The 144,179-nt window shown below is 35.4% G+C and overlaps 5 protein-coding genes across 5 annotated transcripts; 4 read left to right on the top strand and 1 right to left on the bottom strand.

Moving 5' to 3' along the window:
- The first annotated feature begins 17,583 nt into the window (after window positions 1-17,583).
- LOC121421525 lies at window positions 17,584-23,053 on the top strand. The gene is made up of 2 exons (XM_041616267.1): window positions 17,584-17,769; window positions 21,889-23,053. The coding sequence occupies exons 1-2, from the start codon at window positions 17,584-17,586 to the stop codon at window positions 22,882-22,884; spliced, it is 1,182 nt and encodes a 393-aa protein (XP_041472201.1). The 3' UTR covers window positions 22,885-23,053.
- Window positions 23,054-37,035: 13,982 nt separating this feature from the next.
- LOC121421642 (E3 ubiquitin-protein ligase TRIM31-like) lies at window positions 37,036-42,094 on the top strand. Its single transcript, XM_041616408.1, has 2 exons — window positions 37,036-37,236; window positions 39,700-42,094. Exon 2 carries the CDS (start codon window positions 39,717-39,719, stop codon window positions 41,610-41,612), a length of 1,896 nt encoding a protein of 631 aa, XP_041472342.1. The 5' UTR covers window positions 37,036-37,236; window positions 39,700-39,716; the 3' UTR covers window positions 41,613-42,094.
- A 16,009-nt stretch (window positions 42,095-58,103) lies between these two features.
- On the top strand, window positions 58,104-84,533 carry LOC121421156 (tripartite motif-containing protein 2-like). The gene is made up of 3 exons (XM_041615816.1): window positions 58,104-58,240; window positions 77,683-77,892; window positions 79,665-84,533. Exon 3 carries the CDS (start codon window positions 79,683-79,685, stop codon window positions 81,594-81,596), a length of 1,914 nt encoding a protein of 637 aa, XP_041471750.1. The 5' UTR covers window positions 58,104-58,240; window positions 77,683-77,892; window positions 79,665-79,682; the 3' UTR covers window positions 81,597-84,533.
- On the top strand, window positions 59,841-64,936 carry LOC121421157 (spidroin-1-like). Its single transcript, XM_041615817.1, has 2 exons — window positions 59,841-59,934; window positions 60,684-64,936. Exon 2 carries the CDS (start codon window positions 60,693-60,695, stop codon window positions 61,845-61,847), a length of 1,155 nt encoding a protein of 384 aa, XP_041471751.1. The 5' UTR covers window positions 59,841-59,934; window positions 60,684-60,692; the 3' UTR covers window positions 61,848-64,936.
- Window positions 84,534-112,124: 27,591 nt separating the features above from the next.
- Window positions 112,125-114,044, bottom strand: LOC121421869 (tripartite motif-containing protein 2-like). Its single transcript, XM_041616669.1, has one exon. It carries the CDS (start codon window positions 114,033-114,035, stop codon window positions 112,125-112,127), a length of 1,911 nt encoding a protein of 636 aa, XP_041472603.1. The 5' UTR covers window positions 114,036-114,044.
- Between the last annotated feature and the right edge of the window lie 30,135 nt (window positions 114,045-144,179).

Here is a 144,179-nt window from a genome sequence, read left to right as displayed (position 1 = left end):
CAATAAGCCCTAATCATGGTCTTCAAAGTCTGATGATAGCGTTCTAACGCTCCTTGGGACTGTGGGTGATAAGCAGAACACGTAATCTGCTTTATTCCCAACTCCTTCATAACTTGCTGAAATATTCCTGACATGAAATTTGACCCTTGATCAGATTGAATTTCCTTCGGCAGACCGTACCTAGTGAAAAACTGCACTAACGCCTGCACCACTGTCTTCGCAGTGATACTCCTCAAAGGTATCGCCTCTGGAAACCGTGTAGACAAGTCCATAATCGTCAGGAGAAATCTGTGACCCGACCTCGTTCTGGGTAAGGGTCCGACACAATCAACAAGAACCCTAGTAAAAGGTTCATCAAATGCAGGAATGGGTATCAATGGAGCAGGCTTGATAGAAGGCTGTGCCTTACCAATAATCTGACATGTGTGACATGTCTTACAGAAATGCACAACATCTTTGTGCATCTTAGGCCAATAGAAATGCCTCATAATTCTATCTTCTGTCTTCCGAATACCGACATGACCTGCCATAGGTAACTCATGAGCCATTTTCAGAATATCTGTGCGGTAACAAGGAGGAACTACAACCTGGTGAATTATACACCAATCTTCATCAGCTGGTCTCCGGGGAGGTCTCCATTTCCTCATCAAAATGTCATCTTTGACATAAAAACACTCAGGAACCTTATCAGCCTCAGCCTCAGAACATGCTTTTTGTGACAAGCTTTTTAATTCTGGGTCTGCCTGTTGTGCCTGTACTAGGGAGGATTTACTAAACAAACTACCATTGTTAGCAACAGAGCCTTCAACACTATCCCCATTCAAATCCTTGAAAAAGGTTTCAGCTAACCAGACATCAGTACTCTCCTCTACATCAGCAGATTCCGCATCATCCTTTTCAGCTCTACGAGTCTGAGACCTAGTAACAACACAATCCGGGAAAATCCCTGGAAAATCTTCCTGCAACAATTCAGTTTCAGCTACCTCAACGGGCTTTTCCGAAACCACTGGAGATGCAACAACTTTATCTCCAGCCAAGTCGTTACCTAACAAGAAATCAACACCTTTCATGGGTAATTCTGGAACGACACCAACAGTCACAGGACCACTAACTAGGTCACACTTTAAGTCGACCTTATGCAAAGGAACCGACATGAAATTTGGGCCAATACCTTGAACTAAGACGTTGGCATTCTCTGAACTCTCCGGAGGAAGAGCCGAATCACCTGGCGCCATCAGGGACTGTGCAGCCCCTGTATCCCTAAGGATCACCACTGACCTACCAGCAGCACCAGTCGAACAAGGGGATATTTCACCATCATACAAAAAACTTCTAAAAGTTTCATCAACCTGCTTGACTTTATCAGCAAATACCAGAGAAACACTCTCAACATCTTGATTGGGCTCTGATGGAACAAACTCCATCGAGGGAACACTTGTTTGCTTGACAAAACCCATGTCTTTCTTAGTTTTGGTTGGCATTCCAACCAATTTCCAACATGATTCTTTCAAATGTCCCGATTTATGACAATGAGTACAAATTTTGGAACTACGACTCACAGACCTTTTGGTTGATTCTGTGCCCCCACTAGTCTGATTCTTGTTAGCGTCTTTATCCTTGCTTGCATATTTTCCCTCACTAGGTTTATTGTGGGATTCAAATGACCCTTTACCTTTCTTTTTCCAATAATTCTTGAAAGGAGGCCTATCTCCACTACCCTTATGTGTGACCTCAAATTCATCAGCTACTATGGCTGCTTTACTGACTTCAGTAACTCTGTGGTCATCTAAGTGAGATTTAATGCCAAAAGGAAGACTCTTTTTGAATTCTTCTAGGAGGACAACTTCCCTAAGGTGAACAAAATCTTTGTCAACTTTCAGTGATCTGTACCACTTATCGAACATCATTTCTTGTTCCCTAGCAAATTCAACATACGTCTGGCCTGATTGTCTTTGCATGTTCCTAAATTTATGTCTGTACGCTTCTGGTACTAACTCATATGCATTGAGAATTGTTTCTTTTACTGTAGCATAGTCACATGATTGCGTTTCAGAGAGTGAAGAATAGACTTTTGCAGCCTTTCCAACAAAAACACTTTGGAGGAGAAGAGTCCAGTATTCCTCGGGCCAATTCAGTCTCTTGGCCACTTTTTCAAATGACACAAAATATGTATCAACTCCCTCTTCATCAAATTTTGGCACAAGGCGAATATTTTTCGCCACATCAAAGCCTTGGGGAGATTTATCTTGAGTAGAGTTAGTATTTGCATGAGCTAACTCCATTTCTTTCAATTTCAACTGGTACTCTAATCTCATTTTCTCCATTTCTATTTCCTTTTTAAGGTTGATTTTCTCTTTTTCTAATTCAATGTTTGCCAGTTGGATCCGAGCATCATCTGACATAATAACAGAAGTTTCAGACTCCTCTGTAAGCTTCATGTGACTCGCTAACAAGTCAATTATCTCTGCCTTCTTTAAACCTGGGGCTAGAGATACACCCAAATGATCACAAATTGTTATCAAATCATCCTTCTTCAGTGACTTCAAATGATCATATGACAATTTTGTCATTGCAAGAAATTCTTCAACATCAAATGTAGCCATAGTGAATATACACAAATACAAGCACGTAATAACACAGTACAGTATATTCTAGAACTTTCCAAAATGTTTCCAATTCAAATTGGCTTTTGTTTCCTGAAAAACTGGTTTTAATTTCAAATTGGCTTTAAATTTGGTTTTCGTTTCAAATTGCCTTGGCTTGTACAAATTTGGTTTCCGTTTCCCGGACAAGCCCCCAAAATTATTTGTTACGATACTGCAACAAATAACAGAAGATTTTTAAATATAAAGTTTGAATTTTCCTTTCTTTTTTATTACAGGAAATAATTATACATAAAATAAAACAAATAATGATCTTACATAAATCTCTTGAAGTGTCCGATGTAAAATCCCGAAGTGATGATGCTATATCCAAGTAATAGTCCAAATGATAAAATCCCAGTTGACTGGCGAAAATTCACAATGATGGCGATGATGAAACTGATGTTGAAGTCCGATGAATAATAAGAGTCACTGCAACGAGTTGAAATGTCCGTGAAGACGATGTTGATGATGATTAACAGTCAATTTCAGCAATCCATGGGTTGAAGCGTGTTCATTGAACAGGTTGATGATGTTGATGATCTCGATGAGAACTGATAATTTCTCAAAATAACTGCAAACAGTTCATTGATGCATAAACTGCTCTGATCTGATCTGGTGAAGTGATCTCATATGATGTGATGTGATCTCCTGCTCTCATATGATGTGATGGTGTGATCTAATATGATGTGATGATGTCCTTAAAGAAACTGCAGCTATATATACTAAGTTTCAACTAATCTAGAAGCTTCTAAAAAATGTCACCACCATAGAAGGTTCTAGCACCTTCTTCCAAAAGAACTTTCTCCTTTCAGGAGCAGTCAAAATCCAGAACACTCTTGAATGACCTCATTGAAATCAAGAGTGTCAATAACATAGCTAAGCCTATTGTTCCTAATCTCTATTCAGAAATAACAATACAACTCCTTGGCCTTTTAAATAGGCAAGGCCTGCATAATAAAAAGACATTCTTGAATGTTCTTTACAATTCTTGGCTAGCCTTAAAGGGAAATAACTAATAGATGGATGTAATTGCTTTTACAATTCTTCTAAATTATTCTTATATGTAACACACCCACCTAGTAAGTGTTTTGTTGTATTGGTTTGTCCAGCATTCTCTTGGTTTTCTCTTCAATACCACTGAAACCTTTGTTGCCAGCCTTCCAGCTTCTTGCAACACATCAGCAGCAGACATAGTAGCACTTTTATCCTGATTGATTATGTCCAACAACTGTTTCTGGGCTTCATCTTGCCAGAGATTTGGAGATACACCTTCAGGAAATGGATTTGGCAGCCTGATGAATGTGCGTGTTGAAGGTGGGCGTGGGAAGTTGAACCTGCATATTTTGTTTCCTTTGCGACAGGATTTGCTGTGTCGCTTGCTGTGGCTCTAGAGACTTGTTACCTTTTCAGCCATATTTGGGTCAGTAGAATCTGGAATGCTGCAGGTGATAAACTGATCAATAAAATTCACCACTTTTTCATCAGTAGGTGTTTATCTGTTTACAGTTGTGGTGCCTCTTTTACCCAGAAAAGGGCATGAACATGTGGCTATCAACGTTGTTGGAATTCTATCCGGTAAAAGAAATCAACTACTTCGCCAATTGGGTGTGAAGGTGATAGGATCAGTTATGTTGGCTTATGTCGAAAGGGTGGGTGATGTCGCATTAGGGTGTGTTGACATTAACGCGAAGATTCGTCCAAAGCCCCCCCCCCGGCTTGGCCGGAAGGGTGCACTTGGAGCGTTACGTAACGTCGCGTTCACTGGAACGCATCCATTCGTCCAAAGCCCCCCCCCCCTGGAAGTGCCGAAAGGGTGCGTTTTATTTTGTTTTTAATAATAATAATAATACTAACAATAATAATAATAATTACAATAATAATGATAATAATAATAATGGTAATATTAATAATAATTATAATAATAATTACAATAACAATAAGAAGAAAAAGAAGAAGAAGAAGAAGGGGGAGGAGAAGGAGAAAGAGAATAAGATAATGATGATGAAGAACAACAACAATAACAGGAAAAATAATATCACCAACAACAATGATTGATAATGATAGTAAAAAAATAATTATAATATGAAGGAGACGAATAGGGAAGAAGAAGAAGAAAAAGAAGTAGAAGTAATAGTAGTAGTAGTAGTAGAAGAAGAAAATGATGTAGAAGAAAAAGAAGGAGTATACGACAACGATGAAGAACAACAATAACAAAAAATATCACAGACAACGATAATTATAAAAATACAAATTTAGTCATAACTATAATGATAGTAATGATAGTAATTATAATATGAAGGAGAGGAAGAGGGATGCAGAGGAAGAAGAAAAAGAAGAAGAAGAAAAACCGAAGGAATTATTTTAATTACAATAATAATAATAATTAATCCAAATAATGGCATGCTACTTCTCCTATGGATCATAATTATAATAACATTAAAAAAATAATAATGATAATGATAATTATAATAAAAATGATGAAAATAATACTTAATGATAATAATAATAACTATAATAATTATAATTATGATAATAATGATAATGATAATAACAACAATAATGATTGTAATAAAAATGATGAAAATAATACTTAATGATAATAATAATAACGATAATAATTATAATAATGATAATAATGATAATGATAATAACAATAATAATAAAAATAATAAAAATGATGCTAATAATAATAATAATATGAAGGAGAGGAAGAGGGATGCAGAGGAAGAAGAATAAGAAGCAGACGAAGAAGAAGAGGAGGAGGAGGAAAAAGTAGAAGCGGAAGAATAAGAATGATAATAAGAGGAAGAAGAAGAGGAGAAGAAGAAGAAGAAAAAGAAGAAGAAAAATAAAAAGATGAAGAAGTTCGAGGAAGAAGAAGAGGAGGAGGAGGAAGAAGAAGAAGAAAATAAAAACGAATGAATTATTTCAATTGCAATAATAAGAATAATCTAAATAATAGCATGCTCCTTCTCCTATGGATCATAATAATAATAATAACAATAATTATAATGATAATTATAATAATAATGATTAAAAAATGCTTAATGATAATAATAATAATAAAAATAATAATAAAAAGTAATAATAATAATAATAATGATAATAATGATAATGATAATAATAAGAAGAGGAGGAATAAGAAGAGGAAGAAGAAGAAGAAAAGAAAAAAAACGAAGGAATTATTTTAATTACAATAATTATAACAATTAATCCAAATACTAACATGTTACTAGTCCTATGGATCTTAATAATAATAAAAAATAATGATAATGATAATTATAATAATAATGATAAAAATAATACTTAATGATGATGATAATAATAATAACAATAATGATAAGAATAATAATGATAATAATAATAGTAAAAATAATGATAGTGATAATCATAATGATAATAATGATAATAAAGATATGAACGATGATAATAATGATCATTATAATAATAAAATATCACAGATGATTATCATCATAATCTTCATCATCAACATAATATAAAATAATGACAGTAATAATAATAATAATGAATACTGATAATAAATAAATATAAAAAACAAAATCAGCGATCAAAGTGAGAGGGTTCGAACCTGCAACCACCGGTTTCGAGGCGCCGCTCTCAACCAATTGAGTTATTCGTGCATTGCAGCCATGTCGTGGTCTTTTCTTCTCTAAGGATATATCCCCTGGTATTGCGCAATGCCCGAACGCAAGCCGCGCTACATTGTCTCTGGTGACGATAATGTCGAAAAGGTGATACGACGAAATTGAGTTCCTTTTTATGCAGAATCATGCATTTTTCAAGAAAGAGTGATGCAAGTACTTGCTTGAAAATATTCTTAAGACATTTCAACGATTCATTTTGATTCTAGGTAAGTTAAGCTTCTTTAAACTCGGATCATTTCTGTCGCCACTGTTCATATATGTTTCTGCAGCGATTAGCGGATCGTGCCATCGCCCTGCCGCCCTGGCTAGCCGTCCGGCCGTACTGTACTAGGCCGTACGCCTTCACAATTAGCCGCTGAGTGTACTGAACGCGAAGGTTCGGGAACCCCCCCCCCCAGTTGTGTCATTTGGGGGCTTTGTCGACACTGACGCGCCCTAACGCTCCCAACATACCCTTTCGGCCAAACCGGGGGGGGGGGGGCTTTGGACGAATCTTCGCGTTAGTGTCAACACCCCCTAACGCGACAGCACCCACCATTTCGGCATAAGCCAGTTATGTTAACATGTGATGGGCCCTTTTGTCAAACATAGGGGCTGCTAAGACAGGATTGCTGTTGATGATTTTGCAAAGCTTTGACCAATCCATACACAACAAAAAAAAAGTAAGCCCCCCCTGTTGCACCCACAAATGTAATAACGCCCACAAATGTAATAACGCCCACAAATGTAACAACACTTTACCCACAAATGTAATAACGCCCACAAATGTAATAACACTTTACCCACAAATGTAATAATTTTTGATCGCCCACAAATGTAATAATGACTTTACCCACAAATGTAATAAATTTGAAGGGATAGTTGGCGAATCCGTTCTAAACTAAAATCCTATAGTAATGCGTTCATATAGCACAAAAATGCAAAGTCTTTTTTTCAGACCGGGTTAATAAAACATCAAAGTACAAGTCCAAAGCCTTTCTTCCAGACCCGATTGTTTCAAAAATTATAATATAAATCCAAAGTCTTTTTTCCAGACCCGGTTGTTTCAAGAATTTTAATAAGTCCAAAGTCTTTTTCCTGACCCAGTTATTTCAAAATTTATAATATAAGTCCAAACTAAGATACGATAATGATATTCCTGTGGAAAAATGGGAATCGAGCTTAGTCTTTTCTCCAGACCCAGTTAATTAAAACTGGTGGATTTAATGTCTTTGTTGTTGTTTCAACTTATAAGGTGTATATTGTGAATATATGCACTAAGAGTAAATTGAGAATCAAGCGTAGTCTTTTCTCCAGACCCGGTAACCTGTTATTTAAACATTATGAATAACAGTTTAAAAAACAGTATAAAGACCCCATAATCTTATTAATGCTGGATATAGCGTAGTCTTTCAGCCCGACCATTTTTTTCTTAAAAAAAAGCTAATAGTAAGAATTAAAAAGATCAAAGTCTAAAACCAAAGAAACCTTCAACCTAAGAACCTGTTTTAAAAGAGGTTTAGAGTGTTGTCTTTATTCCAGACCTAAAACAGCTACGAAAAAAAATGTTCTAACATAAGACCTTATATTCTTATTCTCGTGGAATAACACGAGTTTTAAAACGTACTCTTTCCTCCAGACCCGGCTATTAAAAAAAAGTAACTGAAAAACTTCGAATCTAAGACCAAATTTCCAAAGTATCACCCAGTAAAAATATGTCTTTTTTTAAATAATACTACTACCCCTACAAAACATTGTAATAACGCGTGGGTAAAGCAGACATCCTTTCTCCAGACTTGGTTACTATTTGAAAAATAAAATAGTTTTTACAAATATTCTAAAACGAATATCCAATAATCTAATTACTGTGGAACAACATGAAGACCGATTGTCGAAGATCGACTTTCCTCCAGACACAATTATTTCAGGAATAAAAAAATCAATAAAACTCAACCCCCAACAACGAATCTAAGAACCAACAATCCTCCAAATTAAGACCATGCATGTAGAAAAGCACATGTTTAGAGCGTTGTCTTTATTCCAGATCCGGTGATTTAAAAATGATTTAAACAATCCTAAAAACAAAAGACTCATATTCTTATGGAATAACACGAGTATTATGCTTAGTCTTTTGTCTGGACCCGGTTATTTAAAAGATAAAGAAATATTGAAAAAAAAATGACAGCTGAGACCAATCTTCAAAATTAAACCCACTTAAAATGCTTGGGTTTAGAGTGTTGTCTTTACTCCTCACCGACGTATATTATAACTTTTGAAAGGACCGGGTCTGAAAAAAAGACTTTGGACTTGCATTATAATTTTTGAATTAACCGGGGGGGGTTCACAAAGATTTAAGTATGACTTAGAGTCGCACTTAAATGTCTTGTCGCGCGTAACATAAAAGGCATGACAGCATTGGTCAGATCATGCCAAGAGGTCGCGCACTATTGCGTATTGATCAATAAGATTGCGCGTTGCTTATAATGTACGCGTCGACATTTAAGTGCGACCCCGGGTCTGGAAAAAAGACTTTGGACATATATTATAATTTTGAAACAACCGGGTCTGGTAAAAAGACTTTGGACGTATATTATGTTTTTGAAAAATCGGGTCTGGAAAAAGACTTGGACTTGTACTGCAATATTTCATTAACCGGGTCTGGAAAAAAGACTTTGAACATTTGTGCTTTATGAACGCAAAGTGCATTATTACATTTGTGGGTAAAGTGTTATTACATTTGTGGGCGTTATTACATTTGTGGGTAAAGTGTTGTTACATTTGTGGGCGATCAAAATTATTACATTTGTGGGTAAAGTGTTATTACATTAGTGGGCGTTATTACATTTGTGGGTAAAGTGTTATTACATTTGTGGGCGTTATTACATTTGTGGGCGATTATTACATTTGTGGGTGTAACAGGGTGATACCCACTAAGTGGCCATTTTCTGCTAGAGTAGGCTGCTATAATGTTGAAATACATAAAACAATCGTTGGATCATTTCTTTCTCTTTTCTTACCCATAAAAAGCATTTCGCTGCTTACATCTTTTTTATTTCCAGCTTTGCATTTATCAAGCATCATTTTTATCATGTTTATCCTCTGTGTGGGGAAATTCTAGTACTTGCATATCAGACAAAGTGTTGTTAAATATTTTATGACAAACCATATGATTCTCTATTCATATTCATGACTGTATATAATATTTGACTAGTAATGCCAACATTGGTGGTGAGATCTTCATCATGCGCGTATACTTGTATGTTTTCATAAATTGAAAGATATCTATGCTGTGAATCAATACATTATTATAACGTGTGAATATATAAATATTATCTTCATGGAGATGGTCTGATCATCACTCTTCGATATTTTTCGGAGTGTGAAACACTTAAAAAAAAATATTTTATTTATGAAAATTGCACGATAAATGCATAAAACAGCATATAGTCAATGAATCTCAATTTCTATTTCAGCTTTCCACTTAATATCAAGCATCATCTTTATCATGTGTATCCTATATGATAGAATTTCTCGTGCTTAGAATATAAGACATAATGTTAATATTGTAACAGTATCCTGTTTATGTGATTTGTTCAACTGATAACCTATAATGTTTATTCAACTAGAGGGCGCACTCTTGCTAAGTAATAAAGTACCCCTTTCTGCCTCTGATGTTCGAGTCAAGTGAAACCATTTAACAACCCAATCACAACTTGAAACACATATTTTATGGGAAACCAAATGTTTCTCTCTTCATACATGTCATGTATATAATATTTGTCTAGCAATGACTATCGTGGCAATGTGATATTTACCATTGATATTAATGAGTGTATGCTATACTGTTTATGATTTTATGCATAAATTGTAATATGTCGTTTATGCTATCATTCCATCTAGACATTATTGCACTGTGTAGATATATAAATATCTTCATGGAAATGGTCTGATCTACTCTCTTTAATATATTTTTAAGTATTTCAATTTCAAAATGTAATTATATATGATTACTTGAATGTGAACAAAACAAACAATTATTGCCGGCATTTTAGAAAATGGCACGAAAATGCATGAAAAGCAACGTCAGTGGATTTCAATTTTTATTTTGAACTTTGCTATCATCAAGCATCATCTTCATTATGTTTGTCCTGTGTGGGGAAATTTCTAGTTCTTGTACTTCAGATAATGTTATTAGATATATCATGAGAAATCAAATAATTTCTATTTCTAAACATATACTTCATATTTAACTAGTAATAACCATGGTGGAAGTGTAATATTTACCATTCATTTTAAAGTTGGTATGCTGTACTATGTATGTATGTTCTTGTAATATGTATTTTGTATGCATTGATCAAGCAGAAAGGAAGTGAGTTCATGATCTTTACGGTAAAAACAACGTTCTCCGTTATAGAACATGCTTATACTGTGTATTTTTTGACCTGTATTTGATATAGAACCGATGTGAAGGACACTACTGTGATATGAAGAGCTCACTGCGAATTCCAATTCAGTTTAGTTGCAAAAGGGATTAGGTCCACACATAATTTGTTTTAAAAAAATATTAAAAAAAAAATGAAGACAGGTGGATTTCTTTTATACCCAATTTTATGTTCTAATGGTAGGGTACCAAGAACATTTAGTTTCGCCTAAGAATATTGCAATATGGGAGAATAAACAAAATATTTTTTTTGGAGTGGACCTAACCCCTTTTGCAAACAAACTCTTCTGAAGAGCTCATTTGTCAAAAGGGGTTAGGTCCATTGTTCATTATTTTTTTATTGTTTTCTGTCACAAATCCTCTAAGTTTCTAGTCGTTCTGTTGAAAACAATGAAAATTTGAAATTCACTTGAAAACGTGAATAAAAGTGGCAAAAATAAATCACCTTTTTAATCAAAATAGATTGGATTCATTCCAGTTTAGTTGCAAAATGGGTTTAGGTCCACGATGAAAATTTTTAAAACAATATATAGAAAAAAAATTGAAGACAGGTAGATTTCTTTAATACCCAATTTTATGTTCACATGATTGGGTAGTACATCAAGACAATTTAGTTTCTCATGAGAGTATAGCAGTAAGTGAGAATAAAAAATCACGGTTTTTCTCGGAATGGTAAAAAGTACGTGGACCTAACCCCTTTTGCAACTAAACTCTTCATATATTAGAAGAAATTTAATTTGAAAAAGCAATTATATGGAATAACTCGAATGTGAAATAGAACAGCTTAAATGGAGAATAGGTTATTGTATTTCAGGCAATGGCACGAAATGTATAGTAAAAATGCAGTTGTAATGAGTCAATGGATGTCGATATTTGCCATCCATAGAAGTCTGAAGAACTTTTCATTGGTCCATCACTATATTAAATCTATATTCATATATTGTTTTGCATATATCATAACTTTGTAAAAATAAACGAAATCAAATGGAGCGAAATGAAAATTTTTGAGTTGGCTAAATTCCCAAAGAGCAGGGATCGGATTTTACCTTTTAAAGGATTCGATTCGATAGAAGATCACGTCAGATATGACTTGCTATTACCTTGGAAAAAACTGTAATGAAACTATAATATCATAATTAATTGTATTGTCTACAGGTATACCTATTTTAGCAGAAATTCTCTTTCATCAAGAATCATGCAGTATATCCAGAATAAAGAGAAAACGTCATTAATTAATTATACAATTGAGTAGGAAAGTATGATCACTGTGAATGCAATCGTTTATATTTGCACAAATATGATCGAGAACAATGATGTGCAAATGTATAAATATAATAACATGTAAGTATTTAAGAACCAAGTTCACAGTATACAGCTCTACAATACGATATGTCGAGTTTACAAGTAGAATGAGTTTATTAAAAGGTAAAATCAATTATGCTCTTCATTTTCAGGAACTATAAAAGATTTGATCATCAATTTGATCATAGTATACATAATAACTTTTAGAAATTTTCTTAAAATGTACGAAACCAAACATTATAATGTAAACGTTGGAGAGTGAATAAAGGAAATGCAATTTCAAAATCTGTAAAAGAGTAGTAATATGAAAATAACAGAATATTATAATTCATATTTGCTGTAATTAGGCTGATACTATTACTGTTGTTGTTTTTTTTCTTTCAGCGATTTAATAATAAACAAAATACTTTGATGACGAGAAGACAAATCCTCCGTATATAGTTGATTAATCAATAAAAGTTTTAAAAAATAGTAATCTGTATGTCACTGGTATAGTATTGTTCAGAAAAAAGAATAGAACGAAAAAGGGAGAAAGATATAAGGAAAGAAAGGCTTTTATAAAGAAATAAAGGGAAGAAGAAAGGAATGAAGGAAAGAAGGATGGAGATTTTTCAATAGATAAATATGGAAAGGAGGAAACGCTTTCTGGAACATTGGGAATCTATTAAAAATGCCAGTCATATTACAAGGGACAGACTGGAGGTCATTGTCGAAAGTTGGTGGACCGTGACAGCACGCCTACATCGTCTTAAGATTCGGACCGGATGAAATATAACTAAAGTGTCGTTTGCCTTGTCAGAGTCCTGGGGCCCGTTGCAGAAAGAGTTGCAATCAAACGCAACTCTAAAAATCACGCGCAACTTGATTTTCAACCAATCATCAGCGCGCATTTGGGAGTTGCAATTGATTTTTTTACTTGTGTTTAAATGCAACTCTTTCTGCAACGGACCCCTGGACGACACTTCTGATTTGATTCACCGATTTTCGACAAAGACTGTTTGTTATGAAGAGCTATGGTCAAAAGATTTTCTGTGTTATAGAAAGCGTCTGTGAAATGATTGCGAGAATGCTCTAATCAGGTTCGCCAGGGAGAAGAAGGAGGAAAATATTATTATTTGCTTTCTTTTGTTTTCCATCTTTTCTTCTTTTATCATCTCTCTCTCCCTCTCGCTCTCTTTCTCTTTAGTATCTGTTTCTTGTTTTTTTTCTCACTCATTTTCTCCTGTTCTACTTTACCCCTTTCTGTTTTATTTCTTCCCTCCTATCATCCTTTCCTCTTCAGTCTTTTCTTTCTTTTCTCTTTGTTTGTTACTTCGCTTTCTCTACCCACTTACTATCCTTACTACTACTACCCTGGCTATTGTACCAAATAAGCCTAATCTAATTTTTAAAATCCCTTGGATTAAAAAATAAAATATTTCTTATATTGAAAGAAATACACAAAAGAGGAAAGACAATATCATCGACTTCTCATTGCGCAAGACGAAATGTATAAAATAAAAAAAAAACCTGTTTCTCCGAAGTACTGCAGAATCTAAAATGTCATAAAGGCCTGGTCACACCGCCCGAGCGTTGTTGGAGCGGTTGTGGAGCGGTAGGGAGAAAGGGTCGAATTTCGCTCACAAAATTGGGGAAAAATTTGAAAACAAAAATCGAAAACAAAAAAACAACAATCGAAATCGAAAATGGTGAACGGTAGCGAGCGGTGATGATTTTTTTCTCTCGCCTCCACGACCGCTCCAACAACGCTCGGGCGGTGTGACCGGGCCTTAACGTTGTTTTTCCTTTTACGTTTTTGATGAGATTTCCAGTATGTTCTTTGTCAAATTTTCCCTTATTGTTATTTGTTCCAATCATTGTATTTCATTTCTGGAGTATCACCCCCTTTTAGAAATTTGAAATATGTTGCAGTCATCAGTTAACCAGGAGTGACTCCAAGGGGAGGGGCACTCATAGTGGGTATGTCTCACGACCCCCATTTTTACACTCAAATTTCCGTTCCAAGGCATAGCATTTTGTCTTATTGAGAAAAAGAACAAAGAAAGCCCCTCCAAAGCATAGCATTTTCTTATCATCGACAAAACAGCAGAAAGAAATCTGCTCCAAAGCTTCGCATGTTTCCGTTTTGCCGTTCCGGTCGCGTCGATCTGCTACAATAAGCCGCAATTTTGGTGAAAAGCGGTCGCAGAGCGCTGTCCGAACATTGCCTCTGCGCAAGAGCACCCGGCGCTCCTGCCACTTGCTGCCACCGGGCTAGCTACATGCAAGTTTCATATGGATGCATACGCATTGGCGGCGGAAGCCAACAAAATTAGGAGGGGTCCACCTGAAATTTTGTGATGGACACAGGAAAAAAAATTGACAAGCAAAAAAAAAAAAGTTATCAACTAAAATTCTAGAGGGGGGCCATCCCCCCACCTCAACGGGGGGGGGGTGGGGGTCAGTCGCCTCCATCACCCCGCTTCCGCCGCCTACAAGCATACGCACTCACAAACAGGCGACCCGTTTCAAGGACCCTCCTTTTTACAATAAGCCCGCTCTAATTAGGCCCCCGTTTTGTTTTGTCTTGCCCGCGGCACATACATGTTCGTACTGTTCCTACTACTTTTTTGGTCGAGAACGGGGGGGGGGGGCAGCCAGCCCGAGCCCCCTATTTTGGGGAAACCTGTAGAAAGAAACGTTTAAAACAGAAGAATGAGGTATCATACCCATGTTTAATTAACGACCTCGTATCGCCCGGTCCAATCCCACAGGCCTACCCGCAACGGGACCACATTCAGTTGGTTCACATGAAGGCAAACTACGCTACCGGACACGTTTTAACTGATATACAAACACAACTTACTCATCACTGAAAGCTTTTTTTTTAGAATTAGTGACATCATATATGACATGTCTATATTGGATTTACTGCGTTGGAATATTTCATTGGTTGACAGTATGCATACGATGTAAAGAAGAAGACTTGGTAAATCACGCCTACTCTACCATATCTACATTGATAAATGCGTACCACAATCTTATTTTTCTATTTCAGTCACCAAGCCTCTATTGGCAACTTTATATCATAACGCCCTTTTACTTATGAAATCGAAAATTTTCTTATAGAGTGACTGACCTCAGAACGCTGAAATCGCATACCATGAGGGGCTTAATTTTTACAAAATTTTCTTGGGGAGGGCCCCCAGCTAGATTCCATTTTTTTTCCTCTTTTCTCCTTTTATCTCTCACCTTCCCTTTTTAACTATTACGTTTTTTCTTACATCTTTTGTTCTTCCCATTTTTTCTCATGTCATTCTTCTTTTCCAATCCTATTTTCTTTTTTCAATGTTTACTTTGTTTCTTCCTTTTTCATATTCTCATTGTTCCTGTATTATCTTTTTTCCATCTTCTCTTTATTATTCCTTTTTTCTTTTTTCTTTCTTTGTTCCTGTCTTTCTTTCCTTTTTTTCTTTCTTTCTTTCTTTCTTTCTTTTCTTCTTTCTTTCTTTCTTTCTTTCTTTCTTTCTTTCTTTCTTTCCTTCCTTCCTTCCTTCCTTCCTTCTTTCTTTCTTTCTTTTTCTTTCTTTTCTTTTTCATTCATTTTTTCCTTTTCCTTTTCTTTCTTTTTCCTTTCTTTCTTCCTTTCGTTATTCATTTCATTCTTTCTTTATTTCTTCATTTTTTTTTCTTTCTCGATCTATTTATTTTATTCATTCCTTCCCCTTTCTTTTTTTCTTCCTTCTCTCCTCTCTTTCATTCATTCTTTCCTTCTTTCTCTTTCTTTCTTTTTGTATTTTTATTGAATCCTTTCTTCCTTCCTTCCTTTCTTCTTATGTTCCTTTTCCGCCCTACCATTTCTTTCTTTATTTTCTTCTGTCTCTATTTTTTTCGTTCTTTTCTTTTTTTGTCTCTAAACAAGTCAATAATATACTTCAAACATTTCGATTATTTTCAATCAGGTAAAAAGAAAACCCGTGAATCAACCGTTACGCTGAATTGAAGTACATGAATGCACAACTGAAACATGTCAAAGGTTACTGGGAATTCCCAATCACTAAAAATAGTTTGATATTGAACTAGAATTCGTAAACAAGTGTAAATTTGCACACGACGCACTACCATGATTATGAATTGATGTAACCAAAATATATAATACTGCTGCTATTAGACCCTGTATAATACTATTGCTTCGATCAAAGCATACGATACCTAGGTATCATGTTAGATTGTAAACTATGCTGGGATGCTCATATAAAATATTTAATTAAATCTTTAAGTTACAAAATATTCACACTAATGAAAATTAGTAAATTTTTAAACAAGGATGATTTGAATAAAATATATAAATGCACCATACAACCAACCTTTGATTATTCTTGTTCCGTATGGGGAAACTGTTCTTTATATAATAGAAATACACTTTTACGATTACAGAAAAGGGCTGCACGCATAGTAACAGGCAATTTTGATTATTATGTAAATGGCCTTGATATAATTAATTCTCTTAAATGGAAAACTCTTGATATCAGACGTGATTACTTTTTAGCTTGTATAATGTATAACTATATTCATGAAAAGGCCCCAGTCCGAATGTGCAATGAAGTGGAAATGGTTTTTGAAAGACATTCTGTTAATACTAGACTTGCCAATACGTTGAACGTCGTTTTACCAAATCCTACTCTCGAATAAGAGTTGTTTTAAATATGCTGGTGGCTTGGTTTGGAATAGCCTCCCATCTGATATTCAAAATGCAAATTCTCTTGAAGTTTTTAAACGTATGTATAAATGCCAATATTTTAAAGCTGTCGTTCAATGAAATGATATGTATTGTTTTCTAATAGACTGACCTTCTTTTATTTCCTTCTCCCACCTCCCCCCTCCTCTTTCTCTTCCCTTCCTCTCTTGTCTCTCTTCTTTCTTTTATCCTGTTCTTCGTCTAGGTCATACCACTTATAAATCTTTTTATATTGTGAGCCATGCATGTAGTTTACTACATGCATGGCTCACAATCTTTTATTATTCTAACTGAATTGGTTTGCAGGCTTATGTTTGTATTTTTATGATTTTTGTATATTGATAGTTTACTTTGAAATTTTCATGTTGTTCAAAATTGTCTTTGTATATACCTAATCTTACATGTAACAAGATCTTTACAATGTAAAACAATGTAAATTTAGCCTTTCGGCTACCATGAATTGTTTTTTTAATAAAACCATTTATCTATCTATCCATCTATCTATCTATCTACTTTTTAGAAATTATTTTTATGCATTGTATATATTCTGTGTGTGTTGTCAGGACCATGATGTAAAACAGATTTTGAGAATGTAAGTTCAATATGTCAAATTATAGTTAAAGCTTTTAAGCCCAGTAAAAATATTATTGAACTCATTTTCTCTGACAGAATTGAAGTATGATTTTAGTGAGACTTTAATCTTTCTAAAATTTCCCAGATATTTAGTGATTCAGTAATTTGCAAGCCTTCTCTATCAGTATGTTTATTGAAAAAAAAGGTAAATGAAATAAGGATCAACACCACTTATACTTTTATTTCTAGGTGTTTTAATTGATGGATATTTTCCATGAAGAATTTAAGGAAGATTTTGGATTTAATGTAAAGACTTGTGGAAATGATTCAGTTCTCTTACTATACACCCCTAGGACGTCAGTGGAATTTGCCCAGAAGCTACAAACCAGTCAAGGAGATGTTCCATTGTCATCGAGAGGGGAGAGCAATACTTCTGGAGGGACAGGAGTGAGTAGAAAAAATATCGTTAACTGTATTACAGTGTTATGATAAACAAATGCTTCTAAGTAACTGGATTTTTTTACTCTCTTGCATGCCAGTTAAAACTGAAAAGATATAAGATATCATATTGGGTTACACTTCGTAATTCCGAAGCTTCGTAATTCCGAAGGTTCTTTATTCCGAAGGTTCGTAATTCCAAAACACGTAAATTGCCTATACCTCGATGTTCGTTAATCCGAAAACGAAAAAGGGTTCGTTAATCCGAACATTTGTGGCGTAATTCCGACGGTTCGTTATTCCGAAGGTTCGATAATCCGAAAACAAAATAAGGTTCGTTGTTCCGAAGGTTCGTTAATCCGAAAACGAAATAAGGTTCGTTGTTCCGAAGGTTCGTTAATCCGAAAACGAAATAAGGTTCGTTGTTCCGAAGGTTCGTTGATCCGAAAACGAAATAAGGTTCGTTGTTCCGAAGGTTCGTTGATCCGAAAACGAAACAAGGTTCGTTTTTCCGAAGGTTCGTTAATCCGAAAACGAAATAAGGTTCGTTAATCCGAAAACAAAATAAGGTTCGTTAATCCGAAAACGAAATAAGGTTCGTTAATCCGAAAACAAAATAAGGTTCGTTAATCCGAAAAATGAAAACCGTGAAAGCAGAGGCAAGGGGAGGGGGGCTGAACGAATTTTCGTTGGGGGGTTAAGCCAAAAATGAAACTCATACGTCAAAATGGGCACTTTGGTGATATTTTCACCTTAAGATTATCATCTGCTTGAAGTCATTGTGTTTGATAGTGATTAAGTAGAGAAAAACTTTTTTGAAGTGACTTCTTATTATGGCAAAATGTATAATTAGGCTTTATTTTTCGGGAGAGAGTATAATGAGCGAGCGGCTTGGTAAAACAAATTCAAAGGTGAAGTTGTAAAACTTTTTTTTTGGTCAATTATTCTTAAAATGGCATTATTGCGAGGTGTTGCGAGCGTGAATCACAAGCTAAAACTTTAGGGTATTTAAATAAAAAATGAAAATAAGTTTTTTAAAATTCGAACAGATTTCTGCTGTCATTAAAAAGATGTGCATCTAACAAAAGAATTAACACGAGCGCAAAACGCGAGCTTAAACATACTGACCAGAAAAGGAACCTGTTAAAGAAAGCATTTAGTGACCTCTTTAGGATGCATATTTCACCAATCAAATGAGAGTGCGAAGCGCAAGCTGAAAATGTGCAATATTCCAGCCTGAAAACTTAACTTAACTTGTATACTTTAAAAAGAGTATTTTATTTCGAAAAAACATAAAAAACGGCATATTTATTTTTGAAAAAGGAATTTTCCCATTTTGGAAAATATTAATTTCCCTGTTTTTTATTCAATTTTGGGGTGCAAGTGCCCCCTGCCTCCCTCCCGGCGGATCCAATTTTCGTCAAATAGGGGGGAGGCAATATTTTTTTCAGTCCTATTTTCCTCGATCGGCAGCTTAAAGTTGTTTTTTTTTGTTTATTTGAAAGGGTAGTCCTAACAGTCAATTAGCTTTATACTTATAAAATAAAGTAAATATGTAATAACATGATAAACCCTTTTTAAATAATGCGAGCGCGAGCTATATATTTTTTTTGATGGGCAATATGTTTGTGATCTTCAAAACGAGATGCCTATGTAACTAAATTTAGATAATAACTGCGAGCAAGAAGTGCGAACTGAAATTTTAAATATATAAGCTCTGACCTGATCTAAAGGGGACATTTTAAGAACTTTTTGCAGTTTGCCATGAAGACGATGCGTTTTTCAAACAATGGCGGCGGAACGTATTTTCTTTTTTTCGGGGGGGGGGGACGCAAAGCAAAAAAAGGGCCAATAGGGGCAATTTGGTGCAAGCGGATATTTTCACCATGAGATTATCATCTGTGTAAAGAGGTTGTGTGTTTTGTAGTAATTACATTGAGCACAATTTTTTAAGTGATCACTAGAGTTATATATTTTCGTTTCATTTCTGCGAGCGTAGCTAGCAAGCGGTTTGGGGGGAAAAAATCCAATCTGAATATGTAAAATTCGCCTTTTTGGTCAAGTACTGTTAAAAGGGCATCCTTGTGAGATGTTGCGAGCGAATCACGTGCTCAAACTTTTGGAAATTTCATGCAGGTCTAGAATGATAATTGATATAGATATTATTTACCCAGGGAAGCCACTTCAGTTCTGAAAACTGTTCTCCCAGCTATTATTATTTTTTTTACAAGAATGCTTAGAATGTCCAGTTTTCAGGTTTGGAAAATCGGAAAAGTTTGGCTCACGTTTCTCGCTCGCATCAAGTATTGTTTATTGAGGAACTCATTCTATTCCTGGTTACAAATAAAAAAAAGTATAAAATGTCCAGTTTTCAGGTTGGAATATCACAAATTTTAAGCTTGCGGTTCGCGCTCTCATTATTTAGTTCGTGAGATATATACTCTATTCATGAGTCACTAAATGCAGTCCTTAAAAGATTACTTTCTGAAGCCTGTTGCATAAACTTTTTACCTTAGAAAACTGGTAAAAAAAAAACTGAAAACTAAGGTTAGTCTGATTTCCGCCATTTACTTTAGCACAGGACAAAAACTCCTGTAAAAACAATTTATGCAACGGGCCCCAGGTCAGTATACAGCTCGCCCTCGCATTAATTCTTTAGAAAGATCACATCTTTCTTACGATTACAAAAAAATGCTCCGAATGCTCAATTCACGTCTTGAAATGTCTACTAGTTTGAGCTTGCGATTCGCGCTTTCAACATCTCACAAGGATCATTATTAGTATTATTTTTATTACCAGCAGAAGCTGTTATTAATAATGACATCCCCTCCAATACAAATCCTATTATCTAGAGGTTACTCGCACGCGACCAACACACTTGATCCCTGCATCTTTAAACCATTTGCTTAGGCAGCAATTGCTCAGATAAAATCGAAATCGGGATATGCTTGATCAGGGCGCCTATATTTTTAATGATATACATGCTTTTGGCCACAACACACGCATGTATCATCGATCGTTATTACTATTATTGCATAATATCGTGTAATCTTGTAACGACAACATCGTTTTTGTTACCAAAATGAATTATTCTCATTTTCGGAAATACGAACCTTATTTAATTTTCGGATTAACGAACCTTATTTCGTTTTCGGATTGACGAACCTTATTTCGTTTTCGGATTAACGAACCTTATTTCGTTTTCGGATTAACGAACCTTATTTAGTTTTCGGATTAACGAACCTTCGGAATTACGAACCTTATTTCGTTTTCGGATTGACGAACCTTCGGAATTACGAACCTCATTTCTTTTTCGGATTAACGAACCTTCGGAATTACGAACCTTATTTCGTTTTCGGATTAACGAACCTTCGGAATTACGAACCTTCGGATTGACGAACCTTCGGAATTACGAACCTTCGGATTGACGAACCTTCGGAAATACGAACCTTCGGAATTACGAAGCTTCGGAATTACGAATGTATGCGATCATATTGCTTGGTTGGCTTCTGTTTTTAACAGGAAAATTGATAAACATGATTTAAAGTCTGAAAGGTTCTTGCTTTAGGAAAGAATTCTGATGTATTTCATTGTGAAATATTTAATCTTACTTGCCAACTGAATGACAACATGCCAATGAGACAGTCAATGTCTTCACTCACTATTTCTTTTGTTTTTTATTGTTTGAATTATAGAATATTTCAATTTTTACAGATTTGACAATAAGGATCAACTTGACACCACCAGAAAATATTTAAAAAATGGTAATTCCACATGTTCAGGGAGGAATAAAACTTGGTTTCACAGGACGAGGGGAAAATTTGAATATTTCATATTTCATATAATGAAATACAAAAGAAATAGTGAGTGGATGATGTCACCAGTCCCCTCATTTGCATACCAACCATGATGTACATGTAACTCTTTAGTAAAATTAACTGAAACATTAAAAATTTCATAACTTTTTTAATCTATACCCTATTTTGATCAAATTTTGAGCGTTTTGCTAGTTTGATTTTTCTCTATTTATTCATGTCAACATTTTACTGGGGTGGACTTGACCTTTAAAAGCTAATCACATTTACAAGTATTTGTAATTTAATAAAATGTCCAACTTTAATTTCCTAGATTGACCAGATGTTTGGCTTGGATAGTCACAGTAATGGAAAGAGCAGCCCTGTGATCGAGAAACACTCCCCATCCAGCTCTATCAGCCAAGCAAACAGCTCCTCCAGCAAGAGACCGGAACCTGCTCCTGTACGTCCGTCCCAGGTCTCCCTGAGCCTGGAGGAGAAACAGCGTCTTCAGAAGGAGCAGGAGTTCCAACAGAGATTGAAGAATCAGAAGGCGATCCAGCCTGAAGATGCCGTGAAGCAACCGTCAAGGTCTACTGCCAAGGATCTGACGGGGTCACTGATGGATTCCAGGAGTAAGGGTCAAGGCCAGGCTGCGGGAGTGGAGAGTGTGGGTATGGGCACCAGGACAGGTGGAAGTGGCAATACTGGTTTTCTCTCAAGCGGGATTAGCAGCATGAACAGTTCACCTTACTCACCATCGGGTACTATGTCTGCAGGGAGTGTCGTTGGGACAGGGGGAATGGGCCTTTCAAATTCTTCCTTGCTCTCGCAGCCGGTCGGTAACGTGCCACAGAGGGTTCCTCAAATGGGCCAACCGTCTCAAACGAAAAAGAACATTGACATGTCAGCGTTCGATTCCCTCCTTGCGCCGTCCCAGTCGCAGAAGTCCAATAGGACGCTCAATCAAATGTCTATGTCGAATTCCGCACACCCCGCTAACCCTCCAATGGGGCAGAACTCTTTCCAGAGACCTCAAGTTGGCATGGCCCAGGCGACATTTGGTCAGGGGTCGCAGGGAGGCATGGGTCAGGGGTCATTCGGAAATATGAATCATCAAGGACAGGGTGCCTTCGGACAGCAAGGCATGATGGGAAATTACGGCCGAGGTTCTACGGGCACAGGTCAGAGGTCGTTGCCGAGGTCAAACGTGCATCAACAAGGAACGGGAATGGCTGCAAGATTTGATCCGTTTGCCAGCACCGGTGCAACGAGTCAACAGAAGCAGAAGGCTGTTGGTGGGGACAACCTACTTGATTTCCTAGGATAGCTGCAGTACCGTAAGGGCACTAGTATTCAACCCGGCATAATTCAAAGATTTTGACATATTCCCCAAAATACTTAGAAATATGGAATCTATCTTGATTTCATACCTTTGTTATTTCCAGGGTAATCTGTTGTCGGTATTTTCTTTTTTCAATCTGTCGACTATGCGCGGAGGATCGAATTATGCGGCGATGACCTTTTGCACTGAATGATACTAGTATTCAACCTAGTGAGGATAGATAGCAAATCTCAAAAGGGTTTAGATTGCTAAATTAGATCTAGATCTATGTAAGTCTCTGGCTTCGATTAATTCCTTGTTTGGTCTCATCTCAAATGGTCTAGTCCATATTCGGATGAGACAAGGGCAGATTGAGAAACAGGGCCATCTTTCATCGCTAGGTTGAATGCTAGTGCCGACAGGTTGAATACTAGTGCCAAAAACTGTCGCCGTATAATTCGATCACCCGCGCACACAGTCGACTGGTTGAAGAAATAAGTAACGGAAAAAGAATAACCAGCATTTGCTCTTTGAAATAAGATGGGTCTGAAATTCAGGTAAATTCTATATTTCTTTATATTTGAGGAATCTCTCAAAACAAGTTAAATACTAGTGCCCTAATGTTATTGTTATTTTTCTGATTATTATTACAGTATATTATTAGTCCATGCAATTTGCATATGCCATTTTCTTCTCATTTACATTACAGCTTCGGAAATAATGATTAGATTACATCTTATAGTCCGGCAGCCCAGGAGGTTTATTCAACCGAAAGCCGGACAAGCAAATGACCCCATAGCTGGATGGCATGGACCTTGAAGTTTACAAAACTGCATTGCTGCCGGGTTCTATGCGTGGTCTTCCGAAATGACGTAATATATGACGTCACTACAAAATGGCCCTATTTCACCATTTTTCAGACATTGTACACATATCATGAAGTCAAGGGAGAATATCTCAGCCAAATCATGCTTGTTCTGTATGAAACTTTCACAATGTATTGTTCGAGTAGTGCACAAGAGATATGCAAAATTTCACGAACAGAAATTATTGTTTACATATGCAAATTACGTAATGAAATTTGCATATCATTAGTTTTGGAGATTTCTCGCATAAAAAATTGTCAAAAATCGATTTAGAAATTTATTTTCTTTTGTAGTGTACTTTATTTGATATTTTTTCTCTCAAGCATAATATCATTGTCTTTATCTATATCTCTACTTTAAGAAAATATATAACAGTAATTGAAAAAGACATTACAGACTGTGATTTCAGCCCCCTTTCCAATATGGTGCGCACGTAGAAATCATGCGTTTTTGGCCTATTTTCACCATATGGCTGAGGTGTGCGAACGATATGCCTACTTTATTGATGTTTCCTGCATTTTGCATATTAAATCTTCCAAACAACATATTTTCTTCTTCATTATGTCTCTGGTGATCAATCAATGATTTCAGCAAAAATTGATTGCCCACTGGGCAGTCTATAGGCTACGTTTTCAGCCTAGTTTTCAACAACGAACCTATACAATGTAAGACTGCATCGTTGTAGTCGAGTCGGATAAGAGGTTCCTGTGTACCATCAAAATATTTTTCACTCAATTTTTCAATCAACGTTTTGGTATTTGTCTAAACTGTCTCGTTAATGAATCTTGATGTTCCCTTCCCAAAATCGTGTCCAACGGGGTTCAAAATTGATATCTTTGGCGGCCCTCTTGGACTTTTTAAAAATGAAAATCAATTATTTTCATATTTTATTGCACGGAGTCTGACAATGGGACAATCTTTTAATCAATACGCATTTCTCTATGATTGGGATAGTAGAAATCGATTTAATTTGTTTTCTGATGATATATTTTGAAATAAGATTTATCCCGAAATGGGCATGATTTTGGTCAAAAATTTGCATGTGCATTGATATCTATCTGTTCAATCATTAACATCAACAACTATTTCAAAATATCAGCATTCGACACGAAAGAGGATATATTATACCGATAATACTGTAACGCTTCATGACAATATGTATGTCTTTATTTGCTTAGTTAAAGGGCAAATACTATTATTACCCATTTATTGGAAAATATGCCACTTTGGACAGTTGGAGCCCACATTAAGGTAAAAAACGTTTCTGATATGGAATAAAGCCACTTTCATTCTTTTTAAACTACATGGAGATAAGAAGGGTAGAGTTTCCTCTATCTGCTACTAGCATACTGAAGCATACCCCTTCAGGGAGCGTCGAAATCACCCACCCTTTTTCATATTTGTGGGAAAATATGCTTTTTCAAGCCCCCATTGAGGCAAAAAGTGTTGCTGCTATGTAGTACGGCCACTTTCATTGTTTTTAAACTATTTGGAGACAAGAGTAGAGTTTTCTCTATCTGCTACAAAAAAGGTGTGCTGTTACAGCAAAGCCTACCCCCTCTGAGGACTGCTAAAGTTACCCGATAATTATACATATTTTGCCCATTAATGGGAAAATATGCTATTTTCGAGCCCCCATTTGGGCAAAAAGTGCTTCTGCTATTTAGTAAAACCACGTTTATTATTTTCAAACTATATGGAGACGAAAGAGTAGACTTTCTTCTATCTGCTACATATAAAGAGGTGTTAGCATATTGGAACATACCCCCTTAGGGGCTCTCCGAAATCACTTACCCTTTTTCCATATTTTACCTATTTATGGGAAAATATGCAATTTTCGAGCCCCCATTGAGGCAAAAGTGTTTCTGCTATGTAGTAAGGCCACCTTTATTTTTTTCAAACTATATGGAGACGAAAGAGTAGACTTTCTTCTATCTGCTACATATAAAGAAGTGCTGGTACAGTAAAGCCTACCACCTTTGGGAACTGCCAAAGTTACCCTCCCCTTTTACGTAATTTGCAAATTCATGGGAAAATGTGCTATTTTCGAGCCCCCATTGAGGCAAAGGTGTTTCTGCTATGTAGTAAAACTACTCTTATTGCTTTTAAACTATATGGAGACGAAAGAGTAGAGTTTCCTCTATCTGCTACATATAAAGAGGTGTTGGCATATTGGAACATACTCCCCTTGGGGGGTCGCCAAATTCAACTACCCATTTTCCATATTTACCTATTTATTGGAAAATATGCTATTTTCGAGCCCCCATTGAGGCAAAAGGTGTTTCTGCTATGTAGTAAAACTACTTTTATTGCTTTTAAACTATATGGAGACGAAAGAGTAGAGTTTCCTCTATCTGCTACATATAAAGAAGTGCTGGTACCATAAAGCCTACCTCCTTTAGGAACTGCCAAAGTTACCCGCCCCTTTTACGTAATTTGCAAAATCATTGGAAAATATGCTATTTTCGAGCCCCCATTGAGGCAAAAGGTGTTTCTGCTATGTAGTAAAACTACTCTTATTGCTTTTAAACTATATGGAGACGAAAGAGTAGAGTTTCCTCTATCTGCTACATATAAAGAGGTGTTGGCATATTGGAACATACCTCCCTTGGGGGTCGCCAAATTCAACTACCCTATTTCATATTTTAACTATATATTTATGGGAAAATATGCTATTTTCGAGCCCCCATTGAAGCAAAAGGGGTTTCTGCTATGTAGTAAAACTACTCTTATTGCTTTTAAACTATATGGAGGCGAAAGAGTAGAGTTTCCTCTATCTGCTACATATAAGAGGTGTTGGCATATTAGAACATACCCCCTTAGGGGGTCACCAAAATCACCTACCCTATTTCATAATTTGACTATTTTGGGGGAGAATATGCTATTTTCGAGCCCCCATTGAGGCAAAAGGTGTTTCTGCTATATAGTAAAACTAATCTTATTGCTTTTAAACTATATGGAGACGAAAGAGTAGAGTTTCCTCTATCTGCTGCATATAAAGAGGTGTTGGCATATTGGAACATACCCCCCTTATGGGGTCGCCGAAATCACCTACCCTTTTTCCATACTTTACCTGTTTATGGGAAAATGTGCTATTTTCGAGCCCCCATTCAGGCAAAAAGCGTTTCTGCTATATGGTGAAGCCAGTTTCATTCTTTTGAAACTACATGGAATTAAAGGAGTAGACTTTCTTCAATCTGCTGCTAATAAGTGGTTGCACAGCAAAGTCTATCCCCTCCGGGGGTTCCGAAAGTCACACACCCCTTTTCCATATTTTTTCCAATATGGGGAAAATCTGCCAATCTTGGAGCCTCTGAAGAAGGTAGCAGTCGATGTACGGCACTTTTTTTTACATGTAGCTGATAGATAAAAATGCCTCTTCTTTTATTTCAAAGTGGTTTCCAAAATCAAAGCTAGCTTTACTATATAGCAGAAATGCCCTTTTGTCTGAATGGGGGCTCAAACATTGCATTTTTTTACAATAAAAAATGAAAATAGACATATGTAACTGATAAAGAAGATCCTACTTTGTCTCTTTATGTGGTTACAAAACAAAAACAAGGGCTTTGCCGCAAGGCAGAAACACTGTTTGCCTCAAAGTGACTAATTTTCCGAGAAACTGGCAAGATACGAAAAAAAGATTGGGCGACTTTGGCAGCCCCCTGAGGGTTAGGCTTTGCTATGCCCCAATTTGTTTATATGTAGCTGATAGAGAAAAGTGATTTAAAGGAAAAAATTACATACTCAAAACAAAATGTTACCACATTGGGGGCTCCGAAAAGCACGATATCATCATAGTCAAGCTATGGATAATGGTATGGTACTGTATGTAACATTTTACTGGTTCTTGTGGGACTATGCTTTAAGGTGCCCGAGAGTAATTGTATGCAAAATGAAAATGCAGAGCAATGCCTCGAACTTCTATCTTTTTCAAGAGATTTAATTATCATAAAAATTGCTTTGTGTAGAAAATGCCTTTTACCCTCATACACATTATACAAGTAATACATACCTTTCTATCGATCGCTAAGTACGTTATTTTCTGCATGTTAGGCACATCAACAAAGGCGATCGGATGCAAGATGAAACAGATAGATGTCAATGCACTTGAACATTTTGGTTCAAAATTTTTGATGAATTCTTTTTTTTTATATATTAACCGGACTATTCAGAAAACAATTTCAACCGATTTCTACTATCCAAATCCTAGTGAAATGCGTATTGATTTAAAATTTCCCATTGTCAGACTTTGTGCAATAAAATATGAAAATAATTGATTTTCATTAAAAATGTCCAAGAGGGCTGCCAAAGATACCAATTTTGAACTCCGTTGGGCACGATTTTGGGAAGGGAACATCAAGATTCATTAACTAGACACTTTAGGCAAATACCAAAACATCGAGTGAAAAATGTTTTGATGGTACATAGAAACCCCCTTATCCGACTCGACTACAACGATGCAGTCATACATGGTATAGGTTCGTTGTTGAAAACTAGGCTGAAAACGTAGCCTATAGACTGCCCAGTGGGGAATCAATTTTTGCTGAAATCATTGATTGATCACCAGAGACATAATGAAGAAGAAAATATGTTGTTTGGAAGATTTAATATGCAAAATGCAGGAAACATCAATAAAGTAGGCATATCGTTCGCACACCTCAGCCATATGGTGAAAATAGGCCAAAAACGCACGATTTCTACGTGCGCACCATATTGGAAAGGGGGCTGAAATCACAGTCTATAATGTCTTTTTCAATTACTGTTATATATTTTCTTAAAGTAGAGATATAGATGAAGACAATGGTATTATGCTTGAGAGAAAAAATAAATAAAGTACACTACAAAAGAAAATAAATTTCTAAATCGATTTTTGACATTTTTTTATGCGAGAAATCTCCAAAACTAATGATATGCAAATTTCATTATGTAATTTGCATATGTAAACAATAATTTCTGTTCGTGAAATTTTGTATATCTCTTGTGCACTACTCGAATAATACATTGTGAAAGTTTCATACAAAACAAGCATGATTTGGCTGAGATATTCTCCCTTGACTTTATGCTATGTGTACAATGTCTGAAAAATGGTGAAATAGGACCATTTTGTAGTGACGTCATATATTACGTCATTTCGGAGGGAAGACCACGCATAGAACCCGGCAGCAATGCATGTTTGTAAACTTCAAGGTCCATGCCATCCAGCTATGGGGTCATTTGCTTGTCCGGCTTTCGGTTGAATAAACCTCCTGGGCTGCCGGACTATTATGGGAGCTTAATAGGAAGGTGGTCTACAAGGAGTCGTTGGTGTTTTGGCCATCTAAGTACAGAACACCCCGTCCTGGCTGGTCAGTGCTGCCCTGAATTCTATCAGCAGCACTCTCGTACTGGGTACCCATTTACATTATCTAAGTATCAAAGAAAATGAATAAATGGAATGGAATTTGAACCTACGACCTCACAGTAGGATGAGAGTTAATTCCACTGCACCAAGTCACTTTCATAAAAAAAAAACCTGGTCCCAATGGCCGATGGACAGAAAACATATTCATAAATGAAATCACAGTAGATGGATGCTCGATGGATATAGAGCGTAAGAAACACGTATCCTGCAAAGATGAAACAATGGATACATAACATTGTCCAACGGATGGCAAGATTCTTTTCGTTTTACATCTTCTTTGCATTCTTAAGTGCAGCGGGACCAAGCCTTTATATCATACAGTGTTAATGTGTTAACAATCAAGCCCCAACTTATTAAGCTGACCTCTTTGCACACACATCCAAATGCAACACTCGCTCAGCCACTAGTAATACTCTTACTGCTAAATAAATAGGTGATTGGGCCTTTTGTACCGTTGCCCCCAGAACATGGAACTCCTTGCCACCTTCACTAAAGACTCCCAAACACTTTTCTCATTTAAAAAAAGGCCTAAAAACTTACCTAACTTATTCTGAATTTTCTGTACGGTTTCCAATGTTATTCTTTGTTTTATAGACTTTGTATCTGATGCAAAGGCGCTATATGAATGAAGTGCATTATTATACAGAGCAATGGAATGTGTAGTGCCAAGGTGTTTACTTACTTGGATTTACTTGGATGTAGAGACGTAAAGCTTGGAGCTTATTTGCCCCTCGTCACGTTGGATTATTCTCTGGTAGGGTAAAAACTTTAGTGGATGGTTTTTCCAATGCCTCTAATTTGAACATATTGACACTAGATGCAGAAACTGCTTCCTGAGGTAAAGCATTCCAGTTATTTATACTCCTAGTTGAAAATGCATTTTGCCGGCTGTTTAATGACATTTTACATTCCAATGCATTTAGATTTTTTCTTGGGATATTTTTTCCCTCTTTTAAGTGCATTGTGAATTGTCAAACCTGTCTTAGAGACCATTTTTGGGACCAACCCAAACTTTTTATTGAAAACTTTTAAAAGTGCATTTATAGTGGGAAAGTTATTGAAATCAAATGTGATCTCAGAGTGATCTTACATGGAAATCTTCTATAGTACGGTATTTATGTTGCAATATATATACATGTTTGTATCTATTTATTTAATATTGTGTAATAAATTATTAGTTTCTATTTTATCTATGTAATTTCACGACACGAAATAAAGCTATTTTGTGAAAATGTACTGAGCATTGATAAAATTCCTCGCACGCATCACGAACTGTCCTCTCTGCACACTTCGATGCGAAAGTTAAGCTTAACTATAAATACCATCTAACATTTAGATTATGATTAAGATTCTCTTGTAAAGTAAAAGAAAGATATATACATGTATTCATTATTTATTGACCTTTCTGCCGACTAACCAGTTGTAATAGGTCTGTGATTTCATATAATGTTTCAAGTTGTGAACAAAAAAATACAAAAGAGGAGCATCAAAGACAAGGATGAAGAAAATATTTTATTTATTTATTAGTTTATTTGTAGTTTTATTTATACAGGGTAGCATTGTCAGTTTCAGAACTGCTTACCACAACAGCCCTGTCCACACAACATTTGTTATAATTAATGTAATTAAAGGAGAATGAAACCATTGGAACAAGAAAGCTTTTGTGAAAACAGAAAAATCAAAGAAAGAGATCAACGAAAGTTTGAGAAAAATCAGACAAATAGTGAGAAAGTTATGAGCATTTGAATATTGCGATCACTTAATGCTATGGAGATAGCAAATTGGCAATGCAACAAAGATGTGTGATGTCACTTGTGAACAACTCTCCCCATAACTTTAGTATATATTTCACTTGAATTGCCTCTTTTATCACATCTATCCATAAATCATGTGTTCTTTCTACATAAGGGCATGTAATACATATTTTTTTGAAGAATACATCATGGATAAAGAGTTTGTATCATCATAAGAAAAAGCAAAAAAGACATTTTGAGGGTATTTTATAGTCCACCAAAGGGAAAGTTGTTCATCAGTGACATCACACATCCTTGTGGCATTGCCAATGTGAGGATCTCCATAGCAATAGTGATTGCAATATTCAAATACTCATGACTTTCTCACTATTTGTCTGATTTTTCTTAAACTTTCTTTATTCTTATTCTTTGATTTTTAAGTTGGTAATATTTACATAATCGATAGTACTACTGTTTTAATTATTATTTTTAGATACACATATTGAATACCCTTAACCCAAAAGAATCTGAAAAAACATATCTTTTAAAATCCAAGCAATGAATCAATTTGTTTTAGAAAAAAAAGAAACCCCCAAAAGTGTAACAAAGACACATACAAATATTAAAAAAAATATTGTTCCCCCCAAAACCAAAAATATGAAGTTCTTCTTGACCCCAAAATTGAAAATTTGACTAATGGATAATGTGTAGAAAACCTTTATATTATTCTTTAAAATATATGTGCATAATGAAGCGTATTTGTTGAGGTTTAGCATTATTAACCCTCAAAATGAAAAGTATTTATTATTTCTATGTAGAAAAAGGGAATTTAATGGATGACATTCCAACATGAAACAATACAAGAGATTTAATAGAATATTGGTGGCTCTGTCGAAGTCACATGTTTCACAGACAAATCTGGGCTCCGTAACACAAATGTTTGCAATCAATCGCTAAATACCAATGACCAATCAAGATCATCATGGCATGTGCACTTTGTTTATAATACTGACCGGGAACCAATAACGGCGGTTCTTTCATATTTGCAATTTATCCCAAACCTTTGTGTTACAGAGCCCTGGTCATCATTCGAGAAATTGAACTTAGAGGTATACAATACATCACATGGTTTGGATACTTATTTGACTATCTTGTGTTATTATTCATAGGAAACAGTAAACATGTACCAACTTATTCATTCCAGATGGAGGCTGCAGAAGGCTAGTCTGTGAGCACAGACTCAAATTTTCAACCTTAAACAATTAAACAGAGCTGCCAAGTTGTACTGATTTTCTGTATTTAGTACTGAAAAATCAGAAGAATACTGATGGTTAAATGCAAAATACTGATTTCTAAAGTGTCAGTTTTATGTATTGTCTTACGGTATTTCTTTGAAAATACTGATTCCTCACCAAAATACTGATTTTCAGCTTTAAGAATACTAAAATGTTCTTGTTCAGGTTGGCAGTTCTGATTAAACCATGTCTAGAGTGTAGACTAACACCAAACTCTGTTAATTAAGTAGAGGCAGCTACAGTACATAGTGAATCTAGTCTTACTACTTCAGACTCTGACTTTAATATGCACTGAGTGTGTGAATTGCAAAAACTAAAGGTCTGTGCATGCAGACTAGCAAAAGCCTTTTAATTTTCTTGATTTCAGGTTTATATATTTTTTGTCACAAAAAGTGAAATTATTGATTTGTATAATTTGCGGGATGCTGCAATCTAATAAAATTAGTTTAATCAAGATCTCGATGTGTCTATTTGATGATTTCTGATTTGATATTATTTTACTTTGATTTGAATTTTTCCAGTGCATGTGTTATGTGCTAAGGAATATTATTCACTGTGATGAAAGACAAAGTTCACCCTGACAAGAAGTTTATTGTAAAAAATAGCAGAAAAAATATAAGATATCGATGAATGTTTGAGGAATATCGTTCAAAGATTAAAAACTTTATTAGAATTTTAATTGTTTTTATTCCGAGCAGCTTCCCAATATATCATGTAATGAAAATTCAGTAAAATGTCTTTTGAAATAATGAAAGAAAATGCGTTCTTATTATACCTTCTGTAAATCAACAAACAAGTTATTTCACTCCCTCTCCTTGAAAAAAAAGGAAAGGATAAAATAAAATTTTTCCCCAACACTTCGTGTTTAGAGTCCGATTTGCGCGAGGTGTAGAAGCTGTACTTGTTTAGGGGTTCATTTCAGGGAATATTTGCCAAGAGTATCGTTTTGTTCCCAATACTTGTTAAGGGTAGGGTTTCACACGCCAATACTTGTTAAGGGGTGCATTTTCAGAATATAGAAATTACGTGTTTAAGGTGCTTTTCGAGACCCCTTTGCCGCACATTGTATCCACTCGTGAATGGAAGTGCCCCCCCCCGGGGTTTTATCTTTGGTAAAGGGTCACTGATGTGGAAAAAAACTAGATAACAGAATGCAGCACTTAGATACATCGTAATAAATGTTGCATATTGTTATTGTCATCATCATTAAACGTTTTAATTTTAAAGGTCAATTCTACCACAACAAAAAGTTGATTTGAATAAAAAGAGAAAAATCAAACATGATTAACACTGAAAATTTCATCAAAATCGGATGTAAAATAAGAAAGTTATGTCATTTTAAAGTTTCGCTTAATTTCACAAAACAGTTATATGCACATCCTGGTTGGTATGCAAATGAGGAGACTATGACGTCATCCACTCTATTTCTTTTCTATTTTAATATGTCAAATCTGAAATATTCTAATTTTCTCCTCATTGTCAAGTGAAACAATAATTAATTCCTCAATGATCATGTGAAATTAGCATTATTTAATTCTATATGATTCAGTCAAGTTGGTTATTATTTTCGAATCCATAAAAAATGAAATATTGAATAATTCAAACAATAAAAAACAAAAGAAAAAGTGAGTGATGTACATCATCGACTGACCCACCAAGTTGTGCATATCACTATTTTGTGAAAAATAAGCGAAACTTTAAAATGTCATAACTTTCTTATTTTACATCCGATTTTGATTAAATTTTCAGCGTTATGCTAGTTTGATTTTTCTCTATTCATTCAAGTCAGTGGACTTGACCTTTAAATATGTTTAGCAGCCGTTTGATCCGTTTTTCAATGAGCGATTTTCTGTGAAAATTTAAATATTCAAAGCAAACATATCTCTTGAACATTCATCTTACCAATTTAAGGATGGGATAAGGGGGATAAGAAGAAGCTAAAAAAAATTATATCCTGTAATTTACACCCCACCCAAGCTTTGGAATGGGTTTTATGTTTATACGAAAAATTGAGTTATTTATCAAGTCCCTTAAAACTTTTTGTTCTAGGCAACTGCCTTCATTTAATATGTCATTCTGATTTTTTTTTTGCATGAATTAGTTAAACTGAAATTGTGAGCTTTTTTGGGCCATGTGGGGGGAAAGCATCTTCGAGTATTATTATCATTTATCATCATCATTATTATTATTATTATTATTATTATCATTATTATTTATTTTTGTAATTATAATTAATGCGGATGTTTTCTCTTTGTTTTGTTTTTGTTTTGGTCGTATTTAGTTACAGTTTTCCCTCAAAAGTCCAGATAACTTTATTTTGATATTGGGAATGTATATCTTGATAATGTTTTGAAATCAGACTGAAAACAATTTGATATAATCAATTACAGTTTGGGGCATGATCACATTTAATACATGCAGTTCAGTCAGTATGAAAACTTTCGTACAAAATGTAAAAAAAAAATTACTTGTAAGAATAGGCATCCAATCATTACTGTAGTAGCTTCAATGGTTATGTATCATTAGCCATTCATATTATTTTTTTAGTGGTAGGCACTTATGATTAAAAAATGTACATTATTAAAGGGATGGTCCGGGCTGGAAATGTTTATAGTAGAATCTACTGAGCAAAATCGGATTACAAATTATAAAGTTATTGAAGTTTAAAGTTTTGCAATATTTTGTGAAAACAGTCGTCATGAATATTTATTAGGTGAGCTGATGATGTCACATCCCCACTTTCTGTTTCCTTTTGTTATTACATAAAATCATCATAATTTTTCATTATTTCATACTTTTGTGAATAATATGTCCCTTTTTAAAGGACAAGTCCACCCCAACAAAAACTTGATTTGAATAAAAAGAGAAAAAATCAACAAGCATAACACTGAAAATTTCATCAAAATCGGATGTAAAATAAGAAAGTTGTGACATTTCAAAATTTCGCTTCATTTCACAAAAAGAGCTATGTGAACGAGCCAGCTACATAAAAAATAAGAGAGTCGATGATGTCATTCACTCACTATTTCTTTTGTTTTTATTGTTAAAAATATGAAATATTTTGATTTTCTCGTCATTGTCATGTGAAATGAAGTTTCCTTCCTCCCTGAACACGTGGAATTACATTATTTTAACATTTTGTGCTTCAGGCAAGGGGGTCCTAATTGTCAAATTCGTAAAAAGTGAAATATTGTATAATTCAAACAATAAAAAACAAAACTGGCTCGTTCATATAACTATTTTGTTAAAAATAAGCGAAACTTTGAAATGTCATAACTTTCTTTTTTTTACATCAGATTTTGATGAAATCTTCAGCATTGTGCTTGTCTGATTTTTTCTGAGGTGGACTTGACCTTTAATGAAATAAGTTGCAGCAATAAATATCTAATGCACTAAATCAGTTGTCAATCCATTTTTTCTAGTTCGTGGAGGAAAAAATTGAATAAACCTAATTTCATATAATAAAATAAAAAAGAACAAATACTGCGGAATCCAAAACATCATATTAACGTTGTTTGTCCTTGTACGTTTTTGATGAGATTTCCAGTATGTTCTTTGTTTAATTTTCCCTTATTATTTTGTTCGAATTCTGGAGTATCACCCACTTTGAAATATGTTGTAGTCATCAGTTGATCAGGGGCGGATCCAAGGGGAAGGGGCCCAGGCCCCTATTTTGGGCAACCTACAGAAAAGGTTATAGAGAGAAATGCTTAAAAACAGAAAGAAAAGTAAAAAGGAGGTTAGATACCCACGCCCTCGTAACGGCCGGCCCGACCCCCAAAGGCCTACTTGCAGTTGTACCCCATTCTGTTAGTTCACATGAACGCAAATTACGCTACCGGACACGTTTTAGCTGATATAAAAACACAACTTACTCATTACTAAAAACGTGTTTTTTAGAATTAGTGACATTATATATGACATGTCTATATTTGATTTATTACATTGGAATATTTTATTGGTTGACAGCATGCATGAATGTCAAGAAGAGGACTTGGTAAGTCACGCATATTTACATTGTATAATGCTTACCCCAATGCAGTAGCGTACCTAGGATTTTCCACAGGGAGGGGGGCAAAGTCGTCCGCCAAAAAATTGACAAGAAAAAAAGGTCTTCAACCACAATTAAAGGATTTCGTAACAAAAAAAATTTGACAAGCAAAAAAAAAAATAAAAAAAATAAAAAAGGTCCTCAACAGGAAATAAAGGACATTTCGCACCAGAAAAAAATTGACAAGCCAAAAAAAATGGTCAGGTGTGACTCGTCGGGGGGGGGGGGGTGACTAGTAAGTCCAGGAAAAAAATAAGAAAATACCAACTCAAGTGTTATCAATTTGGTGCAGAAGATCTGAAGTACATGTTTGATTTAAAATACCATTTCCATTAGTCCAACATTATATTTTTTGTATTTTCTTCTCAGAAATTTTCTTATTTAATCTACTGTACATGGAGGGGCTTTTGGATTTTTCGACATGGGGGTTTAAGACTGGATACCTCTGTCATTTTTACACCAAGCCCCCTTTTCATTCCTACTATTTCAATCATTATTTCCTACTTTCCTTCCTACCATTTATTTCATTATTTCCTACTTTCATTCCTACCATTTATTTCATTATTTCCTACTTTCATTCCTACCATTTATTTCATTATTTCCTACTTTCCTTCCTACCATTTCTTTCTTTATCTTCTTCTCTCTCTATCTTTTTTTTCGTTCTTTTCATTTTCTCTCTAAACAAGTCAATAATATGCTTCAAACATTTCGATTATTTTCAATCAGGTAAAAAGAAAACCCGTGAATCAACCGTTACGCTGAATTGAAGTACATGAATGCACATTTGAAACATGTCAAAGGTTACTGGGAATTCCCAATCACTAAAAATAGTTTGATATTGAATAGAATTCGTAAACAAGTGTAAATTTGCACACGATTCACTACGCACCACCATTATAAATTGATGTAGCCAAAATATCTAATACTGCTACTACCAGACCCGTGTAATATTGTTGCTTTGATCAAACTGAGAAACATATCGTTTATAATAAATGGACATAAGCTGTTTGACGTAAGTATATTGAATAATTCATGTATTTTCCAAAGATATTATGTATATATTTTACACATTCAAATGCCATATGTATCAGAAACGTGTCGAATTTGAAATCACACTGATTGATATGGCTTGTTTAATGATTGTATCTTTAATATTACTGGATTGCCATTTTCTTCAATAATAAGCGATTGTTTCCAGTGAGAAATTGTAACATCACCATCTTTGGACAGACAGGATCGAAACAATCAAATTATATATATCAAGATCGTTGTTTAGGGGTGATCAGACTTATTTTCCAACCCGGAAGTAATGTGAAAAATGAAAAGGTAAATTGCGTATTCGTATAATTTCATTTCATTTCATTTTTTCAATTTTTCCAACAAAATGAAGAAGCAATGATTACAATAAATAAAATATAACATCAGGAAATAAAAATGACATAAATATTCAAATAAACCAAATATAAAGAATATGCACCTGATACAGAAGATAATATATCAAAAATGTTGGAAAAACGGAGTGGTCCACTGAAAAGCAAAGCTTATAAAGTGTGGACCACTCCAGACGAAAAAAAGTATAACACTTAAAAGTATATGGGCCAAAAACGAGCGGCAATACAAAATAGATAATTAAATAAAGATATAAATAATGATTATAATAAAGGAAATTAAAATTAAAAGATGAGCAGAGACAAAAGACAAAGAAAAGACATGAAGACACAAAAAACAAAACAAAAACAAAAATAAAACACACAAAACAAGAGTAAAATTAAACAAACATTGCTGCGAAAACCGAAGAAGGGATAAATGGAGAAAGAGAGAGTTAAAGATAGAAGGAGAGGGAAAGAGAGAGCCGGGGAGGGGAGTGTGGTCAATCTGACACCAACACCGAGGGCAACCTGTAAATAGGTAAACAATAAATAAACAAATAGATTATAGAGGAAAGGGAATCAATGTGAAGTTTTGTAAAATTGCAACAAAATGAATTTTAATTTTCTTTTAAATGAATTAAGAGAAGGAGAAAACTGGATATCTGGGTGAAGAGAGTTCCAAAATTTTGGGCCCCTATATATATAAATGTATCTTGGGCGAACAGTGTTCTAAGCATGGGCAAATGAAGGTCGTCGCGCCCTCTAGTAGGGTAATGTGTGAGGAGCTGTTTTTTAAGAACATGTCATGAAAAATAAAAGGAAGCATATTATTATTGTATTGGTACATAAATTGACCGAGCTGGAGTAGGTAAAGATCACTGATCTTCAAAATTTTGTTTTCAAAAAAATAGGATCAGTGAGAAGAAAAAAACAATTCGAAGTGCTTTCTTTTGCAGCAATAAAATCCTGTTAAGTAAAGTTTGATGTGTGTTTCCCCATATAAGCAGACCGTAGTGAAGATATGGTAATACTATAAGAGTAGAGTGTGAGTAAGGAAGTTGACGGGAGGAACATTCTTAATTTATTCATAACACCAATATTACGAGAAATTGTTTTGCAAATACTGTCAATATGACACTTCCAAGAAAGCTTATGTACAATGACACCTAAAAATTTAAAATTCGATACACGAACTGGTGATTAGACGAAGTGATGATTGGACCAAATGGTTTTTAGACAAAATAACTTTTTTTTACTACATGTTTATCAATTATTATCTTATTGATATGGCTTGTTTTTTGTTACTTTAGAAAAAGCGCTTAATAAGATGGAATTATTATTATTATTTATACATGTAAGCTGTACTTCTTCTAGTGTAAACTAATATTGTGTAAGCTGCTTGTTTTTCTTTTCTTATTTGTTTATTCTGTTATATTTTAAATTACTCGTATGAATTATAAGTGAATTGTTATACAAAATTATGAAAACCCAATAAAAACTTAAGAAAAAAAAAACATTTCGTCTAAAAACCATTTGGTCCAATCATCACTTCGTCTAATCACCAGTTCGTCCATTACCATTTCGTCTCATAACCAGTTGGTCTAAATAAATATCCATTTCATTTTAATTTATTTTGTCCAATTAACACTAAGTCCAGTTAAACTAGATTTCAGACTTAATTGCTGTTAGCCCAACTCGTTATATATAAACTGGTGAGTGAAAGAAATTGCAATTAGACGATGTGGATAGTGGATTAGCTTATGTTAGACCAAATGATAGTAAAGGAGTTTGGTAATTGGACGAAATGGCATTAGACTAATTGGAAATAAACTTATAAAAATAATACTCTTTTTAAAGCAATATGATTCCTAATACTCTTCTTTTCACTCCTTTCCTTTCACCATCCCAATTTATTCCCATCGTATCAAGCTCCTCTTTCCATTCCCCTTTCTCCTCTCCCCCTCATTTTATCATTCCCAATTTCCAATTGCTCCTCCCCTTCCTGTCCCTATTCCAAAACCCAACGTGATCCTTTTATTACTCAGTGATGTAAGTCAAATGGTGTTTATTATTCTTCATCTTGTTTTGTTATCATTATTTTTCAGTCTTCTATAACCCAACCATGGCTGAAGCATTAAAGACTGTCATCTCCCAGAGTACAGAGTGTCCAGTGTGTCTTTCTACCTTCACCGATCCCAAGATCCTGTCTTGTTCTCACACTTTCTGCAAGACTTGCCTGGACAACCTCTTAGAGTGTCACGGTAACTGCCAGATCCGATGCCCTGTCTGCAGAGCTGTGACCCAGGTCCCAAACCAAGATGTCGGCAAACTACAGGTAAATCTTGCTTTGAAGAGTCTGATAGAGGATATGGAGGGCCATCCTCAGATTTGCACAAATTGTAAATCAAATGACAAATCCCATGCTGCTGTCTACTGCCAAGACTGTGGCAACTATCTCTGCATCTCTTGTCTTAATACGCACTCTCAATGGAAAGGCTTTATCGATCATGAAGTCATTGCCATGAGTGAGATCTCATCAGGGAAGGTTTCAGTCCGTAAATACCGGAAATGCAGGAAACATCCAAAAGAAGACGAGGGTTGCTTCTGTTCCAGCTGCAGGAGATTCACATGCTTCAGGTGTGTTGTTATGGAACATACGGGGGAAGGACACAAGGTCATCGAGGGAACAGCTTACGAGGACAAACACACGAAGGGTATCGAAGAACTTAAATCAAAGGTGGACAAGAAACAATCATGCTTTCAGAAGTACATTGATTTTATAGATGAACAGACTAAAAGTGTTGACAGTGCCAAGAAACAGTGTACAAGTGACATTAATAAAGCATATGATGATGCAGTCCGGCAGTTGACAGTAAAGAGGGAAAGTCTAGTAAGAGAAGTCAAGGAAACGACCGAAGGAGTAAAGAAAGAACTGGAAAGCATGAAGACCACGGCTAAGAAGTACATCAATCAGTTGACGACCATGGCTGAAATGGTAACTAAGAAAATAAAGATTCCATTAGATATGGATACTTTGGCTGCACACGACACTCTGTGTGAAGAGTTACGAGAGGTCTTTGATCAAAAGGATCCTGACTACGAGCAGCCGAAGAAATCGGGCATAAAGGGGAAAAGTGTCATGTTCAAGAGAAATGTTGGAATGGGTGAGCTAGGCCTTGGAAAGATTGTGAATGTAGTTGAAAGAAACGTCGCCTTACCCACTAATAAAACATTTAATGAAAAGGACGTTTCTTTGCCTACTTATAATATTGATAATGTAAAGAAAGTTGCCTTGCCATTTGGCATACATGCCGTGGTTGGTACACCAGACGGTAGGATGGCCGTAGGATGTGATACAGGTGGCATGAATATCTTCTCCACTGATGGTCAGCTTCAGCAGACAGTTCTGAAGGATGTTAAAATATTGGGGGTAGGGTTCCTTTCTGATGGTCGATGCGTTGTGATTGATACTTCAAACAACATTACACTGTACACACCAGAGTACACACAATTGAATGTAATGTTTAAGACTCTAAGTAAAGATGAAGGTGGGATTCCTCGTCTCACTGTTGATGGTGATGATCTGATCTATGTGAGCTACTGGAGAGCCCTGAAGATCCAGGTATTTTCAACAGCAGGTGGGCGAGCAGTCAGGGAGATACCATGCAACGCGTATGAACCTCGGCAAATCACTAGTTACCATGGTTCTCTTATCATTTCATCATTGTATGCTATCAGATTGATAGACAAACAGGGTGCTGTACAACATAAATTAAAGAATCAGGGTAGTTTCCTTTGCGCTGCTGTATCTCAATGGAATACAATCCTGATAGCCAAGGTGAAGCATGGTGAAGGTTTGGTGAGCATTGACGAGTATACAAATGAACTAAGGCACATTCGAAACTTTGTTAATAATTTCAAGATTGAGAAGCCTGAGCTATATTGGTATTACCTCCAGCAGTACCGATCAGGAGAGATCGCTTTCTGCCCTTGGGATAGACTGTATATATTCCGCTGAAAATAATTGATGACATGATATCATAATTATCATCGCAGAAGATGGGGGGGGGGGGCGTGATACCCACTGAGTTGACATTTTCTGCTAAAGTAAGCTGCTATAATGTAAAAGTACATCAAACATTTTTTGGATCATTTCTTTCTCGTTTCTCACCCATATAAAAACATTTCGCTCCTTACATCTTTTTTATTTCCAGCTTTGCATTTATCAAGCATCATCTTAATCATGTTTATCCTCTGTGTACGGAAATTCTAGTACTTGCATATCAGACAAATTGTTATTGAATATTTTATGACAAACCATATGATTCTCTATTCATATTCATTACTGTATATAATATTTGACTAGTAATGCCATCATGGGTGGTCAGAACTTCATCATTGATATGAAAAGAGTTTACTGTTTATGCGCGCATACTTGTATGTTTTCATAAATTGAAAGATATCTATGCTGTGAATCAAGACATTATTATAACGTGTGAATATAAAGATATTATCTCCATGGAGATGGTCCGATCATCACTCTCCGATATTTTTCGAAGTTTGAAACCCCAAAAAAAGAGGAAATTTCTAGTTCTTGTATTTTAGACATAATGTCATTAGATATATCATGAGAAATCAAATAATTTTCTATTCATAAACATATACTTCATATTTAACTAGTAATAACCATGGTGGAAGTGTAATATTTACCATTCATTTTAAAGACGGTATGCTGTACTATTTACTTGTAATGCATATTGTATGCATTGATCACGCAGATATGAAGCAAAATCATGATCCTTATGATAAAAACAACGTTCTCCGTTATAGAACATGCTTATACTGTGTATTTTTTTTACCTGTATTTGATATAGAACCGATGTGAAGTACACTTCTTCGATGTATTCGAATAAATTTAATTTGAAAATGCAATTATATGGAATAACTCGAATGTGAAATAGAACAGCTTAAATGGAGAATAGGTTATTGTATTTCAGGCAATGGCACGAAATGTAAAGTAAAACTGCAGTTGTTATGAGTCAATGGATGTCGATATTTGCCATCCATTTTGAAGTCTGAAGAACCTTTCATTGGTCCATCACTATATTAAATCTATATTTATATATTGTTTTGCATATATTATAACTTTGTAAAAATAAACGAAATCAAATGGATCGAAATGAAAATTTTTGAGGAGGCGAAATTCCCCAAAAGCCTGGAGCTATATATTTATATAGCAAAACAGGGCAAACATCTAATTTTGTGATAGATTTCGATATAATATTCAGACCAGGCGCGCCGGAACACTTTCAGTTTTTTGGGGGCAAAATCCCGAAGGGTGCACGATATTTTTTACAGCGTGAGATACCGAAGCGATCAAGCGGGAGAGGGTGTGGGACCCCCCTTAGGTAAGGACTTTGTGTAAAAACTGAGTATAAAAGTTGCGTTTCTAAGAGCGTTCAAAAATAAATTTCTTGAAATTCAAACATAGAATTCACTATGAAAGACTATACTCACAATCTATGAGAACCTATGAAATCTACGCACCAAACGATCGCTTCGGACTAAGTTATTTGTGTTTGATCAATTAAATTTCCTACATTGACTCAAAATACCAGAAATTACATTTTTCAAGCAATATCCTTTCAGTAATATTTATATGTACATTTACATACACGGACGACACGAGAGAGCACAATCATCATAAGTTTCAAGTAATTCCTGTCAGAACAAGGAGCGTATTAAGCAGAAGAAGCGCAACAACAGAAACAAAATAAATTCTAATGAATGTCTTTTCAAGTTCAAAATGTCATACTGTTTTGACGTGGCAGACGTCAATAAGCACTTAAATACCCATTCTATGCACATCATTTCTGACATCAGCATTGGAGATAGTCCCTGATTATCCATGCATGGGCAATACATTTCGTATTTTGTAACTGAAGGAAAAAGAAATATGTCAAGCTTAATTGTCTAACAATTTAAAACTTTTCTGAAAATCATTAAAGTTTAAAACATTCATTACTCGATTTATGTGTTTCCTTTTGCATGTTTTGTATGGCTGGGAAGCACTTTTAGATGACCATTTAAAATCTTCTTTTTTCTTTATATATTTTCTTGGGAAAATGTGACCATAACTAGGAAATGATGATTATCAAATTCCAGGAAATATTCATTTGTAAATAATCATGAACTGATTAAAGTGATGGTCCGGGCTGAAAATATTTATATCTTAGTACATAGAGTAGAATTCACTGAGCAAAATGCCGAAAATTTCATCAAAATCGGATAACAAATAATGAAGTTATTGACGTTTAAAATTTAGCAATATTTTGTGAAAAACAGTCGTCATGAATATTAATTAGGTGGGCTGATGATGTCACATCTCCACTTTCTGTTTTCTTATATTATATTAAATAAAATCATATTTTTTTTCATTATTTCATACTTGTGTGAATGATGTCTCCCTCATAATGAAATAAGTTGCAGCAATAAATATCTAATGCACTAAATCGGATGTCCATCCAATTTTTCTAATTCTTGGAGGAAAAAAAATGTGAATAAACCCATTTTCATATAATAAAATACAAAAGAACAAGTGGAGATGTGACATCATCAGCCCACCTAATGAATATACATGACGACTGTTTTCACAAAATATTGCTAAACTTTTTAAATTCAATAAATTTGTTATTTGTTATCCGATTTTGATGAAATTTTCAACATTTTGCTTAGTGAATTCTACTCTAACTATTAATACTTTCAGCCCGGACCATCTCTTTAACAAACTACCGCAGTTCATAATGTACATTATGTAACATTATTAGAAAAAAACAATTACATTCCAATAGCAGATATGGTTGTCGGTACACCATGCGGAGTTTTCGAAAAAGTGGATAGAGGAAGAAGTGAAATCGATAGGGGAAGAAGTGAACAGTTGATAGTCGAGTAGTTTTTTGTTTAAATGCGCGTAGTCCTGAAAAAGACAGTAAACCTGAAAAGGTAGAAGAGGATTGAGTATTTGATAAATAAGTACTCCTGCTCTGCACTCCATTCGCCGACTCAAGCTAGCGTCTTCTCATTTATCCAATAATCCAACTACTCAAGCCTGTTTAACTCTTTAACCTTTTCTGTTTTACAGTCATTTTCATATTCCATAATAATGTTGCTCGAGTAAGTTCACGCGCGTTAAGGCGGTTTCCACTAGGGCGCGAACAAGACCAGGGGCCTGTTGCATAAAACTTTTTACCTGAGAAAACTCAGGTTGTTTTTACCGGAGTTTTTGCCCTGTGTTAAAGTCAATGGCAGAAATCAGACTAACCTTAGTTTTCAGTTTTTACCAGAGTTTTCTCAGGTAAAAAGTTTTATGCAACAGGCCACAGGAAGGGTTGCGGAAGCTACTTTTGTCATTTCGGCATGCTGTCCGCAACCAAATTCCGTAAAAGATTATGCAAATTATCTTGTCTTAGGACACAACCAGGACTGTCTGCGTATTGTCGTAGGACATTCCTAGCCCAGTCATTTTAGCCCAAATTTTGACCAAACTTGGAACAAATTGCAACAGAATTTTTTTTATCACAATGCATTTCTGTAAGGTCCCTAGTACAACATACTAAAAGTCCCAAACTTTCCGAAAAGGGGAAAGGCATCTAATTTGCATAAATCCAAGATGGCTGCCAAAATTAATTGATATGCCTTATCCTTAATATTTTTTGTACAGATAATGGAAAAATCTTGAAATTAATACGCAATTCACTATGATTAAGATATCATAAATCGGTTGCAATCGTTTCCGGGACTGTCCGGTTCATATTTTTCGAAAAAATGTGAGAAATTATGCCAAAATTTTCGTGTTTTCGGTCAAAAATTTGCATGTGCATTGAAATCTTTCTGTTTTAACAATAGCATCAACAACTAATGTAAAATATCAGCATTCGACAAGAAAGGGAATATATCAACGAAAAAATTGATATGCTTCATAACAGTATTAATGTCTTAACTTGCTTAGATTAAGGGCAAATACATTCGAATGTATTATGCGATATTGCGATAAAGTGACACGAAAAACCAACCTCCGTGTCCAGTCACGCTTTTATATCGACTACAACGCGATCGCTTGGATGCCTTTGAAGATAGTACAATATACTAAATCGGTCTTGCCTCGCCTTTGTTGGTGTGACTAACACGCGTAAATACAATGACGTCTAGCGATACAAAGGTGTATATTACTTAAATTGATATGTGGGCAAAGGGCTTTTTCTTCATTTGAAAGTAACTTTTATGTTAATGAAATTTCTTAGAAAAAGTTAGAGGATGCATAATTGATCTGCATGCTGTATGCAATTATGTTCAAGAACATTACAGCATAGTCCCGCAATAGCTTGTCAAAGTTACCCCCTTATCCGTAGCTCAACTATTAAAAATATCGTGCTTTTTGGAGCCCCCAATGTGACAACGCGGTGTTTTGCTACAAAGAAAAAAACTTTTATTGTCTAGAAATCACTTGGAGGCAAAAGAGCAGGCTTTTCTCTTTGAGTTACATATAAAGAAGTGATGGCACATCAAAGCCTACCCTTTCAGGGGTCTTCTGAAGTCACCAACCCCTTTTTGTATTTTGCTCATTTCTTGGAAAATTCGCACAATTTTTAGCTCCATTGAGGCAATAGGCGTTTCCCCTTTGCAGTAAACCGATTTAATTGTTTTTTGTAAGCACTTGGGGATGAAATAGATTTTCTTCTATCAGCTAAATTTAAAGAAGTGCTGGCACAGCAAAGTCTATTCCCTACGGGGTTCGCTAAAGTCAATCACCCCTTTTCCATATTTTGCCAATTTATGGAAAAAATCTATAAATCCGGAGCCCTCATTGAGGCCAAAAGATGTTTCTGCTACAGTGTAAGCCACTTTTATTGTTTTAAAACCACTTGGAAACAAAAGAGTAGACTTTCGTCTATGTGCTACGTATAAAGAAGTGCTGTCACATCAAAGCCTACATCCTTTAAGGAGCTGCTGAAATCACCCCACCCCTTAAGCGTATTTTACCCATTTCTTGTAAAATTTTGGAGCCCCAATGAGGTAAAAGGCGTTTCCCCCTTTGCAGTAGACCACTTTTATTATTTGGATCCACTTGGAGATAACAAAATTAGATTTTCCTCCATCAGCTACATACGAAGAAGTGCTGGCACAGCAAACCCTACCTCTCAGGGGTTTGCCAAAGTCAACCATCCCTTTTCCATATTTTGCATATTTATGGAAAAATCTATCAATTCGGAGCCCTCATTGATGCAAAAATGTTTTTTATATTTATATATAGCAAACCACTTTCATTGTTTCGTAACCACTTGGAGATTAAGAAAAAGCCTTTATATCAGCTACATATAAAGAAGTTCTGGCTCAGCAAAGCCTACCTCCTCAGGGGTTCCCTAAGTCTCCCCACCCTTTTTTGCCTATTTTCCCCTCATTTTATTTATAATTTATGGGGAAAATCTGCCAATTTGGAGCCCCTATTAAGGCTCTATAGCAAACTTCTTTCATTATTTCGTAACCACTTGGAGATAAAAAAAGTAGATTTTCCTCTATCAACTACAATAAAGAAGTGCTGGCTCAGCAAAGCCTACCTCCCTTAGGGGTTCCCGAAGTCTCAAAATTGCAGTTTTTGACCCCCCCCCCCATTCGGGCAAAAGGCATTTCTGCTATATGGTTGAGTCACTTTTATTATTTGAAACTTAAAGATGAGTAGGTTTAGTCTATCAGCGCATCAACCCTTCCCTCTTCAGGGACTCCAAATTGACAGATTTTCCCATAATTTGGCAAAATACGGCGCATCGACCCCTTCCCTCTTCAGGGGCTCCAAATTGACAGATTTTTCCCATAAATTGGCAAAATACGGAAAAAGTGCTCCTTTGGTATACGGTTAAATAGTAGTATAATACTACTGTGGCAGTATAATAATAATGTGGCAGGTCTAATAGCTTCATCTTATTTTTCTCTTGAACTTTGAGATCGAGCAAGCAGAAACTGTCATTATTTTGGTGTACAATGTCACGTGACTAGCATATGATAGTTTTCGTGCCTAGACCCTTTCATGTTAAACAATTAATACAGTCCAAACAGAATCGAATTTATGTATTTAATGTTAATAGTAACAATGTTCTTGTAGTATAAATCTTTGCTTACTGATATTTATGATACAGCGATAGTTTGAGGAAGTCAATGTTTATAGTATATCGAGGCCGGAATTGATATGATTTGTAATAGGGTCTGAGTACATAGTATACACTGGAGTCGTCTGCTACGTAAACTTAATGAGCGAATATGACCAAAATTAACCATTATGTTTATGCAAATTAGATTACTTTCCCCTATTCGGATTTTCTGGGACTTTTAGTATGGTCTTCTATGGACCTCAAAGAAACGTTCTGCATTGGAATAAATTCTGTTGCAATTTGTTCCAAGTGAAAATTTAAAATGACTGGACTATCCAGGGACTGTCCTAGGACAAGATTATCTAAATAAATTTGTCGGCGTTCGATGCGGACAGCATGCAGATCGTATTAGGACAGAACCGGAGACATTAAGGACAACGTCACGAGTGGTATATTCAAGGGCTAGGACAATCGGACAACTTGCGAATACTCCGTGAAGAATAATCTTTCATATATTTTTTAAAATTAATTTAGGGGTGTTATTTTGGGTTTTCTTCGAATACAAAGACTATATAGGATTTCAAATCAAGTTGCATACATTGGTGGACATCCCAGGGGGACAGGGGCGACGCGTCCCCTCACTTTTTGGAAGGGGGGATTTGATTTCAAATGCCCCCCCCCCCTCCCCAATATTTGGACGAGCAAAAAAAAATGGAAAGACAGGGAAAAGAACTAGAAGGGAAAAGAGAAGAGAAAATGAATAGTAAAAACAAGAGGAGAAAGAAGAGTGAATTAAATAAGATGAGGGGGGGGGGGGATTTCACGTCACTATGTTAAATTTTCGCTCACGCTTTGTGCTCGCATTGCCTAATCTATGAGATACATAACTCGCTCAATAGACTGATATTGAGCTTAAATATCAAGTTTTGAAGTAAATATACAAAAGATTTCTCGGACATTAAGTTTTTAATTTGTTTGATTTACAAATATATTTTACAGTTTTCTGTAAAATAACTATATTTTATGGTCTAAATATAAACATTTTCCGCTCGCGCTGCGAGCTAGCATTATTTGATTTGTCAAATAACTATTCTCTTCGTGTATTCCATAATTTTTTTTATAAAAATCCCTTTTTAGGATGGTCTGATTGTGAATAGTATCAGCTAAAGCTGCTCGCTTGCATTTTGATTGGGCAGTTATGTATACCTGTATCAATTGTAATAAATTATTTTAAATTCTTCTTTCATGACAATTTATCAAAATTTTCGGCTCGCAATTTGCGCTCGCATTATTTTTGTTAAAAATATATCAACCCATGCATCCTATTCATGATTACAAAATGTCCAGTTATCTGACCTTTATATCAATTTCGCGCCCTCATTGGGCCTATTAGATTAATAAGTAATATAATAATATTTTCATGAAGTCCTAATAATCATTTTTTTTTCAGAATGGATTATCGACAAGTTTCATCTCTCGCATAGGAAGATAGTAATTTTATTCATATAAAGACAAGAAATGTCCTTAAAATGTCTCGGTCGCATCTCAAAATATATGTAATGATAAAATTATAAACTTGAGCTTCGCATGTAATTAGAAAGTCCAGATTCTAGGTCTGGATCTAAACACACGCACGCATGTTTATTTCGATACGAATCTTGTGCCAGTTTCAAATCAGAATATCAAATATTATTATTAATGTAGGAATATTATCCATCAATCAAATTATCCATCCTCTTCCTGATTTACAAAACATGAGATGTCAAATTTCGTTTCGGCTCGCGCTTCGCGCTCACATCAAGTATATAGTCATTCCCATTTCCTCCTCATGCTTTTAAAAGGTCCTTAGAATGCCCAGTATTTAGGTCGGAAGGTAGAAAAAAATGTTCAGCTCGCGCTTCGCGCTCGCATTATTTGATAGTTGAAATATGTAGGATAAAGGAAAGTGTGTTAGCGGTGTAATGTAGTACTCACTTTTTGAAAGCAGATTTTGTGCATTTTTATACATAACAATAAATTATCTCGGATCTGGATTTTTTCAACTAAGGTAACTTTAAAAAGACTGCATATGTTCATAGCAAAGCCCGGGCTCTCATTATTTTCTTATAATTTTTCTACAAATTAATACGTATATTACAAAAGAGGAAGAAAACAGGAAGTTAGGATGCAAATAGCATTCGACAGGCACATGTGGATCAAGGGGTGAGGTGGTCTCCCCCCCCCCCCTTAAAAAAGTACAAACAGAAGAAAAATAAGTAAAATGGAAAGGGAAACTTAAAAAATGATATGGTGAAAAAGAAAAAGGGGTGCCGTGGTGATATGGCCCTCTTCTAGCTGCTGCTGGCTTACCCCTCCCAGTATTACAGAGATATAGAAACAGCACAAAAGAAATAGGAATAAACGAAGGAGATGAATGAAATAAAGGTGAATAGAATCAAGGAGGAAAAAAATCGCGATAATGAACAGAAAATAATTGGCCGAGATTACGAATGTGTAAGGTTAGAAATATCAGTTTTAATTTTTGGACGAAAGTGTGAATCAGTGTCTAATCGCCTTTGCCTCCTCTTGTACCAATTGAAATAGACTAAGAAAGAAAATGTAAATGGGCAATTCCAGGAGGCCGAATGCGATCTCTACGCCCTGTTGACTGCGTAAAAATAGGAAAAATGGAGTAACCAAAGAAGAGGAGAAAAAAGGAAGAAGAGTGAAGAAATCGACAGACCCCCAGACGGGGAAAATATCAGCGTTTCAGCTAGGTCAATTTGTAAAAATTAATGGTCCATTTCGCGCTTCATACTTTCAATAGTTTAATCATAAGAAGATTGTGCACGCTGTTCACTTTTTACGAAAAATACTCAGGTCTTTTCGTCTTTTCTTTTTCGTCCTTGATGTTTGAAAGAAGTAAGTTCGCGCTTCGCGCTCATATTCTATGTTAAGAATATTCTTTATATTCTATGTTAAGAATATTCTTTTGTTAAGAGTCGTGGTGTAGTGGTTCTGACTCCGACCTTGTAAACAGAGAGTCGTGTGTTCGATTCTCACCGCGGTCTAAACTGTCCTTTGGCAAGACGTATTGCATACATCACCACTCTCCACCCAGGTGCTAAATGGGTACCCGGTTGGAAGCGAAGGCTATTGTATGCTTGAATTTGCCAGCGCCAGTTTGAGGCTGGGATGAATGCAAGGAATGCTTCCCAGGGTGTGGAAATTGTGTACTTTTCATGCGGGATTGAAATGAATCCTGGGGTAAATCGTTTTGAGCCGTTCTGAGAAAAGCGATATTTATGAACTTGCTCTAATCTATTATTATTATTTCTAATTAATGACACCTCATTCATGATCAAACAAAGTGCTTAAAATGTAATAGGAATATAAACTGAATTTCAGTTTGAAATCTACACCTGTATTATTAATTTTGTTGTGATATTTGTCCCATTTGTAAAGTCAAGCGCTGCCTATACGGTCCTTTCTTTCAGTCGAGTACATTAAAATAATCTAGTTCATAATCAAATGTTGCATGAAACATCTTTTTATGTTTAGTACAGAACAAAATAATCTGCGCGCATCATTGCCAGCTGAACTATTGCAAGAACTATTTGAAAAGTCCACTTTTCAGATCAGTAGAAAATGCTTGAAATATTCCTCCTTCAAGTCTGTAACCCCCCCCTAAAAAAAAAATCTACTCGTGCTTCGCGCTCGCGTAATGTTTAAACCACTGCTCGAAATATTAGGTTCTCATGTTTGTTTAGTGATATACTAATTAAGCCCCTTGACCCCGTACTCCTTTACTTTTTGTAATTTTTTTGTCTTGTATTATCCCTTTGCCCCATCTAGTGCACTGACCACAATTGGCTTTTGCTACTTGTGTACTCTTTCCATACACATTAGCATTGGATCCACACATTCCTGAATCACTCCGCTTGCCTTCCTATTCCAGTCCGTACGTTCCTGAAACAGTCCGCTTGCCTTCTTATTCCAATCCGCATGTTCCTGAAACATTCCGCATGGCTTCTTTCCTTCTTGAAGCTGACCTGATTGCGGATGGTTTCCGGAAGACGCGGGAGGGTTTAGGAAGGGCAGGACATCGTCAGGACAGGGTCCTGAAGGTGTCAGGAATTCAATATCCGCGTTCAAATTTTGGTCTCGACCAAAATTTGGATGCGGACAAATTTTGATTCCCCGAACACCAGGAAGGGTTTAGGACAGCATACGGACACTCCCAGGAATGTCCGGACAGGTTGCGGAAGGGTCGCGGTTTGCAATTGTTACATTCCGCGCCTTGTCCTGACGCTGTCCTGGCCCTAGTGGAAAAGGGGTATTAGTGATATCGGGTCCGGTCTGAGCGTTTCTGGGCAGCCTCGCGTTTGTTAGCCGACACAGCCAGCATTGCATTGGTGAACCACTTTCAATTTGCCATTCGGTTTTAGTCTGAAATGTATTCATTAAAAGGTTAAACGTTATCACACTGTAATAAGATGGAAAAGGGGCTTCTCAAAGGTATATTTCACAGAGGGACATGTTCGTCAAAAGACGCGAGGCTTACTATGGTTATGTAATTTTTAATTTTTGACAATGGAAATGACAATTTTTAGGCAGAAAAGTGCCTTCATCGTTTACTTTTGTCCTTGAATAATTTATCATTTTTTTTCTTCAGGGGGGCACGTTGGGGGGGGGGGCAAAATCTCGTTTTGCCCCCCCCCCAAATTTTATTTGGGGGGGGGACAAGTGCCCCCCCCCCTGTCCCCCGCTTCCGGCGCCCTTGATTCAGACAATATGTTCAGCCTTTTAGTTTAATTTACTTTTCTTCTTTTTCCCTTGGTCGTAAAAATCTGGAGGAAAGAACAATACGTGTATAACATAATAAAATTGTTACATTCTATCTAAGACTAAGTTTGGAAAATTATTCAATAATATAATTTCAAATTTCTCCTTTGGATTTTGCCTTTTAAAAAGGATTCAATTCGATAGAAAATCACGTCAGATATGACTTGCTATTATCGTGGAAAAAAATGTAATATCATAATTAATTGTATTGTCTACAGGTATACTTATTTTAGCATAAATTCTCTTTCATTAAGAATCATGCACTATACTCAGAATGAAGAGAAAACGTCATTAATTAATTATGCAATTGAGAAGGAAAGTATGATCACTATGAATGCAATTGTTTATATTTGCACAAATATGATCGAGAACAATGATGTGCAAATGTATAAATATAATAACATGTATTTAAGAACCAAGTTCACACTATACAGCTCTACAATACGATATGTCGAGTTTACAAGTAGAATGAGTTTATTAAAAGGTAAAATCAATTATGCTCTTCATTTTCAGGAACTATAAAAGATTTGATCATCAATTTGATCATAATATACATAATAACTTTTATAAATTTTCTTAAAATGTACGAAACCAAACATTATAATGTAAACGTTGGAAAGTGAATAAAGGAAATGCAATTTCAAAATCTGTAAAAGAGTAATAACATAATAATAACAGAATATCATAATTCATATTTGCTGTAATTTGGCTGATATTATTACAGATATTGTTTTTTTTTCTTTTAACGATTTAATGAAGCAAAATACTTTGATGACGAGAAGACAAATTCTTTGTATAAAGTTGATTAATCAATAAAAGTTTTAAAGATAGTAATCTGTATGTCACTGGTATAGTATTGACTTGTTCAGAAAAAAAGAATAGAACAAAAAGGGAGAAAGATAGAAGGAAAGAAAGGCATATATAAAGAAATAAAGGGAGGAAGAAAGGAATGAAGGAAAGAAAGATGGAGATTTTTCAATAGATAAATATGGAAATGAGGAAACGCTTTCTGGAACATTGGGAATCTATTAAAAATGCCTGTCAAATCATAATGGAAAGATTAGAGGTCATTGTCGAAAGTTGGTGGACCGTGACAGTAGGCCTACATCGTCTTAAGACTCGGACCGGATGAAATATAACTAATGTGTCGTTTGCCTAGTCAGAGTCTAGGACGACACTTCTGATTTGATTCACCGATTTTCGACAAAGACTGTTTGTTATGAAGAGCTATTGTCAAAAGTTTCTCTGTGTTATAGAAAGCGGCTGTGAAATGATTGCGAGAATGCTCTAATCAGGTTTGTTCGGGAGAAGGAGGAACATATTTTTATTTTCTTTCTTTTGTTTTCCATCTTTTCTTCTTTTATCATCTCTCTCTATCTCTTTTTAGTATCTGTTTCTTGCTTTTTTCTCACTCATTTTCTCCTGTTCTACTTAACCCCTTTCTGTTTTATTTCTTCCCTCCTATCATATTTTCCTCTTCAGACTTTCTTTGTTTTCTCTTTGTTACTTTGCTATCTCTATCCACTATATAACTATCCTTACTACCCTGGCTATTTTACAAAAAAAAGCCTAATCTAAATTTTAACATCCCTTGGATAAAAAAGACATGTATTAAATTAATACCTGTTTCACCGAAATCAGTGGTGTACCGTGGGTCACCAACAAAAAAATTGAGTCACTTAGCTCAGTTGCCATGTATACTGACCTAATAGAAACATTTTAAGGACAGTGCCATTGAACGAAAACATGTATCTCAATTAATTGGTCATCTAATGCGAGCGCAAAGCGCGAGCTGAAAAATTTGATATACAGACCTAAAAAGGGACATTATAATCAAATTTTTGTAATCATGATACGTATATCTGTCTCGCTAAACAACGCGAGCGTGAAGTGCGAGCTGAAATTTTTGTATTTATTGACCCCAAACAGGGAGATTTTAAGGACTATAATTTAAGAATCCATTAAGAGTATACATATCTTACCAGTTATCTAATCCGAGTGCCAAGCGCTTGCTGATTTTGTTAGAATTACATCTAAAAACATGAAGCACTTTTTGCAGTCATTGTAATCATGATTATCATACGCATCTCACTAATCAAATGTTGCGAGCGCGAGCTGAAAATTTAGATAATTCAGACCTGGAGTGGGGCATTCTAGAGCATGCTTGTAGGAATTCACTAAGACCACAGCGCGAGCCGAAAATTTTTGATATTCAGATCAGAAAAGGGGACATTTTAAGGACTGATTTTAGGAATTCATGCATGGAGAGCAGACCAATCCACTAATGCGAACGTAATCACGGACAGAAAATGTTTAATATTAAGACCTTAATATGGGCAATCACTTTAACTAGTCATGAAAAAGAAGCATATGTCACTACATAAAACAATAACTCGAAGTGCGAGGAAATATATTTGGTGTATATTGACTTGAAAACGGGAGGTTTTAGTACAACAGGATTATATATCTCGCTAAACAGACAATGCTAGCACCAGGAACACTGAAGACATAGGCCCTAAGCAAATCATGTTTAATAAAGTTATGATAGAATGTTTATTATGTAATGTAACATAACTCGATTACAATATGATATAACATTATAATGAATAATAATTTCTTCTTTCCTACTACGTTTCTCTTCCTTCTCCCTCTTTTTCTCCTTTTCCCAGTTTGCTTGATTTTTCTTTGTCAGCCGATGGTGGGGGGGGGGGGCACGTGCCCCCCCGTAGTCACGCCACTGACCGAAATACTGCATAATCTAAAATGTCATAACGTTGTTTTTTCTTTTACGTTTTTGATGAGATTTCCAGTATGTTCTTTGTCAAATTTTCCCTTATTATTATTTGTTCCAATCATTTTATTTCAATTCTGGAGTATCTCCCCCTTTTAGAGATTTGAAATATGTTGTAGTCATCAGTTAAAGGGGAATCCAGCCTTGGCCATAAAATGTTGTGTTGGGAAGGAGAAAAATAAATTAAACAGAATGGTGAAAGTTTGAAAGAAATCGGACAAGCAATAAGAAAGTAATAGCTGTTTTAAAATTGAGATCACTAATACTATGTAGATATCAAATTGGCAACTGGGTAAGTAAATTATGACAAGGGGCAAAGACAACTTTCCCATAGGCCATGTACTTTATTATCAGGGATTTGTGGTTTTCTCCTAAGTACCCATTCCCCTGGGGCAGTAATCTAAATATAACCCAGGTTGTATATTGTTTTATGTCCTCAGAAAAGAAAATATTATTCGAAATGAAACTTTTAGGAAAAAGTTCATTTTAGCCATAATATGTATTGAAGTACATGGAAGAGTAGTCCTTGCCTTACATCACTATGACATCCCATATGCGGCCAATTTGAAGTCTCCATGGGAGTAGTGATTACCAATATTTAAAACTTTTAAAAATTCATAACTTTCTTTTGGTTTGTCCAATATTGTTCAAACTTTCACCGATCAACTTGTCTGATTTTTCTTAACCTTATAAAAACAAGTTTTTATTTGGGTTGGATTCCCCTTTAATCAGGGGTGAATCCAAAGGGGGGGGGGGTGCCAAGCCCGGGGAGGGGGGCACTCATAGTGGGTATGTCCCGCGACCCCCATTTTTACACTCAAATTTCCGTTCCAAGGCATAGCATTTTGTCTTATTGAGAAAAAGAACAAAGAAAGCCCCTCCAAAGCATAGAATTTTCTTATCATCGACAAAAAAGAAGAAAGAAATCTATTCTAAAAGCTTCGCATGTTTCCGTTGTGCCGTTCCAGTCGCGTTGATCTGCTACAATGAGCGGCAATTTTGATGAAAAGCGGTCGCAGAGCGCTGTCCGAACATTGCCTCTGCGCAAGACCCTGCCACCGGGCTACCTGCATACACGTTCCATAGGGATTTGCATACGCACTCACACGCAGGCGACCCGTTCCAAGGACCCCCGTTTTTACAAATATTTGTGGTTCTGAAGCCTGCTCCGAGGACCCTCCTTTTTACAACAAGCCCGCTCAAATTAAGCCCCTGTTATTTGTCTCGCCCGCGGCACATATTCCTACTGTTCCTACTACTTTTTTGGTCGATAATGGGGGGGGGGGTCAGTCAGCCCGAGCCCCCTATTTTGGGGCAACATGTAGAAAAAGGGTGTCCTTTTTAAGTAGAGAGAAACGTTTAAAACAGAAGAATGAGGTATCATACCCATGTTTAATTAACGACCTCGTATCGCCCGGTCCAATCCCACAGGCCTACCCGCAACGGGACCGCATTCAGTTGGTTCACATGAAGGCAAACTACGCTACCAGACACGTTTTAGCTGATATACAAACACAACTTACTCATCACTGAAAGCTTTTTTTTTTAGAATTAGTGACATCATATATGACATGTCTATATTGGATTTACTGCGTTGGAATATTTCATTGGTTGACAGTATGCATACGATGTAAAGAAGAAGACTTGGTAAATCACGCCTACTCTACCATATCTACATTGATAAATGCGTACCACAATCTTATTTTTCGATTTCAGTCACCAAGCCTCTATTGGCAACTTTATATCATAACGCCCTTTTACTTATGAAATCGAAAATTTTCTTATAGAGTGAATGACCTTAGAACGCTAAAATTGCATACGATTAGGGGTTTAATTTTTACAAAAAATTTTGTTGGGGAGGGCCCCCAGCTAGATCCCCCGACAAGACGTACCTTTGGTGCGGGTTACGCCCCCCGCATTTATTTTTTTTGGATCCGCCCCTGCTAATTCCATCTTGAAAAGACGAGATGTCAAATCAGGATTTGCCTCCAGCCAAGTAAGATCAATTTCTGCTTTTTCATTTCTCTTTTTTTTCTTCTTCTATTCTTCTTTCTTATATTTCCTCCTCCATTTTTTACCTATTGTTTTCCTCTTTTCTCCTTCTATCTCTCACCTTCCCTTTTTAACTATTACGTTTTTTCTTACATCTTTTGTTCTTCCCATTTTTTCTCATGTCATTCTTCTTTTCCAATCCTATTTTCTTTTTTCAATGTTTACTTTGTTTCTTCCTTTTTCATATTCTCATTGTTCCCGTATTTTCTTATTTCCATCTTCTCTTTATTATTCCTTTTTTTCTTTTTTCTTTCTTTGTTCCTGTCTTTCCTTTTTTTTCTTTTTTTCTTTCTTTTCTTTCTTTCTTTCTTTCTTTCTTTCTATCTATCTTTCTTTCCTTCCTTCCTTCCTTCCTTCTTTCTTTCTTTCTTTCTTTCTTTCTTTTTCTTTCTTTTCTTTTTCATTCATTTTTTCCTTTTCCTTTTCTTTCTTTTTCCTTTCTTTCTTCCTTTCGTTATTCATTTCATTCTTTCTTTATTTCTTCATTTTTTTTCTTTCTCGATCTATTTATTTCATTCATTCCTTCCCCTTTCTTTTTTTCTTCCTTCTCTCCTCTCTTTCATTCATTCTTTCCTTCTTTCTCTTTCTTTCTTTTTGTATTTTTATTGAATCCTTTCTTCCTTCCTTCCTTTCTTCTTATGTTCCTTTTCCGCCCTACCATTTCTTTCTTTCTTTTCTTCTGTCTCTATTTTTTTCGTTCTTTTTTTTTTGTCTCTAAACAAGTCAATAATATACTTCAAACATTTCGATTATTTTCAATCAGGTAAAAAGAAAACCCGTGAATCAACCGTTACGCTGAATTGAAGTACATGAATGCACAACTGAAACATGTCAAAGGTTACTGGGAATTCCCAATCACTAAAAATAGTTTGATATTGAACTAGAATTCGTAAACAACTGTAAATTTGCACACGATTCACGACGCACCACCATTATGAATTGATGTAACCAAAATATATAATACTGCTGCTATTAGACCCTGTATAATACTATTGCTTCGATCAAAGCATAAGATACCTAGGCATCATGTTAGATTGTTAACTATGCTGGGATGCTCATATAAAATATTTAATTAAGTCTTTAAGTTACAAAATATTCACACTAATGAAAATTAGTAAATTTTTAAACAAGGATGATTTGAATAAAATATATAAATGCACCATACAACCAACCTTTGATTATTCTTGTTCCGTATGGGGAAACTGTTCTTTATATAATAGAAATACACTTTTACGATTACAGAAAAGGGCTGCACGCATAGTAACAGGCAATTTTGATTATTATGTAAATGGCCTTGATATAATTAATTCTCTTAAATGGCAAACTCTTGATATCAGACGTGATTACTTTTTAGCTTGTATAATGTATAACTGTATTCATGAAAAGGCCCCAGTCCGAATGTGCAATGAAGTGGAAATGGTTTTTGAAAGACATTCTGTTAATACTCGACTTGCCAATACGTTGAACGTCGTTTTACCAAATCCTACTCTCGAATAAGAGTTGTTTTAAATATGCTGGTGGCTTGGTTTGGAATAGCCTCCCATCTGATATTCAAAATGCAAATTCTCTTGAAGTTTTTAAACGTATGTATGCCAATATTTTAAAGCTGTCGTTCAATGAAATGATATGTATTGTTTTCTAATAGACTGACCTTCTTTTATTTCCTTCTCCCACCTCCCCCCTCTTTCTCTTCCCTTCCTCTCTTGTCTCTCTTCTTTCTTTTATCCTGTTCTTCGTCTAGGTCATACCACTTATAAATCTTTTTATATTGTGAGCCATGCATGTAGTTTACTACATGCATGGCTCACAATCTTTTATTATTCTAACTTAATTGGTTTGGAGGCTTATGTTTGTATTTTTATGATTTTTGTATATTGATAGTTTACTTTGAAATTTTCATGTTGTTCAAAATTGTCTTTGTATATACCTAATCTTACATGTAACAAGATCTTTACAATGTAAAACAATGTAAATTTAGCCTTTCGGCTACCATGAATTGTTTTTTTAATAAAACCATTTATCTATCTATCCATCTATCTATCTATCTACTTTTTAGAAATTATTTTTATGCATTGTATATATTCTGTGTGTGTTGTCAGGACCATGATGTAAAACAGATTTTGAGAATGTAAGTTCAATATGTCAAACTATAGTTAAAGCTTTTAAGCCCAGTAAAAATATTATTGAACTTATTTTCTCTGACAGAATTGAAGTATGATTTTAGTGAGACTTTAATCTTTCTAGTGATTCAGTAATTTGCAAGCCTTCTCTATTGAAAAAAAGGTAAATGAAATAAGGATCAACACCACTTATACTTTTATTTCTAGGTGTTTTAATTGATGGATATTTTCCATGAAGAATTTAAGGAAGATTTTGGATTTAATGTAAAGACTTGTGGAAATGATTCAGTTCTCTTATTATACACCCCTAGGACGTCAGTGGAATTTGCCCAGAAGCTACAAACCAGTCAAGGAGATGGAGATGTTCCATTGTCATCGAGAGGGGAGAGCAATACTTCTGGAGGGACAGGAGTGAGTAGAAAAAAATATCATTAACTGTATTACAGTGTTATGATAAACGCTTCTAAGTGACTGGATTTTTTTTTCTCTTGCATGCCAGTTAAAACTGAAAAGATATAAGATATCATATTGCTTGGTTGGCTTCTGTTTTTAACAGGAAAATTGATAAACATGATTTAAAGTCTGTTTGAAAGGTTATTGCTTTAGGAAAGAAATCTGATGTATTTCGTTGTGAAATATTTAATCTTACTTGACAACTGGATGACAACATGCAAATGAGACAGTCGATGTCTTCACTCACTATTTCTTTTGTTTTTTATTGTTTGAATTATAGAATATTTCAATTTTTACAGATTTTACAATAAGGATCAACTTGACACCACCAGAAAATATTTAAACAATGGTAATTCCACGTGTTCAGGGAGGAATAAGGACAGGACAACGAGGGGAAAATTTGAGTATTTCATATTTCATATAGTGAAATCCAAAAGAAATAGTGAGTGGATGATGTCACCAGTTTCCTCATTAGCATACCAACCAGGATGTACATATAATTCTCTAGTAAAATTAACTGAAACATTAAAAATGTCATAACATTCTTAATTTATATTCGATTTTGATCAAATTTTGAGCGTTTTGCTAGTTTGATTTTTCTCTATTTATTCATGTCAACATTTTACTGGGGTGGACTTGACCTTTAAAAGCTAATCACATTTACATGTATTCGTAATTTAATAAAATGTCAAACCTTAATTTCCTAGATTGACCAGATGTTTGGTTTGGACAGTCACAGTAATGGAAAGAGCAGCCCCGTGATCGAGAAACAGTCCCCATCCAGCTCTATCAGCCAAGCAAACAGCTCCTCCAACAAGAGACCGGAACCTGCTCCTGTACGTCCGTCCCAGGTCTCCCTGAGCCTGGAGGAGAAACAACGGCTTCAGAAGGAGCAGGAGTTCCAACAGAGATTGAAGAATCAGAAGGCGATCCAGCCTGAAGATGCCGTGAAGCAACCGTCAAGGTCTACTGCCAAGGATCTGACGGGGTCACTGATGGATTCCAGGAGTAAGGGTCAAGGCCAGGCTGCGGGAGTGGAGAGTGTGGGTATGGGCACCAGGACAGGTGGAAGTGGCAATACTGGTCTTCTGTCAAGTGGGATTAGCAGCATGAACAGTTCACCTTACTCACCATCGGGTACTATGTCTGCAGGGAGTGTCGTTGGGACAGGGGGAATGGGCCTTTCAAATTCTTCCTTGCTCTCGCAGCCGGTCGGTAACGTGCCACAGAGGGTTCCTCAAATGGGCCAACCGTCTCAAACGAAAAAGAACATTGACATGTCAGCGTTTGATTCTCTCCTAGCTCCCTCCCAGTCGCAGAAGTCCAACAGGACGCTCAATCAAATGTCTTCGGCGAATTCCCCACACCCCGCTAACCCTCCAATGGGGCAGAACTCTTTCCAGAGACCTCAAGTTGGCATGGCCCAGGCGGCATTTGGTCAGGGGTCGCAGGGAGGCATGGGTAAGAGGTCGCAGGGAGGCATGGGTCAGGGGTCGCAGGGAGGCATGGGTCAGAGGTCGCAGGGAGGCATGGGTCAGGGGTCGCAGGGAGGCATGGGTCAGGGGTCGCAGGGAGGCATGGGTCAGAGGTCGCAGGGAGGCATGGGTCAGGGGTCGCAGGGAGGCATGGGTCAGGGGTCATTCGGAAATATGAATCATCAAGGACAGGGTGCCTTCGGACAGCAAGGCATGATGGGAAATTACGGCCGAGGTTCTGCGGGCACAGGTCAAAGGTCATTGCCGGGGTCAACCATGCAGCAACAAGGAACGGGAATGGCTGCAGGATTTGATCCATTTGCCAGCATCGGTGCAACGAGTCAACAGAACCAGAAGACTGTTGGTGGGGACAACCTACTGGATTTTCTAGGATAGGTCAAGCATAACTTATACATTATTATCAGTTTATATATTATCATTATGGTATATTACTAGTCCATGCAATTTAAATAAGCTATAATTTCATTCTCATTTACAGCTTAGGAAATAATCATTAGATTCTACTGATGGGATCTTAGTAGGAAGGTGGTCTACAAGGAGTCGTTGGTGTTTTGGCCATCTAAGTACGGAACACCCCGTCCTGGCTGGTCAGTGCTGCCCTGGAATTCTATCAGCAGCACTCTCCTCCTGGGTAACCATTTACATTATCTAGGTATTAAAGAAAGTGAATAATGAACCTATGACCTTTTCATTGTTGGATGAGAGGTAATTCCACTGCACCAAGTCACTTTCATAAAGAGCTGGTCCCACTGGCCGACAGACACAAAACGTATTCGTAACGGATATGTCGGACAAGCAAAAATTTGGGATGGCTCCATCCGTTCTTATCTGCTCCAGACATTAGACAAAATGGGGGAACAATGAAATCAAAGTGGACGGATGCCCGATGGATATAGAGCGTATGAAACATGCATGCAAATAGTATCAATATCAATACTTGATACTATCACAACATGCACTGTGTTAGTTCAAATATAACCCGCCCGTAAGACCGAAAGCCTGCGAGTGGTACACAATGGATACATAACATTTTCCAACATATGGCAAGATTCTTTTCCGTTTTACATCCTCTCTGCAACTGTAAGTGCAGCAGGACTAAGCCTTTATATCATACAGTGTTAATGTGTTAACAATCAAGCCCAAACTTATTTAGCTGACCTCTTTGGAAACACATCCAAATACAACACATGTTCGGCCACTAGTAATACTCTTGTACCTCGTACTGCTAAACAAATAGGTGATAGGGCCTTTTCTACCGTTGCCCTTAAAACTTGGAACTCCTTTGCTAACGACTTCCCCAACACTTTCCTCATTGTCTAAATGTATAAAAACTTACCTATTCTAATTTTTCTGTACGGTTTCCATATACCGGTAATGTTCATAATTTTGTAGTTATTAATACTCCTTATTTCTGTTATTCTTTCTTTTAATAATGCGCTTTGTATCTGATGAAAAGGCAGTGAAGTTTATTATTATTATACAGTGCAATTGGATGCCTACTGCCAAAGTGTTGCTGTGCTGTTCAATGACACTTTACAATCGAATGCATTTAGATTTTATCTTGGGCTACTTTTTCCCCCTTTTTTAAGTGCATTTTGTATTGTTAAACCTGTCTTAGAGACTATTTTTGGGACCAACCCAAACTTTTTATTGAAAACTTTTAAAAGTGCATTTATAGTGGGAAAGTTATTGAAATCATATATGATCTCAGAGTGATCTTGGAATTCTTCTATAGTACGGTATTTATGTTGCAATATATATACATGTTTGTATCTATTTATTTATATATTGTGTAATAAAAAAAATCACTGATTATTAGTTTCTATTTTATGTACCGGTATGTAATTCCACAAAACAAAAGCTTTTTTTGTTAAACTGTACTGAGCATTAATAAATATTAACTACTGTATGTAATTACACAAAACAAAAGCTTTTTTTTGTTAAAATGTACTGAGCATTGATGAATATTAACTACGGTATGTAATTCCACAAAACAAAAGCTTTTTTTTGTTAAACTGTACTGAGCATTGATAAATATTAACTACGGTATGTAATTACACAAAACAAAAGCTTTTTTTTGTTAAACTGTACTGAGCATTGATAAATATTAACTACGGTATGTAATTCCACAAAACAAAAGCTTTTTTGTTAAACTGTACTGAGCAATGATAAATATTAACTATAAATACCATCTTACATTTAGACTATGATTAAGATTCTCTTGTAAAGTAAAAGTAAAATATATACATGTATTCATTATTTATTGACCTTTCTGCCGACTAAATATTTTTATATAATTTTTTCGAGTTGTGAACAAAAAAATTACAAAAGAGGAGCATCAAAGACAAGGATGAAGAACATATTTTATTTATTTATTAGTTTATTTGTAGTTTTATTTATACAGGGTAGCATTGTCAGTTTCAGAACTGCTTACCACAACAGCCCTGTCCACACAACATTTGTTATAATTAATGTAATTAAGTTGGTAATATTTACATAATCGATAGTACTACTGTTTTAATTATTATTTTTAGATACACATATTGAATACCCTTAACCCAAAAGAATCTGAAAAAAAAAAAAACAAATCTTTTAAAATCCAAGCAATAAATCGATTTGATTTAGAAAAAAAAGAAACCCCCAAAAGTGTAACGAACACACATACAAATATTAAAAACAAATGATTTTTTTCCCCAAAACCCCCGAAATATAATATAAAGTTCTTTCTGACCAAAAAAATAAAATATGACTGGTTGATGTATACAAAACCTTTATATCATTCTTAAAAATATATGTGTATATTGAAGCGTATTTGTTGAGGTTTAGCATTATTAACCCTCAAAATGGAAAGTATTTATTATTTCTATGTAGAAAAAAGGGAATTTAATGGATGACATTCCAAAATGAACCAATACAAGAGATCTGATAGAATATTGGTGACTCTGTCGAAGTCACATGTTTCACAGACAAATCTGGGCTCCGTAACACAAAGGTTTGCAATCAATCGCTAAATACCAATGACCAATCAAGATCATCGTGGCGTGTGCACTTTGTTTATAATACTGACCGGGAACCAATAACAGCGGTTCTTTCATATTTGCAATTCATCGCAAACCTTTGTGTTACAGAGCCCTGGTCACCTTTCAAGAAATTGAACTTAGAGGTATACATCACATGGTTTTGATACTTATTTGACTAGATCTTTTGTTATTATTCATAGGAAACAGTAAACATGTACCAACTTATTCATTCCAGATGGAGGCTGCAGAAGGCTAGTCTGTGAGCACAGACTCAAATTTTCAACTTTAAACAATTAAACCATGTCTAGAGTGTAGACTAACACCAAACTCTGTTAATTAAGTAGAGGCAGCTACAGTACATAGTGAATCTAGTCTTACTACTTCAGACTCTGACTTTAATATGCACTGAGTGTGTGAATTGCAAAAACTAAAGGTCTGTGCATGCAGACTAGCAAAAGCCTTTTAATTTTCTTGATTTCAGGTTTATAATTTTTTTGTCACAAATAGTGAAATTATTGATTTCATATAATTTGCGGGATGCTGCAATCTAATAAAATTAGTTTAATCAAGATCTCGATGTGTCTATTTGATGATTTCTGATTTGATATTATTTTACTTTGATTTGAATTTTTCCAGTGCATGTGTTATGTGCTAAGGAATATTATTCACTGTGATGAAAGACAAAGTTCACCCTGACAAGAAGTTTATTGTAAAAATAGCAGAAAAAACATAAGATATCGATGAATGTTTGAGGAATATCCATCAAAGATTAAAAACTTTATTAGAATTTTAATTGTTTTTATTCCGAGCAGCTTCCCAATATATCATGTAATGAAAATTCAGTAAAATGTATTTTGAAATAATGAAAGAAAATGCGTCTTATTATACCTTCTGTAAATCAACAGACAAGTTATTTCACTCCCTCTCCTTAAAAAGAAAGGGAAAGGATAAAATAAGTCACCATGACCCATTGAAACAATATTATGCAAAAGCAGCTGCTTGTATATGACGTCACAATTCAAAAACTTCAAATTCTAATATCTTTCTTAATCTTTGAAGGATTTTCCTCCAACCCGACATCAATATCTTCAATCATTTTTTTCTGGTATTTTGACACCAAACTTTTCTTCAGGGTGAACTTCCCCTTTAACTATTATAATATATAAGTTTTACAGATGGGAATATTGGAGAAGCAGCGTGGTTAAAGCATGTTTTATCTTTGGCAAAGGGTCACTTACATTGACGAGTGGATACCATGCGCGACCAAAAAAACACGTAAAAAGGATGTCTTTTTCACGATAGGGCACGTTACGTACGTAACGTGATAAGGGTGTCAAAACACCAAAATAATGAAAAAAGGGTATCTATTTCACTAGGAAAATTACGTGTTTAGGGTTGCCTTTGCGGGGATGATGAAACAAAATTAAAGTGTATTATAAAGGATGTCCTTTTTGCCCCAACACTTCGTGTTTAGAGTCCGATTTGCGCGAGGTGTAGAAGCTGTACTTGTTTAGGGGTTCATTTCAGGGAATATTTGCCAAGAGTATCGTTTTGTTCCCAATACTTGTTAAGGGTAGGGTTTCACACGCCAATACTTGTTAAGGGGTGCATTTTCAGAATATAGAAATTACGTGTTTAGGGTACTTTTCGAGACCCCATTGCCGCACATTGTATCCACTCGTGAATGGATGTGGCAACCCCCGGGTGTTTAATCTTTGGTAAAGGGTCACCATTGTGGAAAAAAATAGATAATGTTTCTAATCGTACATTTGTTACACGCCTTTTTCCCGATTATGTCATAATAATGCATTCTCTAAACATACTTTGACTCAATTGAGATTGCTTTATTCAAATGTGAATGTTCGACCCTGACCGGTTTAAGTATAGCTTGTCTTTGGCTAAGCGACGCTCTTGTATTTTTCATTGCTTTCATGGAAGCTTTTAAAATGCTCATTGCCAATTTTCTCTTGTGTTTTCATGAATTTTAAAATTTAGACTGGCTGATTGGTATTGATTGGCCTGGTATAGCGTACTCTCCTTTGTTATGTATTTATTGCTCTGGTGTATATTTTTTTTTCATAGAAAATTGCCTGTTTGCATGTCTTTACCAAAATTAGCAACAGCAACAATTTTATCTATTTTCAATTGTACGTGGCAAAAATTATTGTCGCCTCTTTTCATGTCCACAATATGGATTTTGCTTATATTGATATGCTTAATCTTGTTATTTGCCAACCTGTATGGGGTTATCGTTATTTTTCATCATTTGCATTTCTTATATTGATTTTTTTCTTTGGGCATCTCTCCAGTAATTATCAATGATGTATGTTTACCATCTTTGCTCTCTGACGCGTTTGTCCGCTCTGCCTACGAAGATTTCTGCTAAATGCTGCCCTCTCTCGAACTTTTATGAATTCGTTATTTGTTTTTATGTGTTCGTGTTTCTATGTATCTCTGTTACTTATTTGTTCCCACACAGGACCTTTTATTTTAATTACTCTTCTTTTACCAACTCAATGCCGAAAGTAGTAGTGAATGTTGAGACACTAACTGTACTTCCGTGAATACTTTAACTGATATGCCGTTTTATTCCTTGAGTAATGATGACCTCTCCATTAATTTGAATACACATAATTCAAATGGCAACCCTCAGGCTAATTTGGCGTACAACCACTTTGTAGCAAACAACATCAATGCATCATCAGAACTTCTAGATTTTCACACTGATCATGACTTAATTCGCAATCCTTCATCAGAATACATCACTGAACTTCAATTCAAAAACACTAGTAAACAATTCTCCAAAGATATTTTTTCTTATTACATTTAAACATAAGAAGCATAAATAAACATTTCGAAGAGTTCCAACTGCTTTTAGACAATAATTCATCTAGACATTCGTTTTCCATTATTGGACTTACAGAAACTTGGTTAACTGATGAATCCAATATTCCATTTGCATTAGATCAATATGATTTCGTTTTTAATAACAGGAAAGATAGACATGGCGGTGGTGTTGCGTTATATGTTTCCCACAATTATGAATACAAAATTCATGACGAAATCACTACTATGAATGAATATGTAGAGTCACTTTTTATCGAAATCAATGTCCTAAATTCCAAAAATATAATTGTAGGTGTTATATATAGACCACCAAATTCCAACCACAATGATTTTTTACTTTATCTTTCTAACTTAGTTAGAAATCCATTGTTGGTGAACAAAGATGTTTTTATATTAGGAGATTTTAATATCGATATATTGAAGCATGACAGCAACAATACTGCCCATGAATTTCTTGAAACATTTTTGACTTCTTCATATTTGCCATTAATATCAAAACCCACTCGCATTGCAGATCGCTCTGCAACCCTTATTGATAACATATTTTGTAACATCATGCCGTCTCCTGATTCTGAAATAATACTATCCGATCTGACAGATCATTTTCCCATTATGTCACATTTTCCCCTTAAAAATTCGTGTATTAATCCTTCCAAGCCATCAAGGCGGAGACCTACTCCCGAGAATCTTGCAAGATTGGGTGTTTCGTTAGAATCTGTTGACTGGTCGCCTATTTATAACAATAACGATGTAAACACATGCTTCAATAACTTTCTTAATATTTTTAACAGTGAATTAGACAAGCATATTCCAAAAGTAAAAGATAAACAAACTAACTACAAAAAATCACCGAGACTTCCTTGGATATCCAAAGCACTTTTGCGTTCAATCAACAGAAAAAACAGTTTATATTATAATTCCAAACTTAAAGGTACTCTTCAGGCAAAAACTAAATACACCACATATAAGAATACTTTAACTAAAACAATACGTTTGGCAAAGAAAAGATATTTTACTGATCAAATAATTCTGTATAAACACGACATTCAAAACACATGGAAAGTTCTTAAACAAGCCATGAATTTATCCAGTAACAAGTCCGATATTACTGAAATTAGGTCTAACGGTGATATTATTGGTGATCCTGAAAATATAGCTAATATTTTTAATGACTATTTTTCATCTATAGGAACTAACCTAGCTCGAGACATCCCCCCTTCAACAAAACACTTTCATGATTACCTAGGTACACCTAATTCTAGTTCAATATTTTTCACTCCCGTAGTCAAAAAAGATATTACTGACGTTGTATCTAATTTGAATAATAAAAAAAGTCCTGGTTATGATGATGTCAATAACTTTATTTTAAAAGGTATAATATCTGAAATTATCGATCCTTTGACATATATTTTTAACCTTTCTCTAACCTCCGGTCAAGTCCCTGATCGCATGAAAATTGCCAAGGTCATTCCATTGTACAAAAAGGGTGACAAGTTAAGTGTCAGTAATTATCGCCCAATTTCTTTATTATCATCCTTGTCAAAAATTTTAGAAAAAGTGGTTTATAGCAAAACAATTGATTTTTTTAAATCTCACAATATTTTTTCTAACTTTCAGTTTGGATTTAGAGAAAAACACAACACAGAACATGCACTATTGAATTTCGTTGATAAAGTGGCCCACGCTTTTGATAATTGCTCACATTTAGTCGGCATTTTTCTGGACTTCTCCAAGGCCTTCGACACCATTAACCATGATATCTTATTACATAAACTTTCTCATTATGGTGTGCGTGGGAAGGCCTTGGAGTGGTTCAGAAGCTACTTGTCCGACAGACGTCAATTTGTATCTTTGAATGGTCATGCATCCAACATGCAATACATTAATTGTGGAGTCCCGCAAGGCAGTCTGTTAGGCCCTTTATTATTTATCATTTATATTAATGACTTTTGTAAATCATCTGATAACCTTTCGTTCATTCTTTTTGCAGACGATTCTAATATATTTTATTCCCATAAAAATCCATATACCTTAGTAAATACTGTTAATAATGAACTTTTAAAAGTCACACAATGGATAAGATCCAACAAATTGTCTCTTAATCTACTTAAAACTAAATATATGCTATTAAGCAATTCCATTGATACACTTCCCATGGACATTGTTTTAGATGACACTAATTTAGAAAGTGTCACATTCATTAAATTTCTCGGTGTTACCGTTGATAATAAGCTTTCCTGGAAATACCACATAGATTGTATATGTAAGATTATTTCGCGAAATATTGGCATTATCAATAAACTAAAATATCATTTTTCGTCGTCATCACTTTTAATGCTATATTCTTCCCTGATCTTGCCTTACTTGAATTATGGGATACTTGCCTGGGGCAGCACCCACCAAACCATTTTAGATAGACTGTTATTACTGCAAAAGAAGTCCCTTCGTGTTATTCATAATTCAGCTTTTCGTTCACACACTGACCCACTATTTTTTGATAGCAAATTGCTGAAGATAAGCGACCTATACTTATTTCATTTAGGACAATTTATGTTTAAATTTGACAAAAACACACTTCCACGTGTATTTGATTCTATGTTTCCTCTTAATCGGTCTTTTCATAATTACCCTACTAGGCAATCTAACGAATTTCATTTACCCCGTTTTAGAACTTTATTGGCAAAGAGTACATTTATGTTCGATGGTCCTAGATTTTGGAACTCCCTCGACATTAACATAAAAAACAGCCCTTCCATACATTCTTTTAAAAGAAAACTGAAAAACTTCTTACTTCAATCCTACCGAGGTCTTCATTACTAATTCCCGCTTGTTATCATCTCCTCTCAGACTTCAAGTTATGTTTTTGTCTTTATCATTTTGTTTTATCCTCTCTTTTCGGTCGTAATTTGTCCTGATTCTATTTTACGTTTATTCTACTTTTGTCGTCCTGTTTTGTTTTTTCTTTTTTCTTTTTATTATTTCTTCGTTTTGTCTTGTTCTGTGAGTTATCCTGTTCTTTTTCATCTATTCTGTAAATCTTCGTAGGCAAATAGCAACCATTGCGTCTCTCTCTCTCTCTCCTCTATTCTCTTCCTTTAGGGGGGTTCACATTATACAAGCGATGCTTTTGAGTGAATCCCCCATTTCCACAGATACTTTTCTTTCCAAAGTATTATAATTTTTTCTGTAAAATATTTTGTATTTTGTTTTATATGTTATTATCATTAATGTATTGTAAATATTTGTTAAAATGTATGAAAATGATTTGTATATTTGCTATTTCTGTTGGAAATAAAATCTGAATCTGAATCTGAATCTGAATAATAGAATGCAGCTCTTAGATATATCGTAATAGATGTTGCATATTGTTATTATCATCATTGAACGTTTTAATCTTAAAGGACAAGTCTACCCCAACAAAAAGTTGATTTGAATAAAAAGAGAAAAATCCAACAAGATTAACACTGAAAATTTCATCAAAATCGGATGTAAAATAAGAAAGTTATGACATTTTAAAGTTTCGCTTAATTTCACAAAACAGTTTACCACTTACTATTTCCTTTCTATTTTATTATGTCAAATCTGAAATATTCTAATTTTCTCCTCATTGTCAAGTGAAACAATGATTAATTCCTCCATGATCATGTGAAATTAGCATTATTTAATACTATATGATTCAGTCAAGTTGGTTATTATTTTCGAATCCATAAAAAATGAAATATTGAATAATTCAAACAATAAAAAACAAAAGAAATAGTGAGTGATGGACATCATCGACTGACCCACCTAGTTGTGCATATCACTGTTTTGTGAAAAATAAGCGAAACTTTAAAATGTCATATACTTTCTTATTTTACATCCGATTTTGATTAAATTTTCAGCGTAATGCTAGTTTGATTTTTCTCTATTCATTCAAATCAGTGGACTTGACCTCTAAATATGTTTAGCAGCCGTTTGATCCGTTTTTCAATTAGCGATTTTCTGTGAAAATTTAAATATTCAAAGCAAACATATCTAGTGCCCTTTATCATGTTATTTTTGTTTGCCTTTCGAAGAACTCTTGAACATTCATCTTACAAATTTAAGGATGGGATAAGGGGATAGGGATAAGAAAAAGCTAAAAAAGTTTATATCCTGTAATTTACACCCCGCGCCAAAGCTTTGGAATGGGTTTTATGATTTATACGAATAATTGAGTCATTTATCAAGTTCCTTAAAACTTTTTGTTTTAGGCAACTGCCTTCATTTAATATGTAATTCTGATTTTTTTTGCATGAATTAGTTAAACTGAAATTGTGAGCTTTTTTTTGGACCATGTGGGGGGGAAAGCATCTTCGAGTATTATTATCATTCATCATCATCATCATCATTATTATTATTATTATCATTATTATTATTATTATTATTATCATTATTTGTTTTTGTAATTATTATTATTAATGCGGATGTTTTCTCTTTGTTTTGTTTTTGTCGTATTTAGTTACAGTTTTCCCTCAAAAGTCCAGATAACTTTATTTTGATATTGGGAATGTATATCTTGATAATATTTGGAAATCAGACTGAAAACAATTTGATATAATCAATTACAGTTTGGGGCATGATCACATTTAATACATGCAGTTCAGTCAGTATGAAAACTTTCGTACAAAATGTAAAAAAAATCTTTTCTTGTAAGAATAGGCATCCAATCATTACTGTAGTAGCTTCAATGATTATGTATCATTAGCCATTCATATTATTTTTTAGTGGTAGGCACTTATGATTAAAAAATGTACATTATTAAAGAGATGGTCCGGGCTGGAAATGTTTATAACTTGATACATACAGTAGAATTCACTAAGCAAAATGCCGAAAATTTAATCAAAATCGGATTACAAATGATAAAGTTATTGAAGTTTAAAGTTTAGCAATATTTTGTGAAAACAGTCGTCGTGAATATTTATTAGGTTGGCTGATGATGTCACATCCCCACTTTCTATTCCCTTTTGTTATTTCATAAAATCATCATAATTTTTCATTATTTCATACTTTTGTGAATAATATGTCTCATTTTTAATGAAATAAGTTGCAGCAATATATATCTGTTATTATTCATATAATAAAATAAAAAAGAACAAATACTGCGGAATCCAAAACATCATATTAACGTTGTTTGTCCTTGTACGTTTTTGATGAGATTTCCAGTATGATCTTTGTTTAATTTTCCCTTATTATTTTGTTATAATCCTGGAGTATTACCCCTTTAAGAACTTTGAAATATGTAGTCATCAGTTGATCAGGGGCGGATCCAAGGGGAAGGGGCCCAGTCGGCCCTGTTACAACCGATAATGTCGCACCAACGCATAATGTCGCAGCAACGCATAATGTCGCAATCTGCGACATTATGCCAAGAGCGTCCGACGCATAATGTCGCAGTCAACGCATAATGTCGTAGTTTTTCTAACGCATAATGTCACATGTCGCAACGCATAATGTCGCAGCAAATCGTTAACGCATAATGTCACATGTCGCAACGCATAATGTCACAGCGGTATTTTCTTCAGGACTTGAGCTACAGATAAGATATAAAACATGCTTTTACTTAGTATTTTGAGACACGAAAAAGAGAATGAAATTATTTTGAAATCAGGATTACTCTTTGTATGGATATTTGTCGCTATATTGCCATTTCGTCTACTGCCTTTTCCCCACTATCGCATGGTCTGATATCATTTCGTCTACCATTAGTTAGTCAACTATCAACATAGTCCAATAACCATTTCGTCTAATTACCATCTCGTCTAATAGCCAGTTGGTCTAATAGCCGTTGTGTTTATTATCATTTAGTCTAATTGTATTTTTTTCAGTTGGTCAAATATCCATTTTGTCCAATATCAGACCTTTTGGTCTAATGGCCAATTGGTCTAATAACCACTTGGTGTACTCTCATTTTCGTCCATGTTCCATTTGGTCTAACTTCAGTTGGTTCGCTATCACTTTGTCTAAACCCATTTCGGCTAAGTATCGTTGCCATGGGTCCAATCACCATTAGGTCCTATCACCGGTTCTAGGACAATTACCCCCCAGAAAATCACCTTCCGGACAACCACCTCTTAACATTTAGCCTCCGAGGACAATTACCCCTCCCCGGACAATTACCCACGAGGACAATTACCTCCGGACAATCATCCCCTGGACAATTATTTCACAGACAATTACCCCCCCCCCCCCCAGCAAATGCCCCCGAGGACAATGATTCTCCAGACAGTTACCGCCAAACAATTACCCCGGAAAATCCCCCCCCCCCCACCTTCTCTCTGGCATCGAATCAAGCGTGACCCCAGGAGGGAAGGGGGCACTCGACCAAAAAAGTGGTAGGGGTGTGCCGCGGGCGAGACAAAAACGGGGTCCTTGGAACGGATCGCTAGCGTGTCAGTGCTGATGCATCCCTGTGGAACGGACATGCGTGCATGATGTAGCTCGCCCGGCGGCACGTCTGCCGGGTGCGCTAGCGCAGAGGTGATGGTCGGACAGCGCTCTGCGGCCGCATTTCACCAAAATTGCAGCTCATTGTAGCAGATCAATGCGACCGGAACGGCTTAACGAAAAATATGACAAGCTTTGGAGCGGATTTCTTTCTTCTTTTTTCTCGATAAGAAGAAAATGTTTTGCCTTGGAGCGGCTTTATTTGTTCTTTTTCTCAATAAGACAAAGATGCTATGCCTTGGAACGGAAATTTGAGTGTAAAAATGGGGGTCCCCTCCGCTGCACATTATTATATACTGAGTGCCCCCCCCCCCCCCGGCGTGAACCATTATAATGGTCTAGGTCGGTGGCACAGGTTTTCAATATATTTTCTACTTTATCTTATGTTAATAACTTTCTCTTTTATATCGCTCTTTCTCCCTTTTTCTCGCTCCCTCTCTCTCTCGTTTTCTTTTTTTATTTTTTCTTCCTTTTCCGCCTTTTTTCTCTTTATTTTTGTTTAGCAATGCCTTCTGCAGTATGAAATAATGGGGGTGGGGGCTTGCGCTATATAGCTACGCATATGTACATCAGAAAATGTGTAAACTGGCCCACATACTAAGTTTTCATAGAACAATTGAACATTCATGAAAAGACACGATTAGACATAATCACAAATGCCTAATTTCTCTGATTCCAACTGATCTGATTTTTTTCTTGATTAATTTGGGGTTTAAAGGTAAATGCTAGTTTTGGTAACGATATCAAAATGAGGTCGTACAGAATCCAATGAAATGACCACTAAAGTGTCTGTTTGTATAAATAAAACGCATGTGCCAAAGGATTCTGGAAGAAATTGTGTAATTGCTGAGAAATCAGCAAATAAGCACGGGATTCGGGTAGGGCGTCGGGCCCGACGCCCTGAGCAATAATTATACATTGTCCCACGTGCGCTTATCTGTGTTGGGGATTTTCGGTGTGAACATTTTTCAGCGTAGATTTCAAGATTTCACAAAGTCCAGTTAATGTAACTGTACCAGATCTAGATCCTCGATGATATACTTGCAATTAAGCCTTGTTTTACAGACTTTCTCATGAAATCAGTGTTAACTGCAACTACTGGAATTTCTCTTTAATTTCAGGAAAAAATCAGGAAAATAGATAAAACATTAAAAATACTCCTTCACAGGTAGAAATATTGAAAGTCGGTAACGCAAACCATCAACACTTCTTTGACAAGAAGAACCTATAAACCTGTTATTTTAAAACAATTCATCTAACAAGAAGCTAAGAATTATGAAACAATTGGCGCACATTCCAGATTAAGATGTGGCTTTAGTTTTAATACAGTGAGCAAAAAAAAAATATGCAAAGATAATTTACACAAGAACGACTTGTAATTTTACTATTTAGGCCCTAACTCTGTGCAATCCCTTTGTCTAGGGGGTTATTGTCCCCGGGGCAGGGTAATTGTTCCCGTTGGTAATTGTCCTCTGGGGTAATTATCCGGGGGTAATTGTCCTCGGGGGGGGGAATTTCCCTAAGGGGTAATTGTCCGGGGGTAGTTGTCCGGGGTAATTGTCCAGGGGGTAATTGTCCGGGGGAAATTGCCCTAGGGGTAGTTGTCCGGGGGAATTGTCCTCAGGGGGTAGTCGTCCTCGGGGTAGTTTTACAGGGGGTAGTTGTCCGGGAGTAATTGTCTAGGGGTAATTGTCCTCAGGGGGTAATTGTCCTCGGGGGGTAATTGTCCTCAGGGGGTAATTGTCCTCGGGGGGTAATTGTCCTCAGGGGGTAATTGTCCAGGGGGTAATTGTCCTCGGGTGGGTAAAATTGTCAGGGATTAGTTGTCCGGAAGGGTGATTGTCCGTGGGGTAATTGTCCTAGAACCAATGATTGGACCTATTGGTGATTGGACCCGTGGCAAAGATACCAAATGAGTATTAGCCGAAATGGATTTAGACAAAGTGATAGCGAACCAACTGAAGTTAGACCAAATGGAACATGGACGAAAATGAGAGTACACCAAGTGGTTATTAGACCAATTGGCTATTAGACCAAAAGGTAATAGGCGTAATGATATTGGACAAAATGGATATTGGACCAACTGAAAAAAATACAATTTAGACTAAATGATAATAAACACAACGGCTATTAGACCAACTGGCTATTAGACGAGATGGTAATTAGACGAAATGGTTATTGGACTATGTTGATAGTTGACTAACTAATGGTAGACGAAATGATATCAGACCATGCGATAGTGGGGAAAAGGCAGTAGACGAAATGGCAATATAGCGACAAATATCCATACAAAGAGTAATCCTGATTTCAAAATAATTTCATTCTCTTTTTCGTGTCCCAAAATCTAAGTAAAAGCATGTTTTATATCTTATCTGTAGCTCAAGTCCTGAAGAAAATACCGCTGTGACATTATGCGTTGCGACATGTGACATTATGCGTTAACGATTTGCTGCGACATTATGCGTTGCGACATGTGACATTATGCGTTAGAAAAACTACGACATTATGCGTTGACTGCGACATTATGCGTTGCTGCGACATTATGCGTTGGTGCGACATTATCGGTTGTAACAGCCAGCCCCAGCCCCCTATTTTAGGGCAATCTACAGAAAAGGTTAAAGAGAGAAATGCTTAAATGCAGAAAGAAAAGTAAAAAGGAAGTTACATACCCACGGCCTCGTATTGGCCGGCCCGACCCCCAAAGGCCTACTTGCAGTGGTACCCCATTTTGTTGGTTCACATGAGCGCAAATTACGCTACCGGACACGTTTTAGCTGATATAAAAACACAACTTACTCATTACTAAAACGTGTTTTTTTAGAATTAGTGACATTATATATGACATGTCTATATTGGATTTATTACATTGGAATATTTTATTGGTTGACAGCATGCATGAATGTCAAGAAGAGGACTTGGTAAGTCACGCTTTCTCTACCATATTTACATTGTATAATGCTTACCACAATGCAGTAGCGTAGGTCCTAGGATTTTCCACAGGGAGGGGGGGGATCGTCCGCCAACAAAATTGACAAGAAAAAAAGGTCTTCAACCACAAATAAAATGATTTCGTAACCAACAAAATTGACAAGCAAAAAAAAAATAAATATAAAAGGTCCTCAACAGGAAATAAAGGGCATTTCGCACCGGAATAAAATTGACGAGCAAAAAAAAAAAAAATGGTCAGCTGTTGTGACTCGTCAGGGGCGGGGGGGGGCTGACTAGCAAATCCAGGAAAAAAAAAGAAAATACCAACTCAAGTGTTATCAATTTGGTGCAGAGGATCTTAAGTACATGTATGATTTAAAATACCATTTCTATTAGTCCAACATTATATTTTTTTTCTTCTTCTCAGAACCTTTCTTATTTAATCTACTGTACATGGAGGGGCTTTTGGATTTTTCGACATGGGGTCTAAGACTGGATACACTCTAAAAAATAAAGTGCTAATTCAGCTCTTTAAGAGCGTGTATAGTGACTGCACTTCGGAGTGCTGATTTTTCTCGTTCAAATTTGAACTAGACAAATTAGCACTACGAAGTGCAGTCACTATACACGCTCCTTAAGAGCTGAATTAGCACTTTATTTTTTAGAGTGTACCTCTGTCATTTACACCAAGCCCCCTTTTCCTTCCTACCATTTATTTCATTATTTTTTTCTTTCTCTTTCTTTTTTTTCGTTCTTTCCATTTTTCTCTCTAAACAAGTCAATAATATACTTCAAACATTTCGATTATTTTCAATCAGGTAAAAAGAAAACACGTGAATCAACCGTTACGCTGAATTGAAGTACATGAATGCACATTTGAAACTAACCCATGGAACTCCCGCCCGCTACGCTGGCTGGAGTTCCCTGGGTTAATTTGAAACGTATCAAAGGTTACTGGGAATTCCCAATCACTAAAAATAGTTTGATATTGAACTAGAATTCGTAAACAACTGTAAATTTGCACACGATTCACTACGCACCACCATTATGAATTGATGTAGCCAAAATATGTAATACTGCTGCTATTAGACCCCGTATAATATTATTGCTTCGATCAAACTGAGAAACATATCTTTTAAAATGGACATAAGCAGTTTGATGTAAGTATATTGAATAATTCATGTATTTTCCAAAGATATTCTGTTTATTTTACAAATTCAAATCCATATGTATCAGAAACGTGTCGAATTTGAAATCAAACTCTGATTGATATGGCTTGTAGTTGTATAATGACTGTATCTTTGCTATTATCGAATTGTCATTTTTCTTTAATAATAACGCAATTATTACCAGTGAGATATTGTAACATCACTATCTTTTGAACAGACAGGATCGAAACAATTAAATTAAATTATATATATAAATATCGTTGTTTTAGGGGTGATCAGAGTATCAGACTTATATTCCAACCCGGAAGTAATGTAAAAAATGAAAAGGTAAATTGCCTATTCGTCTAATGCCAATTCTTCCACTAACCACATGGTCTACCTTGATTTAGTCTAATGCCATTCGGTCCATCAACATCAATTTTTGTAACTGAAGAAAACTTAATATGCCTTTTTAGAATGGAATTTGTTAATCTTTAATAATAGGTGAATCAAATGATTTTATTCCTCTGTTATTCCATTCTTGACTTTACTAGGAGATGAGGGATACAGAGAAGAGACAAAGTGACTGTTTTTTACTACATTTTTATCAAGTATCAGGGGCGAATCCAGCTTTTTATAAAGGGGGGGGGGGGGTTGGGTGGTATGCGAGCTGAGCGAGCGATGGGGGAGGGTGTGGGAGGGGGTGTCCCCCTCCCACAGTAGGGAAAATTTTTGAAAATATGTGTGTGAAAATGGCATTTTCTTGCATCTAAAACACCATTATATTTGGTATAGAGGTCGTTGCCAAATTACGTGAAAAATTGTAAAATTAAGTTGCATTTTCCTGCAATGTAATGCCAGTTAACAACACAGATACAAAGACATTTGTTCGCCCACCGCCCCCCCCCCTTCCCCCCAAAAAGAAATAATAATAATAATAAATGAAATAAATACATAGAATAGAATAAAATAAAATTACAATTTCAAAAAAGAAAAGATTTTAAAAAAAGGTCCCCGGATTTTTTTTCATCCCCCAACCCCCCCCTCTAGATCATCTTCTGAGTATTATCCGTATTGATAAGCTGTACTTCTTCTAATGTAAACTAATAATGTGTATGCTGCCTGTTTTTCTTTTCTTATTCTTTTATTCTGTTATATTTTAAATTACTCGTATTAATTATAAGTGATTTGTTGTACAAAATTATGAAAACCCAATAAAGTTTGTTTTTGTCTCATCACCAGTTCGTCTATTACCATTTCGTCTCATAACTAGTTGGTCTTAATAAATATCCATTCCATTTTTATTTATTTTGACCAATTTTGGATTTAATTGCTCTTAGCCCAACTGGTTATTATATAAACTGGTGAGTGAAAGAAATTGCAATTAGACCACGTGGATAGTGGATTGGCTTATGTTAGACCAAATGATAGTAAAGGAGTTTGGTAATTGGACGAAATGGCATTAGACTAATTGGAAATAAACTTATAAAAATAATTACACTTTTTAAAGCAATATAATTCCTAATACTCTTCTTTTCTTTTCACTCCTTTCCTTTCACCATCCCAATTTATTCCCATCGTATCAAGCTCCTCTTTCCATTCCCCTTTTCTCCTCTCCCCCTCATTTTATCATTCCCAATTTCCCCTTGCTCCTCCCTTTCCTTTCCCTATTCCAAAACCCAACGTGATCCTTTTATTACTCAGTGATGTAAGTCAAATGGCAGATTCTATGGTCCTTACGTGTTTATTATTCTTCATCTTGTTTTGTAATAATTATTTTTCAGTCTTCTATAAACCCAGCCATGGCTGAAGCATTAAAGACTGTCATCTCCCAGAGTACAGAGTGTCCAGTGTGTCTTTCTACATTCACCGATCCCAAGATCCTGTCTTGTTCTCACACTTTCTGCAAGACTTGCCTGGACAACCTCTTAGAGTGTCACGGTAACTGCCAGATCCGATGCCCTGTCTGCAGAGCTGTGACCCAGGTCCCAAACCAAGATGTCGGCAAACTACAGGTAAATCTTGCTTTGAAAAGTCTAATAGAGGATATGGAGGGCCATCCTCAGATTTGCACAAATTGTAAATCAAATGACAAGTCCCATGCTGCTGTCTACTGCCAAGACTGTGGCAAGTATCTCTGCACATCTTGTCTTAATACGCACTCTCAATGGGAAGACTTTATCGATCATGAAGTCATTGCCATGAGTGAGATCTCATCAGGAAAGGTGTCTGTACGTAGATACCGGAAATGCAGGAAACACCCGAAAGAAGACGAGGATTACTTCTGTTCCACCTGCAGGAGATTCACATGCTTCAGATGCGGTATGATGGAACATAAAGACGTCGAGGGACACCAGGTCGTCGAGGGAGCTGCTTATGAGGATAAACACGTGAAGAACATCGAAGACCTGAAATCAAAGGTTGACAAGCAACAGTCATGCTTTCAGAAGTACATTGATTTCATTGATGAGCAGAGGAAGAGTGTTGACAATGCTAAGAAACAGTGTACAAGTGACATCAACAAAGCATATGATGATGCGGTCCGGCACTTGACAGAGAAGAGAGAAAGCCTGCTAAGAGAAGTCAAGGAAACGACTGAAGGAGTAGAGAAAGAACTGGAAAGCATGAAGACAACGGCTAAGAAGTACATCAATCAGTTGACGACCATGGCTGAAATGGTAACTAACAAAATAAAGATTCCATTAGATATGGATACTTTGGCTGCACACGACACTCTGTGTGAAGAGTTACGAGAGGTCTTTGATCAAAAGGATCCCGACTACGAGCAGCCGAAGAAATCGGGCAGAAAGGGGAAAAGTGTCAGGTTCAAGAGAAATGTTGGAGCGGATGAGCTAGGCCTTGGAAAGATTGTTAATGTAGTTGAAAGAAACGACGCCTTACCCACTAATAAAACCTTTGATGAAAAGGACGTTTCTTTGCCTACTTATAATATTGATAATGTAAAGAACGTGGCCTTGACAGCTAAGGGTAGCATTAATACCATGGTTGGCACACCAGACGGTAGGATGGCAGTAGGATGTAACCCAGGTGGCATGAATATCTTCTCCACTGATGGTCAGCTTCAGCAGACAGTTCTGAAGAATGTTAAAATATCGGGGGTAGGGTTCCTTTCTGATGGTCGATGTGTTGTGATGGATACTTCAAACAACATCACACTGTATACACCAGAGTACACACAATTGAATGTAATGTTTAAGACTCTAAGTCGAGATGAAGGTGGGATTCCTGATCTCACTGTTGATGCTGATGATCTGATCTATGTGAGCTACAGGAAAGCCAAGAAGATCCAGGTATTTTCAACAGCAGGTGGGCAAGCAGTCAGGGAGATACCATGCAACGGGTATGTACCATATCAAATCACTAGTTACCATGGTTCTCTGATCATTTCATCATGGGATACTATCAGATTGATAGACAAACAGGGTGCTGTACAACATGAATTAAAGAAACCGGGTAGCCGCCTTTACGCTGCTGTATCTCAATGGAATACAATCCTGATAGCCAAGGTGAAGCATTATGAAGGTTTGGTGAGCATTGACGAGTATACAAATGAACTAAGGCACATCCGAAACCTTGTTAATGATTACAAGATTGAGAAGTCAGGGATATTTTGGCATGATTGGTGTTACCTCCAGCAGTACCGATCAGGAGAGATCGCTTTCTGCACTCGGGATAGACTGTATATATTCCGCTGAAAATAATTGATGACATGATATCATAATTATTATCGCAGAAGATGGGGGGGGGGGGTGATACCCACCGAGTTGCCATTTTATGCTAAAGTAAGCTGCTATAATGTTGAAATACATAAAACAATTGTTGGATCATTTCTTTCTCGTTTCTCACCCATAAAAACATTTCGCTCCTTACATCTTTTTTATTTCCAGCTTTGCATTTATCAAGCATCATCTTATTCATGTTTATCCTCCGGTGGGGGAAATTCTAATACTTGCATATCAGACAAATTGTTATTAAATATTTTATGACAAATCATATGATTCTCTATTCATATTCATGACCGTATATAATATTTGACTAATAATGCCAACATGGGTGGTGAGATCTTCATCATTGATATTAGTCTATGCGCGTATACTTGTATGTTTTCATAAATTGAAAGAGGTCTATGCTGTGAATCAAGACATTATTATAACGTGTGAATATATAAATATTATCTTCGTGGAGATGGTCTGATCATCTCTCTTTGATATTTTTCGGAGTGTTAAATACTTGAAAAAAAAACTTATTTCATTTATGAAAGTTGCACGAAAAATGCATAAAACAGCATATTGTCAATGAATCTCAATTTCTATTTTCAGCTTTCCACTTAATATCAAGCATCATCTTTATCATGTGTATCCTATGTGAGAGAATTTCTCGTGCTTAAATATAAGACATGATGTTAAATATACATATTGTAACAGTATCCTGTTTATGTGATTTGTTCAACTTTTGATAACCTATAATATTTATTCACTTAGAGGGCGCACTCTTGCTAAGTACTAAAATACCCCTTTCTACCTGTAAGAAATCTCTAACTACTCTTTGATGTTCGAGTTAAGTAAAACCATTTAACAACCCAACTACAACTTGAAACACATATTTTATGGGAAACCAAATGTTTCTCTCTTCATACATGTCATGTATATAATATTTGTCTAGCAATGACTATCGTGGCGATGTGATATTTACCATTGATATTAATGAGTGTATGCTATACTGTTTATGATTTTATGCATAAATTGTAATATGTCGTTATTCTATGCTATTATTCCATCTAGACATGATTACAGTGTGTAAATATATAAATATCTTCATGTAATTGGTCTGATGTACGCTCTTTGATATTTTCCGAAGTATTTCGATTTCAAAATGCGATTGTATATGATTACTTGAATGTGAACAAAACAAACAATTGTTGCCGGCATTTAAGAAAATAGCACGAAAATGCATAAAAAGCAACGTCAATGGATTTCAATTTTCATTTTGAAGTTTGCTATCATCGAGCATCATCTTCATTATGTTTATCCTGTGTGGGGAAATTTTTTAGTTCTTTTTTCTTTAGACTTAATGTTATTAGATATATCATGAGAAATCAAATAATTTTCTATTCATAAACATATACTTCATATTTAACTAGTAATAACCATGGTGGAAGTGTAATATTTACCATTCATTTTAAAGACGGTATGCTGTACTATTTACTTGTAATGCATATTTTATGTATTGATCATGCTGATATGAAGCGAAGTCATGATCCTTTTGGTAAAAACAACGTTCTCCGTTATAGAACATGCTTATACTGTGTATTTTTTTAACCTGTATTTGATATAGAACCGATGTGAAGTACACTACTTCGATATATTCGAAGAAAGTTAACTTGAAAATGAAATTATATGGAATAACTCGAACGTGAAATAGAATAGCTTTACGGAGAAAAGCTTATTGTATGTATTTCAGGCAATGGCACGAAATGTACAGTAAAAGAACAGTTGTAATGAGTCAATGGATGTCGATATTTGCTATCCATAGAAGTCTGAAGAACTTTTCATTGGTCCATCACTATATTAAATCTATATTTATATATTGTTTTGCATATGTTATAACTTTGAAAAAAATAAACGAAATCAAATGGAGCGAAATGAAAATTTTTGAGGGGGCAAAATTCCTAAAATGCCGGGAGTTAGCAAAATAGTGCAAACATCTAATTTTGTGATAGATTTCGACATAATATTCAGACAATGATATGTTCAGCATTTTAGTTTCATTTACTTTTCTTCTTTTCCCCTTGGTCGTGAAAATCTTGAAGAAAGAACAATACGTGTATAACTCAATCAAATTGTTACATTCTATCTAAGTTTGGATAATTATTCAATAATATAATTTGAAATTTCTGCATCGGATTTTGTCTTTTAAAAAGATTCAATTCGATAGAAGATCACGTCAGATATGATTTGCTATTACCGTGGGGAAAAAATGAAACTGTAATATCATAATTAATTGTATTGTCTATATACAGTTATACTTATTTTAGCATAAATTCTCTTTCATTAAGAATCATGCACTATATTCAAAATGAAGAGAAAACGTCATTAATTAATTATACAATTGAGAAGGATAGTATGATCACTATGAATGCAACTGTTTATATTTGCACAAATATGATCGAGAACAATGATGTGCAAATGTATAAATATAATAACATGTATTTAAGAACCAAGTTCACACTATACAGCTCTACAATACGATATGTCGAGTTTACAAGTAGAATGAGTTTATTAAAAGGTAAAATCAATTATGCTCTTCATTTTCAGGAACGATAAAAGATTTGATCATCAATTTGATCATAATATACATAATAACTTTTATAAATTTTCTTAAAATGTACAAAACCAAACATTATAATGTAAACGTTGGAAAGTGAATAAAGGAAATGCAATTTCAAAATCTGTAAAAGAGTAATAACATAATAATAACAGAATATCATAATTCATATTTGCTGTAATTAGGCTGATATTATTACAGTTATTGTTTTTTTTTCTTTTAGCGATTTAATGAAACAAAATACTTTGATGACGAGAAGACAATTTGTTTGTATATAGTTGATTAATCAATAAAAGTTGTGAAAAGTAGTAATCTGTATGTCACTGGTATAGTATTAACTTGTTCGGAAAAAAAATAGAACAAAAAAGGGAGAAAGATAGAAGGAAAGAAAGGCATATATAAAGAAATAAAGGGAGGAAGAAAGGAATGAAGGAAAGAAGGATGGAGATTTTTCAATAGATAAATATGGAAAGGAGGAAACGCTTTTTGGAACCTTGGGAATCTATTGAAAATGCCTGTCAAATTACAAAGGACAGACTAGAGGTCATTGTCGAAAGTTGGTGGACCGTGACAGTTGGCCTACATCGTCTTAAGACTCGGACCGGATGAAATATAACCAATGTGTCGTTTGCCTAGTCAGAGTCCAGGACGACACTGTTGATTTGATTCACCAATTTTCGACAAAGACTGTTTTATTATAAAGAGCTATTGTCAAAAGATTGTCTGTGTTATAGAAAGCGTCTGTGAAATGATTGCGAGAATGCCCTAATCAGGTGCGTTTATAGGGAGAAGGAGGAACATATTATTTGCTATCTCGTCTTTATAAGGCTAAATTAATGTTAGAGTATCTATTTGCACGATCTATTTCTTATCTTTTGCTGGGGTGGCGAAATGATTTCAAAGCCCGTAGGCTTATTGAGATGGATATACAACTTGTTAATCAAAGTTACAATCAATTGGTAAAACATATTGAAGACTTTGTCAAGTTCAATTAAGCGCACGTGGATTCGATTTCAAATTTCAAGACAAAAATCTGTCTGTAGCATCCAGCCGCATACATTCGTAATTCCGAAGCTTCGTAATTCCGAAGGTTCGGTTATTCCGAAGGTTCGTATTTCCGAAGGTTCGTAATTCCGAAGGTTCGTCAATCCGAAAACGAAATAAGGTTCGTAATTCCGAAGGTTCGTTAATCCGAAAACGAAATAAGGTTCGTAATTCCGAAGGTTCGTTAATCCGAAAACAAAATAAGGTTCGTAATTCCGAAGGTTCGTTAATCCGAAAACGAAATAAGGTTCGTAATTCCGAAGGTTCGTTAATCCGAAAACGAAATAAGGTTCGTTAATCCGAAAACGAAATAAGGTTCGTTAATCCGAAAATTAAATAAGGTTCGTATTTCCGAAAATGAAAATAATTCATTTTGGTAACAAAACACGATGTTGTCATTACAAGATTACACGATATTATGCAATAGTAATAACGATCGATGATACATGCGTGTGTTGGGGCCAAAGCATGTATTTCATTAAGAATATAGGCGCCCTGATCAAGCATAGGCTAATTTCGATTTTATCTGAGCAATTGCTGCCTATAAGCAAATGGTTTAATTAAAGATGCAGGGGATCAAGTGTGTTGGAAGCGTGCGAGCAACCTCTAGATAATAGGATTTGTATTGGAGGGGATGTCATTTTTAATAACAGCTTCTGCTGGTAATAAAAATAAAAATAATACTAATAATGATCGTTGTGAGATGTTGAAAGCGCGAATCGCAAGCTCAAACTAGTAGACATTTCATGTAACAAGACGTAAAGTGAGCATTCGGAGCATTTTTTGTAATCGTGAGAAAGATGTGTATCTTTCTAAAGAATTAATGCGAGGGCGAGCTGTAATTTGTTTATATACTGACCTGGGGCCCGTTGCATAAAACTTTTTACCTGAGAAAACTCAGGTTGTTTTTACAAGAGTTTTGCCCTGTGCTAAAGTCAATGGCGGAAATCAGACTAACCTTAGTTTTCAGTTTTTACCAGAGTTTTCTCAGGTAAAAAAGTTTTATGCAACAGGCTTCAGAAAGTAATCTTTTAAGGACTGCATTTAGTGACTCATGAATAGAATATATATCTCACGAACTGAATAATGAGAGCGCGAACCGCAAGCTTAAAATTTGTGATATTCCAACCTGAAAACTGGACATTTCATACTTCTTTTTTGTAACCAGGAATAGAATGAGTCCCTCAATAAACAATACTTGATGCGAGCGAGAAACGTGAGCCAAATTTTTCCGATTTTCCAACATGAAAACTGGACATTCTAAGCATTCTTGTTAAAAAAAAATAATAGCTGGGAGAATAGTTTTCAGAACTGAAGTGGCTTCCCTGGGTAAATAATATCTATATCAATATTATCATTCTAGGCCCACATGAAATTTCCAAAAGTTTGAGCACGTGATTCACTCGCAACATCTCACAAGGATGCCCTTTTAACAGTAATTGACCAAAAAGGTGAATTTTACATCTTCAGATTTGACTTTTTCCCCAAACCGCTTGCTCTCTACGCTCGCAGAAATGAAACGTTAATATATAACTTTAGTGATCACTTAAAAAATTGTGCTCAATTTAGTTACTACAAAACAATAATTACAAGATTAAGAAGCATAGGATACATTGGTGTAACCTCCAGCAGTACCGATCAGGAGAGATCGCTTTCTGCACTCGGGATAGACTCTATATTTTCCGCTTAAAATAATTGATGACATGATATCATAATTGTTATCGGTGAAGATGGGGGGGGGGGCTGATACCCACTGAGTTGCCATTTTCTGCTAAAGTAAGTTACTATAATGTAGAAACACATAAAACAATTGTTGGATCATTTCTTTCTCGTTTCTTACCCATAAAAACATTTCGCTGCTTACATCTTTTTTATTTCCAGCTTTGCATTTATCAATCATCATCTTTATCATGTTTATCCTCTGTCATGTCTGTGTGGGGGAAATTCTAGTACTTGCATATCAGATAAATTGTTATTAGATATTTTATGACAAACCATATGATTCTCTATTCATATTCATGACTGTATATAATATTTGACTAGTAATGCCAACATGGGTGGTGAGATCTTCATCATTGATATTAGTCTATGCGCGTATACTTGTATGTTTTCATAAATTGAGACATATCTATGCTGTGAATCAAGACATTATTATAACGTGTGAATATATAAATATTATCTTCATTGAGATGGTCTGATCATCACTCTTCGATATTTTTCGGAGCGTGAAACATTTAAAAACACTTATTTCATTTATGAAAAATGCACGAAAAATGCATAAAACAGCATATAGTCAATGAATCTCAATTTTTATTTTCAGCTTTCTACTTATCCAGCATCATTTTTATCATGTGTATCTTATGTGAGGGAATTTCTCGTGCCTAAATATAAGACATAATGTTAAATATACATATTGTAACAGTATCCTGTTTATGTGATTTGTTCAACTTTTGATAACCTATAATGTTTATTCACTTAGAGGGCGCACTCTTGCTAAGTACTAAAGTACCCCTTTCTACCTGTAAGAAATCTCTAACTACTCTTTGATGTTCGAGTTAAGTAAAACCATTTAACAACCCAACTACAACTTGAAACACGTATTTTATGGGAAACCAAATGTTTCTCTCTTCATACATGTCATATGCATGTATATAATATTTGTCTAGCAATGACTATCGTGGCAATGTGATATTTACCATTGATATTAATAGTGTATGCTATACTGTTTATGATTTTATGCATAAATTTGAATATGTCGTTATTCTATGCTATTATTCCATCTAGACATGATTACAGTGTGTAGATAAATAAATATCTTCATGGAAATGGTCTGATGTACGCTTTTTGATATTTTCCGAAGTATTTCGATTTCAAAATGCGATTGTATATGATTACTTGAATGTGAACAAAACAAACAATTATTGCCGGCATTTAAGAAAATAGCACGAAAATGCATAAAAAGCAACGTCAATGGATTTCAATTTTCATTTTGAACTTTGCTATCATCGAGCATCATCTTCATTATGTTTATCCTGTGTGGGGAAATTTCTAGTTCTTGTTTCTTTAGACTTAATGTTATTAAATATATCATGAGAAATTAAATAATTCTCTTTTCATAAACATATACTTCATATTTAACTAGTAATGACCATGGTGGAAGTGTAATATTTACCATTCATTTTAAAGATGGTATGCTATACTATTTATGTATTTACTTGTAAAGTATATTTTATGTATTGATCATGCAGATATGAAGCGAAGTCATGATCCTTTTGGTAAAAACAACGTTCTCCGTTATAGAACATGCTTATACTGTGTATTTTTTAACCTGTATTTGATATAGAACCGATGTGAAGTACACTACTTCGATATATTCGAAGAAAGTTAACTTGAAAATGAAATTATATGGAATAACTCGAACGTGAAATAGAATAGCTTTACAGAGAAAAGCTTATTGTATTTCAGGCAATGGCACGAAATGTACAGTAAAAGCACAGTTGTAATGAGTCAATGGATGTGGATATTTGCTATCCATAGAGGTCTGAAGAACTTTTCATTGGTCCATAACTATATTAAATCTATATTTATATATTGTTTTGCATATGTTATAACTGTGTAAAAAATAAAAGAATTCAAATGGAGCGAAATGAAAATTTTTGAGGGGGCAAAATTCTTAAAAAGCCGGGAGTTAGCAAAATAGTGCAAACATCTAATTTTGTGATAGATTTCGACATAATATTCAGACCATGATATGTTCAGCATTTTAGTTTCATTTACTTTTCTTCTTTTCCCCTTGGTCGTGAAAATCTTGAAGAAAGAACAATACGTGTATAACTCAATCAAATTGTTACATTCTATCTAAGTTTGGATAATTATTCAATAATATAATTTGAAATTTCTGCATCGGATTTTGTCTTTTAAAAAGATTCAATTCGATAGAAGATCACGTCAGATATGATTTGCTATTACCGTGGGGAAAAAATGAAACTGTAATATCATAATTAATTGTATTGTCTATATACAGGTATACTTATTTTAGCATAAATTCTCTTTCATTAAGAATCATGCACTATATTCAAAATGAAGAGAAAACGTCATTAATTAATTATACAATTGAGAAGGATAGTATGATCACTATGAATGCAACTGTTTATATTTGCACAAATATGATCGAGAACAATGATGTGCAAATGTATAAATATAATAACATGTAAGTATTTAAGAACCAAGTTCACACTATACAGCTCTACAATACGATATGTCGAGTTTACAAGTAGAATGAGTTTATTAAAAGGTAAAATCAATTATGCTCTTCATTTTCAGGAACGATAAAAGATTTGATCATCACTTTGATCATAATATACATAATAACTTTTAGAAATTTTCTTAAAATGTACAAAACCAAACATTATAATGTAAACGTTGGAAAGTGAATAAAGGAATTGCAATTTCAAAATCTGTAAAAGAGTAGTAATATAATAATAACAGAATATCATAATTCATATTTGCTGTAATTAGGCTGATATTATTACTGTTATTGTTTTTTTTTCTTTGAGCGATTTATTGAAACAAAATACTTTGATGACGAGAAGACAAATCCTCCGTATATAGTTGATTAATCAATAAAAGTTAAAAAAAATAGTAATCTGTATGTCACTGGTATAGTATTGACTTGTTCAGAAAAAAGAATAGAACAAAAAAGGGAGAAAATTTGACCTTGATCATATGACCTAAAACTTGTCAGTGATACTTGATTACCCCTATATCAACATTTAATACACCATATCTATAAACTTTGAAAGGTCATGTGACCTGAAACTCGCACAAGATGTTCAGTGATAATCTTTCAAAGTTGTGTTGATAATTCATCAAATACCCCCCAACTTGGCCAAAGTTCATTGACCGTTAGTTACATGACATTTGACCTTAATCATGTGACCTGAAACTCGCACAAGATGTTTAGTGATACTTGATTACTCTTTTGTCCAAGTTTTTGAACTACACCAATAAACATTCAAAGTTATGATGGTAATTAAAGAAATACCCCCAATTCGGCCAAAGTTGACCTTTGACTTTGATCATGTGACTTGAAATTCGCACAGGATGTGAAGTGGTACTTGATTACTCTTAGGTCAAAATTCCATGAATCAGATCCATAAACTTTTAAAGTTATGATGGTAATGCAACAAATACCCCCAATTCGGCCAAAGTTCATTGACCCTAAATGGCCTTGGTCATGTTACTCAAAACTCAGGCAGGATGTTCAGCAATACTTGATTAACCTTTTTAAGTTTCATAAACTAGGTCCATATATTTTCTAAGTTATGATGACATTTCAAAAACATAACCTCAGGTTAAGATTTTGATGTTGATTCTCCCAACATGGTCGAAGTTGATTGACCCTAAATGACCTTTGTCATGTGACACAAAACTCCGGCAGGATGACCGGTAACACTTGATTAACCTTATGGCCAAGTTTCATGAACTAGGTCCATATACTTCCTAAGTTATGCTGTCATTTCCAAAAAACTTAAACCCGTTAGGTTAAGATTTGGTGTTGACGCCGCCGCCTTCGCCGTCGGAAAAGCGGCGCCTATAGTCTCACTCTGCTTCGCAGGTGAGGCCAAAACAATCGATCTACGATTATTTCTGGAGGTGCCGTGGCCGAGTGGTCTAAGGCCAGGCACTTGAATGGAGATCAGAGGATCGGAGGTTCGATTCCCGTCAAGGCACTTATGTCCTTGAGCAAGGTATTTTTAAAATTCTTCTATCGTGAATCAAATTAATTAATACGATAAAAAATGTATGATATAGACCAATGTGTGGACTGGTTAAATAAATAATAAAAAAAACTTATATACGAATCTGCGTAAGAGATACCACCTGTTATCTTTGTTTTTCTCTGTTATCTTTTCAGATTCTGATAAATTCCAATTTGTATTAGAGAAAGTTACATTTTTTCCATTAGTTATTGACACTTTGACACTCATCCAAACTCTCTCATTTTTCTTTTTCTTGTACGCCTAGGAATGAAATATTTTAAGATAGATGGCGTTATCACTAATATCATTTTATATTTTTCATTCTCAATGATTTTTGTACAATTATGTGATAATACTTGTTTCAAATGATGAAGAAATTACTTTATGAGACAAACTTGATCAAAGACGAGGCAGTAAAAAAACATGTTATAAAACAAACAAGCAAAAATAAAATATGTAATCACAACCCCTTGAATAAGAAAGTCGTCACGTTATTCAAGCCGTTTAAAGAACAGCATTATAGATCATATTAACCAGTAGATTTGTGAATATCACTTTTAGCTCCGTTTTAGGACCGTCATAGCAGAAATATACCTTTAAAAAAGCAGATTAAATATAATCGATTCTAATTTTAGGAAAATATTCAGTTTCTTTAATTTCTCAAACGCATGTATTAACTAGTCGTTCACAAAATGTAAAACAGACTTTTAAACATCTTTTAAATAAACATTGTTTTCGTTGTTAATGTTAGTGTGACATTTGCCGTTAACTATTTCTATCAGATGTACTGGAAATCCACTGATTCAAAAAATATTGTATTACTAAATATATAATCTGACAATCGTCGTGCACGCATTCACAATATATCTTCTTAAAGTACATGAAACTCTTTTTGCACGATCTCATCTTATCTTTTGCTGGGGTGGCGAAATAATTTCAAAGCCCAAAGGCAATAGATATGGAAATAGATCTACAATTCAATAAAGGAAAGTCCCAATTATTCTACAATCAATTATCAGAATAATACCGTGAGATATAGTTAAGTCTCAAAATAGCCAATTTTACTTCCGATTTTAATAATATGAAACAAGTTTTACCACAGAATTATACCACAATTATTGTGAAACTGTCGTTGAGAATGAAAAACAAAATGATAAAGAAATCGTAAGGTCATTCATTCTAAATAGAGATTGAAATCTAGAAAAATAATCGATCTACGTTTATTTCTGGCCGAGTGATCTAATGCTAGGCACTGCACTTATGTCCTTGAGCAAGGTATTTTATCTACATTGCTCTTTTATCGTGAATCAAATAAATTAATATGAAAAATGTATGATAAACACCAATGTGTGGACTGGTTAAATAAACAATAAAAACTTATTTACGAATCTGCGTACGAGATACCACCTGTTATTTTTGTTTTTCTCTGTTATCATCTCAGATTCTGACGAATTCCAATCTGTATTAGAGAAAAGTTACATTTTCTTCATTAGTTATTGACACTTTGACACTCATCCAAACTCTCTCATTTTTTCTTTTCCTTGTGCGCCTGGAAATAAAATGTCAAGATAGATGGCGTTATATCAATGCCTATTATTATCACTATTATCATTTTATATTTTTCATTCTCAATGATCGATGTACAATTATGTGATAATACTTTTTTCAAATGATGAAGAATTTGCTTTCTGAGACATTCTTGCTTAGAGAGAAGACTGTAAAAAATCATGGAAAACAAACAAGCAAAAAATACGTAATCACAACCATTTTGAAACAGTAAGTCGTCATGTTTGAGCCGTTTAAAGAAGCACATTAAAGATCATATTAACCACTAGCCTTAATAGCCCCATTTCAAGTCCTCAACTACTCATATCTGGCCAGGTTTACTACCCATAATTCATCATTCTGAGAAGTGGTAGTCTTAAAATTTAGGCACTCTTGAATTCTTATCTCAATGATTTTATCACCAATTAGGAAAACTGGCTCCTTTCCTTTCAAAATAATTGATTTCTGAACAAAAATAAAATTCTAATGCACTGATTCATCCTTTTTATTCCCAAGAGTAAATGTCAAAATTTATGTTTCCACCACTGTTCATTAATAACACACAGTCAATGAGAGACAACACAATTAACGAGTTGGTCAGTTTACTTTCCTTTAAATCCTATTTCTAAATTCGCTAATTCAATTAAGTTTTCTTATGCAAGTGGTTTATAAATAATGAATACATTTTTTTACTTTGCGCTCATGGTTTCGATTTGTGAAATTCACCGGGGGGGGGGGGGGGCACTTACGTTGAAGAGTGGATGCCTTTTGCGACCAAAAAACACGTAAAAAGGATGTCATTTTAAAGATAGGGCACGTTACGTACGTAACGTGATAAGGGTATCAAAAACACTAAAATAAGGAAAAAGGGTATCTATTTTCGCCAGGAAAGCTACGTGTTTAGGGTCAAATTTGCGAGGGTATAAAAATTAAGACTAAAATGTTTTATAAAGGATGTACTTTTTTGCCTGAAGAGTCAACATTACGTGTTTAGAGTACGATTTGCGCGAGGTGTGGGAGGTGGGGCTGTACTAAACCCAATAGGCAAAGGTAAAACCTACGACCGACATCTATGACATAACAATTGACATATCGCTGTACTTGATTAGGGGTTCAATTCAGGGAATACTTGCCAAGAGTATCGTTTTGTTTCCAATACGTGTTAAGGGTAGGGTTTCACAAGCCAATATTTGTTGAGGGGTATATTTTCAGTATATGGAAAATACTTGTATAGGATGCTTTTCGATACCCCATGGTCGCGCATGGTATCCACTCGTCAATGGAAGTGCCCCCCCCCCCCTCCGGAATATCACTTTTAGCTACGTTTTAGGTCTATAATGAATAACACGTTTTTAAAAAATTAAATATGATCGATTACAATCCCACAAAATTATCATTATTTTTTTTTAATTTTCGACCGCATGCCTAAGTTTGTTGTTTAAATAATCTAAAAAGATGTTTTAACAAATTATTAATAAGCAATTTTTTGTTTGTTAATGTTAAGCAAATGTAAATTTGTTTTTAGATTTTTATATTAGATAAATTAAAAATCCACTGATACAAAACATTTTTTTTTACATATTCATCAGTATTTGATCACTAGTAATCAGATATTCGAACTACAGCATACATTCTCTTTTTGCATGATCTAATCTCATCTTTTGCTGGGGTGGCGAAATTATTTCAAAACTCATGGGCAATAGATTTTGAGTTAGATCTTCAATTCAATAACCAAAGTTATGCTACAAATAAATGATAAATCTAATTCAATTCAAGACATTGTCAATTTCAATTAAGCGCACGTGATATGATTTCGAATTTCAGGACAAACATTTGTCTAGCGTACAGCAGTGTTCCACAGGGCCAAAACAAATTGGCCCAAACTGAATCTCAAATTGCCTGAAATAGTTTACCCTTTTTTGTTGAATGCACTTTTTAAAAATAGCACCAAGATTGCAAAATGCAACCCCGGAACTCAAGCAGAAAGTCTTGAGCTAAGTAAGAGGCGAATAATTCTTGAAATATAGGCCTCAACATAAATATTGAATGTTGCTACGTTTAATTATTGTAGTTTAACTTGGATTTTCTAAATTTTTTTCTCTCATTTCTTGAAAAATTCCTTAATATGATCCAGATTACCCAGAATTCCCTTCAAGGTAGAAACACTGGTATAGACGAACTGGTTAAAGACGAGCTAGGTTAGGAAAGAAGCTCAACGGGATACATAACAATTATAAACCTATTAGTGAGTAGACGAACTGGTTAAAGGCGAACTAGGTTAGGTACGAAGCTCAACGGGATACATAACAATTATAAACCTATTGGTGAGTAGACGAACTGGTTGAAGACGAACTAGGTTAGGATCGAAGCTCAACGGGATACATAACAATTATAAACCTATTAGTGAGTAGACGAACTGGTTGAAGACGAACTAGGTTAGGATCGAAGCTCAACGGGATACATAACAATTATAAACCTATTAGTGAGTAGACGAACTGATTAAAGGCGAACTAGGTTGGATCGAAGCTCAACGGGATACATAACAATTATAAACCTATTAGTGAGTAGACGAACTGGTTGAAGACGAACTAGGTTAGGATCGAAGCTCAACGGGATACATACAAATTATAAACCTATTAGTGAGTAGACGAACTGGTTAAAGGCGAACTAGGTTAGGTACGAAGCTCAACGGGATACATAACAATTATAAACCTATTGGTGAGTAGACGAACTGGTTAAAGACGAACTAGGTTAGGATCGAAGCTCAACGGGATACATAACAATTATAAACCTATTGGTGAGTAGACGAACTGGTTAAAGACGAACTAGGTTATACAAAGATCGCTCTGGGTGCGCCATAAAGCTGCGCTGCGGGTCTGTATTATGATGAAAATATGTATTCATAACTGTTTTATTAAAAACAAACACTTGAAAACGAACATATAGCTAGTCCTTGTAGAATTCTGGAATGATAGCAAAACATTTCGCCTTGGACCAATTTTAAGAAATTCCTTTTCCGAAGCGACAAGATGTATAAACATAATAATAATAACATAAACGTGTCACTTGTAGTAAATATAATAATTTCATGGTCAACATATACCAACTGGTAAATACGTCTGTAAAGATGATGACGTCATCCCAGATGTCAACTTACGTTGACCAACGAAAGGATCGAAGATGACTATGTTTTGATCATCACTAGAAAAAAATTGGCCGTAATTACTGTCTAAGGTACAATATTTCTGATTTTTTTTACATCTTTTCTCGCAAATTGGATGTAATTTTTTTATGTGAAATTTTATGTACAAGAAATAAACTTATCGAAAATCGGGTTTCCGCCGAATGTTAGATCTAACGTTTGTGCTAATACGTTGTCTTTACATACGGGCCAACAACTATTCAGTCTATGTATTGGTGAGTGAGGCAACGTAGTTCAGCGGAACAACCAAAATATAGACACTGTAGATTTTGGTCTAGACAGCATGATGACAACAGAGTTTTAATTTCATGTTTTTCCAATCAATGAATTTTCAAAACCTTTTTTCAATATATCAAAAATACCTCAATGTCAACTGAAACAAAAGTTAAAAACTAAAGCACTTTTGATCGTTCGGCCCACGGCCTAGATAGTTTTGAAAACCACTTTTGTGAATTCGGGCCCTATGCTGTGCTAGTCTCTACTTCAGACTCTTCATTACGCAGTATGCAAATTGTGTAAACTAAGGGTCTCTCGCTGCAAACTATTTAAAGGTCAAGTCCACCTCAGAAACATGTTGATTTGAATCAATAGAGAAAAATCAGACAAGCACAATGCTGAAAATTTCATCAAAATCGGATGTAAAATAAGAAAGTTATAAAATTTCAAACTTTCGCTTATTTTCAACAAAATAGTTATATGAACGAGCCAGTTACATCCAAATGAGAGAGTCGATGATGTCACTCACTATTTTTTTTTATTGTTTGAATTATACAATATTTCAATTTTTACGAATTTGACGATTAGGACCTCCTTGCCTGAAGCACAAAATGTTAAAATAATGGAATCCCACGTGTTCAGGGAGGAATGAAACTTCATTTCACATGACAATGACGAGAAAATAAAAATATTTCATATTTCATATAATAAAATACAAAAGAAATAGTGAGTTAGTGATGTCATCACTGATCTCTCCCCTAACTGGATATGCGGGGAGGGTCCTTTGTTTGAAGCCAGCGAGTTCTATTGTCCGCCATACCAGTTCCCCCAAAAAGAACGCGATCGCTCCATTAGCATATGCATTGTGAGCGATACGCTAGCTGTCTGCACACTGAAGCGCTTGCTTTTTAAACAAAACTTCATATATTTAAGGTGCCAGAATTCGCAATTTTCTTGAAACCATGGTACTTTCCCAGTACATTTTGGAAACATAATTTTGAAGGGATTGGTGTTTTTCTCACCTAAGGAAGAATGGATGAAATCTTTGCCTTTTCTAGGGGTATTTTGGAGGTTTGCCAATTTGAAATAACCTCTTAGGATCGATAGGGCGACGATTTTCTAGGTTATGCAGGCTTATAACACTGGGCTTGAAACCCCCTTTAATTTAGTCCACCCCAAAAAAAGTGTAACACCGAAAATCTCATCGCTTAAGTAAAACTTTAAAAATATAACTTTCATATTTTACTTCTGATTTTGATTAAATTTTGAGCATTATTGTGTGTTTTTTCTCTCTATTCAAATAATCGTTTCCGTGAGGTGGACTCGCCCTTTAAAGGACAAGTCCACCCCAACAAAAACTTGATTTGAATAAAAAGAGCAAAATTCAACAAGCATAACACTGAAAATTTCATCAAAATCGGATGTAATATGAAAGTTATGGCATTTTAAAGTTTCGCTTCATTTCACTTAACGGTTGGTATTCCATTATTCTAACATTTTGTGCTTCAGGCAAGGAGGTCCTATAATCGTCAAATTCGTAAAATTGAAAAATTGTATAGTTCAAACTATAAAAAAACAAAAGAAATAGGGTGAGTGAGTGATATCATCGACTCAATTTGAATGTAACTGGCTTGTTCATATCACAATTTTTTTTAAATAAGCGAAACTTTGAAATGTCATAACTTTCTTATTTTACATCCGATTTTAATGAAATTTTCAGCATTGTGCTTGTCTGATTTTTCTCTATTGATTCAAATCAATATTTTTCTGAGTTGGACTTGACCTTCTCTCTCTCTCTCCTATCACATCGATCGACCCTCTTCAATTATCCTCTACCCAGGGAGTTTGTTCATATAGGCAGCGGAAGCGGCGGGGGGGGTCCTGTCCCCTTGTCAATTTTTTTCCTGCATCCCCCCTAAATTCAGGTGGACCCCCCTAAAATCATTGTGGTCCGCCCTAAAATTCTGGTTGATATCCTTTTTTCGATGCTTGTCAGATTATTTCTTTTGTTTTGCATCCCCCTAAATTTTGGGTTGATAACCCTTTTTTTTTGCTTGTCAGGTTATTTTTCTTGCGTCACCCCATAAATTTCTGGTTGATAACCCCCCCCTTTTTTTTGCTCCACCGAGACATGTTTTTCTTTGAAGACATTCGGCATCTCAAAATAAGTTCTGTGAAATTTCTGAAGTCTGTAAATCCGTCTCTGTAGCTTAATGTCTTTTTTTACATACTTTTGTTTAAAAAATGAGTTCTTGGAAAAAATTATTCGATCTATTGTTGACAGAGAAATATCACAAATTCACATGCCACAAGTTACATAACCCCCTAAAGTCCTAGTCCTACCGTACATGTACCTCTAGCTTGTAAATTTTATTGTCCTTTCACAAATAAAAGATAAAATAATTTTCAGAATACCTTGTAGATCCAGTCCTTGTCCAAAAAATCAGTCTATTTCGGTCAGGATCTATGCTTCGCAATTTTTTTTTTAACTCCTCCGACTGAAACGGCAGATTTTCAGTTTTAACTTAAATCAAATTTCAGAATACAGGCTATATGCACGGTCAGTATTTTCGTGTCTCGTGATATTCTTCTGTCCAAACATGACTGATAAACTCATAAAACTTGGTGACATTTGTGAATATTAATAAACTGAATATTTATTAGAATCATGGTTTAAATTCATCACGCTTCCAGATAAATCACAACAATCGATTACCCCCCCCCCTGGAGTTTTAAAGTTTTGGAAACTTGCTCTGGTAATTTAGAATTACCACACATGTATTTGAGCACATGGGACTACATTAAGTCTACAACTATGCAGTTCACCAGCTTGTCTTATCTGTGAAAAGTAATCCCCTTTTCTCTGTTTCCACGGTCGTCACGATAAGTGCAATTATACATGGCACAGGACGACATCTTAAACTTTGTATTAGGTATAAATTCACATTGAAAAGTGCTGTTATAAGAGTTGATCTGGTAAGTATAATTAAGATTGATACTATTGTCGTGAACCAGACTCTACTTCGATTTTGGCTCTTTTGGGGGAACTCGGCGTGCGGAGGTACCAACTTCCGGTGCTTCAACACGGAATAGGCCAATCAGCGTTGTTCCCATCCAGATAAGGGAGAGATCAGTGGATGTCATCAACTCTCTCATTTGGATGTAACTGGCTCGTTCATATAACTATTTTGTTGAAAATAAGCAAAACTTTAAAATGCCATAACTTTCTTATCTTCCTTCCGATTTTGATGAAATTTTCAGTGTTATGCTTGTTGAATTTTTCTCTTTTTATTCAAATCAAGTTTTTGTTGGGGTGGACTTGTCCTTTAATATCGAAGCTCAACGGGATACATAACAATTATAAACCTATTGGTGAGTAGACGAACTGGTTGAAGACGAACTAGGTTAGGATCGAAGCTCAACGGGATACATAACAATTATAAACCTATTGGTGAGTAGACGAACTGGTTAAAGACGAACTAGGTTAGGATCGAAGCTCAACGGGATACATAACAATTATAAACCTATTGGTGAGTAGACGAACTGGTTGAAGACGAAGTAGGTTAGGATCGAAGCTCAACGGGATACATAACAATTATAAACCTATTGGTGAGTAGACGAACTGGTTAAAGACGAACTAGGTTAGGATCGAAGCTCAACGGGATACATAACAATTATAAACCTATTGGTGAGTAGACGAACTGGTTAAAGACGAACTAGGTTAGGATCGAAGCTCAACGGGATACATAACAATTACAAACCTATTGGTGAGTAGACGAACTAGGTTAGGATCGAAGCTCAACGGGATATATAACAATTATAAACCTATTGGTGAGTAGACGAACAAGGATAAGACCATGTGTTGGACTTGTCGAAAAGATAATTAGACAACATGCGGAAGAAGACCAGTCGATTTTTGTTATTACTTACATCGCACGGGGTGACAGAATTTAATTCTGATACTGAATTTATTAAATTATAGATCTGCCTGCCAGCTACTGCCTACGAGTTTTGAAGCAATTTCGCCACTCCAGCCGCAGAAACTGATAGACCAAGCAAAAAGTGCTGTAAGTTGAACCAGTTAAAGCTTTCATCTAAGGTAAATTGTAATATATATATATAATTACTTTTATTTAAACTAGTGTATTTTTATTTTAATTCATTTAATGTGAAATGATGAAGATAAACTAAAAATAAATTGAACAAAAGTATTATGAATTAATTCAAAATCATACATGTGATATGCATTATTTTTTATTATTATTTTTATTGAACTGTGTCAATTTGTAAAACAGTACTATACGTTGATTATCCATAATCGATTATACAATTATTATTTTTAAAGGATGTTTTATTGTATTCTCTCAAATCAAACTACACATTCACATTCCATAAGCAAGTTGTACAAACTATTCGAAACATGCTTATGAACTTATACAATAAATCCGTAACAAGTTTAATTATACAAATAATACATCAAACTTAAAAATTGTTAAAATTCATAAGTAATCAAAATTGCCTCTATTATTTTAACTTTTCTTTATTGTGCAGTTACCTTAATTAGACTTGATATTTAAAAAAAATCATATCAAGCTTAGGTATGAATTGAAAATAAAATTTTCTCATATTTTGCATAATTGTGGTTGAAAGTCTGACTATTTTGGCAGCTTTGTAATGTTATCGCTATGCAGCAAGAAAATATCATATCTGACAAGTGATATCAGAAACTGAATATACAAGCAGAAAAAAAAATCGCGTTGCCAATTTATTTGTAAATTTGGATGTAATTTCTTTTTTATAATGTGACATTTTATGTAAAAAAAAACCTATCCGCCGAATGTGAGACGTAACGTTTCTGCTAATACGTTGTCTTTACTTACGGGCCAACAACTATTCAGTCTATGTATTGGTGAGTGGAGTCAATGCCGTTCATTTGAACAACCAAACTTTTGGGCTAGACAGCATGATGAAAACAGAGTTTTAATTTACACATTTTGCTAACTGCAGCGAGTTGACTGCGGGAACAAGCCATGCAGCGAGTTGACTGCGGGAACAAGCCATTTCCTAATCAATGTATTTTTCAAAAACTGTTTTCAATGCATCTAAAATACCTCAATGTCAACTGAAACAAAATTTAAAAACTAAAGCACTTTTGGCCGTTCGGCCCGCGGCCAAGATGGTTTTGAAAAACCACCTTTGTGAATTTGGGCCTTATGTCTGTACTAGTCTCTACTTCAGGCTCTTCATTATTCAGTATGCGAATTGTGAAAACTAAGGGTCTGTGGTTGCAGACTATTTAAGATCGAAGCTATAAGATCGAAGCGATAAGATAGAAGGTATAGTGGAAACGAAACAGCAGATTTTCATGCAAAAGCAGCCTTAACGAAGAAAATCGAAATTCAAAATAGTTTAGGTTCCGATGAAGCAAAAACATTGATAACAAAAAAATATACACAGGAATGGCAAAACAGGTGGAAGTATTCCATTCGTAATTTGAGACAGATACAACCACGAGTGAATCTTTCTTTATACGAATGCCACCTGAACAGATTTGCCGAAAGTTTACTACATAAACTTCGTTTCGGAATAATAGGTCTTAACTTTGATCTTTTCCGATTAAAAATACATCCCACTGGTTTTTGTGATTCCTGCAAAATATTGGAAACTATTGAACATTTTCTCGTGAAATGTCCACGTTATATCATTCAAAGAGCTATGCTACTCACTGAAACAAACTTGACGGAAGCTATAGAGATTCCGTCCCTGTTAAAAAGCACAGACATCGACAAACAAAAATCACTCATACGTTTCGTCCTCAGAACGAAACGAATATATAACAAACAGTAATACATATACCTTTTCCTCAGAGCAGTCTCAATAATACAGTTCGTTGAATTATGAGTAATAAATTAACAATCGTGAAACAATAAACATTATATAACCCCACTTAAAGAATGGCATGAATTATGGTATGTTCGATTTTCTCAAATTTACCTAAAATATAAAAAAAATAAATAAATAAATAAAAATAAAAAAAATAATAATATATGTATATGTATGTATATATATATATATGTATATATATGTGTGTGTGTGTATATATATATATATGTATTGAAGGAAGAATGTCTTATGAATGTAATTGCATGCTTTTCCGGTTAGTTTATTTTGAAATATATATTATAATGCTTTGGGAAACACTGCAATATACACAGAAAGCCCGGATGCTTTCCTCAATTAATTCTGTAAGTCGGATACTGGGGCCAATGTTTTTTATGTTGGTCAACGGTTGGAGAGAGTCTCCTTCTCGGCTGATGATTAGTCACAGGTGACTCGAGGAAAACGGCCGATGAAAGCACCATGTCGATCTAGTTCATCAGTTACCCAGCTATTCGAGGAGCAGTTAAAAAATTGAGCTCTTTGTTTTGTTTTGCCAATAATCATATGCCAAGCTTTATGCGGGTTATTCAAACTCATGAAAAAAAAAATACAAGAGAGAAGGGGAAAAAGTGGAGGAAGTATTGAGACAGAAGAAAACAGAAAAAAGAAAACTTTTCATGAACAAGTTGCACTGCTCTTGATTACCTTTAATCACATTATGTTTATTTTGCAATTACATCTTTATGTGGTCATGACTAACCAAACATGTATAGCCTTCAGATGATTGCCTTACGGTTTGCTTATCTTTAAATGATGAAAGTATGCATGTTGATATATAGATTATTATAATTTTTTTTTTTCCCAACTCACCCAAAGTCACATTCCATCCTACAAGGGCTTGTCTCCCAAAGTAGGTAGGATTTAAAGGCGTCTTGTCTCCGGGAAAGATCGAGACTTCACTGACGTTGATGTTCACATCAACGGGACAGACGTATCCCCATACTCCGGTACGGGTGTAGGATTGGAGCTGTGATTTTCCTAATTTCTTTTTCTGTCATCTCCATCCTGCTTGCATACTAGTAGGCCTATATAGCAAATTGTTAGCAATAGCCCTGGTTTTAATTTGTGAGACACACCTACTCGACTTTAAATCCTAGTATCCTATAAAAAAAAGAAAAAAAAAGCATAGAAAAGAAAAAGAAAAAAGAAAGGAAAAAGAAATATTTGAATTTTACTTTTTTCCATTTTAAGAAACAAACGTTAATAATATGATATATACTATGGCGAAAATAGTCAAATTGACTGGTTGCCAAATAAAAATAAGAACCCCCCCCCCTCAACGGGATATATAACAATTATAAACCTATTGGTGAGTAGACGAACTGGCTGGAGACGAACTAGGATTACACAATGTTGGATTGGTCGAAACGATTATTAGATATGCACAAGTGGACCAATCGATAAAATTTTATTCATCAAAATATCAACATATATACAATATTTACATACACTCAGTACATGTAATGCACATACCATGCGTACAGTAAAATACTACACTCCAAACACTTATACATAACAGAAAACTTAATCAACTAAGAACATCAGCAAAAGTAAACGGTCAACTGTAAAACCACGGGAACAATTTGGCACCTTTGTACGAAGCCTAATTCGGTGAAAAGGTGCCAATTTAAGTTATTAAAAGCTTTGTGCTGATCCATGGAGATTAAAGCACATCAGTTGTTACGAAGTTTATAACAATCTATAATATTAAAATCCCAATGAAACTGCAATTAAACGCAGCAACATTCAACATCTATGTCGTCTATTTCTCATGATTTATTTGTCTCTTACTTTGTAGCTCAAAATTTGTCTGTTCGCGTCCCGGGGTTGCATTTCGCAATTTTGTTGCTATTTTTAAAAAGTGCTTTCAACAAAAAGGTTAACTTACTCAGTTTGGGGAAATTTGTTTTGGCTCTGTGGAAATACGTGCGGGACGCTACAGAGAGATTTTTGTTCTGAAATTAAACATCCAATTTACATGCGCTTATATGAACTTGACAAAGTCTTGAATTGGTTTCCCATTTGATTTTAGCTTAACTTTGATTGAAGAATTTTAGATCTAAATCACTATCCATGGCCTATGAGCTTTGAAATCATTTCGCCACCCTGGCAAGAGATACGATTAGATCTTGCAAAAAGTTTATTTTGAAGTAATAAACTTGTAACCGTACTGCTTATATAAATCAAATATATATCAGTATTTTATTATTTTTTTTTATATCAGTGGATTTTCAATACAGCTGATATGAATAGCTTACGGCAAATATTGCACTTACAAAACATTAACAATGAAAAAAATGTTAATTTATAAAAATGTTCAAATATCTATTTGTATCATTTGAACGACTAGCAAATACACGCGATTGAGAAGTTAAAAAAATGAATGATATTTCGTATAATTATCATCGATTATATGTAATCGCGTTTAGGTCAATTTCATTACTGATCTAAAATGGAGCTAAAACTGATATTCACAAATCGAAACCATATAACGAATGCTTCATGAACTATTTATCAATCGCTTGTCTAAGAAAATTTAATTTAATCATCGGATTTAGAAATAGTATGAAAAGGAAAACAAACTGACCAACTTGTTAATTGTATTGTCTGTTATTGACTGTTTGTTATTAATGGACAGTCGTGGGAACATGAATTTTGACATTTACTCTTAGGAATAAAAAGGATGAATCAGTATAAAATTTTATTTTCGTACAGAAATTAATCATTTTGAAAGGAAAGGAGCCAGTTTTCCTACTTGGTGATATAATCATTGAGATATGAATTCAATTTTAAGACTACACCTCTCAGAATGATGTATTATGGGTAATAAATCTAGCCTGATATGAGTAGTTGAGGACTAAAGATGGGGTTAATAAGGCTTATGGATAATTATGATCTTTAATGTGATTCTTTAAACGGTTTGAATAACGTGACGACTTCCTGATTCAAGGGGTTGTGATTACATAATATTTTGTTTTTTTTTAGTTTATAAAAAATTTTTACTGTCTTCTCTCTAATCAAGTATGTATCATAAAAGCAAATTCTTTATCATTTGAAACAAGTATTATCAGAATTGTACAACGATCATTGGAAATAAAAAGATAATAGTTATAATAATAGTCATTTATATAGCGCCATCTATCAAAAAATATGTCATTCCGAGGAGCACAAGAAAAAGAAAGAATTAGAGAGTTTGGATGAGTGTCAAAGTGTCAATAACAAATGAAGGAAATGTAACTTTTCTCAAATAAAGATTTGAATTCATCAGAATATGAAATAAGAGAGAAAAACCAAGATAACTTAGCTCAAAATTTTCTGCTCGCGTTCCGGGGTTGCATTTTGAAATTTTGTTGCTATGTTTAAAAAGTGCATTCAAACAAAAAAGTTAAATGACTTCAGGCAAACTGAGATTCAGTTTGGGAAATTTGTTTTGATTCTGTGGACACACTGCTGGACGCTACAGAGAGATTTTTGTTCTGAAATTTGGAATCCAATCCGCGTGCGCTTGAACTGTAACAAAGGTATGAAGAAATTTACCAATTATTTGTAGATTAACTTTGGTTAAAGGGGAATCCAACCCAAATCAAACCTTGTTTTTATAAGAAAAAGAAAAATCAGACAAGTTGATAGGTGAAAGTTTGAACAACATTGGACAAATAACAAGAAAGTTATGAATTTTTTAAAAGTTGTAAATATTGGTAATCACTATACCCATGGAGACTTCAAATTGGCCACTTATGTGATGTCATAGTGATGTAGGCAAGGACTACTCTTCCATGTACTCCAATACATATTATGGCTAAAATGTCATTTTTCCCAAAAGTTTTATTTCAAATAATATTTTTCTTTCATGAGGACATTAAACAATATACTACCTTGGTTATATTTAGATTACTGCCCCAGGGGAATGGGTACTTAGGAGAAAACCACAAATCCCTGATAATAAAGTACATGGCCTATGGGAAAGTTGTCCTTGCCCCTTGTCATAATTTACTTACCCAGTTGCCAATTTGAAATCTACATGGTATTATTGATTTCAATTTTAAAGCAGCTATATTTTTCTTATTGCTTGTCTGATTTCTTTCAAACTTTCACCATTCTGTTTAATTCATTTTTCTGCTTCCCAACACAATATTCTATGGCCAAGGCTGGATTCCCTTTAATGATAGGTAGATCTAACTCAATATCTATTGCCTACGAGCTTTGAAAATCATTTCGCCACTCCAGCAAAAGTATAGTATAGATCGTGCAAAAAGTTAATGAACTTGTAGTAATTACACGAGGATAATATAGCTATATAAGTTTTATAACATGTTTTTTTTATATCAGTGTATCTTCAATACATCTGATATGACTTTCTAACGGCAAATTTCGCACTTACGTAACATTGAGAACAAAAACATTGTTAATTCAGCAAAAAAAAAACAATTAAAAAATTGTTTAAGAACAATTTTATATTATTTGAACTACTAACTAATACATACCGTACGACTGAGAAAGCATAGAAAATTATGATATAATCGTCGATTGTAATCGATTATATTTAATTGATTTTAGGTCTATTTCATTACTGACCTAAAACGGAGCTAAAAGTTATATTCACAAATCGAAACCATATAAGCGCGAAGTAAAACAATGTAAGCTCTATTAGTATATTAACAGCTTGTCTAAGAAAACTTAATTTAATTAGTGGATTTAGACATAGGATTTAAAGGAAAGTAAAATGACCAACTTGTTAATTGTGTTGTCTTTCATTGACTGTGTGTTATTAATGAACACTCGTGGAAACATCAATTTTGACATTTACTCTTAGAAATAACAAGGATGAATCAGTATTTTATTTTCTTACAAAAAATAATTATTTTGAGAGGACAGGTGCCAATTTTCCTATTTGTTGATATAATCATTAAGAAAAGAATTCAATTCCTAGAATTCTATTTTTAAAAAGTGCATTCAACAAAACAAGGTTAAATTATTTCTGGCAATTTCAGATTCCGTTTGGGGAAATTTGTTTTTGGTCTGTGGAAACACTGCGGGACGCTACAGACAAATTATTGTCTTGAAATTTGAAATCTAATCCATGTGCGCTTAATTAAACTTGACAAAGCCTTGAATGTGTTTTGCCATGTGATTGAGGCTTAACTTTGATTATTGAATTTTAAATCTTATTCATCAACCAGTGCCTATGGGCTTTGAAATTATTTCGCCACCCCAGCAAAAGATAATAAATAGATCGTGCAAAAAAGAGTTTATTTTATCAATTTGGTCAACAATCTTATTGTGTCAAATTATAATAATCATCTAATGAATATTTTGTATATCAGTGGATTTCTAAATATATTGAATGTGAATGACTTACGGCAAGTTTTTATTTATGTAACATTGACAATGGAAACATCGCTGATTACAATATTGTTTAAACATTTTCTATTATTTTAACTACTAAATATTAAATACATGCGTTTGAGAAATAAAAAAATTGAATGATAGTTTTTCAAAATTGTAATCGATCATATTTCATATTTTTTAAAACGTGTTATTCATTACAGACCTAAAACGTAGCTACACGTAATGGAATTGCCCCCCCCCCCCCCGGGGGGCAACTCCATTGACGAGTGGACACCATGCGCGACCATGGGGCCTCGAAAAGCACCCTATACACGTATTTTCCATATACTGAAAATGCACCCCTGCTAAGTAGTGGCGCGTAAAACCCTACCTTTAATAAATATTGGAAACAAAACGATACTCTTGGCAATGTATGTGAAGAGTAGAGTAGAATCAAGGACAAAGCAAAGTATAAACTATATTGTATAGTAAAGCTTTCGGCCCTGGCCTTCTTCAGTTTTTATTCGCTGACATGGGTCATAAATTCTCATGAATTAGGGTTGTGTTGTGAACCGTGCGTAAAGTAAATAACACGTAAATAACTTAAATAACATGCGTTACTCTGTAAATAACACACGCACGGTACACAACACAACCCTACATTCAGGAGAATTTGCGAATATATGACTCATGTCAGCAAATAAAAACTGAAGAAGACCAGGGCCGAAAGCTTTACAATATAGTTTATACTTTGTTTTATCCTTGATTCTACTATACTCTTCACACATATATTATTAACAATGATCAAAGCGATTGGTATATATATCCACGCCCCTCTCATTCTATATATATATATATATATATATATATATATACGTTATGATCATCATGATCATTATCGTCATCATCCCCATCTTCATTGTCATGATCAAAATTGGCTTCATCATCAATATTGTCGTCACCATCATCATCATCACAACCATCAACACATTCTCACCAGCGTAATAACGAAAGTAGCATATGCAGCCTGATCTGAACAGGGTCCCCGCAACACGAGAAGCTGTACGATATTAGCGGAATTAAAGGCATCCGTTTCGCCTCTGTTTCGCCGCTTTATTCAGTTATAATCGAGACGCACAATAACGGGATCCAAAGACCCATTACTTCATGTCATGTAGCAGGATGAAGTTACCGACTGGTGGTGAGAATCAACGTGCCTTTTGACGTAGACCGTCGGGCCTTGACATAAATAATGTTCGGAAACTTCACTCGTTTCTTTGTGCACAGTTCAAGGATCCCACTTGAATCAAAATGGCGGAATGGCGGTGATGACGTCATAATCGAATCACAAACAAAAAATGACAAAGTACTGCCCGAATAAAACTTTGAAATCCCTCCAAAATATTAAAAGACCAAGGGTTATGATGATTTCAAAACTTTCTTATAGCTAAAATGTAAAAGATCAGTGATGATTATAATTATAATTCATTTAAATCATAGCCATATTGAAATTAAATTAGATTAGATAGAATTGGGTGCAACAGCAAAATTCATACATACAAACTTAAAAAGACGTAAGTAATACTCTTGCGACTGAATTAGTTTTAAATTGCCAATTGATAGGGTACCCTGTTCAACTAAAATCGCCCAATGTTTTCAATATTTTCTATCACTTTCGTTCCCCACTTTTTTAGGGAATATAAGCCAAGGAGGGTTAAATAATTTCCAGAACAGTAAAATATTTTTTGTTTATTTCTTCATTGATTTAATTTGATATCACGTCACATACATTACAATAAAGGAAACGAATTTACAAAGTATGTAAATGCACTGTTATAAAATTGAATATAAAAACATGCATATTGATAAAACTATAAACAGATACGAAGTGTGTCGACAGGCTCTTTCTCATGTTGATAACCCTTTTTTTTTTTGCTTACTTAAAAAAATTGGTTGGTAACTTTTTTTTTGCTCGTCAATTTAGTTTCCTGCGCCCACCCCCTAATTTTTTTGGGTTGATAACCTTTTCTTTTTTTTTTGCTTGTCAAAAAAATTTTGTGGTCCCCCCTAAAATCGTTGGCTTCCACCGCCAATGCATTATTCACATCCATCTTACGATGAAAGTTTCCTTCCGTCATAATTTCTTCATGGATATTGCTCATTTCGCCATTAAAAAAAATGTAAATAGCTTTTGTGTATAGGCCTATAGACATGATAGAGAAATAGTTTAGAAGGTTACTGACTTCCAGTGCATTCCCAGTATACAAATTCATTATTCATACGCAATTACTCATTTTACATCGAAATATAACTGGATCAAAGGGGCGGATAACCGATTAGCCAGAAGAGGTGTACAACAAAGTAAGCTCTATTTCACAATCAACTTAAGATTTTGAAGGTTTTATTTACCATACAATATTTACAAAATTATACAATCACAAATGATATAGCTTCATCAAAATAATGACATAATCATAAAGATCTATATAAATAAGAATTGTATACAAATTTGAACAAAGTCACTGTTTCAAGATTAATGAAGAACATGAAAAAGGGAGAACCAGCCAGGCTTGTGTATTATTAGTTCCTCGTCGGGTTAGATACATATTGCAAATAAAAAAAAGTAATATGAACGACGTTACAGTTACATTCAACTGAAATTGAATCAAAGGCGTTTTGGTTCATTTCCTACGGAGCCTGGCTAGCCTGAACTACTACATTTGCTCCACTTTTTGCAATTCGTTTTCTGTAATCTCATTTCAATAAATTTATTTTAATTTTTGAAATTTATATTCCATTCAACAAAGATTAACTAATTCTTTTGAAATTCGAAGGAATTAAAGATGTCCCACACTCAAAGCAAAAAATATTGGGTAAAATTGCTCCATAAGTGTCATTAAATTGTATCCAACCAACTTTGGGCATTTATCCAGTGTGATGAAAATTGAGCCCATTCTAAAGTAATTGTTGCTTAGTTTGTTAACCTGACTGGACATTATGCTTCCCACATTGGGTTTAATACTTGTTCAAAATTCGTTGGACACATAATGACCCTCTTTGTGGTTAAAATTGTAACCAATATTTTGTACAGTGCAGATAGCGGATGATGCAGCTCTTTTCTGACCTACCTCCAGGCAGGAAATGTTGCGATGATCAACATCGGGAATTACTCGGGCTTTAAATTAAATTCAGATAAAACCTAGTTATACCATTGAATGTCTGTTATGATGCAACGAATCTGAAATGGTCAGATGAACCAAATTTGTATTATGTAAGAACACGACAAATGAATTTAATGACCTTAATGGGCTGTCAAACTAATACAAATTAAACGTATTGTTACATATGAAAAGCTCATTTGCAAAAGGGGTTAGGTCCATTTTTCATCAATTTGTTTTCTCAATGTAGGGGAAGGCGGGATAAGTTGAGCATAGGGGCAAGTTGAGCCACCATCCCCAGACCAATGTTGAATGAGTCAGACATAGTGGTGGTGTCATGTATTGATGACCCATTGCATAACCCTTAACCCAACCACTTTATGTTCAACTTTGAAACAAAAAGCGCTTTTGAGAGGGAAAAATACAAATTTCAGCCAAAAAAGTATAAAAAAAGGGTGTAGAATAGATAATTGCTTTTTACCCGCACACGTCTTTAAATACATTATAAAAATAAGAACAATATTGTTAGTCCAGGTATGGATTCTCATTTTTGTAATAGTCTTTTACATGATGAATGCATGAGAAATATGTGGATGTGAAAATATCGCAATAAGTTTGGACTGGTGTAATTTAAGCCAAATCAACATGGGGCAAGTTGAGCCATGGTAATTCTTATGGTGATGTATAATTAAAAAAATAAAAAAAACGTAAAAAGCCATTGATATGCAGGCAGAAAGAAGCAAATTCACATGAAAGTTCTATTACTTGAGAAGATATTAGTATTTATAGAGAATTAGCAAGTGAATAGACTTTCAATGAAAAATTGACATCCTGGTTCTTCCCGCACACACATTGTACATAGTTTTTGTGGCTCAACTTACCACAGACGGTGGCACAACTTACCCCACAGATTGGGCAAGTTGAGCCATTTGACATCGTTTTTTTCAAAGGTCACAATGACTTTCATTGTGGGGTAGAAAGTTATCTGTAGGTGAAAAAGATTTCCCAAGAATCAAATTTAAAGGCAAGGTACTTATTTCTACAATATTACTAGTCATATCGATTCTAACATGCAAAATGCAGAGTGTCACAACTTACCCTATACATTTTTAGTAGCTCTATAAGATAATACCAGAGAAAAGTTGAAATTCCCATTAAAAAGTGATCTAAAGTGGCAAAGAAAAATCTTCTTTTTTCAAAAGGGGTTACGTCCATTTCAGTTAAGTTGCAAAAGGGTTATAGGTCCACACAGATTTTATGGGGGAAAGAATATTTACAAAAATGTGAAGATAGGTGGATTTCTTTTATACCCAATTTTATGTTCTCATGGTAGATATTTCCATTAGTATCATATTATGATGATAAAGGACATGGTTGATTAATGTTTTATGAACTGATTCTACGTGTAAACTCAACAGAGCTATAGTGTGTGAACTAGGTTCTTGAATTGTTTAAATGCTATTATTTATACATTTGTACATCATTATACTTGATCACATTTTTTGCGAGGATCAAAATCACACTCAGAAGAATTGTATACCATTATTCTGTATCATATTTTAACTAAGAAAAAGAAATCTAATTGCGGAGATTTTCACATCAGCAGAAAATGGCAATTCAGTGGTATCAGCCCCCCCCCCCCCCCTCTGCGATATTTTGATATCATACATCAATGTTCATGATGTTGGTGTCATCAAATTATTTTCATTGGAATATAAAGAATCTATCCCGAATACAGAAAGCGATCTCTCCTGATCGGAACTGCTGGAGGTTACACCAATCATGCGAAAATATCCAAGTCTTCTCAATCTTGTAATTATGAACAAGGTTTCGAATGGATCTAAGTTTATTTGTATACTCGCCAATGCTCACCAAACCTTCAACATGCTTCACCTTGGCTATCAGGATTGTATTCCATTGAGATACAGCAGCGTAAAGGAGAATACCCGGTGTATCTAATTCATGTTGTACAGCACCCTGTTTGTCTATCAATCTGATGGTAGCAACTAAATTAGTGATCAGAGAACCATGGTAACTAGTGATTTGATATGGTATATACCCGTTGCATGGTATCTCCCTGACCGCTTGCCCACCTGCTGATGAAAATACCTGGATCTTATTGGCTTTCCTGTAGCTCACATAGATCAGATCATCACCATCAACAGTGAGATCAGGAATCCCACCTTCATCTTCACTCAGAGTCTTAAACATTACATTCAATTGTGTGTACTCTGGTGTGTACAGTGTAATGTTGTTTGAAGTATCCATCACAACACATCGACCATCAGAGAGGAACCCTACCCCACGAAATTTAACATCCTTCAGAACTGTCTCCTGAAGCTGACCATCAGTGGAGAAGATATTCATGCCACCTGTATAACATCCTACTGCCATCCTACCGTCTGGTGTACCAACCATGGTATTCATGCTATCTTGAGCTGGCAAAGCAACCTTCTTTACATTATCAATATTATAAGTAGGCAAAGAAACGTCCTTTTCATCAAATGTTTTATTAGTGGGTAAGGCGACGTTTCTTTCAACTACATTCACAATCTTTCCAAGGCCTAGCTCATCCACTCCAACATTTCTCTTGAACCTGACACTTTTCCCCTTTATGCCCGATTTCTTCGGCTGCTCGTAGTCAGGATCCTTTTGATCAATGACCTCTCGTAACTCTTCACACAGAGTGTCGTGTGCAGCCAAAGTATCCATATCTAATGGAATCTTTATTTTGTTAGTTACCATTTCAGCCATGGTCGTCAACTGATTGATGTACTTCTTAGCCGTGGTCTTCATGCTTTCCAGTTCTTTCTCTACTCCTTCAGTCGTTTCCTTGACTTCTCTTAGCAGGCTTTCTCTCTTCTCTGTCAAGTGCCGGACCGCATCATCATATGCTTTGTTGATGTCACTTGTACACTGTTTCTTAGCATTGTCAACACTCTTCCTCTGCTCATCAATGAAATCAATGTACTTCTGAAAGCATGACTGTTGCTTGTCAACCTTTGATTTCAGGTCTTCGATGTTCTTCACGTGTTTGTCCTCATAAGCAGCTCCCTCGACGACCTGGTGTCCCTCGTCTTTATGTTCCATCACACCGCATCTGAAGCATGTGAATCTCCTGCAGGTGGAACAGAAGTAATCCTCGTCTTCTTTTGGATGTTTCCTGCATTTCCGGTATTTACGGACTGAAAACTTCCCTGATGAGATCTCACTCATGGCAATTATTTCATGATCGATAAAGCCTTCCCATTGAGAGTGCTTATTAAGACAAGATGTGCAGAGATACTTGCCACAGTCTTGGCAGTAGACAGCAGCATTGGGCTTGTCATTTGATTTACAATTTGTGCAAATCTGAGGATGGCCCTCCATATCCTCTATTAGACTCTTCAAAGCAAGATTTACCTGTAGTGTGTCGACATCTTGGTTTGGGACCTGGGTCACAGCTCTGCAGACAGGGCATCGGATCTGGCAGTTACCGTGACACTCTAAGAGGTTGTCCAGGCAAGTCTTGCAGAAAGTGTGAGAACAAGACAGGATCTTGGGATCGGTAAATGTAGAAAGACATACTGGACACTCTGTACTCTGGGAGATGACAGTCTTTAATGCTTCAGCCATGGTTGGGTTTATAGAAGACTGAAAAATAATTATTACAAAACAAGATGCAGAATAATATAAATGAATGAACCATGGAATAAAAGGATCACCTGGGAATATATTAAAACTGATTTCCGTGCATTCTATTCATCTCCCTATAGGCCTGTTGCAGAAAAGGTATGACCTATACGCAACTCAATGTATCGATCACAGTTTGATTGTCAACCAATAGATTAAGCGTATTGGGTATTTACGATTTTTTGGGGGAGGGGGTTGGGAAAGGGGGGGGGGGGGTCGGAGAGGATCGGAGGAATAAAAGGAGCTACGGGAGATGATAGAAAGTGTGAAAGTGAAAGAATAGGAAAGAAAGGAGATGAAGTGGAGTAAGAGGGGAGAAAAGAAATAGGAATATTATTGCTTCTAAAAACAAGTAGGGAAGGCGGGGTAAGTTGTGACACTTTTTGCTGTTTGCATGCTAGAATTGATATCTAATTCTTCTAAAATATTTTTCACCTATATATAACGTTCTACCCCCACACTTAAAGTCACTCTGAAAAAGAGATGTCAAATTGCTCAACTTGCCCCATCTGTGGGGTAAGTTGAACCACAAAAAACTATGTACAAAATCTACGGGGGCAGAACCAGCATATCAAATTTTTAAAAATCTTTTTAACTCGCAAATTCTCTATAAATACCAACATCCTCGAAAAGGACGAGAACAGTCATGTAAATTTGCTCTTTTCTGCCTCCATATCGATGGCTCTTTAAAGTTTTTTTTTCACATACATTACCATAAGAACTACCATGGCTCAACTTGCCCCATGTTCGTTTGCTCAACTTACCCCAGTCCTAACTTAATGCGATAATTTCGCATCCACACATATCTTATGCTTCCATCATGTAAAAAACTACGACAAAAATGAAGATTCATACTTGTACTAACAATGTTGTTCTTATGTCTTTAATATATTTAAAGACGTGTGCGTATGAAAATACTAAAAAAATACCAAAAAACATTTATCTATTTCACATCCTTTTTTACTTTTTGGGCTGAAAGTTGTATTTTCCCAACAAAAAAAAACACCTTTTGTTTCAAAGCTGAAAAAAATGTGGTGGGGTTAGGGGTTATGCAATGGATCATGAATACATGACACCACCACAATATCTGACTCATTCATTATTGGCCTGGGGTGGTGGCTCAACTTGCCCCGCCTTCCCCCTTATGCTACCAAGTAATGTTCCAAGGAGTCTTCAAAATTATCATCAAACCTTTTTTTCAATTAATTCCGGATTTGATTACCCCTAAATCGGCGTCAAATTATATATAATTTAACGGGTTTGATCATGTCCCATGAACAAAAATAAATGTGCATTTCAGATGGCTATCGGATGTCATCGGATAGTTATCGGATGATTCTATCGGATAGTTATCGGATTTGATTTGATTTGATTTTATTGTTTACTTCTGCAATTACGTCATTCGTATATAATACATTTTCCATAACATAACAAACATAGTATATTGAGAACTTTTTTTGGCATGAATCATAACTAAATGTACTAAAATTATCATTACAAACAAAACTGATCTCATACCAAATTAGTTAACATTTACAATTTGCAGGAGAAGGATTGTCATCATAAGCAGATTGCTTGAAAAAATGACAACCCCAGGTTAGAACTCATTGATTAATATAATACATTAATACAGCAGAATCGATAAACAGTTCATTTCATGAAAAACAGCAGTAATGTAATTTGAGCAATGAAGATGGAGATGATAAGGATGAAGATGATGGTGAAATGGTGAAGATGAAGGCGATGGAGAGGATGATGGTGATGATGCTTTAATGATGACACATCGATTCTGATATCAACATAGATTTAACGTTTGCCTTAAATGAGTAAAGAGACGTGGATCTTTTTATAGATTCAGGTAGAGAGTTCCACAAATCAGGACCATGGTGTCTTATGGATCTCTGCGCAATAAGCAATTTGGGGTTGATTAAATGGAAATTAGAAGAGTTCCGCGTAGGGTATGAATGGATAGATGTGTTCATAGTATAAAAATTGTGAAATGAAGGTGGGAGCATGTTATTTACGTATTTGAACATAAGCAGTAAGCTTTGAAATGAGTTTATGTCAAAAATAGAGTCTTTAGTTTATGGAATAATGGATTTGTGTGTGATAAATATTGCGAATTAGTACAAATTCGAATTGCTTTTTTCTGTAATAAGTATATTATATTAATTTTAGTTTTTGCACACGTTGCCCAAACTATATTGCAGTACGATATATACGGCAATATTAATGAATTGTATAGTAGAACGAGTGTAGTATGAGGAATTATGTTTTTCATTTTGTAAAGTACACCTACGTTTCTGGAGATGTTAGTAGTTATACAACGTATATGTTCATTCCAATTTAAATGTTCATCTATTGTGACACCTAAAAACTTTGTTTCTTTTTTCCTTTTGAGTGGAATATTATCTATGCTTATGTCGTATGGAAACTCAGTAATATGTGAACTTGTATGCGTAAAATACATAAAGTTTGTTTTGTCTATATTAAGTGAGAGCCTATTACATTTAAACCATAAAGATAGTTTAGGTAATTCACAATTAAATGTATCTACTAAAGTTTCTAAACTAGTGTTTGAACAAAAAATGTTTGTGTCATCGGCAAATAATACAAATGATAATAAAGGCGTTACAGTAGTCAAATCATTAATATATATAAGGAAAAGTAAGGGGCCAAGGATCGATCCTTGTGGAACTCCGCATTTTATTGACTGAAAGTTAGAAGAAATATTGTTGTGAGTGACATATTGTTTTCTATCAGACAAATAACTCTCAAACCATGATAGTGCGATTCCCCGAATTCCATAATTTTCAAGGTTTTTAAGTAAAATCTGGTGGTCAAGAGTGTCGAATGCTTTGCTTAGGTCCATGAATACTCCTATTATGTGTTCTTTGTTTGTCATTGCATTTGTAATTTTATCGTATATTTGTATTAAAGCCTGATCAGTTGAATGCCCTTTCCTGAATCCATATTGGTTTGAATTTAGAAACTGAAAAGTATCTAGGAACTTATAAAGTCTTTTGTAAATAATCTTCTCTAATATTTTGGATATGCTGGGGAGAATAGAAATAGGCCTATAATTTGTTATTTCGTGTGGATTGTCTTTTTTTAAAGTAGTATTTACCTTTGCAATTTTTAGGGAATCTGGACATTTACCGGTGCTGATCGACAGATTAAAAATATGACACAATGGAGAGACAATATAATGTATGATCTGCTTAAGAAGGAAAGTACTAATTCTGTCATATCCCTGTGATTTGCTGGATTTGAGATTTTTTGTTATTTCAATTATTTCCTGAACATTTGTGGGGTTAAAGAATAGGGAAGAATTGATGGGTGTGGGAAGAAATTTTGCAAAACTATGGTTTGGTCTGGCAAGGTTGTTAGCCAAAGAGGGTCCTATGTTAACGAAAAAGGAATTAAAGGTATCAGCTACATCATCTGAATTTATTGCAGCAGCATGAACTGTGAAATTGTCTTTAGGTAATACTTTGGGTTTCTTGCCAATCAAATCATTGATTATCTCCCATGTGGCTTTCATGTTTGATTTAACTTTGTTAAGTTTCTGGGAATAAAACAATTTGCGAGAAGCCCGAATTATATTGGTGAGTCTATTTCTATAAGTTTTATATTTATTTTTGTTTTGAATAGACGGGTTCTTTAAAAATGTCTTGTATAGTTTATTTCGGGTGTGTATGGATCGTAGAATAGCTTTAGTGATCCATGGCATTTTTGCTTTTCTTTTTTTGATAGGTGATAGAGGAAATTTTTTATCGTAATATTTCTGCAATTTTTTGTTAAAATTTGTGTAAGCAATATCTGAATTTGACTCATTAAATACATCTAACCATTCCTCAATCGCAAGATCACTTTTAAACGATTCAATATTGATTGGTGTTTCTTTACTATACATTGTAGATTTAGGTGAATTTTCTTTTGAAATATCATTATCACATAATAAAAAAACCGGTAAATGATCAGCTATATCAGATATTATTAATCCGCTGGAAGTATCTCTGTTTAGTATGTTTGAAAATATGTTGTCGATAAGTGTTGATGAATGGCTATCAATTCTGGTCGGTTGATCTATGTGGGGATAATAACCAAATGAATGCATAGTGTGTAGGAATAAATCGTTTTCATTATTTTGAGATAACAGGTCAATGTTAAAATCACCCATTAAATATAGTTGGGGCCAAAAGTTTACATACACCTAGTAGACAAACAGTGATCCTCAAATTTTTATACTTTCACTCATTCCTGCCAACATATGATTTCATGGATGCAGACAAGTGTGGTCTTTTCTAAATATATCTGGCATATACTTCAAATAAAAAACACTTGGAGGCATATATATGGTTCATAATAGATATATTTCCAGTTTATTGGAGGGTCAAAAGTTTACATACATCAGCCCTAATACTTGGTAGCACTGCCTCCATTCGTCTTCACATCTCTCAGTAGACGTGGACAATTCGACACTAGCTTCTTGCAGACCTCCAATGGGATTTTTTACCACTCCTCTTGGCAGATGACATTGACTTGAGTCACATTCCTTGGTTTCCTTGACCGAACATGCTTTTTGAGTTCTGTCCATAGGTTCTCAATAGGGTTCAGGTCTGGACTCTAGTGTTTCGGGTCAACTGTCATGTTGGAACCCAATTTTGACTAAGATTGAGGTTCTTAGCGGACCTTTTCAGGTTTGGTTGAAGCATTTTCAGGTAGTCCTCTTTCTTCATGGTGCTATCAATCTTCAGGAGTGAGCCAGTCCCACTTGCTGCAAAGCATCCCCCCAACATGATGCTGCCACCGCAACTGCCCAGGTGTTCATTAGCATACTTCAGTCTGGCGTTACGGTGTTGGTCCTGGAGTTAAGGCTTCTTCCCCGCCCTGCAGACTCTCAGTCCATGATCATGGAGGACTCGCTTTATGGTAGAGAGGAATACCTTGCTTCCTGAAGCCTCCAGATCCTGGCAAATCTCTTTTTTGTCATCCATGGGTTAAGCTGAACTGTACGGACAAGCCTGTGTACTGCTGTCTGGTTGAGTTTTCACTTTCTCCCTGATCTTGGTAGAGTCTGCACTGTGCCGAGAGTGTTATGCTTGCGTATTATGGTTTGCACTGAAGCACAAGGCATGATTAGAGTCTTTGATATGACTCCTAAAGAGGAACCGAACTTGTGTAAATCTACAACACGTTTCCTACGGTCTTCGGTATAATGCTTTGACTTCTCCATGGTGCTAATATTGCAGTGCTGATCAGCATGGTATTGGTGGTAGCATTTATAGATACCAACACTGAATCACTGCAGGAACTTCGGGGCAACATTTTTTGCCATTAGTCTCTTCAAAAGTAAAAAACTTATTCATCGGTCATATTCTAGCTTTGCTTGACAAAGATGGAATGTGAATCATGCTTCAAATGTCCAAGGAAGAGGTATGCATAATTCTGCAGTCATTATTCAATTGACATTATAGCATTATCACATTTCTCAAGTCATTAAAAGGAAATCAAGTCCACTTGAAAGCCATGGCACCTCTTTTTAAACACATTTTATCACTTCAACAGTGAACTGTATGTAAACTTTTGACCCATTGATTTTTCAGAAATATAGATATTATAAACCTTGTTAAAAATATCTGAGCATTTTATATGAAATATACACCTTGGGCATAAAGTATATGGATAATTCTTCTAATCTAATGGGCAATACAACTGGTTGAGGGACAAAAAATGATGAAAAAATGAGAAAAATATCTTTTTCACCAGGTGTATGTAAACTTCTGGCCTCAACTGTATATTTGTTTATCTTCTTTTGTTATGGTATGAAGGCATGTTTCAAGCTCTTCGCAAAATAAATTTGCATTGCCATGAGGGGGTCTGTAAACTAACCCAATAATTATATTTTTGCCTTTCGGCTTCATGATTTCTAAGAATAAAGTTTCACTTTGTTTTAATGATATTTCTTTTCTTATTTTAAACTGCAAATGTTCATTGATGTAAAATGCTACACCACCTCCTCTTTGATCTTCACGATCTCGCCTAATAAGATTATAGTTTTGCAAGTTGAATATGTTAGGTGAATTATTATGAAGCCATGTTTCCGTGACACCAATAATGGAGAATTTGAAATTATTTAGAGTAAAGAGTAATGATTCCAATGATTCAAAGTTTTTGTTCAAACTTCGGGCATTAACGTGAAGCAAACTGAATTTGTGTTCTGTGTCTCTAAATTTAGAAGTAAAATCTTCAGTTGAGTAATATTTATTACATGATGCATTGTTTGTATTGAAAATAGAAAAAATGTCTATGTCATTTACTCGTGAAGAAAAAATGATATTACCAAGATTTTAAGATCGAAGATATGATAACTGGTTTGTATGTAAATTTTCTGTGCCGTAACAGTATGATGACGGTGATAATGGTGATGATGATGGTGGTGGTGGTGATGATGATGATGATGGTGGTGGTGATGATGATGATGATGATGGTGGTGGTGATGATGATGACAATGATAGCAAATCATACGGGAGGTCAATGAAGTCATAACCTGCGAGCATCTGGCCACCTTTACGTTAACAGAAAGTAGAACCAGAATTGTTGTAATCACAAAAGTGAATAAAGAAATGAAACCTGTCTAAATAATTCTATAAAAATTTCTCGATAAACCTTGGTCAAAGAACCAAACATAAATTAAAAAGAATAGTAAAAATCGGAATACATGCAGTGTAAAATTGCGGGTAACAGATCGATTAAATTCAGTACAGGTATTAAAGGGGAAGTTCACCCTGGAGAAAAGTTTGTAGTAAAAATAGCAGAAAAAATAATAAAAAATATTGGTGAAGGTTTGAGGAAAATCCGTTAAAGATTAAGAAAGTTATTAGAATTCAAAGTTTTGGATTTGTGACGTCATATGCGAGCAGCATTCCTACATAGCGAATGGTAAAAAATCAATGAATTTCAAATTTTGTACGGTTTCTGATAACTTTATTTTGTTTTCTATTTATGATTGGGTGTGAAATGATTTGTCTATTGATATACAAAAGGCACAGTAAAAACCATTTTCAATTTTCTGAGAAAATGACATTTCATATATTTTTTACCATTCGCCTTGTAGGAATGCTGCTCGCATATGACGTCACAAATTCAAAACTTTGAATTCTAATAACTTTCTTAATCATTGACGGATTTTCCTCAAACCTTCACCAATATTTTTTATTATTTTTTCTGCTATTTTTACAACAAACTTTTCTTCAGGGTGAACTTCCCCTTTAAAGAGCATTTCTTGTTGGATTACAATTAACGAAATTAAGCAAACATGTGGTGAGAATCAAGGCTAGTACAATGCCTTTGAGAAAAATGGATACAGAGACAGTTATATACTAAAATTATTTAAAATAAATACCACTGAGCATGTACTTGCAAGATATTGACAGCAAAAAGTATTTAAAGGCTCCTTCGTATTTTGAAAATAAATTAGACAAACTGTTTTTTCCTACATTACAATACCTGTAATCGGTTCGATTGACTTTACCTGTGTTGTAATGTTAAATTTTGTTATGTATTAATTTAATAGATTGCAATATCACCAAAGGTAAAAATAAAGCAGGCATCAAGCCGTCCAGAATGCAAAGAGTGTTAGTAATGGTGAACTTGGCAGCAATCGATTGCTGGTAATCAAATAGTAAGCCATTAATCTTGAAAGTTATTTTCTCAAGTGTGAATTCCAGCAATCGATTGTAAGTATTTCTTTAGCCATTACATATTTTGAATCATTATGTACTTTAATGAATGAAAAAATGTTGTCCATTCAATACAAAATGGTTGAGAAATTCACCATGAGTCGAAACCCATACATGGCAACATTACAAACATAAGTTGGTACTTTTTATCACTATATCGATGTAAATTTCGTTGGTAAATTTATAAGTGCTAGTAATCGATTGGAAGTATTCAACTCACTTCAGCATACAGGCTAAAACCAAAACAGTCCAAAACATGTACAGGCACACATCCTGGATCATTTTTTTTTTTTTTTTTGGTGTATGAAAACATGTAGACCATTTCGTAAAAAGGATTGAGAAAATCACACATGGCAACATCACAACAGGTAAGTTGGTGCTTTTCACTTTACACATATTCTATATTGATATAAATTTATAATAGAGTTGATTCACAATAAGTCGAATCGCCTACATGGTAAGACCAATTTTCCTTTACAGATATAAATTTAATAAGGTATGTTTTCAACGGAATTGATGAGCATTATAACCAATACACTAAATGCTGAAATTTTAGTCAGTCTCGATTATACTTGTCTGATGGTGCTTCGCGATGGTAGTTTGGTAAGATATATATTTTTAGAACAATCCGTTCTGGATTAACATGATTATATAATAAAGCAGATGCATTGATATAACACAACTCACTAGAAAATGTCGTCACTTATATTTAGTATCCATTATTAGAAACAAAACAAAGTAACGACCTGTAATCGATTGTACAAGTTCAATTGAGTTTACCTGTAATGTAATGTTAGACTGCTACGCATTGACGTCTAAGATTGCAATATCGCCAAAGGCGAAAATAAAGAAGGCATCAAGCCATCTAGAATGCAAAAAGTGTATGGAATGGTGAACTTGGCAGCAATCGATTGCCGGTAATCGAATAGCAAGACATTAATCTTGAAGATTTTTTTTTAAGTGGAAGTTACAGCAATCGATTGTAAGTATTCGAATTTGTTTAGCCTTTACATATCTTGACAAACCAAAGTAACTACCTGTAATCGATTGTACAAGTTCAATTGACTTTACCTGCATTGTAATACTAAACTTTGCTAGGAATTGACTTCGAAAATTGCAATATCACCAAAGGCGAAAATAAAGCAGGCATCAAGCCATCTGGAATGCAAAAAGTATATGGAATGGCATCATCCGTGCTTCAACGCAAAGTTAAATGCAGGAAGGGTCCGTACATGGGCCGTTATAGTGCCCTTTAAAGGTTACAGAGGAAGAGCCCCCACTGCATGGGATCTTGGACAGAGCCCCCGGTAGCTGTGGAGATTTAGACAGTTTATGATAGACTTTCATACGACATCATGCTATATACCATCAATATTTCTTCGCGCTCGATATCGTCCCTTTTCCTTTCTTTTCCCTCTTTCCTCTCGTTCCTTTCCTTACCCTTTCCCTTCCTTCCCCCCCCCCCCCTTTTTTAATTTTCCCGGTGAACTCTACCGGAAGCTATCGAGAAGACGATTGCTGATAGTCTGATCAGACAGAGAGATATTACAATTTTCTCACCCGTAATTCTTGCCTTTGATATTAAGTAATGCCTGGTCAAGTTGTGCTCAGAACACAAAAGATATCATGATTAAACAACACAAAAAATGGCCAGGGTAATTTTGGGATCCATTTTAAGAACTCCTACCCAAATTAATTTAAACAAACTGAAATGGGTTCCCATTGAAGATAGATGGAAATATTTTAAATGTAAAATGATATTTTCTGTTTTTCTTAATCAAAATCCAGCCTATTTGTTAAGTATCTTTAAAAAATCTGAAACTGTACATAGTATTCGTACTCGTAGTGCACAAAGCACAGGATTGATTTTGCCCAGAGTTCGAACAGAACAGAACAGAACAGAAATGGAAACCAATGCCTAATATAACTAGACAGGCATTAACTTGGAATCCTCAAGGAAAAAGGAAGAAGGCCTCGTAACTCATGGCGCAGAGACATGGAGGCAGATGCTAAGAGGATGGGCCGCACGTGGAAAGAACTGGGGAGCGTTTCATGAAAGGACTTGTCAGACGTTTTATCCAACAAGTCCCAATTTAATATCCGACATTTACCATAGTAACATTGCTTATCAGCCAATCAAAATCAAGGAAAGATTTCAGATCTGACAACTTGTCGGACGCAAATATTAATGCAACACTCCCCTGGAGACGCTGGCTCAGGACCGCTCTGCCTGCATGGAGGAACTTGGTTGACGGCCTATGTCCCAGGAGGGGCGATAGGCGTAAGCAAGTGCACAAAGCACAGGATTGATTTTGCCCAGATTTCGAACAGAAATGGGCAAAGTTTTTCTTTTGCTGGTGCATTCATTTGGAACAATCTACCTAATTTTTTAAGAAATGCTCAATCCGAATCCTCATTTAGTCTTTTATTTTTGCTTTATAATAGCCTTAATTTATAAACTGGCCCCTTGTGTTGTTCTTTTCTTTACAGTTTTGTTCGTTTCAACTTACATTGTACACTGTTTATACTCATGTTTGTTTGTATTTTTGTTGTAGGGCCACCAAGGACAACAGTATATCAATTACTGACGGAGCCACCTTACTAAAAAAGACTTATGAATAAATAAATATAATAAATAAGGAAACAATAAGTTATATTGAAGATAATCCTGTAGACTTGTCAGAATCAGTCAGAGTGTGATTTCAAATTCAACACGTTTATCACACATGTCAAACAGGTTCATATAATGGCATTTCATTGTATAAAACCGATATATAAAATATATTGAAAATGTATGTGCCGTTAAAATCAACTTACTTTAATCTCCTCACATCCGTTTTAAACGATCAGTTTGATCAAAGCAATGATAATATGCCGGGTGCAGTCTAGCTCTAGCCGATATATTTGGCTTCGTCAGGTCTTAATAATTGGTGTACGTGCATCGCGTGGGTATTTACAGTTGTTAACGAGTTGGACTTTGATATTATACTATTTTTAATGATTGGAAATTCAAAACAACCTATGATATGTATATACAAATAATTGTGTATTCACGTATACTCCAATCCAGCGGAACGATGATTTAGTGATAATCTTTGACCTGATTTTAAAAGAGCATGAATTATTTTAAATTAGTCACCAGAGGACCAAGTTAACTGGTAATTCCAATTAAGGCACCGATTGATAAAATGAATACACCTCAGCCCCCCCCTGGATAATGAGAATTAATCAAAAGAATGAAATATATAGATAAATAGATGAATTAATTGAGGAAAAACGATATTGATGAAAATGATATTGACGATTAGAATAATAAAAATGATAATAATGAAAATAATACAAATGATAAGGATAGAATGAATACAAAGCAAATGATAGTGATAATAATGAAAATGATAACAATAGAAATTGTAATTATGTTGAAAATCGTACGGATCACAATAACATGGATCACAATAATTAACGTTACAGAAAGAAAAGCAGTGACAAAGTATACACAACAAAAAAGTAAGCCCCCCCCTTAAACAAACAATTTCCGAACCAATACGAATTTTTAATATGTTTTTACATGAGCGTGTAGGTCATGTAGGTAATTTATTAATCTACCCTCTGAGTAAATGTCGTGGACGTATTTCACGTCATGCTTCAGTGAGCATCGTCAGAAGGCAAAAATTTCACTTTTCAAAAGTTACAACCCAAATATCATGACTTTGATTCCATTTTATTGGAACTAATTCCACATTCTCATCATGAAAAATAGACAGAAGACTTGTAAAAGGTACTTTCTAAAAGACGATACAACTTCTTTGACTAAATTTCACGGTTGAATAAACACAAGTCCGAATTTGCTATATTTTGATTTTTTACACATTTCTATCAATAAAAATTATAGAATATGATGACACTAAAAAAAAAGGATAAACTTGCTCTGAACTTGCTCTGAACCTTCTTGTTATTTTGTAATTTTATCTCCGTTTTACATCACCTCAACATGCTATAACTTACTTCGTGTACTTTCTACGTGCCTAGAGGAACATTTGGATCACTATGCTGCTTTTAAAACTGTATATTTAATGCCATATTATGACATGCTGAACTAAGAGACTTCAAGCTTTTTCTGTCTACAGTCCCACAGCCTTGATTTTTACGTAAGTTCAACTCGGATTTTGCACAGTTTTGGTTTGCTGATTTGACTCAGCTTATACCTCATTACCTGCCCAGTAATCTCTATTCATCGAGCTTACAACTAATCTGCTTATTCTTATTGACAAAGACTGAGGTGTAGTACTAACAATGCCTGATACAAGAAGTACAAAGCCTCAGACCCAGTCCCAGGTTCCTGTAAAGGAAATTATAACAGATGCAGATTTTCTAGCTGCTGTGAAAGGAGCAGTCATACAGACAATGAATGTTAAATTCAAGAACTTTGAGAAACTTATAGATAGAGTAGAACAACAAGAAGGAAAGATTCATGAACTTGAAAATAAAGTGGATAGAGTAGAGCATGACATAAAGAATCTCAGAGCGCAGGCAGAATGTCAAAATGAATGCATAAAAAAGTTGCAAATGGCACTAAATGACCAGGAACAGTATTCGAGAAGGAACTGTGTCAGGATTTACGGCGTTAAACATGTTAAAGAACCCCCAAGTGAAACTACAGCTATGTGTACTGCTTCTGTATGTCAGTTAGCAAGAGATAGATTGGGCTATGATCTAAAATCTGAGCACATCGACAGATGTCATCGGGTAAGACGGCGATTAACATCTACCAACCAAGACGGTGCAGCTACATCAAAAGACGTCAAACCTAGACCGATCATCGTGAAGCTGACTTCCTACCAACATCGACAGTCACTCATTCTAAATAGAAGGAAACTAAAAAATAGTGGAATCAGTATAAGTGAGGATCTTACAAGAACAAATCGCAATCTTCTGAACAGTGCTTACATGGCCAGTAAACAACAAAATAGTAAGATTTTGGCAGCATGGTCATCTGACGGACGCATTCTCATTTCTCTGAAAGCAACAGATGGTAGGACAGTGAAGAAACAAATAAACAACAAAAATGAACTTGATGGACTATGATGGATACTGTGACTCTTCTTCACCTACCTGAAAGTTAAATGAGAGGGGTTTATTAATTCTTACTTCGTGATTGCTCTCTTGTATGTCATATTTGTATACTACAAACCTTTTTATATTCACATGTACTCAATTCTATATTTAATTTACCTGAATATGAAATGAAAGGAGCTGATTAAATATTTCATAGAGGGATTTCTCTTAAAGATTATATTCCTCTTTAGGCCGGAGACCCCTGTTTGATTTTGAATACGTATTGGAAATATTTGTAGAGCATTCGTGATTTTTTATCTCTCTTCTCTCTGAATTCTTTCATATAAAAAATAAATATAGTAATGATAGAATAATAGATAAGAGACATACGGAAATCACGAATGCCCCCTATACTTATATATCATGTTCGTATAAACTTTTTAAATTAACTTACTCAATGTATTCTCTAGACATTTATGTAAATACGGTGACTTTATTACTCTGTAATTTCTCTTTTGTCACAATTTTTGTTGTTGTTGATGCTATATACAAGTATCTAATTGAATGTATGAGGCGTGTGCAATCTGTGGTGAATGTATGAAATGTACAAACCCTACACAAGATATGTTACATATGATATGCGGAACTTGTTTAGACATTTTCCCCTTAATCATTACAAATGTGATGATGATTACATATTGAATATGCATGCTTTTTTCCATTTGAATATTGATATTGATTATAACCACTTTGAAAATATGAAAATCAATCCATTTTTATTATGTGAAACTGATGATAATATTACATGTACACTGTTGGTCATAAAGGTGGAATATTTTTTTTCACCAAATTTTAACAGCGTAATTATTACAACATAATTTGAATATGGCATTTATGGTGCATGATAACCACTTTACTTTGCTATTTTGTTTTCTTCACACGTTTGACAGTGATATTTTAAAAGTTTATGTACTAAGCGATGGATGTCACGAGCATAGGACAACAATCATGACAATGACGACAATTTACAGTATATTAAAGGATCATGAGATATTTATTTTCAATCTCTCTCAGTTTTCCAGATGACTTCTTTTTGTGATTTCATGGGCAAATTTGCATCAAACTTGAGTCATTGTTCTTACTCATTCACTAGTATCGGCTATGTCCACCCCTGGCACGAACCAGCGCATGCAGACGCCGTGGCATGCTGTCCACTAGCTTGTTGATGACGTCAACGGCCAAAGCGTCCCATTCTTCCCTCAGAGCATCTGCCAACTCCTGCAGATTTTGAGGAATGACCTTTCTATCGTTGATGACTCGGCCTTGGTCATCCCATGCATGCTCTATGGGGTTCATATCCGGCGAACAAGCTGGCCATGGCAACTGTACGACGCCCTCTGCCTCCAGGAATTCCCTTACTGCAGCAGCCAGATGCGGTCTAGCGTTGTCATCCTGCAGTCGGAAATTGTGCCCATACACTCGTATTGCATATGGAAGACAGTGGAACTCCAAGATATCCCTGTATGTGGCGGCGTTGACTTTTCCGTCCAGAACCACCAGTGGCGTTTTCCCTCCATAATGGATGCCGTCCCATATCATCACTGAGCAGCCTCCGCCTTGAGTGGTCTCGTGGATACATTCATCGCGAAGGTTTTCCCGGCTAGTCGACGAACTCGTTGTCTCCCATCCTTTTGGTCAAGGCATGTCAAGGATGAACCGGCTCTCATCCGTGAAGACCACATGTTGCCAATGTCCTAGATGAAGCCTTCTGTGCTCCCTAGCCCAAAGAAGACGAGCTACTCTGAGGCGAACATACAGGCGTGGACATTTGGTCAACCGTCGTGCTTGGTTACCATGTTGGAGCAATCTGCGATTAACGGTTGACCGAGAAACGTTGATCCCATGATATCTCCTCCACAAATGACGAAGACGGCTCGTGGGCAATTTCCAGTTTCTGCGGCTGAAATTCAACAGTTGGCGATCATCTCTTCTTGTGGTCAATCTGGGACGTCCTGGAGATTTCCGTGGCCGCACATTCCTTGCCTCACGTTGACGTTTCAAGATCTTACAGACTACACTCTGTGATATCCCTAGGACTTCTGCAATATCAGTCTTCTTGTAGCCCTCCTGTCGCAGTGCTGCCACTCTCTCGCGTGTAGTTGTTGCTGTTGGACCAGGCATAGTCCAGAGAACGTCTCTACCGATTTTTATTTCAAACGGTACAAGGAACTCGAAAAATGCAAACTTCTTTTACACAGTGCTAAATCAGGGAAAGGGACAGAATATCATATGCATAGGCTTTTATAGTCTTCAACAAAAAAAATATTACGTAATCCAAATTTCTCACGTTATAATGTCACCTGTGTAATGGGGAAACATTATGTAATAACTCAATTACCATTTTGTCTACGCGTAGCCTTTGAAATACCAACAAAACTGTCGATTTTTATTCCAAAATATTTTATTCCATCTTTATGACCAACAGTGTATAAATGAAAATTTGCATTTAAATGCTGACTTTGAATCTCCTTTTGATATCGAACCAAGGAAATGCTCATATACCTTTTGCGAAGAATTCAGTGCCAAATATAAAAAAATATGATAATAGATTTTTACTACTCCATGTCCATTGTAGGAGTTTATGCCAGAATTTTGATGCATTTTGTTCAATGTTAGCTTGCATAACTCATAAATTTACAGCCATTGGTTTGACAGAGACCTGGTTTAAATCAAGTACAAAAACTGAGATGTATAATATAGATGGTTATAATCTCGTATATATAAACAGACAACATAAATTAGGAGGTGGTGTTGCCATTTACATAGATGAAAGGTATGATTTTATAATACGATCAGATCTGAATTGTAACATGCCTGAATGTGATATGCTGTTTTTAGAATTAAGATGTAAGAATTATAAACCAACTGTGATCGGATGTGTGTATAGAGCCCCCAACACAAATATGGACATTTTTCTGGACCAATTGGATAGTTGTTTAGATATTGTAAATAAGAATAATTCAGAGGTCTACATTTTGGGTGATTACAACATAAATTTATTGAATGCAAGTACTCATGATAAAACAAATCTATTTTTGGAAAATATGTTTTCTCACAACTTGTACCCATTGATAACGAAACCAACGAGGATATCGAAAACATGTGCAACATTAATAGATAACATTTGTAATACCCTAGATAATAATATTGACTCTGGTTTATTCATAGCTGACATATCAGACCACTTATCTATATTTTGTGTATAGAAACACATTAGGATTTTTAATCAATGGCAGTCGCAATTACCGAAAAGACAGATAAATGATGATAATATAATTAAATTCAATAGAAAATTTTAAAAGGTAATAAAGTGAATATTGAGGGCAATTCGGTTTCAAATGAGTTTTTTATCATCCATCATTACTATCACACACAATTTCCGAACTTTTTCATGGTTGAGCGAGCACATTCGAAAACTTAAGAATGAATACTCTTTATACGGCATGAATATATTCTTTTCCTAACAATTTCCATTATCAGTTTGATTTATGGACAAATCAGTGGTGCATCCAGAATTTTAAAATGGGGGAGGGGCCTATAATCGGGGAGCCACCAACATTTTCAAATTTTAACACGATCTAGCAAGTTGTAAAGGATATACTACCATAGACCCCTATGCTGATACGTCACAATTCAGGGGCCGCGGAATGGTTGTTCAAAGTGGGGGGGGGGGGGAGCTGAGCCAAAAGGGTTTTGGGCTGACCATGCAAAAAATCACAATCGTATGGTCATTTTTGCATTTTTTACACTCTTTTTGAAAAAAATTGTTGGGGCGGTTAACCCCCCCCCACCCGCTTCCGCGGCCCCTGCAATACAATGTGCTCACCCAACCATGCGATATCAAAATTGTGTGTAGAGTGGCTAAAATGATGGATAGTAAAACAGTATAACACCATAAAATTTACCTGAAACAACTTTGTATTTGCACAATCTGAAAATCGACTCTTGTGACTTTCAAAAATGGTCATTTTTAATTTAATCTTTAATTACTCATGCATGCATGACTCAACTGCTCAATCTGATTTTCGCCGATGAGTTGCTTAATGAGTGTAGAAAACCACCTACGAAATATCATGTCCTAAAATAATTCAGTTCAATAGTTACAGCAATTTGATTTAGGGGGGACTTACTTTTTTTGTTGTGTATAAAATTATAATGGTAGGACTTTGGATAATATTGTCCCTCTCGTGCTAATCTAAATTCAGAATCGTTATAACTTACAGGCAATAAATTTTCATTGTAGCAACAAAAGAAAGGACCGATTATAAATAACGTTTGGCGATACGAGGATTGACCATTGTAATAATTAGCCACCTCCTGGTGACGGTTCTTTCTCAATGCCTTTCTTTCCTCCTGTTTACTTTTTCTCTTGTCTTTGTTCTTTATCTTGTTCCTATTAATCCCCACCCACAAGCCTCTCTTCTGTTTTTTTTTACTTTCACTCCTTTCTCTGACAATTACTTATTCTTTTGACTCATTTATCGTTGCTTCTTTCTTTTTCTTCTTCTTTTCCTCTTTCATCTTCTTCTACTTCTACTTTGTCATTTTTAAAATTTTCCTCTACCCTTATTCTGATATCCCCACCCCCTCTTTCTCTTGTTTTTTTTAACCTCAATTATACGTGCTGCAAACAAGAAAAGGAAATATAAAGTATATATACCCATGTATATTTGTGTGTGTGGGGGGGGGGAGGGTTGGGTGAGTGAGGTAGTGTGTGTGTGAGAGAGTGTATGTGGGGTGTGCATGTGTGTATGTGAGGGTGGGTGTGCGTGTGTGTGTGTATGTGTGTGTGTGAAGCTATATATGTACAACAGTTTGGCAACTCTTTTTTATTTTAAATATTGTGTAAAGAAATGGATGAAGAGAACAATGGTAGGCGTAGCTTAAATCAAGCTTCCCCAGAGCTATCTACCCTTTGGAAAAAAATGGTGATGCAGAAAAAATGTCTCTGCTGGGGATCGAACCCGGGCCCCCAGCTTTGATATTCTGGGCAATTATCAACCAACTGAGCCAATTTATTACCCAATTATTAGTTTTAATTACCAAATTTTGGCAGATTTGACCAATAGTTGTGTGGGCAGTATGTTGTCCAGAGTTTTTGTCCAACTATTCTTAGAGTGCATCTTTCCCTCCTCAATCTTTTTTTGTTTTTTTTCTGTTTTTTTTTCTCTCCTCTATCCACTTATTACCAAAACAACTATCTCACTTTCTTTCTTACCCTGGTTATCATACAAAATAAACATAAATCAGAAACCAATCACATTTTTAACATTTTTGGATTAAAAATTAAAAAGATTTCATATATTGAAAAAAATACACAAAAGCGGACAGATGATATCATCGGCTTGCTCATCGCATAAGACGACATTTATAAAAAAAAAATGATTCACCGAATTACTGCCGAATCCAAAACATCATACGTTGTTTGTCCTTGTACGTTTTGATGAGATTTCCATTATGTTCTTTTTTTAATTTTCCCTAATTATTTTGTTCAAATCCTGGAGTATTACCCCTTTAAGAACTTTGAAATATGTTGTAGTCATCAGTTGATCAGGGGCGGATCCAAGGGGAAGGGGCCCAGCCGGGCCAAGTCCCCTATTTTGGGGCAACCTACAGAAAGGGGTATAAAGAGAAATGCTTAAAAACAGAAAGAAAAGTAAAAACGAGGTTATACATGTACATACCCACGCCCTCGTAACGGCCGGCCCGACCCCCAAAGGCCTACTAGCAGAGGTACCCCATTCTGTTGGTTCACATGAAAGCAAACCACGCTACCACACCTGACATGTTTTAATTGATATTATACAAACACAACTTACTCATCACTAAAAAACTTATTTTTTTATAGACATGACGAAAATCTTGCTTTGAAGAGCAGTATACCCCAGTTTAGGCAGTTTCCCTTATCATCAAATCTCAGTACTACAAACCCTATTGCCCTCAAGCATGAAATTTAAATATAGAAACACCTGTTTCTTGACCTCGGTCCGAAGATAATACGCCCCAGCATCAACGGTCACAGCAGGGGGCCACACACGATGGATTGCAATGTGTGTAGTTCTGGTGAGTGCATGGAGTTCCATGTATACACGCGTTGATAGAAACTTTTTCTTCCTTTCTTTCTTTCTTTCTTTCTTTCTCTCTCTCTTCCTTCCTTCCTTCCTTTCTTTCGTTAAGACTGTATCATTGCGTGAGTGAACGGCATGCATCCCATATTTTCTTGCTGGACGGACAGAAACTATATGGGATGCATCGCGGTCCTTGCATGCTAAGCATACCGTAATTCTTATTCCGCTTACTTTCCTTATTTCGAGGTCGATTTTCTTCGTTCGAAATTGAAAATGGACTAGTATTGGATGTCTGAATGTAATATACTTGTTGAAAACGTGATTAATATCGAATACAATAATTTCATTCAGAAGATCCTTCTACAGGCAGACAAGTCTTACGTAATAGCACAGCTGTTGTTTATCATTTCGTCCTTGGCTCAACGCTCGTTTAGCTGGCCCGTGGTAGGGGATTACCTGGCCAAGATGGGTTTATCGGGGTTGGAAATGTTGTTTGAGATTTTCCAAACGAAAAAAGGGGTATCCGACTGCAGTTTGCAGTCCGAAGTGCGGTCGAGAATCAAACGAGAAATTTTCGTAAGGCGAGATCATTTCACGGGAAAAGACTCTATATAACAGTTTATTTTTCTATTTCTTTTTCGAGATTCAAGACTATAGAATATCCCAAAGGGAGCCCCCTGTCTACACCGGAGAGACAGGACGATGTCTGGACGGTGTCGTTAGAAAGGACGGGATCATGCGGTAACCTGTAAGATACGATGGTCTTTATAATAATAATAATATAAAAAAAAGAAGAAAAAAAAGGAGAGGAACGATTTTTTAAAGACACGTCGAAAAAAGAAAAGAAAATAATAGTTGGCCTAACGAGTTGGCGGTAATAGTCAAATATGACTGGTCGCCATTAATTTTCAACAAACAACAACATGTAATCAATTGAGTAAGACCAGTACGAAGATCAGTTCGAGGACCAAAAAAAGGTAAAGACCAGCTTGAATTAGATATCAGTATGAAGACCAGTGATTCCAATTTTTTTTTACTTGTCCAGTTTAATTAGCTGGACATGAGTACAATTTTAACTGGATGAGTATGACCAGTACACCAGTAAACCGATGTTCCAATTTCAAGAGTTACCAGTTAAAAATTCCAATGGTCTAACTGGTCCAGTGGAACTGGTTTTTCCTTCTGGGAGGGAAAGAGGGAATAAAGGGAAAATGAGAGGGAGAGAAAATAAAGGGGAGACAGAGAAAGAAGAGAGGACGAAACACGCTCGGGCGGTGTGACCAGGCCTTTAAGGCAAGGTCACACCGCCCGAGCGTTGTTGGAGCGCAGAGAAAAAAATCATCACCGCTCGCTCCCGTTCACCATTTTCGATTTCGATTGTTTTTATTTTGTTTTCGATTTCTGTTTTTTATTTTCCCCCCAATTTTGTGAGCGAAATTCGAACCCCTCTCCCTACCGCTCCAACAACGCTCGGGCGGTGTGACTTGGGGAGCGTTTCATGAAAGGACTTGTCAGATGTTTGATCCGACAAGTCCTGTTTTATCCGACAGTTACCATAGTAACAAAAATGTTGATGAAACACTTCCAAGGCCTTTAGTCTGAGCAGGCCGAAATTTTGTTCACCCTGCCCTTGCCATGTCTGTCAGGGTATAGGGCAGTAAAAAAGTGTGTGTTGTTACGATACTGCAACAAATAACAATCAAGATGTAATTTAAATTTCCCTTTTTTTTATTACAGGAAATAATTATACATAAATAAAACAAATAATGATCTTACATAAATCTCTTGAAGTGTCTGATGTACAATCCAGGGTTATAGTTCACTGTTATAGTCCAATATATATATATATATATATTCCAGGTAGGCTGGGAAGATTCCTTATTGATGATGGCGATGATGAAACTGATGTTGAAGTCCGATGAATAATAAAAGTCACTGTAACGAGTTGAAATGTCCGTGAAGACGATGTTGATGATGATTAACAGTTAATTTCAGCAATCCATGGGTTGAAACGTGTTCATTGAACAGGTTGATGATGTTGATGAGAACTGATAATTTCTCTCTCAAAATAACTGCAAACAGTTCATTGATGCATAAACTGCTCTGATCTGATCTGGTGAAGTGATCTCATATGATGTGATGTGATCTCCTGCTCTCATATGATGTGATCATATCCTTAAAGAAACTGCAGCTTTATATATTAAATTTCAACTAATCTAGAAGCTTCTAAAAAATGTCACCACCATAGAAGGTTCTAGCACCTTCTTCCAAAAGAACATTCTCCTTTCAGGAGCAGTCAAAATCCAGAAGACTCTTGAATGACCTCATTGAAATCAAGAGTGTCAATAACATAGCTAAGCCTATTGTTCCTAATCTCTATTCAGAAATAACAATACAACTCCTTGGCCTTTAAATAGGCAAGGCCTGCATAATAAAAAGACATCTGGAACGTTCTTACAAACATGCTGTGGAATGTACTTGATCATTCTAGGCTATTTTTAAAGAGGAAATAACTAATAGATTAATGTAACTGCTTTTTACAATTCCTCTACAATTATTCTTATATATAACACCTCCCCCACCGGGGAAAAGAAAGCTTTACCGTAGTAAAAGTTTCTTTAAGATTACTTTTTTCTTTTAACTGTTCAAAGTCATCTTGATAAATCATTTACAGTTATCGTGTACAAAGATATAGTACTTAACGAACATGTTAAAATAAATGAACATCAAAAGATGTTTTCTTCAAATGACACACTTGGTCAAAATCATGAATAATTTCACTTTTTATACTCTTGACAGAGCATCAGCAATTACATTATTCTTTCCCTTTATGTGTACAATTTTCAAAGGGAATGGTTGGAGCATTAGGCTCCATCTATACAGTCTTTGATTCTTTGTTTTGAATTTCTCCAAAAACACAAGAGGATTGTGGTCTGTATAGACTGTAATCTCTCCATTGGTTAAATACACCTCAAACTGCTGAAGGGCTAGTACGAGACTCAGGGCCTCTTTTTCAATAGTTGAGTACTTCTTCTGAAATCGATTGAGTTTCTTAGAGAAGTAGCACACTGGTTTTTCGATGCCTTTTTCATCTTCTTGGAGCAATACTGCTCCTACTCCAACATCACATGCATCAATTGCTACTTTGAATGGCTTTGTGAAGTTTGGAGCTGCCAAAATAGGCTCATTCACCAAAATGGCCTTTAATTTCTCAAATGATCTTTGACATTCGTCAGACCAAACATACTTCACTTTTGCCTTCAGCAGGTTTGTCAGAGGACTAACCACTGTACTGAAATGTTTTTCCTGTAGAAGCCACTCATACCTAAGAATCTGAGCAATTCTTTCTTAGTTGTGGGAATTGGGAAGTCTAAGATAGCTTGTATCTTGGCTTCTCTTGGTAGCACTTGCCCTTGACCAACCACATGACCAAGATATGTGACCTTTGCCTTGGCAAATTCACTCTTCATCAGATTCACTACTAGATTGGCTTTATCCAGCCTGTCAAACAGTGCTCTTAAATGATTCAGATGATCATTCCAAGTATCACTGTATACTAGGATGTCGTCTATGTATACGACACAATTGTCAAGTCCGGCAATCACTTGATTTGTCAACCTTTGGAAGGTTGCTGGTGCATTTTTCATTCCAAAAGGCATGACTTTGCATTGAAACAAGCCTTCAGGTGTGACAAAGGCTGATATCTCTTTGGCTCGGTCAGTCAGTGGCACTTGCCAATATCCTTTAAGCAAGTCTATCTTTGTGATATAGGCAGAATTTCCAACCCTATCAATACAATCTTCTAACCTAGGAATTGGATACGAGTCAGTCTTAGTTACTGTATTTACCTTTCGGTAATCAATGCAAAATCTCTGAGAGCCGTCTGGCTTTGGAACCATTACAATGGGGGAACTCCAACTACTCTGACTCGGTTCAATTATGTCATTATCTAACATAAACTGTATTTCCTTATTCACCATTTCCAACTTGCTTGGATTGAGCCTATAAGGATTCTGTTTGATATGTCTTACATCACCTACGTCTACATCATGTACAGTTAAAGGTGTACGACCTGGTTTGTCTTTACATACATTCTCATATTCTCTTAATAGGCCAAATATATCATTTCTCTGATCTTCAGGCAGGTGTTTTAATGCCTCATCCATGTTTTCTAACATCTCTGAGTTAGACAACTTTACACCACATGGTTCGTTCTTAGATACATCTGTATAAGACAATTCATTATCTGTCTTTCCATAACATTCTTCTTCATGTACATTTACATGTTTTTCTTCTTCTTTAAGCTGTGTTGTACCTTTTGGCTGACTAGCCTCTCGCTCAAAGTATTCTTTTAACATGTTTACATGACAAACTCTTTGAGACTTTCTTCGATCAGGGGTACTGATCACATAGTTGACATCATTCAATTTCTTTTTGACTATGTAGGGACCACTAAACCTAGCTTTCAAGGGCTCACCTTGCAAAGGCAACAACACTAACACTTTGTCTCCAGGCTTGAAACTTCGCTCTTTTGCATTTTTGTCAGCATGAGCTTTCATTTTTCCCTGCGACTCTTTCAAGTGTTCCTTAGCCACATCACAAGCTTTTGAGAGCCTTTCTCTAAACTTTGACACATAGTCTAGAAGGTTTACATCATCATCCTGAACCATAAACCTCTCTTTGATAAGCTTTAGAGGACCCTAACCTCATGACCATAGACCAATTCAAATGGACTTAAACCTGTGGACTCATTTGGGGAATCCCTGGTTGCAAACAGTAGGAATGAGATCCCTTTATCCCAGTCATCGGGATAGTCTTCACAATAAGCCCTAATCATGGTCTTCAAAGTCTGATGATAGCGTTCTAACGCTCCTTGGGACTGTGGGTGATAAGCAGAGGACTTGATCTGCTTTATTCCCAACTCCTTCATAACCTGCTGAAATATTCCTGACATGAAATTTGACCCTTGATCAAATTGAATTTCCTTCGGCAGACCGTACCTAGTGAAAAACTGCACTAACGCCTGCACCACTGTCTTTGCAGTGATACTTCTCAAAGGTATCGCCTCTGGAAACCGTGTAGACAAGTCCATAATCGTCAGGAGAAATCTGTGACCCGACCTCGTTCTGGGTAAGGGTCCGACACAATCAACAAGAACCCTAGTAAAAGGTTCATCAAATGCAGGAATGGGTATCAATGGAGCAGGCTTGATAGAAGGCTGTGCCTTACCAATAATCTGACATGTATGACATGTCTTACAGAAATGCACAACATCTTTGTGCATCTTAGGCCAATAGAAATGCCTCATAATTCTATCTTCTGTCTTCCGAATACCGACATGACCTGCCATAGGTAACTCATGAGCCATTTTCAGAATATCTGTGCGGTAACAAGGAGGAACTACAACCTGGTGAATTATACACCAATCTTCATCAGCTGGTCTCCGGGGAGGTCTCCATTTCCTCATCAAAATGTCATCTTTGACATAAAAGCACTCAGGAACCTTATCAGCCTCAGAACATGCTTTCTGTGACAAGCTTTTTAATTCTGGGTCTGCCTGTTGTGCCTGTACAAGGGAGGATTTACTAAACAAACTATCATTGTTAGCAACAGAGCCTTCAACACTGTCCCCATTCAAATCCTTGAAAAAGGTTTCAGCTAACCAGACATCAGTACTCTCCTCTACATCAGCAGATTCCGCATCATCCTTTTCAGCTCTACGAGTCTGAGACCTAGTAACAACACAATCCGGGAAAATCCCTGGAAAATCTTCCTGCAACAATTCAGTTTCAGCTACCTCAACGGGCTTTTCCGAAACCACTGGAGATGCAACAACTTTATCTCCAGCCAAGTCGTTACCTAACAAGAAATCAACACCTTTCATGGGTAATTCTTGAACGAGACCAACAGTCACAGGACCACTAACTAGGTCACACTTTAAGTCGACCTTATGCAAAGGAACCGACATGAAATTTGGGCCAATACCTTGAACTAAGACGTTGGCATTCTCTGAACTCTCCGGAGGAAGAGCCGAATCACCTGGCACCATCAGGGACTGTGCAGCCCCTGTATCCCTAAGGATCACCACTGACCTACCAGCAGCACCAGTTGAACAAGGGGATACTTCACCATCATGCAAAAAACTTCTAAAAGTTTCATCAACCTGCTTGACTTTATCAGCAAATACCAGAGAAACACTCTCAACATCTCGATTGGGCTCTGATGGAACAAACTCCATCGAGGGAACACTTGTTTGCTTGACAAAACCCATGTCTTTCTTAACTTTGGTTGGCATTCCAACCAATTTCCAACATGATTATTTCAAATGTCCCGATTTATGACAATGAGTACAAATTTTGGAACTACGACTCTCAGACTTTTTAGTTGATTCTGTGCCCCCACTAGCCTGATTCTTGTTAGCGTCTTTATCCTTGCTTGCATATTTTGCGTTACTAGGTTTATTGTGGGATTCAAATGACCCTTTACCTTTCTTTTTCCAATAATTCTTGAAAGGAGGCCTATCTCCACTACCTTTATGTGTGACCTCAAATTCATCAGCTACTATGGCTGCTTTACTGACTTCAGTAACTCTATGGTCATCTAAGTGAGATTTAATGCCAAAAGGAAGACTCTTTTTTAATTCTTCTAGGAGGACAACTTCCCTAAGGTGAACAAAATCTTTGTCAACTTTCAGTGATCTGTACCACTTATCGAACATCATTTCTTGTTCCCTAGCAAATTCAACATACGTCTGGCCTGTTTGTCTTTGCATGTTCCTAAATTTATGTCTGTACGCTTCTGGTACCAACTCATATGCATTGAGAATTGTTTCTTTTACTGTAGCATAGTCACATGATTGCATTTCAGAGAGTGAAGAATAGACTTTTGCAGCCTTTCCAACGAAAACACTTTGGAGGAGAAGAGTCCAGTATTCCTTGGGCCAATTCAGTCTCTTGGCCACTTTTTCAAATGACACAAAATATGTATCAACTCCCTCTTCATCAAATTTTGGCACAAGGCGAATATTTTTCGCCACATCAAAGCCTTGGGGAGGTTTATCTTTAGTAGAGTTAGTATTTGCATGGGCTAACTCCATTTCTTTCAACTTTAACTGGTACTCCAATCTCATTCTCTCCTTTTCAATGTTTATTTTCTCCATTTCAAGGTTTTCGTTGATTCTTTCCTTTTCAAGTTTGATTTTCTCTTTTTCCAATTCAATATTTGCTAGTTGGATCTGAGCATCATCTGAAATATTGATAGAAGTTTCAGATTCCTCTGTAAGCTTCATGTGACTAGCTAACAAGTCAATTATCTCTGCCTTCTTTAAACCTGGGGCTAGAGATACACCCAAATGATCACAAACTGTTATCAAATCATCCTTCTTCAGTGACTTCAAATGATCATATGACAATTCTGTCATTGCAAGAAATTCTTCAACATCAAATGTAGCCATAGTGAATATACACAAATACAAGCAAGTAATAACACAGTACAGTATATTCTAGAACTTTCCAAAAATTTCCAAAATGTTTCCAATTCAAATTGGCTTTTGTTTCAAATTGACTTTCGTCTCAAATTGGCTTTCGTTTCCTGAAAAATGTTTTTAGTTTCAAATTGGCTTATACAAATTTGGTTTTCGTTTCAAAATTGCCTTGGCTTGTACAAATTTGGTTTTCGTTTCCCGGACAAGCCCCCAAAATTATTTGTTACGATACTGCAACAAATAACAATCAAGATGTAATTTAAATTTCCCTTTTTTTTATTACAGGAAATAATTATACATAAATAAAACAAATAATGATCTTACATAAATCTCTTGAAGTGTCTGATGTACAATCCAGGGTTATAGTTCACTGTTATAGTCCAATATATATATATATTCCAGGTAGGCTGGGAAGATTCCTTATTGATGATGGCGATGATGAAACTGATGTTGAAGTCCGATGAATAATAAAAGTCACTGTAACGAGTTGAAATGTCCGTGAAGACGATGTTGATGATGATTAACAGTTAATTTCAGCAATCCATGGGTTGAAACGTGTTCATTGAACAGGTTGATGATGTTGATGAGAACTGATAATTTCTCTCTCAAAATAACTGCAAACAGTTCATTGATGCATAAACTGCTCTGATCTGATCTGGTGAAGTGATCTCATATGATGTGATGTGATCTCCTGCTCTCATATGATGTGATGATCTCCTTAAAGAAACTGCAGCTTTATATATTAAATTTCAACTAATCTAGAAGCTTCTAAAAAATGTCACCACCATAGAAGGTTCTAGCACCTTCTTCCAAAAGAACATTCTCCTTTCAGGAGCAGTCAAAATCCAGAAGACTCTTGAATGACCTCATTGAAATCAAGAGTGTCAATAACATAGCTAAGCCTATTGTTCCTAATCTCTATTCAGAAATAACAATACAACTCCTTGGCCTTTAAATAGGCAAGGCCTGCATAATAAAAAGACATCTGGAACGTTCTTACAAACATGCTGTGGAATGTACTTGATCATTCTAGGCTATTTTTAAAGAGGAAATAACTAATAGATTAATGTAACTGCTTTTTACAATTCCTCCACAATTATTCTTATATATAACAGTGTGAAGACGGGGCTTTATTATGACGTCATCAGCGTCACAAAGACAATGACACTGACAATGTCAGATAAATATTGCTTGTACTTTTTTTATATCAACGACAATTCATGAATCAGAGGTAAATTCCAGAGATGCTCGACATTTTTTTTTGAAAAAAAAATCCCTATTCCCCACCACTGCGGCAAAATGACCCCTCCCCCTTTATGGTATTCTTCGTTGCCTCTTCATCCCATATCTGTCTTATCGTTTTCCGCCTGTAGTTCCTGACCATCTTTATCATGTTTATAATGACCTGCAAACAATACACCTGGGGCCCACTTCATAAAGGTAGAGCGTCAGCGTCAAGTCCCAAAACAGCGTCAAATTTTCACTTGCAGCGTCAAGTTTAATATTTGACGCTGCAGCGCATTTCATGAAAAGTTGACGCTCCAGTAAGAGCGTCAAATAGGGTTAAATATTTGACGCTGGTCATGGGGAGCGTCATGTTGACACTGTAACAGGTTTTTCATTGTTAAGAATGGTGTATGTTGTGCTCAGGCATGCCCACAGGGCTCTTACAAGAGAACGAATATTTAGAGCAATGTCTGATGATAATAATGCCAATATGTGGATCTATTATGTGGAAGTGTTTAATTTAAGGCCTGAAAAAAAGCCCTATGGCCATAAAAAATGATTTCCCGTTTGTGACTTTCTCAAAAAAGTCGTGGCTGTTGGCATTGTTGAATCCATTTACTGAATGGTTATTCGCCGTTGAAACTGATAACTTAAAAATAATTTCCATTATGAACAAAAATTCTTTTAAGGTCATTTTCGATGTTTCATGCATAATTAGAGGGTACAAATTTACTTGCTTCAGGTGATTTTTAACAGCACTGCACCAGCAGTGGCCTGCGCCTGCCTTATTGTTGATACAACCTTGCATTACTAACACAAATAGTCAAGTGTGGGACTGGGATTAAAATTGTACGGTAGAAAATTTGTTGAAGTTGAAATTTCGACGGGTAATAATGAGACCTCATCTTTTTCAAAATAATCTTTTCCCTGCCATAGGGCTAATATAAACAAATTCTCTTTCATAAAACATACCCACTGGAGAAACAATGCTATGTGATCACAAGGAAAAATAACATTTTCTTCTACTCTCTACCAGAATTGCAAGCCATCACCGTGCACCATAGAACCATCACTCTGCTTCAACGGCTAGTCTTATGCTGCAGACCCTGTTTGCAGTTGCTAAATAATAATTTCGCTCCCGAAAAAGCTAACAAGCAAAAAATATATATATATTCTCTTTAAATGTTTTTCTTCTAATTTTGCTTCTCAAAGGTGGGGGGGGTGGGTGGCACAGCCCGGCTGTACCCCCCCCCCCTGATCCGCCAGTGCTTTGTACCTTAACTTTGGACTTGAATTGAAAACAAAAAAAACTGGAGAGAAAGGGGATTTCCCCCTAATCAGCCTCGTACATGACTATTCAAATAAATCGCTGGAAAGTCAAGCTGACTATCCAGCGAATGTGCTTTTATGAAATGCAAAGTTGCTAGCATAGCATGTTGCTAGTATAGCAAGTAAAAGCTGCTATTCTACCAGAGTTGCTATCATAGCAACTTGCTATGATAGCAACTCTTTATGAAATAGGCCCCAGAACGTTATCATTGAGCTTATCCAACTACTACAAACAATGTAATTGATCTTAAAGTGCGTGATAAAAAATGTTATTTCCAACTGAGGCAAAGCGGAACATACTTGGAGCAAAATGGTTCCAGTATACGTTTATAGCCCATTTTGCACCAACAGTATTTTCTTTAAAAAAGGTTGAATATGCAAAATCCCTGAAGCAAAGAAGCATATGCAAAACGTATTAGTCTAGGAGATAGGGAGCTTTATTCAGAATTTTTGGTGGGAAAGGTTTGACAGGCTTATCCGGGGTAAAATTGTGTGCTGATTCCAAAAATGTCAGTCTTATTGATCGTACTCACGATTTGGCCATTTTGGCCAATTTTTGACCAAAAATGACCATTTTGACCACTCTTTGGAAAATGGTCCCTAACAGAATGCTTTTGTACCCACATCCAATTAAAAGGGTCTATCCTAAGTAGAAATGCACCCAGATTCCAGATAAAGTGGTTTCATTTGCCAAATCACAATAGAAGTGGTCATTTTGGCCACGTTTTGACCAAAAATGACAATTTTCATGATTTTTTGGTCCGAAATGTGTTACAAATTTTGATCAGAACTACGATTGGATGTCTTTAGAAATCCACATTTATATTCAAAATGTGCGCTAGATCATAACAATTAACCTCATGTAATTTATTCTGTCAGTTTTGACGTATGAGGGTCATTTTGGGTATTTAGACAAAACTGACCATTCGCTCAGTTTTGCATAATAAACTGTGCAAATCGGCAGAAATTTGAGGTCTTCGGCTTGTTTATATTCTTCCCTTATAACATGGGAATGCATTTAAAGGTCTTTCTTGTGTGGAATTTTATGCTGATTCCAAATATATCACTATTAATGACCGTATTTAAAAGCTGATGGATATTTTGGCCACTTATGGTCCTC

The sequence above is a fragment of the Lytechinus variegatus genome, chromosome 9, assembly GCF_018143015.1.
Source record: "Lytechinus variegatus isolate NC3 chromosome 9, Lvar_3.0, whole genome shotgun sequence".
Taxonomy (NCBI): Eukaryota; Metazoa; Echinodermata; class Echinoidea; order Temnopleuroida; family Toxopneustidae; genus Lytechinus; species Lytechinus variegatus.
This window is presented reverse-complemented; position numbering and strand designations above follow the sequence as displayed.

What these genes read in the sequence shown, in the direction of transcription:
- LOC121421869 (XM_041616669.1), bottom strand. Translation starts at nt 114,035, where the DNA reads ATGGCTGAAGCATTAAAGACTGTCATCTCCCAGAGTACAGAGTGTCCA.
- LOC121421525 (XM_041616267.1), top strand. Translation starts at nt 17,584, where the DNA reads ATGGATATTTTCCATGAAGAATTTAAGGAAGATTTTGGATTTAATGTA. An exon ending in ATACTTCTGGAGGGACAGGA is followed by an intron (nt 17,770 to 21,888) that starts GTGAGTAGAAAA and finishes TTAATTTCCTAG; the next exon opens with ATTGACCAGATGTTTGGCTT.
- LOC121421157 (XM_041615817.1), top strand. Translation starts at nt 60,693, where the DNA reads ATGTTTGGTTTGGACAGTCACAGTAATGGAAAGAGCAGCCCCGTGATC.
- LOC121421642 (XM_041616408.1), top strand. Translation starts at nt 39,717, where the DNA reads ATGGCTGAAGCATTAAAGACTGTCATCTCCCAGAGTACAGAGTGTCCA.
- LOC121421156 (XM_041615816.1), top strand. Translation starts at nt 79,683, where the DNA reads ATGGCTGAAGCATTAAAGACTGTCATCTCCCAGAGTACAGAGTGTCCA.